The 107,666-nt window shown below is 46.0% G+C and overlaps 2 protein-coding genes and 1 pseudogene across 7 annotated transcripts; 1 reads left to right on the top strand and 2 right to left on the bottom strand.

Moving 5' to 3' along the window:
- Positions 1-11,856: 11,856 nt before the first annotated feature.
- Positions 11,857-22,113, bottom strand: LOC123333071 (apolipoprotein L3-like). Its single transcript, XM_044940632.1, has 4 exons — positions 22,000-22,113; positions 16,933-17,041; positions 15,487-15,613; positions 11,857-13,006 (listed from the first exon to the last, which is right to left on the bottom strand). Exons 2-4 carry the CDS (start codon positions 16,961-16,963, stop codon positions 12,214-12,216), a joined length of 951 nt encoding a protein of 316 aa, XP_044796567.1. The 5' UTR covers positions 16,964-17,041; positions 22,000-22,113; the 3' UTR covers positions 11,857-12,213.
- A 24,759-nt stretch (positions 22,114-46,872) lies between these two features.
- LOC112584518 lies at positions 46,873-58,531 on the bottom strand (annotated as a pseudogene).
- Positions 58,532-65,633: 7,102 nt separating this feature from the next.
- On the top strand, positions 65,634-106,380 carry LOC102409729 (apolipoprotein L2). 6 transcript variants are annotated; one of them, XM_045165352.1, is made up of 5 exons: positions 65,634-65,851; positions 73,463-73,527; positions 90,025-90,133; positions 102,213-102,339; positions 105,212-106,380. In XM_045165352.1, the coding sequence occupies exons 3-5, from the start codon at positions 90,103-90,105 to the stop codon at positions 106,068-106,070; spliced, it is 1,017 nt and encodes a 338-aa protein (XP_045021287.1). In that variant the 5' UTR covers positions 65,634-65,851; positions 73,463-73,527; positions 90,025-90,102; the 3' UTR covers positions 106,071-106,380. The 6 variants fall into 6 exon arrangements, with proteins under 6 accessions (XP_045021287.1, XP_045021285.1, XP_045021286.1 ...); XM_045165351.1 differs by lacking the exons at positions 65,634-65,851; positions 73,463-73,527 and adding exons at positions 77,881-78,688; positions 89,800-89,901; XM_045165350.1 differs by lacking the exon at positions 73,463-73,527.
- Positions 106,381-107,666: the final 1,286 nt, after the last annotated feature.

The raw sequence follows: 107,666 nt of genomic DNA, 5'->3' as shown, positions 1-107,666 counted from the left end.
AGGATCTTTTCAAATGAGTCAGCTCTTCGCATCAGGTGGCCAAAGTATTGGAGTTTCAGCTTCAGCATCAGTCCTTCCAATGAATATTCACGACTGATTTCCTTTAGGATGGACTGGTTGGATCTCCTTGCTGTCCAAGGGACTCTCAAGAGTCTTCTCTAATACCACAGTTCAGAAGCATCACTTCTTCAGTGCTCAGCCTTCTTTATGGTCCAACTCTCACATCCAAACTTGACTACTGGAAAAATCATAGCTTTGACTACAGGGAACTTTGTCGGCAAAGTGATGTCTCTGCTTTTTAATACGTTGTCTAGGTTGGTGATAACTTTTCTTCCAAGAAGCAAATGTCTTTTAATTTCATGCATGCAGTCACCATCTACAGTGATTTTGGAGCCCAAGAAAGTGAAGTCTATCACTGCTTCCATTTTATCCCCATCAAGGAGGGTTGCATGATGCCAAATTCTCTCCCCATTCATGGAAGATGGAGAGATGTGGACAGCAGAGTGGGCCCCAGAGTCTCTGTGAAGGAAGAGTTCAGGAGGCTTTCCCCCTGAGGTGGGGCTCTTCCAGAAGGGAGTTGACACTTGATGCCAGTCTCAGAGGGTCCCCGTTGGCCCCGCCAGACTCAGCTCCCTGTGGCCCCTAGGGACTGGGGCCTTCAGCTCATTGCTTTGGACAAGCGGTAATTGATGTTTATGACTCATCTTGAGCTAACAGGGAGCATTTATGGAAGGAAAGTACATTTTTAGGCTACTGGAAGGTTGAAGGATTTCTCTTCCTCCAAGGAAATGGCATCGTCTAGAAAACAGACTGACCTGCCAGTTTCCCCACAGAGGGCAAGTCTGAACCTTAGTTTTCCCAGGTGCCATTAGGATAGTAAATGCTTCCATCGCAGGGCTGTGGTAGCTTGCACGATGTTGAGTGTGAAAGTGTTTTACAGACTGTAAAGCGTTCAGGTGCTGCTATGTTTTCCCACAAAGGTTCAGCTTTTTAACAATTTGTTTCACTTTTTGAAAATTGTCAAATTTACCATTTTACCCACTTCTAAGTGTACAGTTCAGTGGTATTAAGGACACTCACGTCATTGTACAACCAGCATCACCATCCATCCACAGAATGTTTTACATCAAAAATAAAACTCTGTTGCAATTATATACTAATACCTCATTCTCCCTCCTCTCCACCCCTGGCAAGCACCAGTGTACCCCTGATCTTTATGAATTTGCCTCCTCTCAGGACCTCAGGTGAATGGAATCATACAATATTGATGTATGTATACAATATTGTAACGGGATTTTTTTCTTTCTTTTTTACTTCCTGTGGTAAAATATACACAGCATACAATTGACCACTTAACCGTTTTCAAGTGTACAGGTGAGTGGTATCGAATGCATTCATCTATTCTGCAGCCATCACCACCGTGCCTCTCCACATTCTTTCTTCCTGAAACCTGAGACTCCGCTGGACCGCAGCTCCCCTCCCCCACCACAGCCCCTGACGACCACCACCCTGCTTTCTGTCTTTATCAATTAGCCTACTCTGCAACCTAATAAAAACAGAAAATACAATAAGTTTTTGGTAACTGTTTTATTTCACTGAACACAATGTCGTCAAGGAGCATCTAGGCTGTAGCATGAGTCCGAATTTTCTTCCTTTTAAAATAATTTTTTTAAAAAGAACTTTCTTCCTCTTTTAAGTGAGTATTAGTCCGTGGTATGTATAGACAGGATTTTTCTTATATTATTTTCCTTTCTTCCACACTTTGGCCATTGTGATGAGAGCAGCCTGGCAGTGAGTGGCCGAGACCAGTTCCCCTGAGGTCACCTGTGCTGTCAGCCTGGAGGGGATCCCCTGTGCTCTGCCCCCTGGTGTCCACATCCAACAGCAACTCTGATGACTCTAAAGCCCTCGGGTCACATGCTCAGTCTGAAGCTCCCTACTCACTCCCACTGATCCTATACAAAGGGATGAGGACAGGCAGGTGAGTCCCCGTAGCCATCCTGGGGTACTTCTCTTGTGATATTGGGGTCAAGTGGAGCCCAATTTTATCGTCATTGAATCTTTAGGATCTCCAAATGGGGTGGTCTCAGCTCACGTCCCTGGATTTAAGTCTTGCTGAATCCTCACCTTGATTTGAGTCTGCAGCTCCCTTGCTTGCTCTCCCATGAGCTTGTGTTATTGAGTCCATGATGGTCTGGCATCTATTAGGCATTCTCAGCAGAGGACCTTCATGACAACTGGACACAGCTCTTCTGGATTAGCTGAGTTCTGCATCTCAGGGTGGTTTTGTTTAACTTCAAATAAACTCATGCCAGTGGAAGAGATAAGAATCAGTAAGAGGGAGTTTACTGGGGAAAAAATGATTTAAAGGAAAAAAAGGAACTTTAACAAGGAGTGGCGTTTACAATAGGCAGTGACAACCTTGGTTTGAATCTTGGCTCCTCCCCTGAGTTACTGAAAGAAAGACCCCTCCTCACCCCTGCCATCAGCTACCTTACTGCAAAAATCAGGTCAGATTCCTGGTCTGCCTTCCAGGGTAATTGTCAGACCAAACTGTAGAGTGTGGTCCTCATGGAGTAACACCCATCACTCCTCTGTCCCTCCCTCTAAGAAGGGGAAGGTGACCATGATGACTGGGGCCATTTTCTGGGATGAAGCACCCCTGATGGAAGGGCAGGTGGGCCTCCATGGGGGGGTCCAGCCCCACTGCTGCCCCTTGTGGTGGGGGCAAAAAAGAAAAGTCCACCAGGACTCTCAGGCTGTAGGACCTTTTCTTCTGTTTCTTCATCTGAAAAATGGAGCCAACCCTTCCTAGAGCTGATGTGAGAGTACAACAGGAAAGATACGGACAGAGCCTGCACAGAGGGTGGCTAACGCTCAGCCCTCCATACACTGTGGCTCTTTGCTCAGGAACCAAACAGAAAAGAAGACTGGTTTTCTGTTGTTGACTTTTGAGTTGCCAGATCACCAGCCTTCCTGTAAAGGTCCTCCATTGTGACAAAAGAAACTGTGCAACTAGGAATAATCCAGGGTAGAAAATACCAGCATGCCCTCAGCCCTTCTCACAAACTTGGCATTCATCCAAATGACCTTGACCACCAAGGCTGGGCCTCCTCAGGTGAGTTGCTGGGACCTGAAGGCACTAGTTCTGTGCCTGTCAGCAGGGTCAAGTCTAGAAGGACTTGATCAAAAGGAGTTGGGTGGGGCGTGGACACAGAGGCTGAGGGGTGGCCCTAGGCCCCTCTCCCAGGTACCACGAGAGCAGAGCAGCGGACAGGGGACTCTGCCAGGGAGGTCCTGAAGGGCTTCTCAGAGGAGGTGATGCCAGATTTTGGCTTTACAGGGTGAGTAGGATTTCTCCAGGTTCGATGCAGCAGGTGTCCCTGGCAGAAGGACCTGCATGAACAAACCCTAGAAGCCACATGGATGTGACGCTAGGCAGCAGCAATATGACCAGTGTGGGGTGAGGAGCTGGTGTGTTCTGCAACTGTGCCACTTGCTGGTGGCATGAGGGTGAATAAAGCAGGCAGGCTGGTGAGTGGGTGGATGGAGAGGGCTGAGGGGTGGAAAGATGGCCATGGCGTTGGGGAGTGGTTGGCCAAGGGTCTCACGGTGTGTTGGTGGCAGGTCTCCTTCAAGGAACCGAGGCAGGGTAGGCTGTGTCAGAAGGATGTGGGATGTCAGGGCTGGGGTTGTTTCTCTAAGAGGGCAGCAGGGGGGGGAAATAGGTCTGGGCGGGGCCTGGTGGGCAGGGTGTTGGTAACTTGAGCCACTCAGAAGTGAGGGTTTCACTTCCCTTTTGGTTCTCTGAATATATCTGGGACCAGAAGGTGTGCATGGTTTATTGCAGAGACACACAGAAGGCGGCTGCATCTGCAGAGCTGAGAACAGCTGGATCTTGTTCACGCTCAGCCAGAGAAAGAGTCCTGGGTAAGCAGGGTGAGTAGGACCCCCGCCCATCTCCCCATCCTCATGATAACTGTCTGAGAAAACCTTGATTGTCACTAGTTGACAAAAGAAGGGAAATGGAAGCTCAGAGACGTGAGACCATGGACAGAGCCTGGATGTGGAAGCAGGTGTTTCTGACGGCTTCCGCCCACCCCCGGGACCCCTAAACAGTGCAGAGGGAGGTAGACGCCTGCTCAGGTGGTCTCAGCTTGGGATGTGGACCCCTGAGACATAAGCAGCGACCCCAGAAGGAAGGTGTATGTTGTGGGTGCTCAGTCCTTTGGGAAATTTCAAGAAAGCTGAGGGGATGGAGCAGGGCAGGGGGCTAGAGTCTTTCCTCCTTGTGGCCTGGCCACCTTGAGTCTGCCCCTGGGTGCTGTGCGGGGGCTGATAGGGGCAAAAGGTTTCTTCTGAGATACAAGGAATCAGCTTTCAAAACCCACACTGTCCTGAGTGCCTGCTCAGTGCCAGGTCCTGGGGAAAAACAAAGGCCTGAGAGGGAGTATAGGAGACCAAGTGGGGAGACGCAGGCCTTGCTGCACAATGCGCACATGATGATACAGGGTTTATGATCTTAAGACAAGAAGCCAAACTGTAGATACATCAGTATAACAAGAGGGGCATGAGATTAGACCTATGTGTTTATAAAGGTAGAGACAAACCTAGAAATTTCTGGGTTATTAAAATCACATTCCACTCCCCTCCCTTACATACGCATGTCAGAAGGTCTGGACTTGGCCCCACTCTGTCCACGGAGAGCTGTGTGACCCTGGGCAAGTTGCCTCCCCAGGAATTGTTCGTTCACATCTCTTACCCATTTGTGAAAAATGACATTCAGTCTTTTCATGTGGATTTTAGGCTCTCTCTGTGTTGGGAATGTTCATCTTTGTCTACTATAAATATTGCAAACAGTGTCTTCCAGTCTCTCATTCTTTTCTGACTTGGTTTGTGGCATCCTTTTGAAATATTTAGTTTTCAAGAGGTCAAATAAATCAGACCTTCCCTATGGCTCCGGCAATTGTGTCTTGATGAGAATGGTTTCCCCAACACAAAATTATTTTTAACACTTTTTCTAGTATGTTTCTAGTTCTTTTTCTTCTCCATTTTCATTTAGATCCTTTGGAATTGATTGACTGTTTGATTAGAATCTTTTTGTTTCTTCCTCTTTCTCTTCATCCCCCCTTCCTTTTTTTCCTTCTTGTACTTCTCCTCATTCAAGCAGGACATGTTTAAGTGGTACTTTTCTCAGTCAAAGAGTAGCACACCCATTTCTCGGCTTCCAAAAGTGCCTCCATTGCAGTCAGGAAATGACTCCACGCTTTTCCCCTCAAAGTCCCAGGCAGCAGTTTGGGAGCAGAGAGTGAGAGGCTAGAGGAATCTGGGCCCCACACACAGAGCAGAATTAGACTGGACATCCTGTGGGAGGGGAGGTTTAGGAATGTCCTGCTCAAGTCTTAAAGTCTCATGATAGTATATCAGGTTTTAGGTAAGCCTCATGTTTTTCCACAGTTCTTTCTTCCTCTTTCTCCTCTTATAAAAATATCAGGGTTGGAGTAAGGAGACATGAAGAAATAGGTGTTTCCTGCTACCTGAGAGTACAGTGTTCATACAAAAGCTTTCTTAAACCAAGATGGTGGAGAGCATAGACCATGTAGGTCTCACATCTTCTTTTACTGGCAGAGGGTGATCTTCTGGAAAAGCGTGGGATGCCCATAAATGGAAACGCTCAGAAATCTGATGGCACTATCAGAAAGAGCTTTTATGAAGACAGACAAGGAAAATAAATGGAATTACTAACTGTAGGTAAAAGAGGTGTAGTGCTATGTCTTTGAGAATATGGTTGATTCATGCCCCAGTAACAGGTCCCACACCTCATGTTTTAGCCAGGCTGTGCCCAGGAGGGTGGAGGGAGCCCCAGAAGCCCTGGAGCAGGAGGAGCAGCAGCAAAGAGACAGAGCCCCCGCCTGGTGCTGGGAGCTGCAGAAACTCCACACAAACAGACCCACGGGCAGGAAAGTGCAAGATTCCAAGGGAGACTGGAAGGGAATTAGAGGAAAACAGCAGGCGGAGGAAGCTTTTGAGATGGGCCTCCAGGGACAAGTAACATTTCACCTGGTGAGGCAGGTGGGGAAAGGCCTTGGAGGGGTAGCCTGAGCGAAGGCCTGGAGGCTGGTGGGAATCAGAGTCCAGGCAGCTGGGAGTCCTCCAAGCCCCTGGTCCAGGCGCTGTGGAGTCAGGAGGGTGTGGAAGACAGGAGTAGGAGCACCAGGAGGGCCTGGCGATGGGCTAAGGACTTTGAATATGACACTGCCTTTACCCCTGCTGTCCCTGCCCATAGAGTATGAGCTGTACCATGTGGAGGGAGAGGTTTGGTAGAATCTCTGTCTGCCCACGTGGAGGGAAGGTCTCTGTGTCTGGCCATGCAGTTGGGCAGGGACAGCTTCTCTAGGGTCCTCCCCTCTCCCACTGGCAGCCTTTCCAGGAAGTGACCCATCAGAGGCTAACAGAGGAGGACATCCAGATAGTAATCCAGCAGAAGGGAGAACCATCCAGCATCCACACCCAGCTAAGGCCCCAGACAAGGGTCAGGACCAGGACAAGAATGGCAGGGAAGGACGGAAGAATAAGTCAAGGGTCATGATGCATTTAGAAGTGTTTGGCATCATCCAGGATGCAGCCCTTTCTGCCCGAGCCGACCTCTTCTCTCTGACTTGACTCTTCATCTTCATGTTTCATGATTGCAATTGGCTGCCCTGGCTCCTGGGCTCCTTCAGCTTCTAGGCAGAGAAGGAGGTAGGAGACCAGTAAGCTCTCCTCACTCACCTGCTTGGAGGTGGGTCTGCCTGTGTGAATTCTCTCCCACCCACACAGTCAGTGCCTCCAGCCTCTGCCACTGGGCACACTCCCTAGTGAGCGACCTGATTGTCACTCTTCCTGAGGGACAACCCTGGGGACCGGAGAGAGAAGCTGTTAGGAAGAAAGATGCTAGGATGGGGCTTAGATGAGGGGATTTGAGGGAGACTCTAAGGAAATGGGGCTACTCTAGATTGGGTGCTGCAGAGAATTGGGGTCAGTTCTACCAGTGTGAGTCTCAGTAACTCCCTGTATGGAGACCAGAGCGAAGATGAAGGTATGATTGGTAAGAAGGAGCAGTCCTGCTTTTCAGCCAGGGCAGGGGGTGTGGTGTTGGTGGGGGCGCAGTGACAGGTGTTTGCTGTCTCCTTCGCTCCTGCTCTCAGGGTGACCCTGTGTGAGGCTGGAGTTCTGTGAGAGCCTTTACATCCAACACGAGAAGAGCAGCACCCTGTTGTGATACCAGGCCAGCCTCAGGATGTCAGGGTTTGTTCTTTCTTTCTCAATCCTTTATAAACATGTATGTAAATAAACAGAAAGGAATATACCTATGGACTTCAAGACTCCTCTTCTTTTTAAACTTAGTTAACAGTGAAATATTTCCCATTATACTTACTCTTCTTGGCAACATAGAAAGAAAAGAAAGATACCGACTCAGTCGTGTCCAACTCTTTGTGACCCCATCGACTGTAGCCCACCGGGCTGCTCTGTACATTGGATTTCCCAGGCAAGAATACTGGAGTGGGTTGCCATTTCCTTCTCCAGGGGATCTTCCCAACCCCAGGACTGAACCCCTGTCTCTTGAGTCTTGCGTCACCTGCATTTCCACTAGCACACTTTTTAACCCTTATGTCTCCCTTTTTGACCACACTTTATTTAAAGTCCTCTCAATGTAATATTGTTTTGAACTCATGGCCTTTCACAGACTTAGCTTGGCCCAATGAAACACCTTTATAGTAATCATTATCTTTTATTATTGTTATTTATGTAAGTGTCCCTTCTGACCTCTTCTCTGATCATCTTCAAGAGCATCCTTGCCTTTGCGGGAGCAGAGATGCCAGCCTGTGGGATTCACCTCCCCTGCAAGGGGTCTTCCTTCCTGTGAGTGGACAGAAGCCCATAGGTGCACATGTGGGTGGGCAAGATGCTGCTGGACAGTGTGTCTGTTTAGGGTTACTGTTCATTCTGATTATTTTGGTTAAGCCCCAGTTACCATCCCTACTTAGAGAATTTAGAGGGCTTCCTTAGTGGCTCAGAAGGTAAAGAATCTGCTCGCAATGCAGGAGACCTGGTTCCATCCCTGGGTTGGGAAGATCTCCTGGAGGAGGTAATGCCCACCAGTATTCTCGCCTGGAGAATTTCCTCCAGAAGAGCTTGGAGGGCTAGAGTCCCTGGGGTCACAGAGTCAGACACGACTGAGTGACTAACACTTGCACTTTCACCTTCGCTTTCTTAGAGAACTTGGTTTCATCAAAACGAACACGTCTCCCATACTGAAATCTGTCACACAGGAGTCACACTTATTTCTTGTTGGCGTTAAATTCAACCGCTTCCGTCATCTTGAGGGTGCTGGCACTAGAAACCACCCCATTCTTGTGGATTACTGACTGCTATAAAGTGACTGCTGCTGTCTTAGAGTTAGAACAATCCAGTCCTAAGTGCATATGGTTAAAACAGATCAATTTGTACAGAGGGTTCTGCTCTTTCCTTCCCAAGGAAAAGCTTAGATAGTTAATCAATGTCTTTAAATGATATTACTACATTGGGAGCTGGAATGGTGTGAGAATGTGTGCTCAGGAGACAGGAACCTGGACTTGGAGTCTGGCTCTAGCACTAGCTGTGTGCTTTGAGTAAATTGCTTCACCTCTCTGAGCTTCAGTTTATTTTCTTATAGGATCATTGTGAGAACTAAAAGGAAGTGAATGCCTACCATGCAATTGGGAAGGTGCCTGGTGCTAAGTGGGGAGTCATCAACAACAATAGCTAATCAGTATGTAGGATCGCATTTTTCTTTCTCTTGACTTAAAAATTTGATATTATTTAATTACTTCTGACTGGGAAAAATAAGGATTTCATTTATTTTTTACTTTTTCTTATACCTTGCCCCATCGTCTGTTTATATCATTATTTCACTAATTTGATATCCCCTATTAGGAAGCTTTGAACTTGTAAGCACCTTATTTACATCTCCATTTCTTATGCTTTCGACTGGACCCACCATTTCTTGATTCTTAGCTTTGTAAACTGAGATATTAATTCTCCTCCTCCCTTTAGTGCTTCAGATCCCAAATTCTACAAGTATATTTTAATTTTTATATTGATTAACAAGTACATTGATCACGGAGGAAGGCTTTCTTATCTCTCCTTGCTATTCTTTGGAACTCTGCATTCAAATGCAGAGTTCAAATATCTTTCCTTTTCTCCTTTGCCTTGTGCTTCTCTTCTTTTCACAGCTATTTGTAAAGCCTCCTCAGACAACCATTTTCCCTTTTTGCATTTCTTTTCCTTGGGGATGGTCTTGATCCCTATCTCCTGTACAATGTCACAAACCTCCATCCATAGTTCATCAGGCACTCTATCAGATCTAGTCCCTTAAATCTGTTTTTCACTTCCACTGCATAATCGTTAGGGATTTGATTTAGGTCATACCTGAATGGTCTAGTGGTTATCCCTACTTTCTGCAAATTCAAGTCTGATTTTGGCAATAAGGAGTTCATGATCTGAGCCACAGTCAGCTCCCAGTCTTGTTTTTGCTGACTGTACAGAACTTCTCCTTTGGCTGCAAAGAATATAATCAATCTGATTTCTGTATCGACCAGCTGGTGATGTCCATGTGTAAAGTCTTTTGTGTTGTTGGAAGAGGGTGTTTGCTAAAACCAGTGTGTTCTCTTGGCAAAACTCTGTTAGCCTTCACCCTGCTTCATTCTGTACTCCAAGGACAAATTTGCCTGTTACTCCAGGTATTTCTTGACTTCCTACTTTTGCATTCCAGTCCCCTATAATGAAAAGGACATCTTTTTTAGGTGTTAGTTCTAGAAGGTCTTGTAGGTCTTCATAGAACCGATCACCTTCAGCTTCTTCAGCATTACTGGTCAGGACATAGACTTGGATACTGTGATAGTGAATGGTTTGCCTTGGAAATGAAGAGAGATCATTCTACTGTTTTTGAGATTGTATCCAAGTACTGCATTTCAGACTCTTGTTGACTATGATGGCTACTCCATTTCTCCTAAAGGATTCTTGCCCACAGTAGTAGATATAATGGTCCTCTGAGTTAAATTCACCCGTTTCAGTCCATTTTAGTTTGCTGATTCATAAAATCTTGATATTCACTCTTGCCATCTCCTGTTTGACCACTTCCAATTTGCCTTGATTCATAAACCCTACTTCCAGGTTCCTATGCAATATTGCTCTTTACAGCATCACACTTTTTTTCCATCACCAGTCACATCCACAACTGGGTGTTGTTGTTGCTTCAGCTCCATCTCTTCATTCTTTCTGGAGTTATTTCTCCACTGATCTCCAGTAGCATATTGGGCACCTACCAACCAGGGGAGTTCAACTTTCAGTGTCCTATATTTTGCCTTTTCATACTGGACTGGAAAAAGTTGGTTTTCATTCCAATCTCAAAGAAAGGCAATGCCAAAGAACATTCAAACTACCACACAATTGCAGTCATCTCTCATGCTAGCAAAGTAACGCTCAAAATTCTCCAAACCAGGCTTCAACAGTACATGAACCATGAACCTCCAGATGTTCAAGCTGGATTTAGAAAAGGCAGAGGAGCCAGAGATCAAATTGCCAACATCTGTTGGATCATTGAAAAAGCAAGAGAGTTCCAGAAAAACATCTACTTCTGCTTTATTGACTATGCCAAAGATTTTGGCTGTGTGGATCAAAACAAACTGTGGAAAATTCTTCAAGAGATGGGAATACCAGAACACCTGACGTGCCTCCTGAGAAATCTGTATGCAGGTCAGGAAGAAACAGTTAAAACTGGACATGAAACAACAGTCTGCTTCCAAATCCGGAAAGCAGTACTTTTCGGATATACAAATATACAAAGGCTGTATATTGTTGCCCTGCTTATTTAACTTCTATGCAGAGTACATCATGAGAAACACTGGGCTGGAAGAAGCATAAGCTAGAATCAAGATTGCTGGGAGAAATATCCATAACCTCATATATGCAGATGACACCAACCTTATGGCAGAAAGTGAAGAAGAACTAAAGAGCCTCTTGATGAAAGTGAAAAAGGAGAGTGAAAAAGTTGGCTTAAAGCTCAACATTCAGAAAACGAAGATCATGGCATCTGGTCCCATCACTTCATGGCAAATAGATGGGAACACAGTGGAAACTGCATCTGACTTTATTTTTCTGGGCTCCAAAATCACTGCAGATGGTGATTGCAGCCATGAAATTAAAGACCCTAGCTCCTTGGAAGGAAAGTTATGACCAACTTAGACAGCATATTAAAAAGCAGAGACATTACTTTGTCCACAAAGGTCCATCTAGTCAAGGCTCTGGTTTTTCCAGTGGTCATGTACAAATGTGACAGTTGGACCATAAGAAAAGCTGGGCATTGAAAAATTGATGCTTTTGAATTGTGGTGTCATAGAAGACTCTTGAGAGTTCCTTGGACTGCAAGGAGATCCAAGAAGTCCATCCTAAAGGAAATCAGTCCTGAATATTCATTGGAAGGACTGATGCTGAAAGTGAAACTCCAATACTTTGCCACCTGATATGAAGAGCTGACTCATTTGAAAAGACCCTGATGCTGGGAAAGATTGAATGCAGGAGGAGAAGGGGATGACAGAGGATGAGATGGTTGGATGGCATCACTGACTCAATGGACATAGGTTTGAGTAAACTCCGGGAGTTGGTGATGGACAGGGAGTCCTGGCATGCTGTGGTTCATGCGGTCTCAAAGAGTCAGACATGACTGAGCCACTGAACTGAATTGAAGAACTTATAAAAAATTTAAAAGGGATAAATATGAACACAGATACACATATAATTGAAACACTTTGCTACACACCTGAAGCTAATACAATATTGTAAATCAACTATACTTTAATAAAACGTGGGAACAAACAAGTCACTACCCACTGAGTTCAAAGGTGAGTTAATGCTGGAGAAGTAGAGTTAGAGACCATCACCAGGGGAAACACTTCTTGCTGGAATATCAGACCCTGGGGAGGGTGATAGAGGAGCTCTGCTATTTGTGCTGGATTACTTTGGCTTTCTCCCATTTTCAAAGCTCCCCTAGTCCTGGTCTCTCATTGCTAGTCTCCCTGTCTCTCCCTTATTCTGCCCTCAGTGTCTTCTTCAGTCCAAAATAAGTGGTTTCTCCCCTTGACCCTGCACACATCCCTGGTCCCTGCATTGCTCTAGGGGTGGCCCAGTCGGGCCCTATTGCAGATTCTCATAGATCCAGGTGAGCTTCTCCAACTCCTTCTCCAGCTCCTGGGCTTTCTGCCTCATGTTCTCAGCTGATGCTGTCTTTGCCCCCTCCTGCAAGTCCTGTGTGTTTTTCACCAGGGAATACACGTCCAGCGCCATGAATAAACCTGACAGGACTCCACTCCCAATGCGAGCTGGTCTAGTCGCTCCGAAATATCTACTCACCTGCTGGGCACTTCGGAGAGAGTCTCGCCCAGTGGTTATGCAGCGCTGAGCAGTGGCTACTAATCGAGAGTTGCCTCTGGCCACCCTGATGCCACAAATATGCCTCCCAAAATCTTTAACTTGGTAGAGATCATTTACATAGGAAATTATTTTGGCTATGTCAAGGAGACTGGCCTGGGATTCTGCTGATGACGTGTTTACATTTTCCACCACCATGGTGGACAAACCTGTTACAGCAGCCGCTGCTCCCAGCCCTATTCCAGCGGCTGAGAGTCCAAGACTGAGGCCTGCTGTAAAGGGTGCCAGAACCAGCCCAAGGATTCTCAGGGTGCCAGACGCAATGCCGGTGGAGGAAGCTACCACATGGGAGATGGTGCAGTTCCTGTGCACCTTGTCAACATCGTCTGCGAGCTCACGGAGCTTTCTTATGCTCTCCTTCAGCTTCTGTTTTACCTGAGGAAACTCTTTCAAAAATCTCTCCTTTTCCTGCTGGTATTTTTGGAGCCTGTCTTGGACCTCCCCAGGCAAGTCTGTTTGGAGCTTGATCAGATATTCACGGAGTACATCTGCCTCTTCCCTGTAACAATGAACATTAAAGCCTTAGAAAGACAGTTTGCTTGTCTATGAAACAGGCTCAACAAGCTCTATCCTGCATAAACCACAGAGATTTTATTGTAAATCACAAGAATTTTACTAATGTAAAAATTTTTCCAACCTTAAACACTCATTTGTATATTGTTAGTGCTTCATGTACTTATTCAGACATGGAATACATAAGCAAAGGCCATCTTCAGATACCTATAACTTAAGAGAGATATTTGATAAAGATAGCTCAAAGCAGACCAATACCATCACTTCCAGAATGTGTGTAAAATAGGAACTTCAAGATAAACAAAGAGAATTGGGATTAGACAGAAAACCCTTCATTCAAGGACCTTAGTGTATAGTGAAGAGTCCTCTTGTTCTTTGCTCTTGGCTGCTAGGATGTGGTCCCTAGGCCCGAAGAATATTCTGGCTGATAAGAATGTCCTTGTCTGCCTGGGACTTTGGCCACTGGACAGTCTGATGAGTTGACATGTGATGGGCCTCTGGGTCACGTGGTATCAGTTCTGACCTCTGGAGGAGCTGGGCTCTAGGGCAATAGTCTGAGCTCTGGGAGGGGCTGGAGATGACAGGTCAGGGTAATTTTTTGTTAAATAGGGTGAGCACCCTGGTGGGCAGTGCTCCATGTGTCCTGCCACACTGGATCCAGGACAATAATCCATCCTGGGGACAATGGAAGCTTCGTGTGTGAAACCTGCCCAGACTCTGCTCTGTGGCTGATGGGAAACTGCATCTTTCCTTGTAATAAACCATAACTGGAATCCTAAAGCTTTAAGTGAGTCTGTGCATCCTTCTATGGAGTTCTAGAATTTGAGGGTGGTTGTGGGATCCCCCAAATTTGCCCTTGATGGGAAATGTAAGGACAGTCCCAGGACTGTGCCCTCACACTTTTCAGATTGGCTAACTGTGCGCCTAGAATTTTATTTATTTATTTTTTAATCAAAACTCAGCTATTACCTTTAACGATCATTTTGCCTGGCATCTGCTCTCACCCAAGCCTGATACCCTTGGCCTTCTCAGCAGAAGGACACTGGGTCTGTCCACTGCCCATATTGACTGGGAAGCAGGAGATTTGCTGTGAGCCCTGTCACCGTGGCTCCTCCAGCCCACCTCACTGACTCCCGACCCAGCACTGAGCACCACTGACCTCTCAGGGGTCACATGTTAATTTGTGACAGCTTCATAAGCCTGCACCCCAAGGCAGTATGAAACATTATGAAACCAAACACCCATCTGAACGGCTGAGCCTGAAGAGACCGGCACTTGCACAGCTGGTGGAGGAAGTGTTTTCCTCTTTGGTGGGGATGCGTGAGGCTCCTCAGAATCGCTCAAATGACACACAATCGCAGCCACTTACTATGACCCTGGAGGGCTCACTGAGCCACACGGCCTTCCCGCTGTCAGGGCGGCTCCACGTAGATTATAAGAAGGTCCCAGATGGAGTGAGAATCCAGGTACCAGGCAGGGTGTGGAGGACATGGTCACCCAGGGCCCTCTAGCCCAGCTTGAGAGGATCCCGTCAGGAAGAGAAGAAATGTCCACTCTCCCACTCCCAGGACTTCTGTTAGAGTCACAGCCCCTTCAGTTCTGTGTCCTTGGGGCCTACTCTCCTCATTCTAGTCCTGGCCCTGCTGCCCAAGCCTGCCTACTAGTCCTCCAACCTGGACCCTCTGCTCCACCCTGACCCCTAGGTCTGACCCTGGTCCAGGCCTGCCTGGGCCTTTGGATGAGATGATTGCACTTTTTTCCCCACCTCTGACTCTGCAGTTCACTCTGAGGCCATCACTACAATCCATCAGATTAAATTAGTATTCCCACTGGAGACATAACACATAACAAATCTGAGACTCAAAGTCTTAAACTCACAGGCCCAGAGTTGGACAGGGCTAGAATCAGGATCCCACCAAGTCCAACCAGTTCCCCTCCAGCCTCTATGCCTTTTTGGCCAGCAGGAACCTGCAATGTTGGTATAATTCCTAAGATGGGGAATGAAAGAGTTCTACTTGGAATCCCCATGAACACAAAATGAATTTTCTGGCTTGACCAAAAGGAAGTCCTTCTTGTTTCTCATCTCCAGGAAGAAGGTCCCTGATTCTTCCCAACAAGCTTATTTTAAAATTAAGATTGATTGAGCACCTACTCTGTGTCAGCAATTATGAAAAGCACTTGTGTGCATGATCTCAGTGTCCTCACAATAAAACTGAACAGAGGATAAAGCAGAGAGTTGTTCAGTAACTTGTCCAAGGTCATATAACCTGCCCTTCCTTGAAGGTTTTGTCTCTTCTCAGCCCAACGTCATTTAATGCTAACAAATAACACGGAGGAAACATTCCACATAGGATCCTGAGGAGGAACATCCTCACCCCAACCGTAGGATCTGTCTTGAGGAAACTATCCTGGGAGAATCTTCCTGGGGGCATGTTGGTGACATTCCTGGTGTACCTGCACTGTTACCTGGACAAATCGGCCTCGATCACAAAATTCTTCCAGGGTTTGTCTTCAGTGAGCAGGAATTGCAGTTGTTCCCATCTCACACTCTCCCGGAAATACTCAATGACATCCTCAAAAAAGCTTTGGCTCTCTAGACAGAAAAATAAACATTGAAGATTTGAATAAACTATGGTGTGATGTAAATGACATCGAGTATAAGTGGTTAAAGTTCACCTTTCTGAGCAGTATTCTTTGGCATGCTGTTGATGGATTTATCTGGGGTCTCAGGTGGACTGTATGCACCAGCCCCAATTCATAAGTTAATGTCCAGACCCACCCACTCTGCAATGACTGTATTAGAAGATTGGGGGCTTTAAGGCAGTAATTAGGTGAAATGAGGCCTTAAGTGTGGGGTCTTAATTCAGTAATATCAGTGTCCTTATTAAATGAAGAGTCATCAGATCTCTTCCTCTCTCTCTCTCCCCTGAAGTATTAAGTGTTCTTAGGTTTTCTTTTTCTCATGCATCACTAGGGGAGAAATGAACAGGGCTCACATGGAGGAAACCCACAGCACTAGATCTGTGTGTTGACTGATTAGGGTGGTGTGGGTGGAGGAAATAACTGAGCACCTGGTTGTCTGCATGGGCATTTGAGAACAAGAGAACTGGTACCTGCCTGAGGCAGTCACCTAGTAATCAGGTGTTTATATATGGGAGCACTGGGCAGGTACCCTAGCACAGCACAGGAGAGAGGGGATTCTAGACAAGGGGAGAGGTTCCTACTTGGACTACCACATTCCAAGTAGAGGGGACAGCATGGCACTAGGCAGGACCTACTATGTGGCAGGCCCTGGCCCAGGCCATGGACACACATTATATTCGGTCCTCATCACAACATAGGGAAATATTCATCTCATTTTACAGGTTAGGTCAGGTAAGGTGCTCCAGATCTGGGAGGCAGGTGTGGGAGCCAGCAAAGGCCAGATTGGGGTTCAGTTTAGAGTCCACTGACCCTCACAGAGCAGCTGGGTGGGCAGCAGGGCGAGAGGTGGAGGAAACAGCCTCTGTGTTGAAACCCCAGGGTCTGGGAACAGGAGGCCTGGAACAAGGGAGAGGGCAGGAGATGCTCCAGGGGGCCTCCTCTCCCTGTCCCACCTGGCCTTGGAGACTTCCTCTGCTGTGCCCACACCCCTCCATGGGCTGCCCTGCCTCACTTCTGAGTCTTAGCTGGGGGTCAGGAGGCAGGGGGAGGAAGTTAGCATCTTGTCTGTGGCTCCCTGAGGAGAGGACCAGGAAAGAGGCTGTGGGGACAGACCACCAAGTGTTAGGGGACTCCCCATGGCCTCTCGGGGGATGCTTATCCACGCCTTTCTTGGTTCTTGATTACTGGGCAGGTTGATTTGGCCTGGAGCCACCACCCTCAATTCTGGGTCACAAGTAGGAACCTGCCAGAGACAAGGTGGCTGACTACCTGAGCGGTCCCTGGGATCTTCTGAGCTCATGGTGGCAGCAGCAGGGTCTCAGAGATCTCCCTTCAGCTCACCCGTCCGTGTCAGGCTGGAAGGAGGTGTCGTTTCACCCTGGGGAAGAGAAAACAGATTGTGGGCTTGATCACGCGTGAGTAGTGACTCGGGGCAGCGAGGGCGAGGTCCTGGGTGGTTTCCCCTGGGACAGCCACCAGTGCCACCATGGATTTAACCCAGCGTGGTTCTCTGTCCCCTGGGCTCTGCAGATCACTTGTTAAGGAAAGTTACTCTTCCTCCCGCCATCCTCCCCAGTCACAGTTCTGCTGTCCTGTTGAGGTACAAGGAGAGGATAATCAGACAGGAGAGAGCCATCTGAGAAGTTATAGGAGCAATAAAACCAGAGACATAAGAACAGGTAGGAAGGGAATCCTCTGGAAATTACATGAGGTTGGGAATGCTTCTGTTACTAATTGGTAATAGGTGATATTGATCCACTGTCTATGACGTGCAGGCTCCTGAAACTCACGTAAACTTAAGTCAGTCCAAGTTTTCTGCTGGAGCCCGGCCTTGAACCCAAGTCTTTCTGATCCAAATTCCAGGTTTGTGATGACTATGCTCTACTTGCTTTAATGTACAAAAATGTCTCTTTGTGGATGCATGCTAATCGGAAAATGACTCTTTTTATTGCAAAATGATGTCATGTACCCTGTGCTCGAGTCTCTGCCTTGATAAAGTCCCCGGTGCTGTAGCTCCCACGGCCCACATCTTCCTCGCTTCTACAATAGCCTTTATCCCACAAACCTTTTTTCTGGACTCCCACCAGCCCTACTCCAATCCCTGCAGCCCTGCCCTGCTCAGCTGAGGACCTGAATGGTGTCATCTTTGCTGTCGACTCCTGATTGTTGGACTTCAGGCTGTTTTTAATTCTTTATGTAAATAGTAGTGCAAAGAACACTCTTCTTGCATAAAACTTTGCCTACATCTAAGATTCTTTCATTAAGCTATTCCTAGAAGTAGAATGACTAGATCCAAGGGTATCAACACCTAACAACATTTTTTCATACTTAATCTACTTTGTTATGCAAAGAAACTGTACAAATTTATATTCACACATATCATATGTGATGGTGTACATCCTTTGTCTTATCTCTGTTATTTTTTTAAACAGCAGATCTTTATATAGAGAGAACTTCTTTTGGTTCCAGTTATGATAATCTTGTGTTGGGAGATGAGAAAATAAGTGTGTTAATTATACTAAGGCAGTATTTTAAGAAGGAAAAAGAATACTTATTTAAGTATTCTTCCTGAGACTTGACTGAAATGATAGTAAAGGTCCTTATAGTTACAGTAACTGCTACTCGTAAGAGTGGCTTGTATTTCTGATTTTGCTCTGCACTGGTAGTTACCCTAAGACTTTATAAATTATAATCCATATTGTTCTGATAACCAGGAGGTGTGTACGGCTGTATCCCCGTTTACAGCTAAGGAAGCTGAAGCATAGATGTTCTGTGATTTGCCCAAGGTCAGAAACCTTCTTCATGGAGAACTGGATCCCACCCACTCTCTGGGCTCAAGATCCCATACCTGGCTTCTTCTCACTTTGCTGCTAACAATAATAATAAATAAAAAGCAGGGATGGCGGTGACAGGAACCCAGAGTCTTCACACTCACTCCCTTGGCTGATAATTATGATTACCTTTTATTTACCAATTGCACTTTTATACTTGCTCCAGTCTCCCCTCTCAGTAGATAGAGTTACTGAGACAATCATTGGTAAAACTGCCCCTGCCATTCTCTACAGCATCCAGTCTAGAGTGGCCCAACTTCCTTAGAGTTTCCCCCAAACCCCCTAACCTGAGCCCTGATCCTAGAATCTTTCTTTCTATCACCTTCCCTCTGCAATGCCCAGGGTTCCCCTCAAGAATAGTAACCATCAGCTTGATTACTAGAGAGTATGCCTGGTGACGGAGGCTGTGGGCACTGACTGTGTGGATGGGAGAGAATTTACACAGACAGGCCCGTCTCCAGGCACGTGGGAGAGAACTGGCTGGTCCCCTGCCTCCTTCTCTGCCTCGAAGCTGCAGGACCCCAGGAGCCAGGGCAGCCAATTGAAATTGGGAAACACAAGGACCAAGGGCCAAGGCAGAGAGAGGAGGAGGTGAGGGCAGGAAGGGCTGATCCTGGATGATGCCAAACACTTGAAAATGCATTTGGACCCTCCACCTCATCCTTCCATCCTTTCCTGCTGTTCTTGTCCTGGTCCTGACCCTTGTCTGTGGCCTCAGCTGGGTGTGGATGCTGGACAGTCCTTTCATTGCTGGATTAGTATCCAGGGCATCTTCCTCTGTTAGCCTCTGATTGGTCACTGCCCGAAAATCCTATCAGTGGGAGAGAGGAGAACCCTGAAAAGACTCCCCGCCAACTATATAGGCAGATGCAGAGGCTTCCCCTCCATGTGGGCAGAGATTCTCACCAAACATCTCCCTCCATGTGGCTGCAAGTTATCCACCCTGGGCAGGGAAGGAGGGTTTAGAGCAGGATCAAGTGCAGAGTCCTTAGCCCATCGCCAGGCCCTCCTGATGCTCCTACTCCTGTCTTCCGCACCCTCCCGACTCCACGGGGCCTGGACCAGGGGCCCTGGAGGACTCCCTGTTGCCTGGACTCTGATTCCTCCCCAGCCTCCAGGCCTTCGCTCAGGCTGCCCCTCCCCCTGCAAAGCCTTTCCCCACCTGCCTCACCAGGTGAAATGTTACCTGTAATTAGAGTTCCCACTCCAAAGCCTCCTCCCTCTGCTGGCTCCCTCAGTTCCTCTCCAGGCCCCCCTGGAACCTTGCACTTTCCTGGTTGCGGGTCTGTTTGTGTGGAGTTTCTGCAACTCCCAGTACTGGGCAGGTGGCCTGTCTCTTTTCTGCTGCTCCTCCTGCTCCAGGTCCTCCAGGGCTCCCTCCACCCTCCCAGGCACAGCCTGGCTAGAATACGAGGTGTGGGACCCATTACTGGGACATGAAGCAACCAGCTTCATGAAGACACAGCACCACACCTCTTTTACCTGCTGTTGGGTAATTCCATTTGTTTTCCTTATCTGTCTTGATAGAAGCTCTTTCTGACAGAGAGGGCCATCTGATTTCTGAGTGTTTCCATTTATGGGAGTCTCTTGCTTTCCAAAAGATCACCCTCTGCCAGCAAAATGTGAAGTGAGGCCTATATCGTCTTCACACTAGGCCAGCTTGGTTTAGGAAAGCTTTTGTAGGAAAGCTGTACTGTACTTTCAGGTGGCAGGAAACACCTGTACTTCCTCATGTTTCCTTAGTCCAGCCATGATATTTTTACAGCAGGAGAAAGAGGAAGAGAGAATTGTGGAAAGACATGGGCTCCTGCTAAAATCTGAATAATGCCTTATTGCCCTGGAGGCTCCTTTTAAGGCAGAGAAAAAACAGTGTATTCCTTTTTGATTGCAGTAGGAACCTATTAAGTAAATCCTGCTTTAAGGAGATAAAGCAGCAGACATGCAGGAAGGAAGGTAGGGAGTTTGGGAGAGCAGGAGAGGAGGAGGAGAAAAAAGGAAAGAGGGAGAAGGTACAAGGCGGAAGAAAAACAGGAAGAAGAAACAAAAAGCTCTAATCAATTAGTGAAACCTAAACGGACCTAAAGGTAAACCAGAATGAAACAAAAATCTACAAACATACTGGAAGAAATGAAAACATTATGTAAAACATACTGGAAAAATACTGCTAACTTGAGGAAAACTGTCTCACCAAGACACAAATTCCAGAAATCATTGGACCTCTTAAAAATTAGAAATTGTTAAGGACACCGTAAACCAAATCAAAATGCAAGAGATCTGGAGACAATGTCTGCAATACTTAGGATAAAGGTGAATGTTCCCAACACACAGAGGAGCTACAAACCCATATGAGCAGACTGAAATCAGCTTTTAAAAATGGGTAAGAGAACTGAACAAACACTCCCTGGGGAGGTGGCTTGTGAGGGTCACACAGCTCTCCATGGGCAGGGTAGAGGCCAAGTCCAGGCCTTCTGACACTGGTATGTAAGTAGGGAATGTAATTTTCTTTTATTTTATTTTAACTGATCCAATTGTACACTCTGTTTTTATTTATTTTTTTCTTTTTTTAGCTGCACTGCCCACTATGTGGGATCTTAATTCCCCAACCAGGGACTGAACCCACAACCCCTTCAGTGGAAGCAGGTAGTCTTAACCACTGGACAACCAAGGAAGTCCCAGGAATATGATTTTAATTACCCCAAAGTTCCTAAGTTTATCTCTGCCTGTCTAAACACATAGATCTAAGCCTACACCCCTCCTGTTACACTAATGTGTCTACAGTTTGACTTTGTATCTTAATATTGCAAAACCAGGATCATAATGCAGACATTGCGTAGTAAGCCCTTCTCACTTCCTCCATCTGGACCATCTTCCCCAGACATGATCAACCATCATGGGCAGCCCTGAGTTGAAGACCCAGAGAGCAGAGGAAGGCAATGCCCTGCATTTCCCCACTTGGTCTCCTGCCCTTCCCGTGTCAGGCCTCAGTTTCCCTCTAGGACCTGGCACTGAGCAGGCACTCAGAGACAGGGTGGTGATGAACCTGGAATCCTTGTATCTCAAAAGGAACCCTTTCCCCCATCAACCTCAGCACAGCACCCTGGGGGCAGCCTCAAGGTGGCCAGACCATAGGAGTAGAGGCTTTGATTCTCCTGTCCTCTACCCCAGTTGCTTCCTCCAGATTTCCCAAAGGGCTGAGCACCCCCAACACCCACCTTCCTTCTGGGGTCACCGCTCACATCTCAGGAGTCCACTTCCTGAGCTGAGCCCACCTGAGCAAGTGTCGCCCTCCCTCTACACCATTTAGGGGCCTTAGGGGTGGGAGGAAGCCCTCAGACACACCTGCCCCCACATCCAGGCTCTGCCCCTGCTTAACTTGCCCCTCTGGTCATGACCTCATCTCTCTGAGCTTCTGTTTCCTTCTTCTGTCAACTAGTGACAATCATCCTTTTCTCAGGCAGTTGTCCTGAGGATGGGGAGATGGGCGGGGTCCTACTCCCCTGCTCACCCAGGAGTCTTCCTCTGGCCGAGTGTGAACAAGATCCAGTTGTTCTCAGCTCTGCAGATGCAGCCACCAGCTGTGCAATAAACCACACACCCCCTCTGGGCCCAGATATACCTGGAGAAGCAAAAGGGAAAGTGAACGCCCTTACATCTGGGTTGCTCAGATAAACCCACAACCTGCCCACCAGGCCCCACCCTGAGCTAATCCCATCCTCTCTGTTGACTCCCTTAGATAAACAAACCCAGTCCTATCCGTGGAGTCCTTCATGGCTAAGTACATTGTGCCTTGGGCTCTGTGAAGGACGACCCGCCATCAATAGACTGTGAGGGCCTTTGCCAATAGTGCTCCGTCTACTCCATGGCCTTCTTCCCAGCCCCTCCACCCAATCCATCCAACCTCACAAGCCAGCACTTGGCACAGTCCCAGAAGATACCAGCTGCTCACTGCATACTGGTCATACTCCTGCTGCTGAGGAGCACACTCATGCGGGTTCCAGGCACTTCCTCCCTCAGATCCTTCTTCCAGAATCACCTGCTCCTACCACATGGCAAAGTTATGCTCATCTTTCAAAGCCCAATCCTGGCAACACTTTGCCCAAGAAATCCCCAGGAAGTCCCCTGCTCTGCTCCTGTGGTACCTTGGAGAGGGCCCTAAGTCCACTGCTTAGCCATTCTGTGCATGTCACCTACAACCTTTATAGTCTCAGTTCAGTTCCGTTCAGTCACTCAGTCGTGTGTCCAACTCCTTGCAATCCCATGGATTGCAGCACACCATGCTTTCTTGACCATCACCAACTCCTGGAGCTTGCTCAAACTCATGTCCCTTGAGTTGGTGATGTCTAGGTCCCTGTAGTCTTGTCCATGAAGGCAACAATGGCACCAGTGACTTTGGTCCCAGTGGCCCAGGCAGGGTGATCAAGGCCATTTGGATGGATGCAGAGTTCACAGGAAGGGCTGAGAGCACACTGCTCTTTTCTACCTCAACTTATTTCCACTTGACAATAGGTCTATTTTGGAGGACTTTATAGGAAGTCCAGAGTCTTAGTAACTCAGGAAAGTCTACAAGAGAGGGCCAACCCTGTTTCCTCTGCCCATGATGACTCTTTTCTGGGGAACCTACAAGGAAATACGGTTGGTTCTCTCAAGAGAGCATCAGTTAAGGTGCTCACTTCCTCTCCCACTGTCATTAGCAACTGACCCAGAAGTGAGGGCAGGACAGGGAGGGGGGACAGCAGGGGGAGTCCTGGGAGGTGGCCTCCCAGCATCCCGGAGCTTCTCCTACTCTCTCCCTTGGTTTCAGCCTCCTCCTGCTCCCAGGCCCTGGGGCGTCACCACAGAGGGTGCTTCCTCCAGCTCTTGCCCTGCTGTCCACCCAGCTGCTCTGCAAGGGTCAGCGGACCCTGAACTAAACCCCTGGCCTTTGTCGCATCCCACCTGTGTGACCTGGAGCTCCTTAACTGACTTCACCTGTAAAATGGAAATAAATGTTTCCCTATGTGTTCATGAGGGTGAAATATCATGTGTGTCCATGTCCTGGGCCAGTGCCTGCCACACAGTAGGTCCTGCCCAATGTGCTGCTGTCCCCTCTACCTGGAATGTGTTAGTTTCAGGTGGAAACCTCTTTCTCTAGCATCGCCCCTCCCCCATGCTGTGTTAGGGCATTTGCCCAGTGCTCCCATATATAAACACCTGCTTACCAGGTGTGACTGCCTCAGGCAGATACTGCTCCTATTGATCTCAAGCACCCCTGCAGATACCCAGAAACTCCCTTGTTTCTCCCACCCACCTCCTCCCCCACCCCCAATCAATCAATACAGAGTTACTTCTGTGGGTTCCCCCTAGGCAAGTTCTAGTTTCCTTTCTCCCTAAGTGATGCAGGAAAAAGGGAAAAATTTAGAAGCCTTCCTGCTGAGGGGGTAGGGAGAGAGAGAAAGAAATCTGATGTCTCTTCTAATAAGGGCACCAATCTTATTGGATTAGGGCTCTGCACTTATGGTCTCTTTTTACCTAATTACTGCCTTAAAGGCCCTATCTCCTAATACAGTCATTGCAGGGGGAAGGATGCATCAGGATTTCAACTTATGAATTAGGGGCAGGGGAATGGGCTACCTGTAAGCCCAGGTGAATCCATTAACAGTACCCCAGATGACTTTTGCTCAGGAAGGTGAACCTGAGCCACTTTATGTGAGTTCTTGTTTGCTCGTCACTCAGTCGTGTCCAAACTGTGCAACCTCATGGACTGTAGCCTGCCAGGCTCCTCTCTCCATGGGATTCTCCAGTCGAGAATACTGCAGTGGGCTGCCAGTTCCTCCTCCAGGGGATACTCCTGACCCAGGATGGAACCTGCATCTCATGTGTCTCCTGCATTGCAGGCAGATTCTTTACTGACGAGCCACTTTAAACTCAATACCATTTATGTTCCACCATAATTTCTTGTAATCTTTTTTCCTTTTTTTCTGTGTAGAGAGCCAAAACTTTACTGACGTCATCAGTGATCATTTCCCAGAGAGAGTAACAGGGAGGAACTGCAGTTCCTGCTCACTGAAGACAATGCCTGGGAGAGTTTTGTGGCTGAGGCCAAATTTCCCAGGCAAACCACACAAGTGTGCCAGGAATTTTACCCAGATCCTCTTGGGAAGATCCCCCCAGGCTAGCTTTCTCCTGGCAGACACACCTCCTCCAGGCAGGATCCTAAGGTTGGGATCGAGCCTATTCCTTCTCAAGATCCCATCAGGAATGTTTCCTCCATGTAATTTGCTGGCAGTGAACGGCCTCAGGTTGAGAAGAGATGAAACCTGTAAGGAAGGGGCAGGTTACGTGACCTTGGACAAGTTACTGAACTACTTTTGGCCTTAGTCTCTTCATCTGTTCAGTTTTATTGTGGAGAAAACTGAGATCATGCATGCAAAGTGCTTCACATGATGGCTGACATAGAGTAGGTGCTCAATTAATGCTAACTTTTAAAAAACTTGTTGTGAAGAGATGGGATCAAAGTTCTTTCCCTAGAGATAAGAACCAAACTGGACTTCCTTTGCTACAGATCAGAAAACCCTGACAGCAACATCACTTTGTGTTCCAAGACCTTTTAGAACTAACACCCCAAAAAGATGCCCTTTTCATGAAAAGGGACTGGAATGCAAATTAAGAAGTCAAGAAACACCTGGAGGATAGAGGAGGAGCCAAGATGGCGGAGGAGTAGGACGGGGAGAACACTTTCTCCCCCACAAATTCATCAAAAGAGCATTTAAACGTCGAGTAAATTCCACAAAACAACTTCTGAATGCCGGCAGAGGACATCAGGCACCCAGAAAAGCAGCCCAACTCTTCGAAAGGAGGTAGGAAAAAATATAAAAGACAAAAAAAGAGACAAAAGAGGGAGGGACGGAGTTCCGTCCCGGGAGGGGAGTCTTAAAAAGAGAGAAGTTTCCGAACACCAGGAAACCCTCTCACTGCCGAATCTGTGCCGAGCTTTGGAAGCACAGAGGGCAACATAAAAGGGAGGGGAAAAAAAAAATAAACAATTAAAAATCGCGGATTGTGAGCCCTACGGGAACTCCCCCAGCGGAGAAGCAGCGCAGACGCCTGCACACGGCATTAGCAAGCGGGGGCTGGGCAGGGAAGTGCGGCGCGGGCTGTGTCCCTTAGAGTAAGAATCCGGCCGAATGTCCTGAGCGCGATCTGAGCGAAATAATTTGGGCTAGCAAACCAGACTGTGGGATATCTACCACGCGAAAAGCCAGCCCTAACCTAAGACACCGCCAGGCCCGCGCACAGAACAAAGGACTGAACAGAGATAGCCGGCTGCAGACCTTCCCCCTCCGGTGACAAGCAGCCAGAGCCGGAAGGGGGCAATCGCAGCCCCAGAGAGACACTATCTATAAAACTGTAAGCAGGCCTCTTTGCTAACTAAAACTTCTTGGGGGTCTGGATGGTCAACATCTGCCTGAGAAGGTGCGCTGGTTTTACACCCAGATAACCAAGTGGCGGGGAGGCGATAAGTCGCAGCATTGGCGCCCGCCAAACACCTCATCACCTGAGCTGCTCGGATCTGGGAAGAACACAAAACGCAGGCCCAACCCAGTCTGCGCCTCTGAGGACTACCCGAGTGCCTGAACCTGAGCGGCTTGGACCTGGGAGCTCAGCCCAGGGCCGGCCTCTGATTGTTCCCGGCGGAACAACCTAGAGCCCGAGCAGTGTGGGCAGGGAGGCTACACGCGCCCTGAGTGGGGGCAGACCCAGTGTGGCCGAGGCACTTCGAGCGCACGCCAGTGTTATCTGTTTGCAGCATCCCTCCCTCCCTCCCCACAGCGCGGCTGAACAAGTGAGCCTAAATTAAAAAAAAAAAAAATAGTGTCCTCAACCATCCCCTTTGTGTCAGGGCGGGAACCAGACACTGAAGAGACCAGCAAACAGAAGAAGCTATAACAGAGGGAAATGCCTTGGAAGCTACAGGCCATAGATTAAAACCCTGTGGTTACTACGGATTACATAGGAAGGGGCCTATAGATCTTGAGAAATATAAGTCGGACTAAGGAATTGCCAAAAATGAACTGAACCCACAATACTCACAACAAAACCAGAGAAAGACCTAGATATATTTTTACTATTTTTACGATCAATCTTTCTTTTTTTTTTTTTAATTAAAAAAAAATTTTTTTAAGTCCTCTATTGTCCTTTAATTTTCACTTTTATAACTATTACTTTGCAAAAAAAAAAAAAAAGACCCTATTTTTTTTTTCTTCTTCAGCAAACTTCATATACATATTTTATAATTTTTTGACCGTGGTTTTTTTTTTTTTTTTCTTCTTTTTTCTTTTTCTTCTTTTCTTTAACATTGTATTTTTGAAATTCCAAACTCTACTCTAGATTTTTAATTTTAGCCTTTTGATATATGTTATCAGTTTTGTACCTATAGTTTTTTTCATAATTTCTGTGACTTTTTTTTTCCTCTGTTTCTTTCTCTTCTTCTTTTATATAACATCGTATATCTGCAATTCCAAACTCTACTCAAGATTTTTAACTTATGCTTTTTGGTATTTGATATCAATTTTGTACCTGTATTTTCTTTATAATTTTTGCGACATTGTTTTTGTTGGTTTGTTTGTTTTCTCTCTTTATTTTTCTTCTTCTTCTTCTTTTTTTCTTTTTTTTAACGTTGTATTTTTGAAATTCCAAACTCTACTCTAGATTTTTAATTTTTGCTTTTTGGTATTAGTTATCAATTTTGTACCTGTAGTTTCTTTATTACTTTCACGACCTTGTTTGTTTTTCTTTGTTAGTTTTTTCTCTCTTTCTTTTCCTTCTTCTTTTCATTAACATCGCATTTTTGAAATTCCAAACTCTACTCTAGATTTCTAATTTTTGTTTTTATGTATTTGTTACCAATTTTGTACCTTTAAGAACCCAATCTTCAGGACCCATTTTTCACTAGTGTACGAGATTACGGGCTTGACTGCTCTCTCTCCCTTTGGACTCTCCATTTTCTCCACCAGGTCACCTGTATCTCCTCCCTAACCCCTCTCTACTCTACCCAACTCTGTGAATTTCTGTGTGTTCCAGACGGTGGAGAACACTTAAGGAACTGATTACTGGCTGGATCTGTCTCCCTCCTTTTCATTTCCCCCTTTTATCCTTCTGGCCACCTCTGTCTCCTGCCTCCTTCTTCTCTTCCCTGTATAACTCCGTGAACATCTCTGAGCGGTCCAGTTGTGGAGTGCACATAAGGAAGTGACTACTGGCTAGCCCACTCTCTCCACTATTGATTCCACCTCATCTCATTTGGGTCAACTCTAACTCCCTCCTCCCTCTTCTCTTCTCCATATAACGCTGTGAACCTCTCTGAGTGACCCTCACAGTAGAGAAACTTTTCATCTTTAACGTAGAGGTTTTATCAGTGGTGCTGTATAGAAGGAGAAGTTTTGAAACTACTGTAAAATTAAGGCCGATAACTGGAAGTAGGAGGCTTAAGTCCAAACCCTGACTCCAGGGAACTCCTGACTCCAAGGAACATTAATTGACAGGAGCTCATCAAACGCCTCCATACCGACACTGAAACCAAGCACCACACAAGGGCCAACAAGTTCCAGGGCAAGACATACCAAGCAAATTCTCCAGCAACAAAGGAACACAGCCCTGAGCTTCAAGATACAGGCTGCCCAAAGTCACCCCAAAACCATAGACATCTCATAACTCATTACTGGACATTTCATTACACTCCAGAGAGAAGAAATACAGCTCCATCCACCAGAACATCGACACAAGCTTCCCTAACCAGGAAACCTTGACAAGCCACCTGTACAAACCCACACACAGCGAGGAAACACCACAATAAAGAGAACTCCACAAACTGCCAGAATACAGAAAGGACACCCCAAACTCAGCAATTTAAACAAGATGAAGAGACAGAGGAATACCCAGAAGATAAAGGAACAGGATAAATGCCCACCAAACCAAACAAAAGAGGAAGAGATAGGGAATCTACCTGATAAAGAATTCCGAATAATGATAGTGAAATTGATCCAAAATCTTGAAATTAAAATGGAATCACAGATAAATAGCCTGGAGGCAAGGATTGAGAAGATGCAAGAAAGGTTTAACAAGGACTTAGAAGAAATAAAAAAGAGTCAATATATAATGAATAATGCAATAAGTGAAATTAAAAACACTCTGGAGGCAACAAATAGTAGAATAACAGAGGCAGAAGATAGGATTAGTGAATTAGAAGATAGAATGGTAGAAATAAATGAATCAGAGAGGATAAAAGAAAAACGAATTAAAAGAAATGAGGACAATCTCAGAGACCTCCAGGACAATATTAAACGCTACAACATTCGAATCATAGGGGTCCCAGAAGAAGAAGACAAAAAGAAAGACCATGAGAAAATACTTGAGGAGATAATAGTTGAAAACTTCCCTAAAATGGGGAAGGAAATAATCACCCAAGTCCAAGAAACCCAGAGAGTCCCAAACAGGATAAACCCAAGGCGAAACACCCCAAGACACATAGTAATCAAATTAACAAAGATCAAACACAAAGAACAAATATTAAAAGCAGCAAGGGAAAAACAACAAATAACACACAAGGGAATACCCATAAGGATAACAGCTGATCTTTCAATAGAAACTCTTCGAGCCAGGAGGGAATGGCAAGACATACTTAAAATGATGAAAGAAAATAACCTACAGCCCAGATTATTGTACCCAGCAAGGATCTCATTCAAGTATGAAGGAGAAATCAAAAGCTTTTCAGACAAGCAAAAGCTGAGAGAATTCTGCACCACCAAACCAGCTCTCCAACAAATACTAAAGGATATTCTCTAGACAGGAAACACAAAAATGGTGTATAAATTCGAACCCAAAACAATAAAGTAAATGGCAATGGGGTCATACTTATCAGTAATTACCTTAAACGTAAATGGGTTGAATGCCCCAACCAAAAGACAAAGACTGGCTGAATGGATACAAAAACAAGACCCCTGCATATGTTGTCTACAAGAGACCCACCTCAAAACAGGGGACACATACAGACTGAAAGTGAAGGGCTGGAAAAAGATTTTCCATGCAAATAGGGACCAAAAGAAAGCAGGAGTAGCAATACTCATATCAGATAAAATAGACTTTAAAACAAAGACTGTGAAAAGAGACAAAGATGGTCACTACATAATGATCAAAGGATCAATCCAAGAAGAAGATATAACAATTATAAATATATATGCACCCAACACGGGAGCACCGCAGTATGTAAGACAAATGCTAACAAGTATGAAAGAAGAAATTAACAATAACACAATAATAGTGGGAGACTTTAATACCCCACTCACACCTATGGATAGATCAACTAAACAGAAAATTAACAAGGAAACACAAACTTTAAATGATACAATAGACCAGTTAGACCTAATTGATATCTATAGGACATTTCATCCCAAAACAATGAATTTCACCTTCTTCTCAAGCGCACATGGAACCTTCTCCAGGATAGATCACATCCTGGGCCATAAAGCTAGCCTTGGTAAATTCAAAAAAATAGAAATCATTCCAAGCATCTTTTCTGACCACAATGCAGTAAGATTAGATCTCAATTACAGGAGAAAAACTATTAAAAAATCCAACATATGGAGGCTGAACAACACGCTGCTGAATAACCAACAAATCACAGAAGAAATCAAAAAAGAAATCAAAATTTGCATAGAAACGAATGAAAATGAAAACACAACAACCCAAAACCTGTGGGACACGGTAAAAGCAGTCCTAAGGGGAAAGTTCATAGCAATACAGGCACACCTCAAGAAACAAGAAAAAAGTCAAATAAATAACCTAACTCTACACCTAAAGCAACTAGAAAAGAAAGAAATGAAGAACCCCAGGGTTAGTAGAAGGAAAGAAATCTTAAAAATTAGAGCAGAAATAAATGCAAAAGAAACAAAAGAGACCATAGCAAAAATCAACAAAACCAAAAGCTGGTTCTTTGAAAGGATAAATAAAATTGACAAACCATTAGCCAGACTCATCAAGAAACAAAGGGAGAAAAATCAAATCAATAAAATTAGAAATGGAGAGATCACAACAGACAACACAGAAATACAAAGGATCATAAGAGAGTACTATCAACAATTATATGCCAATAAAATGGACAACGAGGAAGAAATGGACAAATTCTTAGAAAAGTACAACTTTCCAAAACTCGATCAGGAAGAAATAGAAAAGCTTAACAGACCCATCACAAGCACGGAAATTGAAACTGTAATCAAAAATCTTCCAGCAAACAAAAGCCCAGGTCCAGACGGCTTCACAGCTGAATTCTACCAAAAATTTAGAGAAGAGCTAACACCTATCCTGCTCAAACTCTTCCAGAAAATTGCAGAGGATGGTAAACTTCCAAACTCATTCTATGAGGCCACCATCACCCTAATACCAAAACCTGACAAAGATGCCACAAAAAAAGAAAACTACAGGCCAATATCACTGATGAACATAGATGCAAAAATCCTTAACAAAATTCTAGCAATCCGAATCCAACAACACATTAAAAAGATCATACACCATGACCAAGTGGGCTTTATCCCAGGGATGCAAGGATTCTTCAATATCCGCAAATCAATCAATGTAATACACCACATTAACAAATTGAAAAATAAAAACCATATGATTATCTCAATAGATGCAGAGAAAGCCTTTGACAAAATTCAACATCCATTTATGATCAAAACTCTCCAGAAAGCAGGAATAGAAGGAACATACCTCAACATAATAAAAGCTATATATGACAAACCCACAGCAAACATTATCCTCAATGGTGAAAAATTGAAAGCATTTCCTCTAAAGTCAGGAACAAGACAAGGGTGCCCACTTTCACCATTACTATTCAACATAGTTTTGGAAGTTTTGGCCACAGCAATCAGAACAGAAAAAGAAATAAAAGGAATCCAAATTGGAAAAGAAGAAGTAAAGCTCTCACTGTTTGCAGATGACATGATCCTCTACATAGAAAACCCTAAAGACTCCACCAGAAAATTACTAGAACTAATCAATGACTATAGTAAAGTTGCAGGATATAAAATCAACACACAGAAATCCCTTGCATTCCTATACACTAATAATGAGCAAACAGAAAAAGAAATTAAGGAAACAATTCCATTCACCATTGCAACGGAAAGAATAAAATACTTAGGAATATATCTACCTAAAGAATCTAAAGACCTATATATAGAAATCTATAAAACACTAGTGAAAGAAATCAAAGAGGACACTAACAGATGGAGAAATATACCATGTTCATGGATTGGAAGAATCAATGTAGTGAAAATGAGTATACTACCCAAAGCAATCTATAGATTCAATGCAATCCCTATCAAGCTACCAACAGCATTCTCCACAGAGCTAGAACAAATAATTTCACAATTTGTATGGAAAAACAAAAAACCTCGAATAGCCAAAGCGATCTTGAGAAAGAAGAATGGAACTGGAGGAATCAACCTACCTGACTTCAGGCTCTACTACAAAGCCACAGTTATCAAGACAGTATGGTACTGGCACAAAGACAGAAATATAGATCAATGGAACAAAATAGAAAGCCCAGAGATAAATCCACGCACATATGGACACCTTATCTTCGACAAAGGAGGCAAGAATATACAATGGATTAAAGACAATCTCTTTAACAAGTGGTGCTGGGAACTCTGGTCAACCACTTGTAAAAGAATGAAACTAGAACACTTTCTAACAGCATACACAAAAATAAACTCAAAATGGATTAAAGATCTAAACGTAAGACCAGAAACTATAAAACTCCTAGAGGAGAACATAGGCAAAACACTCTCTGACATACATCACAGCAGGATCCTCTATGACCCACCTCCCAGAATATTGGAAATAAAAGCAAAAATAAACAAATGGGACCTAATTAACCTTAAAAGCTTCTGCACATCAAAGGAAACTATTAGCAAGGTGAAAAGACAGCCTTCAGAATGGGAGAAGATAATAGCAAATGAAGCAACTGACAAACAACTAATCTCCAGAATATACAAGCAACTCCTACAGCTCAACTCCAGAAAAATAAATGACCCAATCAAAAAATGGGCCAAAGAACTAAATAGACATTTCTCCAAAGAAGACATACAGATGGCTAACAAACACATGAAAAGATGCTCAACATCACTCATTATCAGAGAAATGCAAATCAAAACCACTATGAGGTACCATTTCACACCAGTCAGAATGGCTGCGATCCAAAAGTCTACAAGTAATAAATGCTGGAGAGGGTGTGGAGAAAAGGGAACCCTCTTCCACTGTTGGTGGGAATGCAAACTAGTACAGCCACTATGGAGAACAGTGTGGAGATTCCTTAAAAAACTGGAAATAGACATGCCTTATGATCCAGCAATCCCACTGCTGGGCATACACACTGAGAAAACCAGAAGGGAAAGAGACACGTGTACCCCAATGTTCATCGCAGCACTGTTTATAATAGCCAGGACATGGAAGCAACCTAGATGTCCATCAGCAGATGAATGGATAAGAAAGCTGTGGTACATATACACAATGGAGTATTATTCAGCCATTAAAAAGAATACATTTGAATCAGTTCTAATGAGGTGGATGAAACTGGAGCCTATTATACAGAGTGAAGTAAGCCAGAAAGAAAAACACCAATACAGTATACTAACGCATATATATGGAATTTAGAAAGATGGTAACAATAACCCTGTGTACGAGACAGCAAAAGAGACACTGATGTATAGAACAGTCTTATGGACTCTGTGGGAGAGGGAGAGGGTGGGAAGATTTGGGAGAATGGCATTGAAACATGTAAAATATCATGTATGAAATGAGTTGCCAGTCCAGGTTCGATGCACGATACTGGATGCTTGGGGCTGGTGCACTGGGACGACCCAGAGGGATGGAATGGGGAGGGAGGAGGGAGGAGGGTTCAGGATGGGGAACACATGTATACCTGTGGCGGATTCATTTTGATATTTGGCAAATCTAATACAGTTATGTAAAGTTTAAAAATAAAATAAAATTAAAAAAAAAAAAAAAAAGAAACACCTGGAGTAGCAGTCAAATTCGGCCTTGGAGTACAGAATGAAGCAGGGCAAAGGCTAACAGAGTTCTGCCAAGAGAACGCACCGGTCACAGCAAACACCCTCTTTCAACAACACAAGAGAAGACTCTACACATGGACATCACCAGATGGCCAACACCGAAATCAGATTGATTGTATTCCTTGCAGCAAAGGGTCGGGAAGCTCTATACACTGGGCAAAAACAGGACCGGGAGCTGACTGTGGCTCTGACCATGAACTCCTTATTGCCTAATTCAGACTTAAATAGAAGAAAGTAGGGAAAACCACTAGACCATTCAGGTATGGCCTAAATCAGATCCCTTATGATTATACAGTGGAAGTGAGAAATAAATTAAGGGACTATATCTGGTACAGTGCCTGATAAACTATGGACTGAGGTTTGTGACATTGTACAGGAGGCAGGGATCAAGACTACCCCCAAGAAAAAGAAATGCAAAAGAGCACAACGACTGTCTGAGGAGGACTTACAAATAGCTGTGAAAAGAAGAGAAGCACAAAGCAAAGGAAAAAAGGAAAGATACACCTATTTGAACGTAGAGTTCCAAAGAATAGCAAGGAGAGATAAGAAAGCCTTCCTCAGTGATCTGTGCAAAGAAATAGAGGAAAATAATAAAATGGGAAAGACTAGAGATCTCTTCAAGAAAATTAGAGATACCAAGGGAACATTTCATGCAAAGATGAGCTCAATAAAGGACAGAAATGGTATGGACCTAACAGAAGCAGAAGATATTAAGAAGAGGTGGCAAGAATACACATAAGAACTGTACCAAAAAGGTCTTTACAACCCAGATAATCACGATGGTGTGATCACGAGCCAGACATCCTGGAATGTGAAGTCAAGTGGGCCTTAGAAAGCATCACTACGAACAAAGCTAGTGGAGGTGATGGAATTCCAGTTCAGCTATTTCAAATCCTAAAAGATGATGCTGCATTCAATATGCCAGCAAATTTGGAAAACTCAGCAGTGGTCACAGGACTGGAAAAGGTCAGTTTTCATTCCAATCCCAAAGAAAGGCAATGCCAAAGAATGCTCAAACTACTGCACAATTGCAGTCATCTCACACGCTATTAAAGTAGTACTCAAAATTCTCCAAGCCAGGCTTCAGCAGTACGTGAACCACGAACTTCCAGATGTTCAAACTGGTCTTAGAAAAGGCAGAGGAACCAGAGATCAAACTGCCACATCTGCTGGAAAAAGGAAGAGAGTTCCAGAAAAACATCTATTTCTGCTTTATTGACTATGCCAAAGCCTTTGACTGTGTGGATCACAAGAAACTGTGGAAAATTCTTAGAGATGGGAATACCAGACCACCTGACCTGCCTCTTGAGAAATCTGTATGCAGGTCAGGAAGCAACAGTTAGAACTGGACATGGAACCACAGGCTGGTTCCAAATAGGAAAAGGAATATGTTAAGGTTGTATATTGTCATCCTGCTTATTTAACTTCTATGCAGAGTACATCATGAGAAATACTGGGCTAGATGAAGCACAAGCTGGAATCAAGATTGCTGGGGAAAATATCAATAACCTCAGATATGCAGATGACACCACCCTTATGGCAGAAAGTGAAGAGGAACTCAAAAGCCTCTTGATGAAAGTGAAAGAGGAGAGTGAAAAAGTTGGCTTAAAGCTCAACATTCAGAAAACGAAGATCATGGCATCTGGTCCCATCACTTCATGGCAGATTGATGGGGAAACAGTGGAAACACGGGTTGGCTTTATATTTGGGGCTACAAAATCATTGCAGATGGTGATTGCAGCCATGAAATTAAAAGACACTTGCTCCTTTGAAGGAAAGTTATGGCCAAACTAGAAAGCATATTAAAAAGCAGAGACATTACTTTGCCAACAAAGGACCATCTGGTCAAGACTATGGTTTTTCCAGTGGTCATGTATAGATGTGAGAGTTGGACTGTAAAGAAAGCTGAGCATAGAAGAATCGATGCTTTTGAACTATGGTGTTGGAGAAGACTCTTGAGAGTCCTTAGACTGCAAGGAGATCCAACCAGTCCATCCTAAAGGAGATTCAGTCCTGGGTGTTCATTGGAAGGACTTATGCTGGAGCTGGAACTCCAATACTTTGGTCACCTGATGCGGAGAGCCGACTCATTTGAAAAGACCCTGATGCTGGAAAAGATTGAGGGCAGGAGGACAAGGGGATGACAGAGGATGAGATGGTTAGATGGCATCACTGACTCAATGGACATGGGTTTGGGTAGACTCCAGGAGCTGGTGATGGACAGGGAAGCCTGGCGTGCTGCAGTCCATGGGGTCGCAAAGTCGGACACAACTGAGTGACTAACTGAATTGAACTGAACTGAATGTTAGTTAATCAGGTGGCCTAGGAAGAGTTGGTGCATTTTGAAGTATTACAGAAATGGAACAGGACCCTATGGTCCTTGCCCCCCACTCCCCATCCCCCCACGCCCCAATATATCCTCTGCTACCTTTTGCCTGTGGAAAACTTCATCAAAGAATACATTTCATCAGAAAAGTGAGAAATGCTGAAACAAAGGAAAACAAAATAAGGAGATAGATAATGTAGTCATTAAGGATTTTCAAGGACCTTTAGTTCTTTCTGAAGGGCTATAGATAATATTCTAAGCCTTATCCTGTGAGCTGTCTTACAGATACTAAAACACCAGGTGGAGAAGTTAACTACATGATGACCAGGCTATACCCAGGACTTGAGCTGCCACAATTCTGAGAATTGACCACAAAGAAACGGGAACAAGTGCACCCTGGAACTGAAGATTAACTGTACCTAAAACAACCAAGATGATGCAAGCCAGACCACTGATGACCAATTGAAGATGACTGTTGGAGATGACTGTGCTGTTTCTGCATGTAACCCCAACCCCCCCCCAACTCTGTCTATAAATGCTCTCACCCCCTGCTTGTCGGGGGGTGTGGGGAGTCAGGACAGATGTCCACCACCCTCCCCTGGAGTTGCCAGCATCTGAAATAAAGCAAACTTTCCTTTCCACCAACTTGCCTGTTTACTGGCTTTTGAGTGGCGAGCAGAGGGACCCTCCCGTACATACCTTTTGGTAACATTACCTGAGGTGGGATAAGGGTGAGGGTGGGGCTGCAACTGTCCACAGTCCTAACATGGAATGATTCACTTCTCTGATGAGCCTTTTTAAGAACCCATGTGGCTCCTGGCCTGTCAGCCAGTCCCCACATTGTCTGAGTCGGTCTCTCCATGCACAGAAGGTTCTGGGGCTCTGGGGGCACTTCCAGAATTTTGTTCTAATGTCACCACTTACCGCATAGTTGTGCAGCCATAGAGCTTGTGGCAGAGGGTCTGAAAGGAACTCCAGGGCCTGGAGCACCAACTGAGGGCAGCCTCTGGACATAGGTCAGGGGTCCTCACAGCCAGTCAACCCCACCAGAGGATTTCCAGTGCACTCACTGGAGAACCACTGTCATGGATCATTGGGTTCAGTTGTGTTGGCTGTAGCCTGGATACCAGAAGTTCCTTTTTAAGCTAGAGCTCTTAAATTGAGTGCTTTCAGTAATGCTTCTTTTTTTCTCCCATGGTGAGGGAAGAATTGCCCACATTCTGGTGAAAATCTGGAGTTTCTGGTGACAATGGGTAGGTTTGCAGGTCAAGCTCATCTGTGGGATACTGTGTCCCCCTCAATGCAGGCCCCCTGGCATTCTTGCCCTGCTGGATGAAGAGTGCTGGTTCCCCAAAGCCACGGAAAAGAGCTTCGAGGAGAACGTGGTGCAGGAGCAGGACACCCACCCCAAGTTCCAGAAGCCCAAGCAGCTGAAGGACAAAGAAGATTTCTGCATCATCCACTTCACTGGCAAAGTGAGGAGCGCACACAAAGGAAGGTGTGGCTGGACCTTCTTGGGAGACAGGATTCTATGACCTTGAACCCTGAGGTGGGGGAAGGTGGGAGGTACTTACTCATCATCACATGTTCCGTTTTGTTAGACTCTTGCAGCAGTCCTGTGAGGTGCTCAGGCCGTGTATTATTAGGTGCATTTTCCAGGTAAGGAAGTGAGATTTGTGCTAAAGGTGCTGGCCCTGGAGTTTGTATTGGAGCTCTGTCTCTGTGTTATTTGGGGCCAGAGAATTCACCTCTCTGAGTCTTGGCTGCCTCACATGGAAAATGGAGGTGACCAGCACTGTGTCAGAGAACATGAATTAAATAGTCTTGGGAAGCCTAGCACTGCACTGTCAGTACTCTGCGACAGGGCCTCTCAGCCTCCACATGGCCCTTCCTGAGGGGTGGAGGCCGGATCAGTCGTTACTGTCCAGGACCGTCCTGTGCATTGTAGGATGTTTAGCAGCAACCCTGACTCCTCCCCACCAAGGTCAGTAGCGCAGTCCCCATTGAAACAACCAGTAAGGCCTCCAGACACCCCAAACATCTGCAGGGTATGGCCAGTAAGTGGCAGAGCTGCAGTCACGCCAGCTGGCGCACCTTCCCCAGTTGGCTTATTCCTGGGGCTTGGCCCTAACTGAGCAGGAGTGTCCTGAGTCTGCAGAGGCCCAAGCTTAGACTAAAGCTGGTCCTTCTCAGCATGTTGTGCTGTTTGTACAGAATATCTCACAGTTGGTTACTCTTGGATATGTGATAAGCCAGGCTGTACTCAGTCTCCCCGTCGATGACAACTGGTGACAAGAGACTTATACTGACACAGTGCTGCTCCCAAGCCAGCTCTGGTTCGCCCACCATCCTCCACATGGCCCTGCACTGTTGGCCTTGCGTGCTTGACTCCTCTGGCTCCTTAGGATGTTGAAGCCACTCATGACTTTAAAATGCCTGTTTAAAGAAACTCCATTCCTCTGTTTATCTAAAGTAATGCCACCTGAACCCCCATGTCCATTGCCACCTTGGTTAGAAATGGACGTGGGCAGAGATGTTTGCACGTAAGGTCCTTTCAGAGCCGAGGATTTTCTTTACCTAGAAGTCTGACTCGTTATCTGCCCTGTGCTGCTGAACCCCACCTGCCCACTTCCCTGCTTCCTTTCAGTCTCATTTCTCTGTACCAGGTGAGGCTGCCTACAGCAGTAGGCCCAACCCTAGCTCTAGGCCCTCCCTAGACTTTGGCCTTGCTCCAGGGTTCCTGGGTGGCAGGGGTAGCCTCTTGGAGAGGGCTAGCAGCTGGCTCTCCTCCTCTAGATCGAAGTCCTTGAGCTCGACAGTAACCTGTACCGCATCAGCAAGAGCAAGGTCTTCTTCTGGGCCGGCGTGCTGGCCCACCTTGAGCAGGACCTGAAGACCACGGAAGTCTTAATCGGCTTCCAGGCCTGCTGCAGGGACTACCTGGCCAGGAGGTAAGTCCCGGGATGCCCACCCACAGCTCAGGGACCCCAGCTGTCCTGTGGTGGAGGCACTGAGGAAGCGGGGCATGGGCACCCTCATGCCGGCAGGTGTCCCACAGGGAGGCCCACGTGCTTTCCCTGACCCTTGCTTCCTGGATTTCTGCCTGAGGTTTAAAGTGAGCAGTCAGGAGGGGTGTCTGAGCTCAGATTTTCCATCCAAGAAAACCCCTGCCTCACACTGTTCCTCCCTGTGCAGGCCCTCCTGTAGGGGTGACTCCCAGAGGATCCCAAGCTCCGGGGAGGAGGTATCCTTGAGTCCCGGCAGCTCCTGTGGGGTCAGGGGTGGACTTGTGCAGGTTAGTGGGCAGGGCAGCTGAACGTTTACCCCCTGATCCCTCCGAGTCTGTGCTTAGGGTTGTCTGTTCCAGCCTGAACTCTGAACTCTGTGGACAGGGCGTGAGTGTGTGGTGTTTGGAGAAATGGGCTTTTGCAAGACATGAGCTGCTGACATTCTCCTGCCAAATAGAAGTCCCTGAGTTGCTGGAAGAAATTCCCTGCCTCTCCCTTCCCCGACTCCACTCCCCCCAACCCCTCTTCCTTATCTGCAAAATCAAATTGAATTCCTGGCTTTTATTATGGGTGATTATAAGACCAAACACTAGTGTGTGGTCCTCATAAATAACACTCATCACTCTTATGTCCATCCCCTAAAAGCAGGGAGGAGGTGGCTGTGATGTCCCAGGGACATTTCCTGGGATGAAGCAGCCCTGATGGAAGGTCAAGCAGGCCTCCAGGAGGGGTCACGGTTCCAGGAAAACTGCAGCCCCTTCTGCTTGGGACAAAGCAGAAAAGTCCACTAGCAGTCCAGCTGCAGGACTCCCAGTCTGTGGGATCTTTGCTTCCCAGTTTCTTTATCTGTACAGTGGAGCTGACAGTTCCTAGAGCTGATGTGAGAATTAAATAGGAAATGTGAGGATGGTGCCAGCACAGACCCTGGCACATGCTCAGTCCTCTCCCCACAATGAGTCTCTTCTCAGGAACTAAAAAGGAAAAGGGTTGGCTCTCTCTTGTAGACTTTTCTGAGTTACCAGGTAGAATAGGGAAAAGGAGTCCAAAATGGCGGTGGCTAAAAGACAAGGAAGGGAAAAGCCCGCGAAAATAGAACAAAGGAAGGTCAAAGGAAGGTCCGAGGACCAGAGTGAAGACTTCAGGTAGAACAAACAGCACTCCTGGCTAGACCAATTTGCATAGGGCAGGCCCAGGGGAAGAAAAAACATATAAAAAGAGGAGCCAAAGTGCTTTCTCTCTCTCTTTTTCTCCCGCGTGCGTGCACTCTTTCTCTCTCTCCCTCTCTCAACTCTCTCTCTCTCTCTCCCCCTCCCCTGCACTCTCCTTCACTCTCTTCTCTTCGAGTCTTTGGGTTGGCATGCCCTCACACTTCGAAGATAGAGTCTCCTGCTATCTTCTAAATAAAATAGAGCTGTAACACTGATTTGCCTAAGAGCTATAACACTGTTTGTCCAAGACCCGAGAGCTGTGACACGCCGAGGGCTTTAATGTCCATCGCTCCAAATCTTTGTTGTGACAAGACAAAGAACCAAGGAACATACACTCGTGTGACACCAGGACACTAACCTTCCTGTAAAAGTCCTCCATTTGGAGAGAAATATATCTGTTGTCAGGTGGAAATAAGCCAGGGGAGAAAAGAGCAGTGTGCTCTCAGCCCTTCCTGCAAACTTAGGCATCCACCTAATAGCGGTGACCACCAAGGCCAGCCCTCCTCCTGTGGCTCGCTCGGATAAAAGGCACTTGTACCATCCCTTTCATCAAGGCCAAGTCGAGAAGGATCTGATCACAAGTGTTGAGGGTAGAGGCATGGATAGAGTGGCTTAAGGGTGGCCTTAGGCCCCTCTCCCAGGTACTGTGGGAGTAGAGCAGGGGACGGTGGACTCTGAACCCACATGGACATGGCTCCCAGCAAGAATATGACCAGTATATGGTGAGCAGCTGCTATGTTCCAGGACTATGCCACGTACTGGTGGTATCAAGATGAATAAAGCAGGCAGGCTGATGAGAGTGAGTGGATAGACAGGGTCGAGGGGACTGGAAGAAGCCCATGGGAAGGCGGAGGGATTGGAAAAGGGGCTCACAGTGTATTGGTGGCAGATCTTCCTTCGGAGAGCCCAGGGCAAGGTGTGCTGAGTCAATAAGAACCTGGCATGTCAGGTGTGGCTTGTTTAGTTAAGGGAGTCAACAGTCTGGGTTTAGCCCAAGGTGGGACCTGGTAGGCAGAGTGTTTATTTAATCTGAGCAATCCAGATGTGAGGGCGTTCACTTTCTCTTTTGCTTTTCCAAGTGTATCTGGACCGACACAATGTGTGTGGCTTATTGCAGAGATGCACAGCTGGTGGCTGGATCTGCAGAGCTCAGAACAACTGGATCTTGTTCACACTCAGCCAGAGAAGATTCCTGGGTAAGCAGACTGGTAGGACCCCCACCCCTCTCCCCATCCTCAGGATGAATGTCTGAGAAAAGATGGTTGTGACTGGTTGACAGAAGAAGGAAATGGAAGCTCAGAGAGGTGAAGTCATGGCCAAGGCAGCAGGTTAAGTAGGAGCAGAGCCTGGTTGTGGAAGCAGGTGTGTCTGATGGCTTTCTCCCGCGACCTGGTCCCCTGAACAGTGAAGAGGGAGGGCGACACCTGCTCAGATTGGCTCAGCTCAGGACATGGACTCCTGAGACGTGAGCGGTGACCCCAGAAGGAAGGCGGTGTTGGGGGTGCTCAGTCCTTTGGGAAATTTAGAGAAAGCTGAGTGGGTAGAGGAGGGTAGTGGGGGTCAGACTCTCTCCTCCTGTGGCCTGGCCACCTTGAGGCTTCCCCCAGGGTGCTGTGCTGAGGCTGACAGGGACAAAGGATGGCCCTAATAGAGAGAGAGGGCTTACTGTACTGTGTCCACATGATGATGCTGGGTTTGCAACATTAAGATAAAAAAGCCTAACTGTAGACATGTCAGTATAACAAGAGGGGCATGACCTTAGATCTATGTGTTTAGACAAGCAGAGACAAACCTAGAAACTTTGGGGTAATTAAAAGCATATTCCTGGGACTTTCCTGGTGGCTTAGACAGCAAAGCGTCTGTCTACAATGTGGGAGACCCGGATTCGATCCCTGGGTCAGGAAGATCCCCTGGAGAAGGAAATGGCAACCCACTCCAGTACTCTTGCCTGGAGAATCCCATGGACAGAGGAACTTGTTAGGCTACAGTCCATGGGGTGGCAAAGAGTTGGACACGACTGAGCGACTTCACTTTCAAGCCACCACCAACCGGAAGAGTTCGGGAAAGGTCAAAAGGAAACACCGCGTGTCGGTCCACTTCCCAGAATCCCTCTCGCTAGCATCCATCTTGCCTGAGTGATGTGTGCGCCACCAGGAAAGATTCTGAATTAGAGTGATTGGCCAAAGACCACCCAGAAACTAACCCCATCACCATAAAACTGCACGCCACGAGGCAGAGCTGTTCTCCTGGGTTCCCTTACCCTACTGCTCTCCACCCGGCTGCCCTTTCCCAATAAAATCTCTTGCTTTGTCAGGACATGTGTCTCCTCGGACAATTCATTTCCGAGTGTTAGACAAGAGCCCAGTTTTGGGTCCTGGAAGGGGTCCCCCTTCCTGCAACACTTCCATTGAATTGGTTGTGGGTTCAGTCCCTGGTTGGGAAACTAAGATCCCACATACTGGGTTTCAAGGTTAAAAAATTAAGTAAAAGATAAACATAGAATGTATATTTTGATCAGTTTAAATAAAATAAAATCCCATTCCCCACTTACATACCCATGTCAGAAGGCCTGCTCTTGGCCTCCACTCTGCCCTCTTGCCCTCTGAGAGCTGTATGACCCTGGACAAGTCACCTCCCTGGGAACTGTTTGTTAGATCTCGTGCATGCGTGACTGCTTAGGAGTTTAGTCGTGACAGATTCATGTGACCCCATGGATTTTAGCCTGCCTCGCTCCTCTGTCCATGGATTTTTTCAGGAAAGAATACTGGATTGGGTTGCCATTTTCCTCCTCCAGGGGATCTTCCCAACCCAGGGATCCAATCCACATCTCTTGCAATGCAGGCCGATTCTTTACTGTCTAAGCAATCTGGGAAGCCCTTTCAGATCTCTTACGCATTTCTTAAAAGCTGGCTTCAGTCTTCACATGTGGGCTTGTAGTTTCTCTCTGTGTTGGAAATATTCACCTTTGTCTACTCAATATATTGCAAACCTTGTCTCCAGGTCGCTTATCTTATATTCTGATCTAGTTTATGGTATCCATTGACATTTTTTATTTTTGAGGTCAAATGGTTTCTGGGATTTGTGTGTTGGTGAGAAAGTTTTCCTTAACAATATTTTTCCAGTTTGTTTCCTTTCTTCCAGTATGTTTTTTCTTTTTTCTTTTGGGTTTACATTTAGATCCCTTCAGGTTTCATTGATTGATTAGAAGCTTTTTGTTTCTTCATCTTCTTCATCTTCTATTTCTTCCCTCTTTTATCTTCCTCTTCCTTCATTTTTTTCCCTCCTACTCACCTGCTGTCCTGAACTCCCTCTCTCCCTGCCTATGTCCTTCTTCTTCTCCTTAAAGAGAACATGTTTAACAGGTACCTACTACAGTCAAAAAGGAACACACTGTTCTATGGCTTCAAAGGAGCCTCCAGTGCAGTAAAGCATCTTTCAGATTTTAGCTGAAACCCATATCTTTCTTCTTATAGAAAACTATCGTGACTGGAGTAAGGAGACATGAGGAAATGCAGGTGTTTCCTGCTACCTAAAAGTAGTGTTCCTAGGAAACTTTTCTTAAACCATGATGGCATTGAGGAAAAAAGATATAGGTCTCACATCACAGTTTATTGGCAGAGGGTGATGTTTTGGAAATTGAGGTGTTGTAGCCACGCGTTCCAGGAAACAAACTCACTCAGAAGGACAATGCAGATAGTGGAGTGCAGTTTATTACACCGGCGGGCCCGAGGCAGAGTCTCCTCTTAGCCAAGGACCCCGACCAGCATTTGTGAAAATCTTTTATACCCCATGTGTACGTGTCTGAACCTACCACTCCAAATTCCTTGAGACTTACATAAACCAAGGAAAACACAATCCCAATAACCCCATCATTCACGTGCTATGTGCTCATGTGCTCAAACAGTCAAACAATTAGCCAATAATCAATAAACCCGAGGTTACATTCCGATAGATACAGAAAAATTTATGGCCTATCTAGAGGAAGGGGTGATTCGTGTATGTTTTCTCTTAGGCGATGAGTAACCTAGATACGATCTTCAAGGTTCCCCTGTCTTGAGGGCGTCTTATCCTTCTGCTGTTGTTTTCATAGGCACTAAACACAGAGTTCAGAGTCCATTGGAAAGGTGGCTGAGTATGCTCAGCATGAACAGACCTAAGATGGAGTCCAGGCCTGCACCATAGGGAAAACAAAGGTTGTGCTGTGTCTTCAAGAAGCTGGTTGTTTCATGTCCCAGTAACAGTCCCACACCCCATGTTTTAGCCAGACTCTGTTCAGGAGGTTGGAGGGTGCCCTGGAGGCCCTGAAGCAGGAGGAAGAGCAGAGAAGAGACAGGGCCCCTGCCCAGTGCTGGGAGCTGAAGAAACTCAACACAAATAGAGTCACAATCAGGGAAGTGCAAGATTCCAGGGGTGCCTGGAGAGGAAGTGGGGGAAGGCAGTAGAGGAAGAAGGCTTCGGAGCTGGTCCTCCAAGGACAGGTAACATTTCACTGAAACCAGATTGATCATATTCTTTGCAGCTGAAGATGGAGAAGCTCTATACAATCAGCAAAAACAAGACCTGGAGCTGACTGTGGCTCAGATCATGAGCTCCTTATTGCAAAATTCGGACTTAAATTGAAAAGAGTAGGGAAAACCACTAGGCCATTCAGATATGACCTAAATCAAATCCCTTACTTACAGTGAAAGTGACAAGTAGATTCAAGGGGTTAGATCTGATAGACGACTCTCTGAAGAGCTATGGATGGAGGTTCATAACATTGTACAGGAGGCAGTGATGAAAACCATCCCCAAGAAAAAGAAATGCAAAAAAGGGAACTAGTTGTCTGAGGAGGACTTACAAATAGCTGTGAAAAGAAGAGAAACAAAAGACAAAGGAGAAAAGCAAAGATACACCCATCTGAGTGCAGAGTTCCAAAAAACAGCAAAGAGATAAGAAAGCCTTCTTAACCAAACCATACAAAAAAAAAAAAAAAAAAAGGAGAACATAGACTGGGAAAGACTAGATTTCTGCAAGAAAATTAGAGATACCAAAGACAATATTTCACGCAAAAATGGGCACAATAAAGGATAGAAGTGGTATGGTCCTAACAGCAGCAGAAGATACTAAGAAGAGGTTGCAAAAATACACAGAAGAACTATACGAAAAAGATCTTAACCCAGATAACCACAATGGTTTGATCACTCACCTAGAGCCGGACATCCTGTAGTATGAAGTGAAGTGGACCTTAGGAAGCATTACTACAAACAAAGTTAGTGGAGGTGATGGAATTCCAGCTGAGCTATTGAAAGGTTGCGGCTGTGACCCTTTAATGACACCCAGCTTCTTGGCCTCTGGAGGAGAGGATTTCGATCAAGGGCCTGAGATGAGACTTGATCACTTGAAGCTTTTGTGTAGCAAAGTTTTATCAACATGTAAAAGGGATAGAGAAGGCTTCTAACATAGACATCAGAAAGGGCAGAAAGAGTGACCCCTTGCTAGTTTTTAGCAAGGCATTATATGGAGGAGCTTGGTAGGCTACAGTCCATGGGGTCGCTAAGAGTCGGACAGGACTGAGCAACTTCACTTTCACTTTTCACTTTCATGCATTGGAGAAGGAAATGGCAACCCACTCCAGTGTTCTTGCCTGGAGAATCCCAGGGACAGGGGAGCCTGGTGGGCTGCCGTCTATGGGGTCGCACAGGGTCGGACACGACTGAAGCGACTTAGCAGCAGCAGCAGCATACACCTGATAGCAAGCTGCTATCAGATAAAAGAAATGCCTCAGACAGAGAGTGTTGCACCAGGCTCCTCTCCCACAACATACATTTTGAGATAGGATGGCACAAGAGGAGTCATCTCCAGCCATAAAACAATTGACATGCATCTTGAAGAAAGGCAGATTTCCAAGAAAATACAGAGTCTCATTAATATAGCTTAAGAAAAATATTTCCATGAGTAAGACATACTGGTTTGCTGAGCCATTATCAGCTCAAAGTTTGAGAAAAGGTTAGTCTTGGGGGAATCAATGTGAAGAAAAGCAGATTCCAAAGCAAATACATGGTTTGGTTAGCATAGCTTAAGAAACACATTTCCAAGAGAAAAACGCATTGGTTTGCTGAGCCATTAGTAGCCCAAGGTTAAGTTCTGACACTAAGTTCAGAACCAAGTGTCCTCATAGCAACACATGATTAGAGGAGCCTCCTTTAATTTTGTGTTAAAGAAGAAAAAAACATCTGCCACTTGCAGTTTATTTCCTCTTGCTGCTTGGGGACCCCTGGCCTTCCTACCTGAGTGTTAACCCTCTTACTAGTTCAAATCCTAAAAGATACTGCTGCTAAGTGCTGTACTCAATATGTCAACAAACCTGGAAAACTCAGCAGTAGCCACAGGACTGAAAAAGATCAGTTTCCATTCCAATCCCAAAGAAGAGCAATGTCAAAGAATGTTCAAACGACTACATAACTGTACTCATATCACATGCTAGCAAGGTAATGTTCAAACCCTTCAAGCTAGGCTTCAGCAGTACATGAGCCAAGACCTTTCAGATGTACAAGCTGGATTTATAAAAGGCGGAGAGGAACCAGAGATCAAATTACCAACATCTTTTAAGTCATAGAAAATTCCAGAATTCCAGTAAAACATCTACTTCTGCTTCATTGACTATGCTAAAGCCTTTGACTGTGTGGAACACAGCAATCTGTGGAAAATCTTTCAAGATTATTCAAAAATAATTATTAAATTATTCAAAATTATCATTACCTTACCTGCCTCCTGAGAAACCTGTATGCAAGTGAAGAAGCAGCAGTTAGAACCGGACGTGGAACAATGGATTGGCTCAAAATTGGAAAGCAGTACTTTAAGGCTGTATACTGTCACCCTGCTTCAGTTCAGTTCACTTCAGTCACTCATTCATGTCCGACTCTTTGCGACCCCATGGACTGCAGCACACCAGGCCTCCCTGTCCATCACCAACTCCCAGAGTTCACTCAAACTCATGTCACTGAGTCAGTGATGCCATCCAACCATCTCATCCTCTGTCGTCCCCTTCTCCTCCTGCCTTCAATCTTTCCCAGCATCAGGGTCTTTTCAAATGAGTCAGCTCTTCACATACGTGGCCAAAGTATTGGAGTTTCGGCTTCAACATCAGTCCTTCCAATGAATAATCAGGATTGATTTGCTTTAGCATGGACTGGTTGGATCTCCTTTCAGTCCAAGGGACTCTGAAGAGTCTTCTCCAACACCACAGTTCAAAAGAATCAGTTCTTCGGTGCTCAGCTTTCTTTATAGTCCAACTCTCACATCCATGCATGACTACTGGAAAAACCATATCTTTGACTAGATGGACCTTTGTTGGCAAAGCAATGTCTCTGCTTTTTAATATGCTGTCTAGTTTGGTCATACTTTTCTTCCAAGGAGGAAGCATCTTTTAATTTCATGGCTGCAGTCACCATCTGCAGTGACTTTGGAGCCCAAGAAAATGAAATCTGTCACTGTTTCCCCATCTACTTGCCATGAAGTGATGGGACCAGATGCTATGATCTTAGTTTTCTGAATGTTGAGTTTTAAGCCAACTTTTCCACTCTCCTCTTTCACTTTCATCAAGAGATCTCTTTAGTTTTTACTTAACTACTTATTTAACTTATAAGCAGAGTACACCATGGGAAATGCTAGGCTGGATGAATCTCAGTTGGAATAAAGATTGCTGGGAGAAATATCAATAGCCTCAGATATGCAGATGACGCCACCCTTATGGCAGAAAGTGAAGAAGAACTAAAGAGCCTCTTGATGAAGGTGAAAGAGGAGAGTGAAAATGCTGCCTTAAAACTCAATATTCAAAAAACAAAGATCATGGCATCTGGTCCCATCACGTCTTGGAAAACAGATGGGGAAAAAATGTAAACAGTGACAGACTTCATTTTCTTGGGTTCCAAAATCACTGCAGATGGTGAGTGCAGCCATGAAATTAAGAGACGCTTGCTCCTTGGAAGAAAAGTTATGATCAAACTAGACAGCATATTAGAAAGCAGAGTACTGCATTTCAGACTCTTGTTGACTATGATGGCTACTCCATTTCTTCTAAAGGATTCTTGCCCACAGTAGTAGATATAATGGTCCTCTGAGTTAAATTCACCCATTCTGGTCCACTTTAGTTCGTTGATTCATAAAATGTTGATATTCACTCTTGCCATCTCCTGTTTGACCACTTACAATTTGCCTTGATTCATAAACCCTACTTCCAGGTTCCTATGCAATATCGCTCTTTACAGCATCACACTTTATTTCCATCACCAGTCACATCCACAACTGGGTGGTGTTGTTGCTTCGGCTCCGTCTCTTCATTCTTTCTGGAGTTATTTCTCCACTGATCTCCAGTAGCATATTGGGCACCTGCCGACCTGGGGAGTTCATCTTTCAGTGTCCTATATTTTGCCTTTTCATACTGGACTGGAAAAGGTCGGTTTTCATTGCAATCTCGAAGAAAGGCAATCCAAAGGAACGTTCAAACTACCGCACATTTGCAGTCATCTCTCATGCTAGCAAAGTAACGCTCAAAATTCTCCAAGCAAGGCTTCAACAGTACATGAACCATGAACCTCCAGATGTTCAAGCTGGTTTTAGAAAAGGCAGAGAAACCAGAGATCAAATTGCCAACATCTGTTGGATCATTGAAAAAGCAAGAGCGTTCCAGAAAAACATCTACTTCTGCTTTATTGACTATGCCAAAGATTTTGACTGTGTGGATCAAAACAAACTGTGGAAAATTCTTCAAGAGATGGGAATACCAGATCACCTGACCTGCCTCCTGAGAATTCTGGTCAGGACGAAACAGTTAGAACTGAACATGAAACAACAGACTGGTTCCAAATCCGGAAAGCAGTACTTTTCGGATATACAAATATACAAAGGCTGTATATTGTCACCGTGCTTATTTAACTTCTATGCAGAGTACATCATGAGAAATTCTGGGCTGAAGAAGCACAAGCTTGAATCAAGATTGCTGGGAGAAATATCCATAACCTCAGATATGCAGATGACACCACCCTTATGGCAGAAAGTGAAGAAGAACTAAAAAGCTTTGATGAAAGTGAAAGAGGAGAGTGAAAAAGTTGGCTTAAAGCTCAACATTCAGAAAACTAAGATCATGGCATCTGGCCCCATCACTTCGTGGCAAATAGATGGGGAAACAGTGGAAACTGCAGCTGACTTTATTTTTCTGGGCTCCCAAATCACTGCAGATGGTGATTGCAGCCATGAAATTAAAAGACGCCTACTTCTTGGAAGGAAAGTTATAACCAACCTAGACAGCATATTAAAAAGCAGAGACATTACTTTGCCAACAAAGGTCCGTCTAGTCAAGGCTATGGTTTTTCCAGTAGTCATGCATGGATGTGAGAGTTGGACTGTAAAGAAAGTTGAGCGCTGAAAAATTGATTCTTTTGAACTGTGGTGTTGGAGAAGACTCTTGAGAATCTGTAGGACTGCAAGGAGAGCCAACCAGTCCACCCTAAAGGAGATCAGTCCTGGGTGTTTATTGGAAAGACTGATGTTGAAGCTGAAACTCCAATACTTTGGCCACCTGATGCGAAGAGCTGACTCATTTGAAAAGACCCTGATGCTGGGACAGATTGAGGGCAGGAGGAGAAGGGGATGACGGAGGAGGAGATGGTTGGATGGCATCACTGACTCAATGGACATGAGTTTAGAGTTTAGATTTTTGTGTTATTTTAATATGTTTTTAGAGCTAACTTGTACCTTATAGCCTCACATGATTTTTGGCATAGCTTTAGTTTTTCCTGATGTTTCTAATTGGCTTCATTTTCACCCCTTGCACTGTTTATCTTCAACATTTTTTCCATTTCTTTCCAACTGTGCCTCATGTGATACTGAGTTCCCTTTCCCCAAAGACTCTGGACTTTTTATCCCATTCTGGACTGGTTTCTCTCTAGGTCTGCTGCGCACCCAGCTGGGATCCTTGGATTCCCTTTCCTCTGGGTTGATGTTCCTGATTCCTGCATCCCACGTCTATCTCTTTCATGGGTATCCTTTACCTTCCTCCATAATTAAACAAGCACATAATCTATTTTTTTTCCTGCAACTCATGCTCAAGTAGTTTTCTGTAAAGTCTGGTGAAGAGTGAAGGCTACTGTGAATATGGGATGGGCCGTGGTGTTGGTAAACTTGCCCCCTGCTCTCCCCTCGGCCTCCCTCTCATCTTGCTCCCTCTGGGGCTCTGCCCAGCAGACCGTTCTTCTCTCCTGTGAACGCTCCCTGTTTCTCTCCCTCCACCGCGCTCCTCTTCACTCAGCTATCACTTCTCCGTCCAGTGAGTCGTCAGACATTTGTTGAAGCCTCTGGTCTCCTGTTGCCCCCGTGCTTGTTTTTATTAGCAGCAGAGGGAAGAGAGGCAGGCTATGGATTCTTGAGCCCAGATTGTCAGGTGGAGCTCAGTTCCAGGGGCAAGACTTCTGACCTTGGGCGAGTCATGTAACATCTGTACTTCAGCTTCCTTATTTGTAAATGAGGATACAATGCTACACATCTCAAAGGCTAATGGAATAAAATACAAGTTATCATTTGTGAAGTTTAGAGCAAATACCATCGCAAAGCAAAGACCACAAACACAAGTCACTCTTAGCAGTAGCTGGTGTTATAACTGTGAGTATCTCTACTGTCATTTCAGCCAGGCCTCAGGAGGAGTAGTTGACAAAGGCTCTTTTGCTTTCTTGAAACAGTAGTTAAATGTCATCAACATTTGCTTTCCTTCCTCATCTCCCATGGCAAGATAATCACAAGCAGAACCAAAATAGATTTTTTATATATAAAAATCTGAACTGCTCTTTTTTTTGAGGAACACTGAGAATGGGAAAGTCTGAAAGGATGGACGCCCTTATGTATCATGATTGTGAGCATAAATTGCTGCAATTTCTTTGCATAACAGTGTGTCTCTAGGTATGAATATTTTTTAGGTGCTGATGCCTTATGGCCTAGCCTAGATAGCTATATCCTAGATCCTATATCCTACATCCTAGATAGCTATCTAGCTATATCCTACTCCTAGATATAGCTTAAGGGAACAGTCTCAAATGTAGTTTTATACAAGGAGAGTGTTCTTTACACTATTATTTGCATAAGGAATTAGAAACAACCTAAAGTCCAGTAGTCAGGGGAGGACAGCAGAGGGACAGGGCACCATAGGGGTCCTCAGCCACTCAGGGCAGGGATACAGGAAGTGGGGTGGGGACGATGGGACTCCAGGCCTTTGTGGGATAAAGGCTCTTGCAGAAGCAAGGAGGGCATGGGCTATAGGAGCTGTATCACCAGCAACTTTATCAAGGCAGAGAATTAAGTGCAGAGAGCAAGACATCATTTTGGAATGAAAGCACTCATTTAACTGATAAACATATATCCACAAATAAATATCTTTGTATATTAAAGGGAGTACAGCATAATCACCACAAACCTGGGATTTAGATCAGAAAGACTGGATTCAAGCCCAGGTTCTGGAATCAGCTTGAAAACTTCGGCTGATGTAAGTTCAGGTGAGCTTCAGGAGCCTGCAAATCTAGACAATGGATCAATATTAGTTATTACCAATTAGTAAACACAAGTGTTCCTGGCCTCATGTAATTTCCAGATTATTCCTTCCTATCTGGTCTTGTCTCTGGTTTTATTGCTCCAATAACTTTGCAGATGGGTGTCTCCTGTCTGATTACCTTCTCCCTGTGCCCCAACAGGAGAGCAGGACTCTGACTTGGGGGGAGTGGGTGTGGGTGGGGATGAGTAACTCTCCTTAACTAGTGACCTGCAGAGCCCAGGGGACAGAGAACCACAGTGCGTTAAATTCCCCGTGGCACTGGTGGCTGTCCCAGGGGAACTCACCCGAGACCTCACCACCCCCTGCTCCCTGCAGGCACTGCTCACTCGTGATCGAGCCCACAATCTGTTTTATGCTCCCCAAGGGTGAGGTCACCCCTCCTTCCAGCCTGACGCAGACAAGGAGCTGACAGGAGATCTCTGAGACCCCACTGCTGCCATCATGAGCTCAGAAAACCTCGGAGACCGCTCAGGTAGGCAGCTGCCTCTTTTCTGGCCAGTTTCTACATGTGACCCAGAATTGAGGGTGGTTCCTCCAGGCAGAGTTAACCTACAGAGGAATCAAGAACCAAGAAGAGGATGGATAGGCATCCTGGAGCCCCTCAGGGGGGCCACGTGGAGTACCCCAACGGGAGTGTGTCCACAGAGCCTCTTTCCCAGCCCTCTCCTTAGGGAGCCGCCTGCTAGGTGCTCACTTCCTCCCCCCACTGCCCTCTAGCAAGTGACTCAGAAGTGAGGCCAGGACAGTCCATGGGGAGGGAGACAGCAGAGGGAGTCCCCAAGGCCAGGCAGGGCAGCAAGGGGGGGTCCCCCAGCATCCCTGGAGCTCCTCCTGCCCTCTCCCTTGGCTTGAGCCTCCTCCTGCTCCCAGACCCTGGGGCATCACCACAGACAACTTCCATCCAGCTCTTGCCCTGCCACCTGCCCAGCTGCTCTGCAAGGATCAGTGGACACTGAACTGAAACCCAGTCTGACTTTTGCCACCTCCCACCAAGAGGGGAGGGGTGATGAGGTTTTACACAGGATCACGTCTGCCTCCACCCCTTCACTGCCCATCCTGAGTCTCTGATCGGCAAGATGAAGCCTCTCACATGGTAGTCTTACTCAATGGCAGGTGGCCTCAAACCCTTTTTAAAAGTTAGGTAGCATCGGTTTATAACATTCTATAAGTTTCATGCATACAACATTATATTTCTACTTCTGTATATGCTGCAGTGTGCTCACCACAAAAAATTACTTGCGAAAGTCCCTCTAGGTGTACTGTATGGTAGAGTGAAGAAATCACAAGAGTTTAAAATAAGGAGGATTCAAGTCATATCCAAGAAGTTTCTGATACCTGAGCTTGGGTTCCACCTCTGAGCTTTCTGCTCACTGGCCTTGGGCTGTCCCTTATCCTGTCTGAGTCTCACTTTCCTCATCTGTGAAATAAGAATAATGTATCTGTGTGTGCATGTACCAGGAAACACATCTCACATTGTGACCCAGCCCCACCCTCCATATATATATATATATATATATATATATATATATATATATCTCCTAGTTGCCTATGTCTTACCTACAATTCCATAATCCCTGGTGGCTCAGACAGTAAAAGAATCTGCCTGCAATGCAGGAGACCCAGGTTCGATTCCTGGGTCGGGAAGATCCTCTGAAGAAGGAAATTGCAACCCACTCCAGTATTCTTGCCAGGAGAATTTCATGGATAGAGGAGACTTGAAGGCTACTGTCCATGGGGTCACAAAGAGTTAGACAGGACTGAGCAACTAACACTGAGCAATTCCATAACCTCTAGATCCCTGAAATCACACAGGGATTTTGGTAATTCATTTGAGCAGTGATCTTGCTCTGTACTAATCTGAGGCTATTTATTGTCATTACATTCTTTATCACATTTAATGTGAATATTTTTTTGTTTCACTGCCAAAACATGAAAGCAGTCATTTACAGGGTGCTGCCAGTCTCTGCTACAAGTAGTAACTAACAAAACACATCCCTTGTATTCCTTCTCTTTGTGTGTGTGTGTGTGTGGGCTCAGTTGTTCGGTTGTGTCCAAATCTTTATGGCCTCATGGACTGTTGTCTGCCAGGCTCCTCAGTTCTTGGGATTTTCCAGGCAAGAATGCTGGAGTGAGTTGCCATCTCCTACTCCAGGGGATATTTCCAACCCAAGGATCAAATGCATGACTCTTGCATCTCCTTCCTGCATTGGCAGGCGAATTTTTACCACTGAATCTCCTGGGAAGCCCTCCTTCTCTTTCTGAAGGTTTAAAATTGTAGATTCCTGAAGACACCTAAATCCCAGAATTAGATCATTATTTCTGGAGGTTTGGAAGTCCAAAATCAAGGTAGTGGTGGTTTCTGGTGAGAATTGTAAATTCTAACTGCCTTTTCTCTCTGTCCTCACATGGCCTTTCCTCTGGGGGAGAGGGAAGGAATAGAGAGAGACTCTGGTGTCTTCTCTTCTAATAAAGACATTTAACTTATTGGATTAGGGCCCCACACTTATGACCTCATTTTACCATAATTACCTCCTTAAAGGCCCAGTCTTCAAATATAGTCACCAGGGGGTTAAATCTTCAACATATGAATTGGGGGGTGAGGTAAAACAGTTCCATCCATAACCCCAGGTTACTCTGCCAAGAGTTGCCCAGGTGATCACTGCTCAAGAAAATGAATTTTAACTAATATGTACTAAATGCCATTTTTTTTAATGTGCTGTAGAATTTATTGCAGATACCATGTTATGATAACAAAAGCAGATCATCCTTAAGGCATCAAATTTGTTTATTAATTTAAACAAAACTATATGGCCCCTGTCACACAAAGAGATAATTTTAAATTTATTTTGAAGTTGAACCAATCAATACATATATATTTGGAAACAATGCAAAGGATGTGCTAAGTCCTTTCAGTCACGTCTCACTCTTTGTGACCCCATGGACTATAACCCATCAGGGTCCTCTGCCCATGGAATTCTCCAGGCAAGAATACTGGCGTGGGTTGCCATTCCCTTCTCCAGGGGATCTTCCCGACTCAGGGATCCAACCCGCATCTCCTACATCTTCTGCACTGTCAGGCAGGTTCTTTACCACCAGCGCCACCTGGGAAGCCCAACTGTGCTCCTAGTATCATATCATCCCAGAGATAAGGCTGCTGTCCTCACAGAGTACATGGATCACTGGTAATCAATCCTTAACCTAGTGAATAGCATAAAATATTGGGGAAAATTGGAAAGCTAACAGATTTCTCTGAACATTGTTTATCTTGCCCCTCTGAGAGACTTGTAGATATAGATGAGATTAGTTTGGAAAAGAGGTCTTATTTAGTTCAGAGAATCGTCAAAGAGTCCAATATAGTTGTGGGCTAATCAGAGACTAAAGAAACTTTATAAGGAGAAGTAGGCTTGGAAATCAAGCAGTCCTCTTAAATTAGCATGTCTTAGTCAAAAGTATGGATAAGCATCGGTTAGGAATTTCTGCAATGTCCTCCAATGCCAAGTGACCACTAACATCCTATTTCCCATTATGATGATTCCCTGATGAGAGGTAGAAGGCATAAAGAATATTGCCAGTTATGAAATAAACTACACTCCAATGCCTATGATTGCTAAAAAGAAATATTTTTTTAAATAGAAGAAACTCACTGAATCAAATGAATGCTAAGCAAAGCAAACACAGTGTACTCAAAACTGAGGTAAGAAACCTCTCATTACACAGGAAATCAATGCAAGGATTAATCATTTTAAGAGAAGAATCATTTTCCCACAGCCCCACAGCTATGAATGATATTTTCATGAGCCCGGGCTGCCTTCTCCAGTGAATACCAAGGCCTATTACTGGTCTCAACCAACCAATTTCCATTCCAGCTTGGAGGGCTGCTGCAAACTGCTGAAATCCCTCCTTGGAGGATGAATGGAGAGCTACTCCTTTTATGCTATATTCCTTTGTCATGGATCCTGTGGGTTTATTTCAATAGGACCTCTGCGGCCAACAACTGTTACTTGTCCTCCATATGACAAAAAATTTAAATCTTTGCTAAGGCTGACATTAGCAAACATTTCAATAATCACATCAACTTTTTTTCACCAACAGATTTCTTAGTTTTATCAATATAATCAGCTTCTTTGTGATGAAACACTTGGTGGGCTCCATTTTGGAAAGCAATCTTTTGTCCTTCCTCAGTAGTAGCTGTGCCCAAAATCTTTAAGCCATAAGCTCTAACCATTTGGCATGCTGCTCTTCCAGCTCCTCCACCTGCCCCAGAATACTTTCTCCAGCTTTCACACGGACACTGGGGAGCAGACTCGATAGCAGTAAAACATGAGATGCTGATGGCAGCTTCTTGTTTAAAGTCCAGTTTTTTGGGGAAGTGTGTAAACAATGTGGAAGAAGGCAATGGCAACCCACTCCAGTACTCTTGCCTGGAGAATCCCATGGACGGAAGAGCCTGGTAGGCTTCAGTCCATGGGGTCGCGAAGAGTCAGACATGACTGAGAGACTTCAATTTTACTTTTCACTTTCATGCCCTGGAGAAGGAAATGGCAACCCACTCCAGTGTTCTTGCCTGGAGAATCCCAGGGATGGCAGAGCCTGGTGGGCTGCCATCTATGGGGTCGCACAGAGTCGGACACGACTGAAGTGACTTAGCAGCAGTAAACAATGTGATGGGCTTCCAGAGCAAACTTGGTGTAGCCCCCAGAGACCGTCCTGGTAGTGAATATCACCTTTCTTGAAAGCAGATACATTCTCTCCAGCAGCTTCTACTATCCCAGCCACATCTCAGCTAGGAGTATAAGGTAGAAATGGTTTTATACTGTGAGTGCCAGAACAGATATATGCGTCCACTGGGTTTATACCACATGCTTGGACTTTGTTAGAACCTGTGGTCCTTCAGAATTGATACAGTAACATCCAACTGGAGTTTCAGCACTTCGGGTCCACCAAATTCAAAAACTCAAATAGCTCTCACCAACTTCTGTCCTGTCACCATAGTGATCTAGATACCTATTCTAGACTGGACAATCAAAATCTGCAAGCCCTCCCCCAGATTCCACAGGGTTAAAAAAAAAAAAAAAAGCTACTCAATACCATTTATTATCCACCACACATTTTTCTGGGCTTTCCTGGTGACTCAGACAGTAAAGAATCTGCCTGCAACATAGGAGACCTGTATTTGATCCCTGGGTCAGGAAGATCCCCTGGAGGAGGGAATGGATACCCACTCCAGTATTTTTGCCTGAAGAATTCCATGGACAGAGGAGCCTGGCGGGCTACAGCCCATGGGGTCATAAAAAAATCAAAGACCGCTGAGCGACAAACGCTTTCCCTTTTTCACTTCACAAGTTCTAACCTTATTCCCTTTCCTTTCATCTAGATATTGAGGTCTTTTTTGAGTATGTCGCTGGGTATCTCTGGGACATACTGAGCAGAGAGGAACTGCTACTCCTGCTGACTGAATTCCTGAATAAAATTGAGGCTGAGGATGGTTTGTCCAGGTAACCTGCACAGGTGTATCAGGAAGGTCACCCACACCCCGAAGCACCAGGCTAGTTTCCTCCTGGCAGGCACATCTCCTCCAAGCAGGACCATATGGTGGGGGCTGAGGTTGTTCCTTCTCAACATCTCATGAGGAATGTTTCCTTCATGTCATTTGCTGGCAGTGAACAACCTTGAATTGAGAAGAGATGAAACCTGCAAGGAAGGGGCAGGTTATGTGACCTTGGACATGTTACGGAACTACTCTCTGCTTTAGTTTCTTCATCTGTTCAGTTAAATTTTGAGGACACTGAGATTACGCATGCAACGAACTTCCCATACTGACTGACACAGAATAGGTGTTCGGTCAATATTAACATTTTAAAAACTTGTTGGGAAGAGACAGGGGCCAAGAGTCTTCTTTCTGGTGATGAAAATCAAGCAGAATTTCCTTTGGGTCAAGTCAGAAAATCCTGATGCCATTGTTTGTATTACTCAGGCTTCTGCCTAGAGCCTCTCTATTCCCCATCTTAGGAACTGTACCAAACGATTGTATCAAACCAAACAGCAGAATCCTGCTGGCCCATAATGCAGAGAGGCTAGAGAGGAACTGGTTGGAGCTGGTGGGATCCTGGATCTAGCGCTGCCCAACACTGGGGCTCTGTGCTTATATGTTAGAGTCTCAGACTTGCCTGTGTCCAATGGGAATAGCAATTCAGTCTGATGGACTATGTTCATGGCCTCAGAGTGAACTGTAGGGTCAGAGGTGGGGAAGCAAAGACCAGGGAGGCCTGGACCAGGATCAGACCCAGGGTCAGGGTAGAGCAGAGGGTCCAGGTTGGAGGACTAGTAGGCAGGCTTGGGCAGCAGGATCAGGACTAGAGTGAGGAGAGTGGGCCCTAAGGACACAGAACTGAAGGGGCTGTGACTCTAACAGAGGTCCCGTGAGTGGGAGGGGGGGCATTTCTTCCCTCCCTGACGGGATCCCCTCGTGCTGGGCTAGAGGGCCCTGGGTGACTGTGTCTGCACACCCTGCCTGGGACCTGGCTTCTCACTCCATCTGGGACCCTCTTGTAATTTACGTGGAGCCACCCTGACAGTGGAAGGCCATGTGGCTCAGGGAGCCCTCCAGGGTCACAATGAGTGGCTGTGATTATGTGTCATTTGAGGAATTCTGAGGAGCCTCATGCATCCCCACTGAAGAGGAAAACACTTCCTCCACCAGCTGTGCAAGTGCTGGTCTCTTCAGGCTCAGCCATTCAGATGGATGTTTCCTCACATCTCTTCAATCTTTAGAGGATCCACAAAGTTCCACATGACCTTGGGGTGCAGGCTCATTAGGCTGTCACAAATTAACATATCACCCCTGAGAGGTCAGGGGTGCTGGGTGCTGGGTCAGGAGTCAGTGAGGTGGGCTGCAGAGACCAGGGGAACCAGCAATGCATCTCCTGATTTCCAGGCAGTTGGGTCAGTGGATAGACTTAGGGACCTTCTGCTGGTAAGGTCAAGGGCACAAGCCTTAGAAGACAGCAGATGGCAGACTACATGACTGTTACGGTATCTTCTAGTTCTAACTTTCTGGTTGTGTTGGTTTTTTTACAAATTCTAAGTCACAGAGACAGCCAATCTGCAAAGGGTGAGGGCACAGTGCCCAGGACTATGCTTTCATTTGAACCAATGGCAAACTTAGGGGATCCGCCAAAACACCCTCAGGTTTGAGAATTCCCTATAGAGCAGACAGGACTCACTGAGAGCCATCCTGATCCCAGTGTATTACGGGAAGCCTGTGGGTTTCCATCAGCCACAAGGCAGAGTCTGGGTGGATTTCACACCCGAAGCTTCAATTGTCCCCAGGATGCATTACTGTTCTGGAACACAGTGAGTGGCAGGTCACACGGAACACTGCCTGCCAGGGGACATGCACCCATTTAAAAACAAATTATCCTGACTTGTGGTCTCCAGCGCCTCCCAGAGGTCAGACTAATGTCCTAGAGTCCAGCTCCTTCAGAGGTCAGAACTGCATGACCCAGAGGCCCCATCATACATCTCATCAGACTGTCCAGTGGCAGGAGGCCCAGGCAGACAAGGACATTCATATCAGCCAGAATATTCTAGGGGCTTAGGGACTACTTCCCTGTAGCCAAGGGCAAAGAAATGTTGACTCCTCACTACACACCGAGGCCCTTGAATACAAGTTTTCTGCTCCAATCCCGCTCTTCTTTGTTTGTGGAGTTCCCAACCTACCAACTCTTTGGAAGTGATGATGTTGACCTGTCTCTGAGGCGTCTTTACCATCTATTTTTTCTTTTTGGATGAGCCACATGGTTTGTGGGATTCTAGTTTCACAATCAGGGATTGAGTCACATCCTGGGTCCTAACCTCTGGACCACCAGGGAATTCCATCAAATACCTCTCTTAACTTACCAGTATCCTAAGGTGACATTTGTTTATCTGTTCCAGATTAAATGGGGCTTCTCTGGTGGCTCGGAGGGTAAAGAGTCTGCCCACAATGCGGGAGACCTGGGTTCAATCCCTGGGTCGATAAGATCCCCTGGAGAAGGAAATGGCAACCGTCTCCAGTACTCTTGCCTGGGAAATCCCATGGACAGAGGAGCCAGACAGACCACAGTCCATGGGGTCGCAAAGAGTCGGACACGACTGACGACTTCACTTTCTTTTCTTTCTTTCTTTCCAGGATTGAATAAGTATATGAAGGATCTAAAAGGTACAAAACCTCTGTTGAAAGAGAAAATTTTACATTTGTACAATTCTTTACTAATAAATTTATAATGCTAAATCCATATTTATGCAGAATAGACATTATGGAACCTGTTTTGCAGACGCGCAAACTGCCTTTCTAATCCCTTGACCTTCATTGTTACAGGAAAGACGTGGTTGCACTACACAAATATCTAAACGAATTGAAAGGAGACTTGATAGGGAAGGACCAGGAAACGCTCACAGAATGGCAGCTGGACAGGAGGCGGTTTCTGAAGAAGTTTCCTCGGGTGAAGCAGCAGCTGGAGGAGCGCATGGGAAAGCTCCACAAGCTCGCAGACAAGGTTGACAAGGACCACAAGGAGCATACCATCTCCAACGGGGCGGCTCACACCGCTGGCGCTGTACCTGGCGCCCGGACCCTCCTTGGCCTGGCTCTGGCACCCGTGACGGGGGGCAGTCTGGCATTCTCGCCGCTGGGTTAGGGCTGGGAGCAGCAGCTGCTGTGACAACAGCTACAAGGAAAGCGCAAGCAGGTCAGCAGCGAAACTGAAGCCCGTAGCTGATGTCAACTGGCGTCAAGAAATGGAAGGTGCTCCTAGAGGTACTCAGGAGCAACCCCCGAACTGTTGATACAACAGAGAAATTGGCAAAAGCTGTGCGACACATTCAAAAAAATATGTGTGCCATGGAAACAGGCAAAGACAACCCTGAATTTGCAGCCAATGTAGGCGACTACTTGGGCCCTGGGAAAATCGTAGTCCCAGACACCCGGCTGGTAAAGAAGGCCTGTTCCGTTACCGTGGCTCCGGCAGCTGTCACAGGAGCCCAGATCGTGGGTGCAGCCACCACAGGTGTCTTCCTCCTGGTGGAGGTGGGCTTCCTAGTGAAGGAGTCAATGCACGTGCATAATGGTGCAAAGGCAGAGCCTGCTGAAAACCTGAGGCAGTTGGCCAGGGAGCTGGAGAGGAATTTGCAGGAGCTCAACAAGATGTATGAACTTCTGCAGTAGGGCCTGACTCAGCCACCCCCAGGACAGTGCAGGAACCAGGATACACATGGGTCAAGGTGCAGAGGTATCTTGTTAGAGAAAAAAAGCAGAGGGAGAGAAAATTTTTGGAGCTGAGTATCAGAAATTTAGGATTTCTGCAGCTGAGCACAGCAGGGGAGGGCTGGATGTTGGTGATGGCTCAGGGAGATTGAAGGAAGGAGCCTGGAGCCTGGATTGAGGGAAGAGGGGGAACTAGAGAAGGGTGGGGGGTGGAGGGAGAGAGACCACTTTCTTCCTTCATACTATGAAATTTTATTTTGTATTGAGGAATAGCCGATCAACAATGTTGTGATAGTTTCAGGTGAACAGTGAAGGGACTCGGCCATACATATACATGTATCCATTCTCCCCCCAAACCCCCTCCCATCAGAAACCACTTATTTTGAACTAAAGAAGTCACTGGGGGCAGAATAAAGGGAGAGGCAGGGGAACTAGCAATGAAAGACCAGGAACATGAACGGGTAGAAGATGAGAGAAAGTCAAAGAGTCAGGATTGTTGGAATCCAGAAGCAGCAGGGGCTCCTCTATCACCCTCACCAAGGTCTGATGCCCCAGCAAGAAGAGTCTCCCCCTGGTGGTGGTCTCTAGCCCTACTTCTCCAGCATCAACTCACCTTTGATCCCAGCAGCTTATCTTAATTAGCCAGTGACTTCTTTTGCTTGCTTGCTTCTTTAATTGAGGTACAGTTGATTTACAATATTGTATTAGTTTCAGATATACAGCAAAATGTTTCAGTCATCATTTATCTCTGTATATATCTGTTCTTTTTAATTTTTTCATTACAGATTATTACAAGATACTGAATATTTTCCCCTGTGCTATACATTAAGTTCTTTGGGGTTTTTTTAAATCTATTTTATGTATGGTAATGTGCATCTTTTAATCCCATACTCCTAATTTACCCCCTCCCCCTTTGGAAACAATAAATTTGTTTTCTGTGACTCTGAGTCTGTTTTGATTTGTTAATAAGTTCATTTGTATTCTTCTTCTCTTTTTTTTTTGGCCATGCCAAGCAGCTTTTGGGATCTCAGTTCCCTGACCAGGGAATGAACAAGGCTTCCCTGGTGACTCAGCTGGTAAGGAAGCCACCTGCAATGCGGGAAACCTGGGTTTGATTCCTGGGTTGGGAAGATCCCCTGGACAAGGGAAAGGCTACCCATTCCAGTATTCTGGCTTGGAGAATTCCACCGACTATATAGTCCATGGGGTAAAAAGAATCGGACACAACTAAGTGACTTTCACTTTCAATTTCATAGCAGTAAAAACACCAAATTCTAAACACTAGACCACCAAGGTACTCCCTGTGCTGTTTTTCAGGTTCTCCATGTAAGTGATATTATATATCTGTCTTCTCTGCCTGACTTACTTCACTTAGTATGATCACCTCTAGATCCATACATGTTACTACAAATGGCATTATTTCATTCTTTTTATGGCTGAGCGATATTCCATTGCATGTACATGCCACATTGTCTTTATTCCTTTGTCTGTTGGCAGAGATTGAGTTACTACCATGTCTTTCTATTGTAAATAGTGCTGCTAGGAACACTGATGGAGAAGGCAATGGCAACCCACTCCAGGGTTCTTGCCTGGAGAATCCCAGAGACGGGGGAGCCTGGTGGGCTGCCATCTATGGGGTCACACAGAGTCAGACACGACTGACGCGACTTAGCAGCAGCAGCAGCAGCAGCAGGAACATTGAGGTGCATGTATCTTTTCGAATTGGAGCTTTTGTCTTTTCCAGATATATGCCCTGAAGTGGGATTACTGGATCACAGTAATTACTGGATCCAGTAATTACTGGATCACAGATAGTTCTATTTTTAGTTTTTAAGAAACTTCCATACTGTTTTCCATAGCGGCTGCCCCAATTTACATTCCCACCAGCAGTGCAGGAGGCTTCCTTTTTCTCCACATATTCTCCAAAATTGTTTATTTGTAGACTTTTAGACAATGGCCCTTCTGACTGGTAGGGTGTGATACCTTATTGTAGTTTTATCATTTCTCTAAGTATTAGCAATGTTGAGCATCTTTACTTATTCCTGTTGGCCGTCTGTATGTCTTCACGAAGAATGGTCTATGTAGATCTTCAGGCAGTGACTTCTTGATGACGACGGTGAGGATAATGGTGGTGGCCTCAGTGGTGATGACAACACCGTGGACGGAACACCTAACAAACCGCAAGGTGCTGCTTGGGTCCGGAGTGCACTCAGAGCAGTGCACGGATCTGGAAATTCCCATGAAATTCCCAAGAAATTCCAGACGTTGTGCAGTAACAGAGGTTGATTTGGAAAAAAACAAAAAAGAAAGAAAGAAAAATGAAACCAGTTGGCTGCAACATGTCAAGGAACTTCAGGGTGTGTCAAGGGGATCAACAGGCCTGGGGCAAACAGGCGTAGCCCATGGGACATCCAGGGGAGCCCGTGTCGTCTGACTTGGGCTGAGCATGGAGATACTCCTCCTCCAGCCCCGGGGACCAGAATGGACACAGGTCACTCAAGGGTGATTGAGAGCAGAGGGCTTGTGTGCAGGTGTGAGAGAAGGTCAGCCGTAAACAGAGGGGAGAGAGAGACAGCACACGCCTCACCCAGGCTGCCTTCACGTTTCACCAGGACTCCAGCAGGAGCTTCCAGAACCATCTTCCTGTGTTTACCTTGGGTACTGCCTTGCCCCCACCCGTCTATTCCCCATGGAGCTAGAATGACCCTTAAAAATATCGACCTTAGCAGCACCTGCCTCCAGCTCTTCCCTGGCACCTATGACTCTGAGCACAGATGCCCAAAGCCTCCCAGTGTAATGGTGGGGGGGGGGGGGGGCGTCCTACAGCCATTAGCTCGAGACAGGTAGGAGACTATCGGCAGGAGACCTGGGAGCAGGGTAGTTACAGGTCCCACCCCACCAACAGTCAGCCTGGCAGCGGTGTCCTCTCAACGCGGAGTGTGGTAAGAGGGGGATGGCCGCCTTCTCCCCGGCCCTCCAGGCCTTCCAGCCTCAGGCCTGAAGGGTGGGGGACAGGCTGGGGACGGTGACCGGCAGGGCTCCAGAGCCCTTGCTTGGCTGCCCACTGTCCGGGCCCACCCTTGGGAAGACAGTGAACCTCTCATCCATCCCCACCTCTGAGACCTGAGGTGGTGGAGGTCTCCATGGGTCCCAGTCCACAGAGGCCTCAGCAACTGGAGTAACTGGACACTGTCCAGTTAAGGTGACAGATTTAACCAGCTTCAGTCACTCCATTCAAGTTCCAAGAACTGGTCCAGCTGAGGTCAGTTGTCGACTCCGAGGAGGTGCCAGAGGTCAGGGTTAAGTGGCAAGGACATTGTACAGCATCGCTTCAGGTCTACTCTGTGGTGGGGGCTGTTCTCTAAGAAGGGCAACAGCTGGGGGCTAGGGATTAACCTGAAGGGCATTTGCTACAACACATGTCCCTGCGGATCCCATGCATCGATCTCTTCATGTTAAATGTGAAGCCTGAGGGACAGCCGGGTCTGGGTGCCCAGCTCCCTCGGTGATGATGGCTGGACTGGGCCTAGGGACCTGACGGTGTTGTCAGCTGAAATCTGCCTTCTTATCGGGGCCTGGGCATTGGTGGGAGGACCCAGACTGGGTGCTGGAAGAAGTCTCCTGGGCAGCGTAACCGGCCCATACAGGACCCTCTCCTCTTAGATAGGGCCTGGACCTCAGAGAGTGAAAGTTGAGCCTTGAGAATTTGCCCTTTCTTGTCTGAACAGAAAATAACATTTCTATTGTGGAGGTTTTAACAAACATCATGAGCTGACAGTGACCTGACCTTAAGAGCAAAGGATCTGACAACAAGAAGTTTGCAAAAACTAACCACTCCCCTCCCACATCTTTACTGTCCAAGGGCTTTGCTGAGAGATTTTGGGGACTTCAGGATGTTTAAGGAATAAGCTACTTCTCATCTCCTTGCATGGCCCAGCAATAAACCTTTCTGGGCCCCAAACTCTGATGTTTTGCTATTGTTTGGCTCACAGTATGTCAGGCTCTTGGACTTGCATTCTGTTACACATGCAGCCCAAAGTATTCTTCTGGACCCTGGGGTCCCCCAAGGGCAAAGATAGATGGACCCTGGGGTCCCCCGAGGGCAAAGCTAAATGCCATGTGGAGCCCTATACCATGGCCACAGATACAGAGCTCCACACCAAGGTCATCTCCCAAACTGACTGCGCCCCATAGCAACCGTTGATCTAAACCGGCCAGCTCCCTGACCCCATAGTAGGTTAAAAAAAAAAAAAACACCTCACCCTAACGAATCACCTAAGTCCACCCTTCCAGCAGGAATTTTCTTTGTGTTGAGGCTATAAAAATTGGCCACTGGCCCACAAAGAGCATCAAGCACATCGGCTGTCCCTGGTCCATCAGGAAGTCTGCCCACAGTCTGAGCAGCGCTCCTCACTCCCCTCTGCCCTTTGTTCCCAATGCTTTCTCTCTTCTAAATACCCTGTATCTGGAAATTCTTTCCAACCCTCACACAATCACATTTTTGTGGCCCGTATGGGGACTCAGAGGCTTTAGCAGCAGCCCCGGCTTCTCCCCACCAGAGAGCAGTAGCGTCCTCCCTACTTGTGACAACCAGAAATGCCTCCAGACATCCTGGAACATCTGCCTGGAGAGGGGGGGGGGGGGGGTGGTGACAGTTCCCTGGGTGAGGTCACACCACTGGATCTTAGCTCTGGAAAAAACCCTGGGAGCGAGGTCAGGACTGTGGGCAGGGAGGTTGGCCGGCCCCCGCCTGGAGGCGCTGACCATGACCCTCGCCCCACAGGGCGTTGGCCAAGCAGCGGCAGCAGCTGACGGCCACGAAGGTCCTGCAGAGGAACTGCACCGCCTACCTCAAGCTGCGCAAGCAGTGGTGGCGGCTCTTCGCCAAGGTGGGTCTGGAGGGGCCCCACGTGGCACAGGGACGAGCCGGCCTCACGCTGGCCTCCTGCGGGGCTCAGGCTCCGGGGCTGGCACTTTGCCCTTGTGTCCCCGGGCCCAGCACTTGAGCCGGGTACGGTCCTGCCCTGAGGATCTCGAGAGGTATGAGCTGGGGCGTGTGTCCAGCATGGATGGCCGAGGTGCTGTCGACCCGCGTCCCCACGTCGCTCCACGTAGAGACAGCACTGCCTACTCAGGAAATCTGGCTGGGATCTGCGTCTGACTAGGTCCTCCCTAGGCTTTCCAAACATCCCTTTATTACTAAAGTGTGTCAGGCTGCTTTGTTCATAAAAAAATAATCTGTGTTAGTTGAAAATTTTTTTAATTTTTAGATTTTTAATTAAAAAAAAAAGCTTTCTTTTCTCCTCTTCCTGTAAAAATGGTAAAATTCCTAGTTTGTATCACTGTCCTTCCATGTCTGCACCCTTCAGTAGCTCAGCTGGTAGAGCAGAGGACTGTACAGGTGGTTAGCTGCTGTTATCCTTAGGTAGCTGGTTGGATTCTGGCTCAGAAGAAGTGGTTCAAGTTTTGGGCTTCGTTGGTGGCTCAGCTGGTAAAGAATCTGCCTGCAATGAGGGAGACCTGGGTTTCTATCCCTGGGTTGGGAAGATCCCCTGGAGAAGGGAACGGCTACCCACTCCAGTATTCTGGCCTGGAGAATTCCAAGGACTGTATAGTCCACGGGTCACAAAGAGTCGGACACGACTGAGTGACTTCCATTTTCACTTCCACATCTAGAAGAGCGTAGCTTGTCCTACCAGGTCCTCACTTGTGGCTCAATTTCCCTGTATTCCTCACTGTTTTGCATAGGCTGGGTTTAGACTTATTTACGGCAAAGAAGGTATGTTTTGCACCTGGGCAGCAGGCCTGCACGTAGGCCCCTGGGTCACTGTTTGGCCAGCCTAGTTGCTCAGGAGAGCTGCAGGCTCCTAGACCCAACGCTTGCCAGGCCTCCAGCTGCTGACCCGTCCAGCCTCCGAGCAGGTACACTTTCAGGCCCTGGGAAGGGAGCAGCAGGAGGTGATGGGAGAGGTGGGGGCCAGCACTGGAGCTGGGTGCTGCTTCCTGTCAGCGGGGGCCCACTCCCATAGAAGTTCTGGGGGGCCTTCCCCGCCTCTCCCAGCTGGTGGTGGCTGCAGCGTTCCTTGGCTGTGGCTGCACCCCTCCATTCTGCCCCCGTTTCTTCGTGGACTTCTCTCCCTACTCTCTGCTGTCTCTGTGTGTCTTACAAGGATGCTAGTTGATTTAGGGCCTACTCAGATAAGCCATAATGCTCTCATTACAAGATGTTTCACTTAAAGGGTTTTCAGAGACCCTTTTCCACATAAGGTCCCATACACAGTTGCAGAGATTAGGTCGTGGATGTACTTTTTGGGGAGCTATCATTTAACTCACTACAGGACCCACAAATATCAGTTCTCCCCCTTAAGGTCCTCTGGACTGATGTTCACCTTATGCAGGAGAAGTGCTGGAGGGTGCCCATGTCTGCCCACCAAGGGGGAGGGAGCAGTCCCCAGGGCTGCCTGAACGCCCACCATGCATAAGAGCCCAGGGGCCACTGATCCCAGGGTCCCTTGTGGAAGGGAGGGGTCCTTGCTCCCTTTCCAGCTGGCTATGTGTGTCCGTGGAGCCTAAATGCTAATGCCCCTCCTTGTCCAGCCTCTCTTGTTCCCCCTGCTTGTCCCTCCTTACTGCTGGCCCCTGAGGTGGACCGTCCACCCTGGTCGCAGCAAGTGCTCACCTCTTCACTTGCCTCCACTGAGCTGTCGACTTTCCCACTGGTCTCTGATTCCTGGCATTAGCGATCCCCTCATCCCTAATTTCATACAGTTGCTTATTTTTCCAAATAATTCCCAAGTTTCCTCCCAGACTATGGTTGTGAATGCAAAACTAGAAATGTCTATGTTAATTTTCTGGCTGTGGTCCCCTGGGGTGATGGTGAGATGCTCAGAGGGGCCCCGTGAAGGGATAAATAAATATAAGAGCAAGCGAGACCACATCCGATGCTGTGTCCCAGCATCTCCCCTCTATATGCCAGCAACAGGCATTTAGAGACAGAGGACGACATGGTGGTCAATGAACTTTGTTCTCTGATTGTTGGGCAAATAAAAAGGCTTTAGCTTCCTATGAAGGTTTTATAAAACACTACAGTGAGATCAATCTAGAGAGATCAACAGAAAAGATGACACTGATTCTGTTTTTTGAATAATTTTTCAACAGTAACCAGGTAATATCTTTTAGTTTTTTCCCTGCGAAAATGTCATACTTTCTTCTGAATCAGCGGCTGTAGTAGAGACCAACAGAAAGGAAAGTGAAGCTACTCAGTCATGTCTGACTCTTTGTGACCCCATGGACTGTAGCCTTGTGGGATTCTCCAGGCAAGAATACTGGAGTGGGTTGCCATTTCCTTCTCCAGGGGATCTTCCTGACCCAGTGATCAAACCCAGGTCTCCCGCATTGCATTGGATTCTTTAATGTCTGAGCCACCAGGGAAGCCCCGAAGAGACCAAATAATCATTCCCAAATTTTTATCCTTCACTCCTTTAAAAAAAAAAACTAAAAATTAAAAAAGTTTCTAATTATAGAAAAAAATACACAACATAAATTAACCACTTTAGCCATTTTTAGTGTCCTTATTTTTTTATAGAAAAGACACTGAGTTTAGGTGAGTATATGGCACCCCTGCCTCCCTTGTAGCTCCATGTAACCTCATTGCTAAATTTTGACTAATCAAAGGTGAGAGGAATGATGTGTGGACCTTCTAGGTCATGTCTTTGAAGGGAAATTATGAGCTCTGTGTCCTTCTCTGCTCTATTCTGGGCTGAAATGTCTGATGAAAACCAGCTTCCACATTGAATTAAGACCCCTCACTGGAAATGATGGCTGAGCAATAACAGGCGGGACTTCTGGTCAACTTACCTACCACCTACCTCCCAAATGCCTAGCAACTTGGACTTTCGTGTCTGAAATGAATACATCTACATTGTTTGAGTCAATATGTTAATATCTGTGAGTCCTTTGTTACAGCAGCTTGGCATCCACATCCTAACCAATATGAAACCATCCCTAAGCTTCATTCTCCTCTAGGCTTTGAGTCTTCTCATCCTTTCAGAACGCTGCCTCTCTGTTCAGCCCCTATGAGTTGACCATTGCTTGGATCGCCTGTGGCTTTGACATTGACTTCTCCCAGGATCCCATGTCTGAGCCCTCACCTCTCCAGGGGATCCCAACACTGTGGCCTGTGAATCAATGACCTCTTTAGGCTTCTAAGACTCAGTTCCCAGACTGGCCCAGCCCAGCTCTTACATTAGACAAGATTAAGGATCACTCCTCCACCCCTACACTCATCCCTCAGCCTCCCTGTTAATTTCCACACTTAACTGGTGAAATAGACAGGCAGGAATGAGAGGATGGCAACCATAGAACCAAGGCAAGGGGGTACAAAGATTTGGGACTAGCTTCTAATAAGTATGGGTATTGTTTTGGGGATGATGGAAAAGTTCTGGAATTATGTAGTGGTGATGTTTGAACACATAGTAAATATACTAAAAGCTACTTTTCAATGGTGAATTGTATGTTATGTGACTGATATCTCAATTCTTTTAAATGCTACTTTTTAGAAAGCTGTGGAGATGGTAGGTAAAGAGTTTCAGAGAGTACATCCTGAAAAGGGACAAGAAAGGGGTAATGGAGAGTCAGGTGGAGAGAAGACAGGGCAGAGGGGAGGAAGCCGTGACCAGCTGTCTTCCTGCAGAAATCAAAGTGACAAGTGACAGGGGTCATGCGTGGAGCTGCTGGTTCCTGAAGGTGAAGCACATCTGGGGGCTCTGGAGGGGATCCCAGCACAGTGGAGGAGGTGGGCGAGGCCTCCAAGATCCTTTCTTTTTTTGTTGTCTTTTATATATATATATATATATATATATTTTTTTTTTTTTTTACAATATTGTGGACTGGCGATTCGTTTCTTATATGATATTATACATGTTTTAATGCCATTCTCCCAAATCATACCCCCCCTTCCTCTTCCACAGAGTCCAAAAGACTGTTCTATACATCTGTGTCTCTTTTGCTGTCTCGCATACAGGGTTGTCATTACCAACTTTCTAAATTCCATATATATGCATTAGTATACTGTATTGGTATTTTTCTTTCTGGCTTACTTCACTCTGTATAATAGGCTCCAGTTTCATCCACCTCAATAGAACTGACTCAAATGTATTCTTTTTAATGGCTGAGTAATACTGCATTAAGTATATGTACCACAGCTTTCTTATCCATTCATCTGCTGATGGACATCTAGGTTGCTTCCATGTCCTGGCTATTATAAACAGCGCTGCAATGAACATTGGGGTATACGTGTCTCTTTCAATTCTGGTTTCCTCGGTGTGTATGCCCAGCAGTGGGATTGCTGGGTCATAAGGCAGTTCTATTTCCAGTTTTTTAAGGAATCTCCACACTGTTCTCCATAGTGACTATACTAGTTTGCATTCCCACCAACAGTGTAAGAGGGTTCCCTCTTCTCTACACCCTCTCCAGCATTTATTGCTTGTAGACTTTTGGATAGCAGCCATTCTGACTGGCGTGAAATGGTACCTCATTGTGGTTTTGATTTGCGTTTCTCTGATAATGAGTGATGTTGAGCATCTTTTCATGTGTTTGTTAGCCATCTGTATGTCTTCTTTGGAGAAATGTCTATTTAGTTCTTTGGCCCATTTTTTGATTGGGTCGTTTATTTTTCTGGAATTGAGCTGCAGGAGTTGCTTGTATATTTTTGAGATTAGTTGTTTGTCAGTTGCTTCATTTGCTATTATTTTCTCCCATTCTGAAGGCTGTCTTTTCACCTTGCTTATAGTTTCCTTTGTTGTGCAGAAGCTTTTAAGTTTAATTAGATCCCATTTGTTTATTTTTGCTTTTATTTCCAATATTCTGGGAGGTGGGTCATAGAGGATCCTACTGTAATGTATGTCGGAGAGTGTTTTGTCTATGTTCTCCTCTAAGATTTTTATAGTTTCTGGTCTTATGTTTAGATCTTTAATCCATTTTGAGTTTATTTTTGTGTATGGTGTTAGAAAGTGTTCTAGTTTCATTCTTTTACAAGTGGTTGACCAGTTTTCCCAGCACCACTTTTTAAAGGGATTGTCTTTTCTCCACTGTATATTCTTGCCTCCTTTTTCAAAGATAAGGTGCCCATAGGTGTGTGAGTTTATCTCTGGGCTTTCTATTTTGTTCCATTGATCTATATTTCTGTCTTTGTGCCAGTACCATACTGCCAAGATCCTTTCTTATGGCTCTAGGGTTACTTATCCACAAAAAGCAATGAACTACTGATACTCGCAGCCCATTGGGTGAATCTCAAGAGAAGTTTGCTGAGTGAATTTAAAAAGATCTGTCTTGGGACTTGCCTGGGGGTCCAGTGGTTAAGACTCTGCACTTCCTCTGCCAGAGCCACAGGTTTGATCCTGCGTGCCACATGGCACAACTGAAAAATAAAAGTAAAAAATGCAACGGCCAGTCTTAAAGGGTTACATGCTACATGATTCCACTTATAAAATATTCACAAAATGCCAAAATTCTAGGAATGGAGAACAGATCAGTGGTTGCCCAGAGTTAGGGAAGGCCCAGAAAGAAGTGACCCCAGAGGATCAGCACAGGGAGTTCCTTCATGGGCACAGAACACTCTGTATATCAGTTTTCATGATGGTTAAATGAATCTGCACATATGATACAATGTGGTAGGACCATCTCTTACGGGGTCCAGCCCCAGTGGATCCAGGAAATTCGAAGCGGGTCGGCGTCGGTGAGGATCAGGAAACAATTGCTTAATTAAACGTTAATTAAGGATATAAAGAGTGGTTAAATAAGGATAGCTCAGTGAGGAAATTCAGTGGAGAAAAGAGGCTGAATAACTTGGTTTACGTGGAAAGCTAATAAAATTCCAAGGCTAGAAATTTACATCACCTATGTAGGCCGCAGGCGCCCTCCCGTTCTCCCGAAGGAGAGGAGACACTAAGGCCTCCCCGGTCAGATCTTAGAAGCCCAGGCAAAATTAGTAGGCTTGACGAGTCTCCACGCTCCAATTCAGCCAGAAGGTGAGAGAAAAAATGACATGGGGAGACCAAGTTTCGGTGAACAAGGCCTGCACTTTATTTTCCAAAGTAGTTTTTATACCTTAAGTTGTGCATAGAGGATAATGGGGGAAGGGGTAGAGTCAGCAGTAAGCCAGGCTTTCTTCCTGCAAACTTATATGCAAAAGTTTAGGTGATTTACATCATCTTCTGGCCTAGAGGCCTGTTACCATTTTAAGACCCTTTCTTCAGAAAACTTATTTTTCTCTAAAGGTGATCAGTCAGGCTCCACCCTTCAAAAGCATTAGATAAAGTTGCATTCCTATAAGGCAAAGGTGTGGTAGGCTATAACAAGAAAAGAATTAACTCAAGGGTCCAAGGTTACAAACATTAAAGCTACTACTTACATTCTATACACCAATTATATTAATCAATACACTGCCAGGGACACAGTAGGTAAGGGATATGGAAACTTAGCAGCAAACATTGGCCCAACAAGTGAAAAACCCTTCACCAATACAATTTCTAACCAATCTTTTAACTGCTCAAAGGAATCTGTATTCAGACAATTTAGAACATCTCATGCCTCTCACGGTTGTGAACTAAAACACTCTTGTCACGCCCAGGAACTTTATTAACTGGAGCTGTAAGTTAACTCTTTTTCAGAGAGAGAGATGGTGGTGGGGGACAGCCCCCCGTAAAGTCAGAGGTGTAGGTGAGAGCACAAAGCAGAAAGTAGGCAGACTCTGGTTTTGGGGGTAGATGCTCGAGAATTTCCAGGGGGACTCCTGAGGCTCAATCCCGCCTTTGCGTATGCCGAACCTCCTTCCTCATGACCTTTGCCTCGGGCGGAGTTCCTCACGCTGGCTCCCGGCACATCTCAAAGACATAAAAATGAGAACATGCAAAAACTGGTAGAATTTGAGTACAATCTATATTCTGCTGCTGCTGCTGCTGCTGCTGCTAACTCGCTTCAGTCGTGTCCGACTCTGTGCGACCCATTGGACTACAGCCTACCAGGCTTCTCCGTCCATGAGATTCTCCAGGCAAGAACACTGAAGTGGGTTGCCATTTCCTTCTCCAATACATGAAAGTGGAAAGTGAAAGTGAAGTCGCTCAGTCGTGTCTGACTCTTAGCGACCCCATGGACTGCAGCCTACCAGGCCCCTCTATCCATGGGATTTTCCGGGCAACAGTACTGGAGTGGGGTGCCATCTATATTCTAGTTAGTTGTATTTTGATAGTGACTGCAATTATATAAAATATCACCACTGCAGGAAAATTGGGTAAAGGGTACACAGGACCTCTCTGTAGCAATTTTACAACTGTGTGATTTTGTCTGTGAGTCTATACTTATTATTTTTTTAGTCTCTGATTCAAGAGTTGAATTGTGGAGGTAAGGATCGTTGGATAAATGAAGGGGAAGGGAGGCCAGCTTTGTGACCTTGGAAAATGAATGAATGAATCTTCTAAGTCTGCTTTCTTATCCACGCACAGGAATGATGAGAATGGCAGACAACTCAGGGAGGTTTTGAAAGAGGAAAGGAGATGATGTCGACATGGTGAGCCCAGAAAACAGCACTTCCTGTTGACTGAGCACCTACTGTTCACCAAGCCCAGTCCCTGCCTTGTCTCACTCATCCTCTCAGTGACTCTACAGGTTACTCACTCTTTCTATGAGCAAGGAAACCAAGTCACAGCAAAACCTGGGGTAGCCTAAAAGGGCTGCGTGATGGCAAATTCTCTCCCTACTCACAGAAGATGCGGAGTCATGGACGCAGCCGAATGGGGCCCAGAGGCTCTGTGACAAAAGAGTTCAGGCAGCTTTCCCCCTGAGGTGGGGCTGTTTCAGGAGCGAGTTAACACTTGGGGCCCATTGCAGTGGGTCTCCATGGGCCCAGTCGGACCCGTCTCCCAGTGCCCACTAGGGCCTCTGGCAGCTGGGCTCACGTCTTAGGCCAAGTGGTATTTGACGTTGTGACTCATCTCAAGCTATTGTGGAAGAAAATTACATTTTTAGACTATTCAAGGATTTAAAGATTTCTCTTCCTCTAAGGAAATGGCATAATTCAGAAAGCAAACCAAAACAAGAGGCAGGGAGACCCGCCCAGATTCCCCACTTGAGGGGCAAGTCTGAACCTTAGTTTTCCCTTGTGACTCAGGGATAATAAATGTTGTCATCAGAAGGCTGTGGTAGCTTACACAACAATGTGTGTGAAAGTGCTTTGCAGATTGTAAAGGGTTCAGGTGCTGCTATGTTTCCCGATAAAGGGTTGGCTTTTTAACAATTCATTTAAAATTTTTAAAATCATCAAATTTACCATTTTAGCCATTTTTACAATTTTTATTTGTTCACATATTTGATTATTCACTTGGCTGGGTTCTCCTTGCTTTGATGTGCATGTTCAGTCCCATCCGACTCTTTGTGACCCCATGGACTGTAGCCTACCAGGCTCCTCTGTCCATGGGATGTTCCAGGCAAAAATACTGGAGTGGGTTGCCATTCCTTGCTTGCAGCGGGCTTTCTCTAGTTGTGGCATGCAGGGCCTACTGTTTGTTATGGTGCTTGGGCTTCTCATTGCGATGGCTTCTGTTGCAGAGCACAGGCTGTAGACACGTGTGACTCATGCACTCTAGAGCACGGGCTCAGTAGTTGTGGCACCCGGGCTTAGTGGCTCCCCAGTGTGTGGAATCTTCTTGGACCAGGGATTGAACTTGAATCCCCTGCATTAGCAGGAGGAGTCTTATCTGCACCACCAGGGAAGTCTTAGTTTAGCCATTGCTAAGTGTAGAGTTCAGCGGTGTTAAGGACACCCACAGTCAGTTCAGTTCAGTTCAGTCGATCAGTCGTGTCCAACTCTTTGCGACCCCATGAATCGCAGCACGCCAGGCCTCCCTGTCCATCACCAACTCCCGGAGTTCATCCAGACTCACGTCCATCAAGTCAGTGATGCCATCCAGCCACTCATCCTCTGTCGTCCCCTTCTCCTCCTGCCCCCAATCCCTCCTAGCATCAGAGTCTTTTCCAATGAGTCAACTCTTCGCACGAGGTGGCCAAAGTACTGGAGTTTCAGCTTTAGTATCATTCCTTCCAAAGAAATCTCAGGGCTGATCTCCTTCAGAATGGACTGGTTGGATCTCCTTGCAGTCCAAGGGACTCTCAAGAGTCTTCTCCAACACCACAGTTCAAAAGCATCAATTCTTCAGCGCTCAGCCTTTTTCACAGTCCAACTCTCACATCCATACATGACCACAGGAAAAACCATAGCCTTGACTAGCTGGACCTTTGTTGGCACCTTTGTAGGACACCCACACTGTCATGCAATTAGCATCACCCTCCATTCACAGAATGTTTTACATCAAAAGTGAAACTCTGTCCCCATTAAACAGTAACACCCCACTCTCCCTCCCTTCCACCTCTGACAGGCACCTCTGAATCCTTGGTCTTTGTGAATTTGACTCCTCTCAGGACCTTATTTGAGTAGAGTCATACAGTGTTTGTCCTTTTGTGACAAACTTTTTTTCCCCTTTGACTGTGGTGAAAGGGCGTGCTAAATCCTCACCTTGATTTGAGTCTGCAGCCCCTTTGGTGGCTCTACCGTGAGCTGGTGTTTATCGAGTCCAGGAATGTCCAGTGTCCATTCTGCATCAGAAGACCTTTATGATAACCTGCCCATCACTTAAATGGATGTTTAACTGAGTTCTTCTTCTCACTGTGGTTTTGCTTGGCTGTCAAACTAAAGTCATGCTAGTGAAAGAGAGAAGAGTTTATTGGGGAAAGAAATGACAGAAAAAGAACTTTAAACTAGAAATGATATTTGCAAGTGGCAAATCTCAAACTTGGTTGGAATCTTGGCTCCTCCCCTGAGTTGCTGGAAGAAATCCACCGCCTCGCCCCTCCCCTCTTATTTGCAAAATCCGATCAGACTCCTGGCCTATGTTCCAGCGTGATTGTAAGACCAAACCGTAGTGTGTGGCCCTCATGGGTGACACCCATCACTCCTCTGTGTCTCCTTCTAAGGCTGGGGGAGGTGACCACGATGACACAGGGACATTTCCTGGGGTGAAGCGGCCCAGATGGAAGGTCAGGCAGGCCTTCCTGGTGAGGGGGACTCCAGCCCCACTGCAGTTCCTTCTGCTTGGGGCAAAGCAAAAAAGTCCACCAGCAGTCCAGCTGCACGACTCTCGGGCGCTGGGACCTTTACTTCTCAGTTTCTTTATCTGAGAAATGGAGCTGACTCTTCCTAGAGCTGATGTGAGAGTAAAACAGGCAAGGTGTGGACAGTGCCTGCACAGAGTGGGGGACACGTGCGGCCCTCCATACACCTCAGCTCTTTGCTGAATATCCAAACAGGAATTAAGACTGGCTTTCTGTTGTAGACTTTCTGAGTTGCCAGGTCACTAGCCTTCCTCCATTTGGAGAAAAGAGGCCTGTAGTCAAGTGCAAATAAGTCAGGGAACAAAGAGCAACGTGCTCTCAGCCCTTTGCATGAACTTGGCATCCATCCAGATGGCCTTGACTACCAAGGCTGAAAAAGGTCAGTTTTCATTCGAATCCCAAAGAAAGGCAATGCCAAAGAATGCTCAAACTCCCACACAATTGCACTCATCTCACACGCTACTAAAGTAATGCTCAAAATTCTCCAAGCCAGGCTTCAGCAATATGTGAACCATGAACTTCCTGATGTTCAAGCTGGTTTTAGAAAAGGCAGAGGAACCAGAGATCAAATTGCCAACATCTGCTGGATCATGGAAAAAGCAAGAGAGTTCCAGAAAAACATCTATTTCTGCTTTCTTGACTATGCCAAAGCCTTTGAATGTGTGGATCACAATAAACTGTGGAAAATTCTGAAAGAGATGGGAATACCAGACCACCTGATCTGCCTCTTGAGAAATTTGTATGCAGGTCAGGAAGCAACAGTTAGAACTGGACATGGAACAACAGACTGGTTCCAAAGAGGAAAAGGAGTACGTCCAGGCTGTATATTGTCACCCTGCTTATTTAACTTACATGCAGAGTACATCATGAGAAACGCTGAACTGGAAGAAACACAAGCTGGAATCAAGACTGCCGGGAGAAATATCAATAACCTCAGATATGCAGATGACACCACCCTTATGGCAGAAAGTGAAGAGGAACTCAAAAGCCTCTTGATGAAAGTGAAAGAGGAGAGTGAAAAAGTTGGCTTAAAGCTCAACATTCAGAAAACGAAGATCATGGCATCTGGTCCCATCACTTCATGGGAAATAGATGGGGAAACAGTGGAAACAGTGTCAGACTTTATTTTTGGGGGCTCCAAAATCACTGCAGATGGTGACTACAGCCATGAAATTAAAAGACGCTTACTCCTTGGAAGGAAAGTTATGACCAACCTAGATGGCATATTCAAAAGCAGAGACATTACTTTGCCAACAAAGGTCCATCTAGTCGAGGCTATGGTTTTTCCTGTGGTCATGTATGGATGTGAGAGTTGGACTTTGAAGAAAGCTAAGTGCCAAAGAATTGATGCTTTTGAACTGTGGTATTGGAGAAGACTCTTGAGAGTCCCTTGGACTGCAAGGAGATCCAACCAGTCCATTCTGAAGGAGATCAGCCCTGGGATTGCTTTGGAAGGAATGATGCTAAAGCTGAAGCTCCAGTACTTTGGCCACCTCGTGCGAAGAGTTGACTCACTGGAAAACACTCTGATGCTGGGAGGGACTGGGGGCAGGAGGAGAAGGGGACGACAGAGGATGAGATGGCTGGATGGCATCACTGACTTGATGGACGTGAGTCTGGGTGAACTCCGGGAGTTGGTGAAGGGCAGGGAGGCCTGGTATGCTGCGATTCATGGGGTCGCAAAGAGTTGGACACGACTGATCGACTGAACTGAACTGAACTGAACCAAGGCTGGGCTTCCTCAGGCGAGTTGCCTGAGGTACTAGTGCCTGAAGATAGTAGTATTGTCGCTGTCAGCAGGGTTCAATCTAGAGGGACTTGATCAAAAAGGTGGGTATGGGGTGTGGACAGAGTGGCTGAGGGGTGGACTTGGGCCCCTCTCCCAGGTACCCTGTGAGAAGAGCTGGGGACCGTGGACTCTGCAGGGAAGGATCCTGGAGGGCTTCTCAGAGGAGATGATAACAAATTTGGGGTTTCTAGGAAGTATGATTTTTCTAGGCGGTAGGAGTAAATGTCCCTGGCAGAAGGAACTGCATGAACAAATGCCTAGAACCCACATAGGTGTGGCCCTCAGGAGCAGCAATATGACCAGTATGCGGTGAGCAGCTGGTATGTTCCGGGAGACTGTGCCAAGTGATTCTGGCACAAAGGTAAATAAGGCAGGCAGGCTGGTGAGTAGGTGGAAAGGGTGGAAGTAGCCAGAAAGAAGTTCATAGAGTGGGGGAGTGATTGACCAAAGGTTTCACAGTCAATTGGTGGCAGGTCTTCCATCGTGAAGCTTGAGACAGGGTGGACCGTGCCCAGAAGGACCTGCATGTCGGGACTGTTTTTCTAAAAGCATCAGCAGGGAGGGTGAGAATAGCCCAGGGCGGGGCCGGGTGTGCAGGGTGTTTGTTTGACCTGAGCCACTCAGAGATGAGGGTTTCACTTTCCCTTTCAGTTCTCCAGGTATATCTGGGCCCAGAGGTCCTGTGTCATTATTGCAGAGTCAAAAAGCTGGTAGCTGCTTTGCATAGCTGAGAACAACTGGATCTTGTTTACATTCAGCCAGAGAAGATTCCTGGGTAAGCAGGCAGGGTAGGACCCCCCGCCCCCCAACTCCCCATCCTCAGGATGACGGTCTGCTGATGGTCACTAATTGACAGAAGAAGGGAAAATGGAAGCTCAGAGAGGTGAGGTCATGGCCAACATGGTGGGTTAAGCAGGAGCAGAGCCTGGTTGTGGAGGCAGGTGAGCCTGATGGCTTCCTCCCACCCCTTGGGGCCCCTAAACAGTGCAGAGGGAGGGTGACACCTGCTCAGATGGGCTCAGCTCAGGATGTGGACTTCTGAGACATGAGCAGTGACCCCAGAAGGAAGGTGAGTGTTGGGGGTGAGTGTTGGGAAATTTGGAGGAAGCAGAGGGGGTGAAGGAGGGCAGGGAGGTCAGAACCCTTCCTCCTTGTGGCCTGGCCACCTTGATGTTTCCCCCAGGGTGCTGTGCTGAGGCCAGTGGGGCAAAGGATTTCTTTTGAGATATAAGGAAGCCAGGTTTCATCACCTACCCTTTGACCCCTGCTTCCTAAATGCCTGCTCAGAGCCAGGCCCTGGGGGGAAACTGAGGCCTGGAGAAGGACAGGACAGCAAACGGGGAGACGCAGGGCACTGTCTTTGTGTGCTCAATGGGCCTCAGCTCAGGATGTAGGTCATGGGTGGCCCTGTATAGGGAAGATGGCCCAGCAGACAAAATGAGAAGGGCTCACTGCACGATGCCCACATTAAGATCCTGGCTTTGCCATCTTAAAATAAAAACCCCAACAGTAGACAGGTCAGTATAACAGGAGGGACATGAGCTTAGATCTATGTGTTTTACAGGCAGAAACAATCCTAGAAACTTCTGGTTTATTAAAACTACAGTATTCCTCTCACATACCCATGTCAGAAGCACTGGTCTTGGCCTTGTCTCTGCCCACCGAGAGCTGTGTGACCCTGGGCAAGTCAGCTCCTCGGGAATCGTTTGCTCAGATCTCGTATTCAACTTTTAAAAAGCTGATTTCAGTCTTTTCATGTGGAGTTTAGGCTGTGTGTTATGGATGCTCACCTTTGTGTACAGGAAATAATGCAAAAAGTGTCTGCTGCTCTCCCATTGTATTCTGGCCTGCTTTATGGTGTCCATGGCAATATTTAATTTTTAAGAGGTCATATAAATCAGACTTTTCTTTATGGCTCTGGGATTTGTGTCTTAATGAGAAAGGTTTCCTCAAATCAACATTATTTCTAACATTTTTTTTTTCCCAGTACCTTTGTAGTTTTTTTCTTTCTGGTTTACATTTAGATCCCTTTTGGAGTCACTGATTGATTGATTAGAATCTTTTTGTTTCTTCCTCTTCCTCCTTCCCCTCCTCCTTCCTCCTTCCCTCCTTGATATTTTCCTTCTTTGTCTTCTCATTCAAAAGAACATATTTAATGGGTAATTTCACAGTCACAAATGAACACACCCTTTTATGTGCCTTCAAAAGAGCATTCATTGCAATCAGGATATGACTCCTCCCTCCTCCCCTCACAAAGTTTTAGACAGCAGTTAGGGAACAGAGAGCAGAGGCTGGAGAGAGCTGGGCTGCACACCCAGACCTGGCCCAGACACCCTGTGGGAGGAGAGACTTTGGAATGTCCAGCTCAAGGCTCAGGCCAGTATCAGATTTTAGATAAGACCCATATTTCCCCCCAATTCTCTCTTCCTCTTTCTCCTCCTATAAAAATATCATGGCTGGAGTAAGGAGACATGAGGAAATACAGGTGTCTCCTGCTACCTGAAAGTACAGTGTTCCTACAAAAGCTTTTCTAAACCAAGATGGCGTAGGGAATAGACCATGTAGGCCTCACTACACAGAGTGATCTTTTGGAAAGCAAGGGATGCCCATATATGGAAACACTCAGAAATCTGATAGTGCTATCTGTCAGAAAGGGCCTTTCATCAAGACAGACAAGGAAAACAAATAGAATTACTGCCCCACAGGTAAAACAAGAGCTGTGCTGTGTCTTTGAGAAGCTGGTTGTTTCACATCATTGTAACAGGTCCCACACCTTGTATTTCAGCCAGGCTGTGCCCAGGAGGGTGGAGGGAGCCCCAGAGGCCCTGGAGCAGGAGGAGCAGCAGAGAAGAGACTAGGCCCCTGCCTGGTGCTGGGAGCTAAAGAAACTCCACACAAATAGACCCACAGGCAGGAAAGTGCAAGATTCCAGGGGGCCCTAGAGAGGAACTGGGGGAGACAGCCGGGGGAGGAGGATTTGGAGCTGGGCCTCCAAGGTCAGGTAACATTTCACCTGGTGAGGCAGGTGGGGAAATGTCTCACCACCTGCAGGGGGAGGGGCAGCCTGAGCGAAGGCCTGGAAGCTGGGGGGAAATCAGAGTCCAGGGAGCTGGGAGTACTCAAGGCCCCTGGATCATGCTCTGAGAAGGCAGGAAGGTGAGGAAGACAGGAGTAGGAGCATCAGGAGGGCCTGGGTACTTTGAACTTGATCTTGCCATAACCGCTCCTTTCCCTGCCTAAGGATGATGCCCTGAAGTCACATGGAGGGAAATGTTTGGTAGAATCTCTGTCTGAGGACTTCCCTGGTGGCTCAGATGGTAAAGCATCTGTCTACAATGCGGGAGACCTGGGTTCGATCCCTGGGTCGGGAAGATCCCCTGGAGAAGGAAATGGCAATCCACTCCAGTACTATTGCCTGGAAAATCCCATGGACAGAGGAGCCTGGTAGGCTACAGTCTATGGGGTTGGAAAGAGTCGGATACGACTGAGCGACTTCACTTTCACTTTCTGTCTGCCCACGGGAAGAGAAGGGCTCTGTGTCCAGCCATGCAGTTGGGCAGGAACGGGCTTCTCTGCAGTCCTCCCTTTTCTCAGAAACAGCCCTTTGGGAAAGGGACCAATCAAAGGCTAACAGAGAAGGACGCTCCAGATAAGAATCCAGCAAAGGGAGCACCATCAGCATTCACAGGCAGCTGAAGCCCCAGACAAGGGTCAGGACCAGGACAAGAATGGGAGGGAAAGACGGAAGGATGAGGTGGAGGGTCCACATGCATTTACAAGTGTTTGGCATCATCCAGATCAGTCCTTTCTGCCCGCACCCTCCTCCTCTCTCCTCCTTGACTCTTGGTCCTTGTGTTTCACAGTTTCAGTTGGCTGCCCTGGCTCCCAGGGACCTGCAGCTTCGAGGCAGAGGAGACAGAGGCCAGCCAGCTCTCCTCTCCCTCCTTCCCTTACAGCAGGAGCCCCCACACCCCTCAGCTGTCTTCCCCTGTGTGTCATTCAGCAGGACAGGGTCATACAGACACCCTTCACCATAGAGCAGCCCAGAAAACACATCCCTGATGTTCAGGCCCTGAGACGAGAGGCAGAAGGGTCCAGGGTGAAGGCGAGTGGCATTGGAGGAGGTAGAATTTCAGGAGAGCAGGTGGGCGTGAGGAGCATTCAAGGCCAAAGGAACATTGTGTGTTAAGATCTAGACTGAAAACAAAAAGCAGCAGCTGGAAATGGAGCAGTCAGGGAATAAGCAGAGCAGGGGTGGCTTGGACAGAGAAAGGAAGCTGCTTGGAAGTGGGCCTGCCTGTGTGAATTCTTTCCCATCCACACAGTCAGTTCCTCCAGCCTCCGCCACCAGGCATACTCCCTAGTGAACAAGCTGATGGTTACTCTTCCTGAAGGGTAACCCTGGCTATTGCAGAGAGAAAGTGTTAGAAACAAAGATGCTAGGATGGGGGCTCAGGTAAGGGGATTTAGGGGAGGTGCTAAGGAAATAGGGCTGCTGTAGATTGGAAGCTGCAGAGTAGGGGACCAGCAAGAATACTGGTTCGGGTTGCCATTTTCTTCTCCAGGGGTTCTTCCCAACCCAGGGACTCAACCCACGTCTCTTGAGTCTTGCGTCTCCTGCATTACCACTGAAAGTGAAAGTCTCTCAGTTGTGTCCAATTCTTTGTGACCCCATGGACTGTAGCCTGCCAAGCTCCTCGATCCATGGGATTTTCCAGACAAGGATACCGGAGTGGGTTGCCATTCCCTTCTCCAGAGGATCTTCGTGCTTTTTAGCTTTTATGTCTCCCTTTCTGGCCACATTTTCTCTAAAGTCCTCTCATTTAAATATTATTATGAACTCATGGCCTTTCACAGACTCAACCTGGCCCAATGAAACATGTTTATGGTAATCATTATCTTTTTATTTATTATCATCATTATATGTGGGTGCCCCTTTGAGTAGCAGAGATGCCAATCTGTGGAGCTCACCTCCCCTGCAAGGGGTCTTCCTTCCTTTGAGTGGACAGAAGGAAGCTCATGGGTGCACATGTGGGTGGGCAAGATGCTGCTGGACAATGTGTCTGTTTAAAGCCACAGTTCACACTGATTATTCTGGTTTAACCTGTTATCATTTTTACTTTTCTAGAGAAGTTGGTTTCATCAACACGAACATGTCTCCTACACTGACAGTTGTCACAGCAGGAGTCAGGCTTATTTCTTGTTGGCACTTAATTCAACCACCTTCAATCATCTTTAAGGTGGTGGTACTAGAAATCACCCCATTTTGTAGCTTACTGACTGCTATAAAGTGACTGCTGCTGTCTTAGAGTTCAGTTCGGTTCAGTTCAGTTCAGTCACTCAGTCGTGTCCGACTCTTTTCGACCCCATGAATCGCAGCACGTTAGGCCTCCCTGTCCATCACCAACTCCCGAAGTTCACCCAGACTCACATCCATCGAGTCAGTGATGCCATCCAGCCATCTCATCCTCTGTCGTCCCCTTCTCCTCCTGCCCCCAATCCCTCCTAGCATCAGAGTCTTTTCCAATGAGTCAACTCTTCGCATGAGGTGGCCAAAGTACTGGAGCTTCAGCTTTAGCATCATTCCCTCCAAAGCAATCCCAGGGCTGATCTCCTTCAGAATGGACTGGTTGGATCTCCTTGCAGACCAAGGGACTCTCAAGAGTCTTCTCCAACACCACAGTTCAAAAGCATCAATTCTTCGGTGCTCAGCCTTCTTCACAGTCCAACTCTCACATCCATACATGACCACAGGAAAAACCATAGCCTTGACTAGACGGACCTTTGTTGGCAATGTCTCTGCTTTTGAATATGCCATCTAGATTGGTCACAACTTTTCTTCCAAGGAGTAGCGTCTTTTAATTTCATGGCTGCAGTCACCATCTGCAGTGATTTTGGAGCCCAAAACAATAAAGTCTGACACTGTTTCCACTGTTTCCCCATCTATTTCCCATGAAGTGATGGGACCAGATGCCATGATCTTCGTTTTCTGAATGTTGAGCTTTAAGCCAACTTTTTCACTCTCCTCTTTCACTTTCATCAAGAGGCTTTGGAGTTTCTCTTCACTTTCTGCCATAAGGGTGGTGTCATCTGCATATCTGAGGTTATTGATATTTCTCCCGGCAGTCTTGATTCCAGCTTGTGTTTCTTCCAGTCCAGCATTTCTCATGATGTACTCTGCATATACGTTAAATAAGCGGGGTGACAATATACAGCCTTGACGTACTCCTTTTCCTCTTTGGAACCAGTCTGTTGTTCCATGTCCAGTTCTAACTGTTGCTTCCTGACCTGCATACAAATTTCTCAAGAGGCAGATCAGGTGGTCTGGTATTCCCATCTCTTTCAGAATTTTCCACAGTTTATTGTGATCCACACAGTCAAAGGCTTTGGCATAGTCAAGAAAGCAGAAATAGATGTTTTTCTGGAACTCTCTTGCTTTTTCCATGATCCAGCAGATGTTGGCAATTTGATCTCTGGTTCCTCTGCCTTTTCTAAAACCAGCTTGAACATCAGGAAGTTCACGGTTCACATATTGCTGAAGCCTGGCTTGGAGAATTTTGAGCATTACTTTAGTAGCGTGTGAGATGAGTGCAATTGTGTGGGAGTTTGAGCATTCTTTGGCATTGCCTTTCTTTGGGATTGGAATGAAAACTCACCTTTTCCAGTCCTGTGGCCACTGCTGAGGTTTCCAAATTTGCTGGCATGTTGAGTGCAGCACTTTCACAGCATCATCTTTCAGGATTTGAAATAGTTCAACTGGAATTCCATCATCTCCACTAGCTTTGTTCGTAGTGATGCTTTCTAAGGCCCACTTGACTTCACATTCCAGGATGTCTGGCTCTAGGTGAGTGATCACACCATCGTGATTATCTGGGTCGTGACGATCTTTTTTGTACAGTTCTTATGTGTATTCTTGCCACCTCTTCTTAATATCTTCTGCTTCTGTTAGGTCCATACCATTTCTATCCTTTATCGAGCCCATCTTTTCATGAAATGTTCCCTTGGTATCTCTGATTTTCTTGAAGAGATCTCTAGTCTTTCCCATTCTGTTGTTTTCCTCTATTTCTTTGCATTGATCGCTGAAGAAGGCTTTCTTATCTCTTCTTGCTATTCTTTGGAACTCTGCATTCAGATGCTTATATCTTTCCTTTTCTCCTTTGCTTTTTTGCTTCTCTTCTTTTCACAGCTATTTGTAAGGCCTCCTCAGACAGCCATTTTGCTTTTTTGCATTTCTTTTCCACGGGGATGGTCTTGATCCCTGTCTCCTGTACAATGTCACTAACCTCATTCCATAGTTCATCAGGCACTCTATCTATCAGATCTAGGCCCTTAAATCTATTTCTCACTTCCACTGTATAATCATAAGGGATTTGATTTAGGTCATATCTGAATGGTCTAGTGGTTTTCCCTACTTTCTTCAATTTCAGTCTGAATTTGGCAATAAGGAGTTCATGGTCTGAGCCACAGTCAGCTCCTGGCCTTGTTTTTGCTGACTATATAGAGCTTCTCCATCTTTGGCTGCAAAGAATATAATCAATCTGATTTTGGTGTTGACCATCTGGTGATGTCCATGTATAGAGTCTTCTCTTGTGTTGTTGGAAGAGGGTGTTTGTTATGACCAGTGCATTTTCTTGGCAAAACTCTATTAGTCTTTGCCCTGCTTCATTCCATATTCCAAGGCCAAATTTGCCTGTTACTCCAGGTGTTTCTTGACTTCCTACTTTTCCATTCCAGTCCCCTATAATGAAAAGGACATCTTTTTTGGGTGTTAGTTCTAAAAGGTCTTGTAGGTCTTCACAGAACTGTTCAACTTCAGCTTCTTCAGCGTTACTGGTTGGGGCATAGACTTGGATTACTGTGATATTGAATGGTTTGCCTTGCAAATGAACAGAGATCATTCTGTTGTTTTTGAGATTGCATCCAAGTACTGCATTTCGGACTCTTTTGTTGACCATGATGGCTACTCCATTTCTTCTGAGAGATTCCTGCCCGCAGTAGTAGATACAATGGTCATCTGAGTTAAATTCACCCATTCCAGTTCATTTTAGTTCACTGATTCCTAGAATGTCGACATTCATTCTTGCCATCTCTTGTTTGACCACTTCCAGTTTGCCTTGATTCATGGACCTGACATTCCAGGTTCCTATGCAATATTGCTCTTTACAGCATTGGGCCTTGCTTCTATCACCCGTCACATCCACAGCTGGGTATTCTTTTTGCTTTGACTCCATCCCTTAATTCTTTCTGGAGTTATTTCTCCACTGATCTCCAGTAGCATATTGGGCACCTACTGACCTGGGAGTTCCTCTTTCAGCATCCTATCATTTTGCCTTTTCATACTGTTCATGGAGTTCTCAAGGCAAGATATACTGAAGTGGTTTGCCATTCCCTTCTCCAGTGGACCACATTCTGTCAGATCTCTCCACCATGACCCGCCCATCTTGGGTTGCCCCACAGGCATGGCTTAGTTTCATTGAGTTAGACAAGGCTGTGGTCCTAGTGTGATTAGATTGACTAGTTTTCTGTGAGTATGGTTTTAGTGTGTCTGCCCTCTGACACCCTCTTGCAACACCAACCGTCTTACTTGTGTTTCTCTTACCTTGGGCATGGGTATCTCTTCATGGCTGCTCCAGCAAAGCGCAGCGGCTGCTCCTTACCTTGGACGAGGGGTATCTCCTCACCGCCGCCCCTCCTGACCTTCAACGTGGGATAGCTCCTCTAGGCCCTCCTGCGCCTGTGCAGCCACGGCTCCTTGAATGTGGGGTTGGTCCTCTGGGCCGCCGCCCCTGGCCTGGGGCGTAGGGGCATGGGGTAGCTCCTCCTGGCCTCCGCCCCTGACCTCGGACACAGGGTAGCTCCTCTCGGCTGTTCCTGGGCCGTTGCAGCCTGGCACTCTCGGCCACTGCCCCTCACCTCAGACGTGGTGTAACTCCTCTTGGCCACCGCCCTTCGGGCATGGGGTCCTCCCGGCTTCTGCCCCAACAATCCAAATCCTAAGTGCATATGGTTAAAATAGATCAATTTGTACAGAGGGGTCTGCTCATTCCTTCCCAAGGAAAAGCTATGTCTTTAGATAGCTAATCGATGTCTTTAAATGATATTACTACATTGGGAAGTGGAATAGTGTGAGAATGTGTGCTCAGGAGACAGGAACCTGGACTTGGATTCTGGCTCTAGCACTAGCTGTGTGCTTTGAGTAAATTGCTTCACCTCGCTGAGCTTCTGCTTCCTTTTTTACAGGGTCATTGTGAGAACTAAAAGCGAATGAATGCCTACCAAGCACTTGGAATGTTGCCTGGTGCAAAGAGAGAAGTCATCGACCACGATAGCTAATACATATTAGATATTGCATTTTTCTTTTTCATGATTTAAAATTTTTGTTATTATTTATTTCTTACTGGGAGAAATAATGATTTCATTTGTTTGTATACTTTTTCTTATACCTTTCCCCACTCTCTCCTAATATCATTTTTTTATCACTAAGTTTATACCCTCTTTTAGAAAACTTTGTAATTGTAAGCTCTTTGTTTACTCCTTTATTTCTTAAGCCCTCAACCGAAGCCAGGATTTCTTGACTCCCAGTTTTGTAAAATGAAATATTAATCCTCATCCTCCCTTCAGTGCTTCAGCTCCCAACTTGTAGCAGTGTGCCTTAATTTTTATATTGATTAACAAGTAGATTCATTTCTAATGTTTAAATAGTCTTTTATCTTAAAAGATAAAAATCATGAAATAATGAATAGAAATGAAATACCAACTGTAAAATTTTGAGTCACGTATTGTAACTTTCTAAAAGTCTGATGAAGGATGAAAGCTGCTGTGAATGTGGGATGGGACATGGGGGTGGGGGGCTTGTCCCCTGCTCTCCCCTCGGCCTCCCTCTCATCTTGCTCCCTCTGGGGCTCTGCCCAGCAGACCATTCTTCTCTCCTGTGAACGCTCCCTGTTTCTCTCCCTCTACTGCGCTCCTCTTTATTCAGCTATCACTTCTCCATCCAATGAGTCTTCAAACATTTGTTGAAGCCTCTGGTCTCCTGTTGCCCCCATGCTTGTTTTTATTAGCAGCAGAGGGAGGAGAGGGAGGCTATGGGTTCTTGAGCCCAGTGAGAAGCTTGGAATCCAGTCTACCAAGGGCAAGACTTCTGACCTTGTAACATGTAACCTTGTAACATGTAACATGTAACATGACCTTGACCATGTAACATCTGTGAGTCAGCTTCCTTATCTGTAAATACTGATACAATGTACATATCTCAAAGGTTAATGAAATGAAATACGAGTTATCATTGGTAAAGTTTTACAGCAAATAATAATGCAGAGCAAAGACCACAAACACAAGTCACTCTTATCAATAGCTGTTATTATACCTATAAGTATCTTTACTATCATTTAATTCAGGTCTCGGCAGAGGTAGTTAACAAGTGCTCTTAAAAAATGTGGCTAAATATAATCAACATTTGCTGTCTTCCTTCACCTCCCAAGACAATACAATCACAAGAAGAACCAAAATAGTCTCTATATAAATATCTGGGTTTTTTGTTTTATTATCCAAAATTTAATCTTTTATTTAATATTATATATTCTGATTCAATAATAATCTTATGTGTTTACCATGGGTAAAATTTTAAATTAATTTAAAGTATAACTGAATTTATAATAACATTAGGATTTAGCATTTATCAAAGAATGTATGTCATTAATTGAGCTAAACATAAATAGAATTGAAATATATCCCAAAATATCTGGATCTTTTGTTTTAAAAAGTCAACTGAGAATGAATACGTTTGAAAGGATGGGTACTCTCATATATTATGAGTGTGAATGTAAATTGCTATAATTTGTTTGCATAACAGTTTGGCGCTAGGCACAAAAATTTTTTAGGTGTTCATGCCTTCTAATCCGGAGAAGGCAATGGCACCCCACTCCAGTACTCTTGCCTGGAAAATCCCATGGATGGAGGAGCCTGGTGGGCTGCAGTCCATGGGGTCACTAGGAGTTGGAAACGACTGAGCGACTTCACTTTCACTTTTCACTTTCATGCATTGGAGAAGGAAATGGCAACCCACTCCAGTGTTCTTGCCTGGAGAATCCCAGGGATGGGGGAGCCTGGTGGGCTGCCGTCTATGGGGTCACACAGAGTCGGACATGATTGAAGCGACTTAGCAGCAGCAGCAGCCTTCTAATCTAGTGATTATACTTCTAGAAATAGCTTAAGGAAAGTCTCAAATACAGGTGAAGATTTTTACAAAGAGAATGTTCTTTGCACTGTTATTTACATAAAAGAATTAGAAATAGTCTAAAAGTCCACTAGTCAGGGGAGGACAGTAGAAGGGGTAGGGCACCATCAGGGTCCTCAGCCACCCAGGAGAGGGATACAAGAATTGGGGCAGAGTCAGAGGGACTCCAGGTTCTTGTGGGATAAAGGGCCTTGTAGAAGCAAGGAGGGTGCAGACTGTGGGAGCTGTATCATCAGGAACTTTATCAAGGCAGAGACTCAAGCACAGGAGCAAGACATCCTTTTAATTAAGAAGAGTTATTTTCCAATAAGCATACATCCACAATTATATATATATTTTACATTAAAGGGAGTAGAGCATAGTCATCACAAACCTGGGATTTGGATCAGAAACACTTGGGTTCAAGTCCAGGCTCCGGTAGCAACATAAAAACGGGCTGACCTAAGTTTAGGTGAGTTTCAGGAGCCTGCACATCATAGACAATGGACCAATATTAGTTATTACCAATTCATAAGCACAAGTGTTCCCAACCTCACATAATTTCCAGAGTATTCCCTCCCTATCTGTTTTTCTGTCTCTGGTTTTATTGCTTTTATAACTTTGCAGATGGCTGTCTCCTGTCTGATTATCCTCTCCTTGTGCCCCAACAGGAGATCAGGACTTTGAGTTGGCTTGGAGGGAGCTGGTAGGAGGATGACTAACTTTTCTTAACTAGCAGCCAGCAGAGCACAGGAGACAGAGAAACATGCCAGGTTAAGTCCCCAGTGGCATTTGTGGACATCCCAGGGGAAGCTGCCAGAGACCTCGCCCCTCACTGCTCCCTGCAGCCACTGCTCACTATTGATGGAGTCCATAGTCTGTTTTCTCTTCCCCAGGGGTGAAGCATCACCTCCTTCCAGCCCGACCCAGACAAGGAGCTGAAGGAAGATCTCTGAGACCCAGCTGCTGCCATCATGAGCTCAGAAGACCGTAGGAAAAGCTCAGGTAATCAGCTGCCTCGTCTCTAACTGGTTTCTACTTGTGATCCAGAACTGGGGGTGGTGTTGAGAGATTGTTGCTGAGCCGTTAAAGATGCCAGGATTCTTGGCCTCTGGAGGAGAGGAATTCAATCCGGGGCCAGTGATAAGGCTTGATGGCTCAGAGCTTTAGTGTAATACAGATTCATTAAAGTGTAAAAGAGATAGAGAGAGCTTCTGACATAGACATCAGAGAGGGACAGAGAAAGTACCCCCCTGCTGGCCTTTAGCAGGAAGATATACATATACTCACTTCAGTTCAGTTCAGTCACTCAGTCATGTCCGACTCTTTGTGACTCCATGAATCGCAGCACACCTGGCCTCCCTGTCCATCACCAACTCCCGGAGTTCACTCAAACTCATGTACATCGAATCAGTAATGCCATCCACCCATCTCATCCTCTGTCGTCCCCTTCTCCTCCTGCCCATAATCCCTCCCAGCATCAGAGTCTTTCCCAATGAGTCAACTCTTCGCATGAGGTGGCCAAAGTACTGGAGTTTCAGCTTCAGCATCATTCCTTCCAAAGAAATCCCAGGGCTGATCTCTTCAGAATGGACTGGTTGGATCTCCTTGCAGTCTAAGGGACTCTGAAGAGTCTTCTCCAATACCACAGTTCAAAAGCATCAGTTCTTTGGCACTCAGCTTTCTTCACAGTCCAACTCTCAAATCCATACATGACTATTGGAAAAACCATAGCCTTAACTAGATGGACCTTTGTTGGCAAAGTAATGTCTCTGCTTTTCAACATGCTATCTAGGTTGGTCATAACTTTTCTTCCAAGGAGTAAGCATCTTTTAATTTCATGGCTGCAATCACCATCTGCAGTGATTTTGGAGCCCCCCAAAATAGAGTCTGACACTGTTTCCACTGTTTCCCCATCTATTTCCCATGAAGTGATGGGACCAGATGCCATGATCTTCGTTTTCTGAATGTTGAGCTTTAAGCCAACTTTTTCACTCTCCTCTTTCACTTTCATCAAGAGGCTTTTGAGCTCCTCTTCACTTTCTGCCATAAGGGTGGTGTCATCTGCATATCTGAGGCTATTGATATTTCTCCTGGCAGTCTTGATTCCAGCTTGTGTTTCTTCCAGTCCAGCGTTTCTCATGATGTACTCTGCATGTAAGTTAAATAAGCAGGGTGACAACATACAGCCTGGACGTATTCCTTTTCCTCTTTGGAACCAGTCTGTTGTTCCATGTCCAGTTCTAACTGTTGCTTCCTGACCTGCATACAAATTTCTCAAGAGGCAGATCAGGTGGTCTGGTATTCCCATCTCTTTCAGAATTTTCCACAGTTTATTGTGATCCACACAGTCAAAGGCTTTGGCATAGTCAAGAAAGCAGAAATAGATGTTTTTCTGGAACTCTCTTGCTTTTTCCATGATCCAGCAGATGTTGGCAATTTGATCTCTGGTTCCTCTGCCTTTTCTAAAACCAGCTTGAACATCTGGAAGTTCACGGTTCACGTACTGCTGAAGCCTGGCTTGGAGAATTTTGAGCATTACTTTAGTAGCGTGTGAGATGAGTGCAGTTGTGCGGGAGTTTGAGCATTCTTTGGCATTGCCTTTCTTTGGGATTGGAATGAAAACTGACCTTTTCCAGTCCTGTGGCCACTGCTGAGGTTTCCAAATTTGCTGGCATATTGAGTGCAGCACTTTCACAGCATCATCCTTCAGGATTTGAAAGAGCTCAACTGGAATGCCATCACCTCCACTAGCTTTGTTCGTAGTGATGCTTTCTAAGGCCCACTTGACTTCACATTCCAGGATGTCTGGCTCTAGGTGAGTGATCACACCATCGTGATTATCTGGGTCGTGACGATCTTTTTTGTACAGTTCTTATGTGTATTCTTGCCACCTCTTCTTAATATCTTCTGCTTCTGTTAGGTCCATACCATTTCTATCCTTTATCGAGCCCATCTTTTCATGAAATGTTCCCTTGGTATCTCTGATTTTCTTGAAGAGATCTCTAGTCTTTCCCATTCTGTTGTTTTCCTCTATTTCTTTGCATTGATCGCTGAAGAAGGCTTTCTTATCTCTTCTTGCTATTCTTTGGAACTCTGCATTCAGATGCTTATATCTTTCCTTTTCTCCTTTGCTTTTTGCTTCTCTTCTTTTCTCAGCTATTTGTAAGGCCTCCTCAGACAGCCATTTTGCTTTTTTGCGTTTCTTTTCCATGAAGATGGTCTTGATCCCTGTCTTCTGTACAATATCACGAACCTCAGTCCATAGTTCATCAGGCACTCTATCAGATCTAGTCCCTTAAATCTATTTCTCACTTCCACTGTATAATCATAAGGGATTTGATTTAGGTCATACCTGAATGGTCTAGTGGTTTCCCCTATTTTCTTCAATTTCAGTCTGAATTTGTCAATAAGGAGTTCATGATCTGAGCCACAGTCAGCTCCCAGTCTTGTTTTTGTTGACTGTATAGAGATTCTCCATCTTTGGCTGCAAAAAATATAATCAATCTGATTTTGGTGTTGACCATCTGGTAATGTCCATGTGTAGAGTCTTCTCTTGTGTTGTTGGAAGAGGGTGTTTGCTATGACCAGTGCATTTTCTTGGCAAAATTCTATTAGTCTTTGCCCTGCTTCATTCTGTATTCCAAGGCCAAACATACTAGCAGACTGCTAATTAGTAAAAGGAAGTGTCTCAAAACTCATAGACTGGCACCAGGCTGCTCAGCCACATGTATTTTGAGATAACAGTGGCACAAGGTGAGTCATCCCAGGCCATAAACTATTGACATGAATCTTGAAGAAAGGCAAATTTCCAAGCAAATACATAGTCTCATTAACATAGCTTAAGAGAACATTTGCATGAGTAAAACATACTGGTTTGTCAAGTCTGTTCTGAGTCTTAGGCGAAGGGACTTGCAGAAAGGCAAAGTCTAGGGTAAATCCGTAGTTCATTAACATAGCTTAAGAAAAGCATTTCCATGAGAAAACTGCATTGGGTTGCTCAAGTGTTGAGAAAAGTTAAGTTCAGGTGGAATCAGGTATCATCATGGCAACACAGAATTTTAAAAGAAATCTCATTTTAATTTTGTATAGAGAAGGAGAAAAAAAATCTGACACTTGTAATTTGTTTCCTCCTGCCACTTAAGAGAGAGAGAGAGAGAAAATGTCTGACACTCGCAGCCTATTTCCTCCATTTGGGGGTGTCAGGCGAGTGTGTTCTCCTCTGTTCTGTCTCATCACAACAAAGATTTGGAGTGACGGACATTAAATCCCTTGGCGCGTCACAGCTCTCGGGTCTTGGACAGACCATGTTATAGCTCTTGGACACATCAGTGTTACAGCTCCGTGTTACAGCTCTATTTAGAAAATAGCAGGAGAATCCATCCTCGAGGCGTGAGGGCATGCCAACCCAAAGACGTGAAGAGAAGAGAGTGGGGGAGTACACCAGCGTGTGTGTGGAGGGGGGGGTGGCGGTGGAGAGAAAGAGAGAGAGGGAGAGGGAGAGGCAGAGGGGGAGGGAGAGGGAGAGGGGGAGAGAGAGAGAGAGAGAGAGAGAGAGCCCTTTGGCTCCTCTTTTTACATGCTTTTTCCTCCACCTAGGCCTGCCCTATGTAAATTGGTCTAGCCAGGAGTGCTGTTTGTTCTACCTGAGGTCCTCACTCTGGTCCTCGGACTTTCCTTTGACCTTCCTTTGTTCTATTTTTGAGGGCTTTTCCCATCCTTGTCTTTTAGACACCGCCATTTTGGACTCCTGTTTCCTATTCTAACTACCTAACAGGGGCCTCTAGCCTTCCTGCCTGTTACCTTCTCATTCCTTCCTTTTCTTTTAGGAGAATTATGTTGCCTAGGGAAAGGGGCATCATTCTCATTCTGTAACTGCTTCTGAGCTGATAAGGGGCATTGTCCCTAAATCGGTGAGGCAACATATTCTCCTAACCCTCATATTGGGGGTCTCTGATCCCGGGCCCTGAAGTAGTACTTGGAAGAAGATGCCACAGTCATAGGAGTTTGAGCACAACCATTTGTAACTTAAAAGCCTTCATGTGGCTAGAAACAAATCCAGCTACATAGTTATAGACACAGGGAGAAAACAGCAAAAACGGAGCAATCAGAAGTATTGTAATTAGGAGAGTTTAAATTTAGAAATTGAGAACAATGATCAGGTGTTTCATTTTCCTTCTCAGGAAGGAAAGTGGCAGCATTTAAGTTTCCACAGACTTTAAGATTAGTTATTGGTCCTTCTAACAGCAATGACTGGTATTGAAGAAGCCGACTGTCTACCATCCAAATATTAACCTTAGAGTTTAAGATTCCACTCACATCATGAGAAGTCAGTACAGTAAGATTTCACCCATTAATAATTTTAAGAGCTTCACATCCTAATCAATCTGATTTCGGTGTTGACCATCTGGTGATGTCCACGTGTAGTCTTCTCTTGTGTTGTTGGAAGAGGGTGTTTGCTATGACCAGTGCATTCTCTTGGCAAAACTCCATTAGTCTTTGCCCTGCTTCATTCCATATTCCAAGGCCAAATTTGCCTGTTACTCCAGGTGTTTCTTGACTTCCTACTTTTCCATTCCAGTCCCCTATAATGAAAAGGACATCTTTTTTGGGTGTTAGTTCTAAAAGGTCTTGTAGGTCTTTGTAGAACCGTTCAACTTCAGCTTTTTCAGCGTTACTGGTTGGGGCATAGACTTGGATTACTGTGATATTGAATGGTTTGCCTTGAAAACAAACAGAGATCATTCTGTTGTTTTTGAGATTGCATCCAAGTACTGCGTTTTGGACTCTTTTGTTGACTATGATGGCTATTCAATTTTTTCTAAGGGATTCTTGCCTGCAATAGTTAATATAATGGTCATCTGAGTTAAATTCACCCGTTCCAGTTCATTTTAGTTCACTGATTCCTAGAATGTTGACGTTCACTCTTGCCATATCCTAACTGCTTCCAAATAGGAAAAGGAGTACATCAAGGCTGTATATTGTCACCCTGCTTATTTAACGTATATGCAGAGTACATCATGAGACATGCTGGGCTGGAAGAAGCACAAGCTGGAATCAAGATTGCCGGGAGAAATATCAATAACCTCAGATATGCAGATGATACCACCCTTATGGCAGAAAGTGAAGAGGAACTCAAAAGCCTCTTGATGAAAGTGAAAGTGGAGAGTGAAAAAGTGGGCTTAAAGCTCAACATTCAGAAAACGAAGATCATGGCATCTGGTCCCATCACTTCATGGGAAATAGATGGGGAAACAGTGGAAACAGTGTCAGACTTTATTTTGGGGGGCTCCAAAATCACTGCAGATGGTGATTGCAGCCATGAAATTAAAAGATGCTTACTCCTTGGAAGAAAAGTTATGACCAACCTACATGGCATATTCAAAAGCAGAGACATTACTTTGCCAACAAAGGTCCATCTAGTCAAGGCTATGGTTTTTCCAGTAGTCATGTATGGAAGTGAAGAAAGCTGAGTGCCAAAGAATTGATGCTTTTGAACTGTGGTATTGGAGAAGACTCTTGAGAGTCCCTTGGACTTCAAGGAGATCCAACCAGTCCATTCTAAAGGAGATCAGTCCTGGGTGTTCTTTGGAAGGAATGATGCTAAAGCTGAAACTCCAGTACTTTGGCCACCTCATGCAGAGAGTTGACTCATATGGAAAAGACTCTGATGCTGGGAGGGATTGGAGGCAGGAGGAGAAGGGGACGACAGAGGATGAGATGGCTGGATGGCATCACTGACTCGATGGACGTGAGTTTGAGTGAACTCCGGGAGTTGGTGATGGACAGGGAGGCCTGGAGTGCTGCAATTCATGGGGTCGCAAAGAGTCCGACATGACTGAGGGACTGAACTGCACTGAACTCACATCCTAATAAAGCAGTTTCAGAAATTACTCCTAGATAGTGTGGCCACCCACGTGCCACTACATCTAACTCTCTGCTCATGTATCCTATAGGCTGCTGGTGAGGCCCTTGGGGTTGTGTCAAAACTCCCAAGGCCATACCTTTTCTTTTAGTGACAAACAAATTAAATTCTGACTCTGTGGGCAAACTCATAGTGGGAGCTTGCAGGACAGCAGTCTGAAGAGCCTTAAAAGCCTTAGATTATATGTAGACCAAACCAGTTTGCTGGTTTGGGCTAGTTCAGTTTCAGTTATAAGTTTATATAAAGGCTGGGCAAGTTCCCCACAACCTGGAATCCAAATGCGGCAGTAGCCTGTGATTTCTAAAAGTCCTCTCAATTGTCTTAAAGTCATAGGTAGGGGGATGATTTTAAAATATTTGGCTCATTCAGGAATTTCAGACAACAGAGTATAAGAATTAGGCACCACAGGGTGTAAAGGAACTACAGCCTCATTTATTAATCGTAAATCCTGAACTAGTCTCCATTTATCATTTGACTTCTTTACACCCAAAATAGGAGTGCTGCATGGATGATTACAGGGAATTAATAGCCCCTGGTCCTTTCAATTCTCACTGATGGGTTTTAACCCTTCCTTAACCTTGGGCTTTAGTGGATACTGTTTTTGATGTAGAAATAAGTGTCGGTCTTTGAGCTTGATAACTACAGGAATAGCATTTTGTGCTTGACCCACAATTTTGTGTTTTTCCATCAGCCCACACTCTAGGATTTACATTTTGTTCAATTAATGGGATAGAAATGTAGGGCTCCATATTCATGAAGATAGAGACATGGACCTTGCTCAGTAGATCTCTCCCCAAAAGGGGTGAGGGAGAATCTGGCATGATCAGAAACTCGTGTGAAGATAGCACAGAGTCCCAGTTACAGCTTAGAAGATGACAGAAATAATAAAGTTTGGCTAATCCAAACAGCCCCGTTATGGAAGTGGATCGGGGAGAAAGTGGGCCAGGGGCTTCAGTAAGCACAGAATAAGCTGCCCTGGTGTCCAAAAGGAAATCAACAGATTGGGCCCCCACAGTTGTTAATACCTGAGGTTCCTCAAATATAATTAGGATGGGAGCTTGTGTGGAGATCCCCGGGCACCTTCAGTCCTGATTATCTTGAGAGTCTGACCCCTGGGACCTACACCTCTGGAGGCAGTCTCTCCTCCAGTGCGGTCCCTTGCAGACCAGACACGGAGCCTGGGGTGGCTTAGATGCCTAAGGGCAATCCCGATTGAGGTGCCCCTCCTTTCCACAGTAATAGCAAGCCATCCCTTTTCACCTAGGTCCCTCCTGGTATTTTTCTCAAGCTGTTAAAGAATAGTTCTGACAGCCATTACAAGGGCTTCCACCTCTTCCTTGGTCTTTCTCTGCCTTTCCTTTTCCTCATATTCTCTGCCATAATAGGCTTTCTGAGCCAGTTGCAACAGATTATCTAAAGACTGATTTGGTCCATACATCTGTTTTAGTAGCTTAGGGTGGATATCTGGAGCCAACTGAGTGAGAAATCTATCCTTCAAGATCACTCTTCCCTCTTCACTTTCAGGATCAATCTCAGTGAATCTGCAAAGGGCTTCCTCAGTCTATCTAGGAATTTACCAGGAGCTTCCTTCTCTTCCTGTTCTATATTTGCCAATTTGGCATAGTTTAAAGTCTTAGCACTCACTCACCTGAGTCCTTCAAGAACACATCTCACAAAATGACTCTGATCCCCATCTTCCTTTAGCCATGTTATAATTCCATGTTATAATCTGGCTCTATAGTTGGGACCACCTGATTTCCAGTGGAGAAATCCTCTGGAATTCATCCTCCCTCTTCCCTACTGATTCATTACCAAGCCATTCATCTCCATAGGCAACAGCTTTCCCCAAAACTCGAGTTTTTGAGTCAGGAGTTAGCATCTGTCCCAGAATTACATCTTTCCAAGTAAAGTCTTAAAGCAGAGTAGGGAGCTGAAAGTTTCATACCCAAATCGATACCCTTAGGACATAAATCTGGCATGTCTCACAGAGAGAAAAAGGGCAACACATATGCTACTTCTACCCATTTCTCTTGTTTTCTACAGGACCTGTTAATTGTAAAACAGTATTATAACTAAGAGACCCTCCAACCAGTCACTGTTCGCCATCCCCCAGTGAATACCAGAGCCATGCAGTATCTCATAGGAAGATCAGGCGTGTCTTCTTTAAGCTCTGGGGATCAAATCTACCCCAGTTTTTCAAAGGAGTGAGGCTGGAATTGTTAGCTCCCATCTGTAAGAGAGAAATAAGTGACCAGCTCCATCTTTCTACTGGAGGCATCCCTTCCTGCTCTAGCTGGGGATAGAGACAGGTCTTCCACCTAAGCTTCCTTTCCTGGCCAGAGTCAACCTATCTCTTACTGATGCAGGTATGCCACTACCATCCCTCCCCATCTGCCACTGAGGTGGGGTGGAGATGCATTGAGGGTAGATCTGATGGCATCCCAGACTAATACCCAGTTCTTCACCATTAAAGCCTTTGCTTGCCTCTGATGCCAACCGAGGAGCAATCAGAGTAACCTTCTGGAATGCCTCCCAACCTAAAACCACTAGGGGAAACAGTCATCTCCTGAGTGCCTGTGTACAACCCTGAGTATATTCCTGAACACAAAACTGGTAAATCATAAAGGGCTGAACATAAAATCAAGATGTTCCTTCCAAGCATCACCACACCAACATAAGTGATAGCAGAAGAGATGGTGAAGGGCTGGCCAGTGAGGAAGAAGTGATTTTGTCCTCTAGTTATTGGGGCCAATCCTTCCAGTTCATTTGCACAGTTTCCACAGAAAGAATATCTAAGGAGTTGAGACAAAAGCCACTGGAGAGCCTCCTCTGGTCCGCTAAAAGCTAGTGTTACCAGAGGAAGAAGCCCGCTATACTTCCTATCTGAGTAACCTTTAACTGAGAGAGCTCCATCTAGCTTCCAAAATTTCGACTCCTAGCAAGGCTAGGCACTTCCTAACTACCAATCCAAGTTTGCGAACTAAGTAACAGTACACAGTAACAGCATAGATTACGAGTCTCTTGAAAGTCTATGATCCTACAGATTAGGTTAGTAGTTCTAATTCCCAGGAAGTTATGAAATGGTCAAAGAAACTGGAAAGTTTGATGGAGAAAGATGAATTCGGTCCACACACTTTGTCCATCTCTGGCTGTTCCCCTGGAGGAGACATTGGATGCCTCTTGACATTAGCAGGTCGGTATAATCCCCCAATGGGGTTTCTGCCATAAGCTGTGTGAGGTCACCTTGGAACCACAGATTAGGACACAGCTCTTGCTCCACACGTGTGTATCTCTTTCAGTCAATCACACACACAAGCACACCATAGAGTTATTAAAGTACAGCAGATAATGTGTTTTTTAGGAGAAGAAAGAACTAGAGCTCCAAGCATCCTTACCTTGTCCTGAAGAATCCTAGATGAGCCCCCAAGATGAAAAGTTGCTGACCTTGAAAGACGCTGGGATTCTTGGCCTCCAGAGGAGAATAATTCAAACCGGGGCCAGTGACAAGGCTTGATCGCTCAGAGCTTTTGTGTAATAAAGTTTTATTAAAGTATAAAAGAGATAGAGAAAGCTTCTGACATAGACATCAGAAGAGGGCAGAAAGAGTACCCCCCTGCTAGTCTTTAGCAGGAAGTTATATACATACTAGCAGACTGCTAATTAGTAAAAGGAAGTGTCTCAAAACTCATAGACTGGCACCAGGCCACTCAGCCACATGTATTTTGAGATAACATTGGCACAAGGTGACTCATCCCAGGCCATAAACTATTGACACGAATCTTGAAGAAAGGCAGATTTCCAAGCAAATATATAGTCTCATTAACATAGCTTAAGAGGACATTTCCATGAGTAAAACATACTGGTTTGTTGAGTAAAACATACTGGTTTGTCAAGTCAGTTCTGAGTCTTAGGCAGAACCTACTCGAAGAAAGACAAAGTCTAGGGTAAATACATAGTTCATTAACATAGCTTAAGAAAAGCATTTCCATGTGAAAACTGCATTGGGTTGCTCAAGTTTTGAGAAAAGTTAAATTCAGGTGGAATCAGGTATCATCATGGCAACACAGAATTTTAAAAGAAACCTCCTTTTAATTTTGGATGATGATGATGATGTTCACAAGTCGCTCAGTCATGTCCGATTCTTTGCGACCCCATGGACTATATAGTCCATGGAATTCTCCAGGCCAGAATACTGGAATAGATAGCCTTTCTCTTCTCCAGGGGATCTTCCCAACCCAGGGATCGAACCCAGGTCTCCTGCATTGCAGGCAGATTCTTCACCAGCTGAGCCACAAAAATCTGACACTTGTAGTTTGTTTCCTCCTGCCACTTAAGAGAGAGAGAAAAATGTCTGACACTTGCAGTCTGTTTCCTCCATTTGGGGGCTTCTAGCCTTCCTGCCTGTTACCCTTCCTGCCTGTTACCCTCTCAGTGTCTCCAGCCTGAGTTAACCTACAGAGGAATCAAAAAACCAAGAAGGGGATGGATAAGCATCCTCGAGTCCCATAGAGTCCAAGGGGTCTGTTCCCTCAGCCTCCTTCCCGTCTGTCTCCTCAGAGAGCCACAGCAAGGTACTCACTTCCTCCCCCTCCAGCTCCCTAAGCCCAGCTAATGACTCATAAGTGAGGCCAGGACAGCCCACAGGGAGGAGGGACAGCAGATGGAGTCCCCGAGGCCAGGCAGAAAGTGGAGAGGAGGTCCCCCAGCATCTCTGGGCCTTCTTCTGCCCTCTCCCTTTTCCGATCCTCCTCCTGCTCCCAGACCCTGAAGCATCACCAGAGGCTGCTTCCTCTGGCTCTCCCCCTGCCACCAGCCTAGTCTCTTTTTAAGGGTCAGTAGACTCCGAACTGAACCCCAATCTGAGCTTTGCCACCTCATACCTGTGTGACCTGGATTGCCTTACCTGAACTCACCTGTAAAATGAAAAGAATATTACCTTTTGTTGTTATAAGAATCAAATACAATGTGTGTCCATGGCCTGGGCCATTCTGACAAAGGTTTGTATAGTCAAAGCTATGGTTTTTCCAGTAGCCATGTACAGATGTGAGGGTTGGACCATAAAGCAGGCTTAGCCCCAAAGACTTGATGCTTTCAAATTGTGCTGTTGGAGAAGACTCTTGAGAGTCCCTTGGACTGCAAGGAAATCAAACCAGTCAATCCTAAAGGAAATCAGTCCTGAATATTCATTGGAAGGACTGATGCTGAAGCTGAAGCTTCAATACTTTGTCCTCTGATGCAAAAGCTGACTCATTTAAAAAGACCCTATTGCTGAGAAAGTTTGAAGGCAAAAGGAGAGGGGGGGTGACAGAGGATAAGATGGTTTGATGGCATCACTGAATCCATGGATATGAATTTGAGCAAACTTCAGGAGATTGTGGAGGACAGAGGAGCCTGGCATGCTGCAGTACATAGGGTTGCAAAGAGTCGGAGAGGACCTATCGACTGAACAACAACGAGCATGGCCTGGGCCACATAGTAGGCCCTGCCTAGTGCAGTGCTGTCCCTTCTACTTGAAATATGTTAGTTCCAGGTGGAAACCTCTCCTCCTCCTCCAGGATCCTCCTTCCTCCATGCTGTGTTCGAGCATCTGTTCAGTGCTCCCATATATAAACACCTGTTTACCAGGTGTGACTGCCTCAGGCAGTACTCAGTACTGGCTCTATTGATCTCAAACACTCCTGCAGAGACCCAGGTGCTCAGTTATTTCTCCCACTCACTCCCACCCCAATCAATCAATACACAGTTAGTGCTGTGGATTCCTTCCATGTATGCCCTGGATTCCTTTCACTCTTAGTGAAGCAGAATAAATAAGGAAAATTAACAGCTCTTTATGCTGCAGGAAAGACAGCGGGGAAGATTTCTGGTATCTCTTCTTCAAATAAGGATACCAATCTTATTGGATTAGGGCCCCCCACTTGTTATCTCATTTCACTATAATTATCTCCTTAAAGGCCCTATCTTCTACTAGTCATGGGGGTGGGGAGTTCGGGCTTCAACTTATGAATTGGGTAGGAGGTGGACACAGTCCACCCATAACCCCAGGTGAATCCATCAACAAGAACCCCAGATGACTGCTACTCAGAAAGATCAACCAGTTTATACTCAATACCATTTAGATTCTGTCATTATTTCCTCTAACCTTATTTTTTTTCCATCTAGAGAGTGAAAACTTTTTTGAGGATATCATTCAGTATTTAAAGGACTCAGTGAGCAGAGAACAGCTGGAACTCCTGCTCACTGAAGAGGAAGCCTGGGAGAGTTTTGTGGCTGAGGCTGATTTGTCCAGGTAATATGCATGGGTGCATCAGAAATGTCACCTGTATCCCCCTGCACCAGGGTAGCTTCCTCCTGGCAGGCACACCTCTTCCAGGCAGGACTATGGTTGATGTCGAGGATGTTCCTTCTCAAGATTCCATGAGGAATGTTTCCTCCATGTCATTTTCTGATAGTGAACAGTCTCAGGTTGAGAATAGATGAAATGTGCAAAGAAGAGGGCAGGTTACATGGCCTTGGACAAGTTATCAATCTACTCTTGGCCTTAGTTTCTTCATTTGTTCAGTTTTATTGTGAGGACACTGAGATCATGCATCCAAAGTGCTTCCATAATGACTGACACAGAGTAGATGTATTGTGCAGTGGTTAGTTGCTTCAGTTGTGTCTGACTCTGCAACCCCATGGGTTACAGCCCACCAGGCTCCTTTGTCCATGGAATTCTCCAGGCAAGAATACTGGTGTGGGTTGCCATGCCCTCCTCCAGGGGATCTTCCCAACCCAGGGATCTAACCCAGGTTTTCTGCATTGCAGCTCAGATATTTTCTGAGCTACCAGGGAAGCCCAAGAATACTGGAGTGGGTAACCTATCCCTTCTACAGGAGATCTTCCTGACCTGGGAATCAAACTGGGGTCTCCTGCATTCCAGGCAGATCCTTTACCAGCTGAGCTACAAGGGAAGCCCACAGAGTAGGTGCTCAACATTAACTTTTAAAATAAGCTCTTTGGGAAGAGACAGGGGCCAAGGTCCTTTCTCCTGGTGATGAAAACCAGATGGGACCCTATTTAGGATAAGTCGGAAAATCCTGACACCATCACTTTGTGTTCCTGGGGATTCTGACTAGAGTGCTTTCATTCCCCATCTTAGGGACTGTACCAACCCTGCAGGATCCTGCTGGCCCATATGGCAGAGAGGCTGGAGAGGAACTGGATGGAGCTGGTGGGGTCCTGGCTCTAGCCCTGCCCAGCTCTGGGGCTCTGGGCTTATGTCTTGGAGCCCCAGATCTGTCCTGTGTCCAATGGGAATAGCAATTCAATCTGATGGATTGTGGTGGTGGCCTCAGAGTGAACTGCAGGGTCAGAGGGGGGGGAACCAAATGGAATCATCTCGTCCAAAGGCCCAGGGAGGCCTGGACCAGGGTCAGACCCAGGGGTAACGGTGGAGCAGAGGGTCCAGGTTGGAGGACAAGTAGGCAGGCTTGGGCAGCAGGGCCAGGACTAGATTGAGGAGAGTGGGCCCTGAGGACACAGAACTGAAGGGACTGTGACCTTAGCAGAGGTCCCCTGAGTTGGGGTGGGGGGGCGGGCATTTCTTCCCTCCCTGACAGGATCCCCTCATGCTGGGCTAGAGGGTCCTGGGTGACCATGTCTGCACACCCTGCCTGGAACCTGGCTTCTCATTCCATCTGGGACCCTCTTCTAATCTACATGGAGCCTCTCTGACAGTGGAAGGATGTGTGGCTCAATGAGCCCTCCAGAGTCACAATGAGTGGCTGCGATTGTGTGTCATTTGAGGGATTCTCAGGAGACTCACACATCCCCACCAGAGGAAAACACTTCCTCCACCAGCTGTGGAAGTGCTGGTCTCTTCAGGCTCAGCCATTCAGATGGGTGTTTCCTCGAGTCTCTTGAATCTTTTGAGGTTCCATAAAGTTGTACATAGACTTGGAGGGCAGGTAGTTGAAGTTGTCACAGATAAAGTGTGAGTTAGACTGGTGATCCCTGAGAAGTCAGGGTGCTGGGTGCTGGGTCAGGAGTCAGGGAGGTGGGCTGGAGAGTCCAGGGGAAACAGGCTCACAGTACATCTCCTGGTTCTCTGTCACTTGGGGCAGTGGATAGACCGAGTGACCTGCAACTGGGAAGGCCAAGGTTACCAGGCTTGGGGGAGAGCCGATGCCAGGCAAAATGACCTTCAAGGGTCCTTATAGCTCTGAGTAATGTGTTTCAAAAAAATTCTATGTACACTGAGTTAGCCAATCTGTAAATTGCAAGGGCACAGTCCCTAGGACTGTCCTTACATTAGACACCAATGGCAAGTTTGGGGGTTCCCAAAGCTACTCGAAGGTCTGAGAATTCCCTAAAGAGATGCACAGAACTCACTGAAATCTTCATGATCCCAGTTACAGTTTATTACAGGGAAGGATGAAGGTTCCCATCAGCCACAGGGCAGTCTGGGCGGGTTTCACACACGAAGCTTCCATTTTCATCAGGATGCATTACTGTCCTGGATTCAGTGTGTGGCAGGACACACAGAACACTGCCCACCAGGGACCCTCACCTTATTTAACAAAAAGTTATCCTGACCTGTTTTCTCCAGCCCCCACCCAGAGGTCAGACTAATGCCCTAGAGTCCAGTTCCTCCAGAGGTCAGAACTGATACCATGTGACCCAAGGCCCCATTACGTCACTTTGTCAGACTGTCCAGTGTCTAAAGTCCCAAGTGGAGGAGGACATTCCTATCAGCCAGAATAGTCTAGGGGCTTAAGGACCACTTTCCAGTAGCCAAGGGCAAAGAGCAGGTTGACTCCTCATTAGACACTGAGGCCCTTGAATGAAGGTTTTCTCCTCCAATCCCACTTCTCTTTGTTTCTCTGTGGCGTTCCCACTCTAGAAACCCTTTGGAAGTGTTGGTGTTAACCTGCCTCTGAGGCATCTTTATCAAATACCTCTCTGAAGTTAAGCATATTCTAAGATGACCTTTGCTGATTTTTACCATGACTGAATAAAGTATATGGAGCGTCTACAATGTCCAAACATGTTTAATGTTGAAAAACATTTTACATTTGTAAAATTCTTTCCTTGTGATTTGTAATAAAATATCTGTGGTTTACGCAGGATAGCTCTTGTCAAACCTATTTTATGGACTCCCTTGATGTTCACTGTTACAGGGAAGAGGCAGATGTACTACGTGAATATCTGCTGGAGCTGAAAACAGACTTGGTAGAGGAGGACCAAGACAGGCCACAACAAGACCAGCTGGACAGGAAGAGGTTTTTGGAGGAATTTCCTCGGGTGAAACGGGAGCTGGAGGAGAGCATAGCAAAGCTCCATGCTCTGGCAGACAAGGTCGACAAGGTGCACAGGGACTGCACCATCACCAACGTGGTGGCCAACTCTGCCGGCGCTGTGTCTGGTGTCCTGACCATCCTTGGCCTGGCTCTGGCACCCATGACAGCAGGCATCAGTCTGGGACTCTCAGCCACTGGGTTAGGGCTGGGAGCGGCGGCTGCTGTGACCAGTGTGTCCACCAGCATTGTGGAACACGTAAGCAGGTCATCAGCAGAAACCGAAGCCAGTCGCCTTGTGCCAATAGATATCAATGGAGAGGAGGCGTTTGCAGAGGTTTTATGTAAGAGGACAACCCAGATCGTTTCCTCTACAAAGAACCTCATCCAAGCCTTGAAAGGCATTGGGAAAAATGTTCGTGCCATCAAGCTAGCCAAAGTCAACCCTCGCTTAGCATCCCACGCTAAGCGCTTCATGACTGTGGGGCAAGTTTCCGCCCGAAGCAGCAAGCAGGTGCAGAGAGCATTTGGAGGCACAGCTCTGGCAATGACCAAAAGCGCCCGGATCGTGGGTGCAGCCACGGCAGGTGCTGCCCTCCTGGTGGATGTGGCCTTCCTGGTGAAAGAGGCAAAGCACTTACACGAAGGGGCAAAGACAGAGTCAGCGGAAAGGATGAGGCAGCTGGCCACGGAGCTGGAGAAGAAATTGGAAGAGCTCATCCTGACCTATGTGAGTCTGTAGGAGGGCTGGACTTGGCCCCTACCAGGACAGTGTGGGAGCAGGGACATGTGCGGGGCCAAGAGAAGAAGGCACTGTGTTAGAGGGGAAGCCAGACAAAGAGGGGGAAACTGGGCTGGTCTCCTGACTTGTTTTAGACTATTGTCTGGACTATGCCATTTTCCCAAAGGAAGAGAAATCCTTAAACCCTCTTGTATTCAAAACATGTCATTTTCTTCCCTAAATTCTCCCTCTTGGCTCAAGATGAATCACAAAGCTTCAAGTACCACTGTTCAAAAAGTATTTTTTAAAAATACAGAATAAGTGTCACCAATTTGTTCATGTCTCTAGATCTGTTTCCTCTGCGTTTATCTTTAAAAACCTTAATAGGAAACCAACACCTTTTTATTTGCCCAACAATCACATGATCAGGGAACCTAGTTCATGACACCAGCCCTGACCTCTTGCTGTCTCTCCAACTGTCCTTTGTTGGCATGTAGAGGGTAGAGGCTGTGACATAGCATCACGTATGACCTCTCTTGCTCTGATTTCTGCATCCCTCCATGGTCCCCCTCTGAGCGTCTCACCAAAGATCTATATGACCTCAAGGGGACCCCAGGCAGAAAACAAACAGAACTTTCTAGCGTCTGTGTTCCTTGAGTTTTCTACATTGAAGAGTGGTTGATTTCCAACATCATGTTAGTTTCAGGTATATAGTACAGTGATTCTGTTATGTATATATACAAAGAGTCAGATTCTTTTATCTTATAGGTTATTACAAAATACTGAGTATAGTTCCCTGTGCTATATGGTAGGTCCTTGTCAGTTATCTATTTTATATATAGTAGTGTTTATCTGTTAATTCTAAACCTCTAATTTATCCCACCACACCCCTTCCCCTTCAGTAACCATAAATTTTTGATTAGCAGTAATTATTTGATGTTATACTACATGTTTTTTTGGTTTTTTTTCCCAGAGGGGATTGGGGGTTGTTTCTTTTTTCAGCAAAAACTCCTCTACATCCTGTTTCCTCCTTTACCTCTTTGGAACAGCCCTGCAGAGCTCCCGAGAGACTGGCTCTTGAACTCGTCTCAGTAAGGTCACTGAATTAATAGAAAGTAATTCTCAACTTTGAGGTTGTGCTTTTCTTCAGTGGACAATACTGAGTGATGGATGGATTGATGGTGAGGAACTGGCTTCTGCAGCTGCGGGAGGGCCAGACAGGTGTGAAGTCTGCCAGCCAGGCTGTCTGCCTGGGACAGCAGAACTTTCAGGTCCAGGATGAATCTGCAGTCCAGGGCAGAATTTCCTCCTTTTGCCAGATCTTTAATATAAACACTCCTGCAAGGAATCCTTTGCCTTTTAAGGCAGCATGTTCACAGATTTCCCGGATTAGGGTATGGACATCTCTGGAAAGCAGACAACAGCCCCTGAGTGGCCACCGCCCTTCCTATTCTTTCATTCTCTCATTTTTCCCCGCATGGTCCACCTAAGGGCTAGGCCTGTGCTGAGGACTGGGGGCATAGAGGGTGGCCACCGTGGAGCCTGAGGCAGTCAGAGAAACAAATGGCTGCGGTACAGAGTGGAGGTCGGGTTCAGAGGACTTTGGGGACATGGTGG

Source organism: Bubalus bubalis, chromosome 4, assembly GCF_019923935.1.
Source record: "Bubalus bubalis isolate 160015118507 breed Murrah chromosome 4, NDDB_SH_1, whole genome shotgun sequence".
Taxonomy (NCBI): Eukaryota; Metazoa; Chordata; class Mammalia; order Artiodactyla; family Bovidae; genus Bubalus; species Bubalus bubalis.
Note: the sequence above shows the minus strand (reverse complement) of the source record. Positions and strands in the feature narration are given on the sequence as shown.

Bases quoted from the DNA above. Each gene is read 5' to 3' on its own strand.
- LOC102409729 (XM_045165348.1), top strand. From the start codon at position 99,129: ATGAAATGGTCAAAGAAACTGGAAAGTTTGATGGAGAAAGATGAATTC. The intron at 99,247-102,212 runs GTCGGTATAATC...TTTTCCATCTAG, and splicing joins ATGCCTCTTGACATTAGCAG to AGAGTGAAAACTTTTTTGAG. The intron at 102,340-105,211 runs GTAATATGCATG...TCACTGTTACAG, and splicing joins GCTGAGGCTGATTTGTCCAG to GGAAGAGGCAGATGTACTAC.
- LOC123333071 (XM_044940632.1), bottom strand. From the start codon at position 16,963: ATGAGCTCAGAAGATCCCAGGGACCGCTCAG. The intron at 15,614-16,932 runs GTAGTCAGCCAC...TTTTCTGTCTAG, and splicing joins AGATCCCAGGGACCGCTCAG to AGAGCCAAAGCTTTTTTGAG. The intron at 13,007-15,486 runs GTAACAGTGCAG...TCATTGTTACAG, and splicing joins ATCGAGGCCGATTTGTCCAG to GGAAGAGGCAGATGTACTCC.